We start from the raw sequence: 144,179 nt of genomic DNA, 5'->3' as shown, positions 1-144,179 counted from the left end.
GTGCACATATCAGACTCGCAATTTTATAAACACATTTTCTGTGTATAAACCATCACTTTATGAGCAGAAAGGGTTTTCAAAATTATTTTTAATGTTAATACCTTCATCTCCTTTTTTGGTTGGCCCTTTCCCACCCAATCTAGGCCAACCATTGAGGTGAAAAGGCCATGGCCTGCATTTCTGTACACTGCACTCTAGAGCCAGTCAATAGGTTTTACACCAGAAATTCTGGGATTCCCCACCCCTTTTGCCCGCCAGCAGCTTTGAAATTGCCCCTGCAACATCTTCCATCTCTGCCCACGACTCAGGAATTCAGTCTGGGTGTCCCCTACAAAAGCATGAAGCACTCCCACTGGGCCAGCCGTTTTTCAAACTGAAAGCATAATGGGATGCGTTTTAGTCACATTGTATGCCAAAAGAGCAGAGAACTGTGATTGCTTTATTAGCCCACTTTGATATGTGGAAATAAAAATCAACAACCAAGTTGTAGGTGATACCTTTTTATTAACTAATTAAATGTATTTTCAGTGGCGTTCCTAGGGGGGGTCGGTGAGTGCGGTCCGCCCCGGGTGCACGCCGCTGGGGGGGTGCCGCGCGCCTGTCCTTCGTTCGTTCCATGCTCACTCTGCCCTGGAACAGGTTACTTCCTGTTCCGGGGCAGAGGGAGCATGGAACGAACGGACAGGCGCACGCGGCACTCCTCCAGTGGCGTGCACCCGGGGGGGGGGGTTCTTTCGCGGGGGGGGTCACGCTGCATCAGGGGGGCTCTGCACCCGGGGGACGGGGCGCATCGGTGATCCGCCCCGGGTGTCAGCCCCCCTAGGTACGCCACTGTGTATTTTTGACACCTCTCGAGAGTTATCCTGGTCTCTCCATCACCCATTTCCCAGTCCCGGACTTATACAAATATCTACTGACCTGATGAAAAGAGCATAACTCTCGAAATATTGTCCAAGATACATTAAGTTAGTCCAATAAACAGGTACCACCTACAGCTAAGTTGTTGATCCTTATTTCCACGTGTGTCAAAAAGGGAAACATTCCTTCCTGCCAGGGTCATCCTCCATCTGTGGTTATACTTAATTAGTGTTTTTCAAGTCCCCCCCCCCCCCCCTCCCCACCCTTGTCCTTGTTTTGTTCAGGTCAATTAGATACAGGAAGTCCCAATCCCAGCTTAACCCCAACTGTCTATGGATGGAACTGTGGTGCTCTAAATCTCATGAATCTTCCACTTTCTTCTAAGTTCCAGGGGAAAGGTTAAATTACTTCAAGGAATAAATCCAACACCATCTCCCCTTCCTCTACAGAATCTTCAGCTGAAGTTGCTGAACACCTCCTTTCTAAGGAGACCTGGAAGAGAACTTTCCTTTCAGAGGACAAGTTCACACCTCTACTTCCTTTAGCCTCTTGGAACTAATTTCACATCTCATCTCTCCTGAACCTTCCTCTTACTGAAGAAGCTCTAAAATTGAACTTACCAATGAGGGGGGTCTCTGCATGCCCTCTACTGGCAGAAGCCATGTAATGCGTCTGCAAGAGGATGAACCATGTTGAGAACTTTTCCCATAGATTGACCCCACTTTTTATGATAAGAAGGAATACGTATTAACAACCAACTCAAAAGAGCCCAGGTTGTTCAGGAGGAAAAGATCTCAGCAGTCAACGGCATGCCAAATATATCACAATACATTCATTGTGATTAAATCAGTTTGCTGCTTTTTGTGACTCTCGTCTCATTCATCAACCTGAAAATCCTCCTGTCTATTTTTATAGTGATGTGCAATAAAACGTACCAAAGTATATGCAAAAGTGATGAAATGAGCACTTATCTTATACATGTAAACTGAAGTCCCAACGGCAGCCAGGAGTTTCGCTTTAGGATTCCTCAAGGGACAATAATTCACTTCTGGGCTCAGTTTACTTTAATAAACAACATGAGCAGCACTTTCATGTGTTTGAAAATGGTGCTCCTCCTTGTTTTCCTCCTGAATAAATTACTTAGGAGTCCTTTTACTAAAGGGTTGCCGGATGGCAACCTGGAACTAGCGCTGGCCCAACGTGAGTGACGGCGATAATTCCACCCCTAGCGTGTACCATTTCTGGCAGGTTACCACCGGGTTAGTGCGGGAGCCCCTAGCGCCACCTCAATCAGTAATGGTAAGTACTCCCCCCCCCAAAAAAAAAAGAATTGGCCGCACGGCAAGTGCGAACTTACCAGACATTTTTTTGCTGCCTTTTTACCCGCTGCGGTTAAAGGGGCCCTGGCTCGTGGCAAAAATGACCACCACTGCTAGCGCAGGGCCCCTTATACTGCAGTTTAGTAAATGGGCCCCTTACCTTATTTGAACCTGGCAGTGGCGTACTGAGGGCGGGGCAGTGGGGGCGGTCCACCCCAGGTGCAAGCTGCTGGAGGGGTGCAGGGAGCAGCTACGTGGCTGTCGGCTCTGCCGTTTCCCTGCCAACTCTGATGTTACTTCCTGTTCCGGGGCAGATGGAGCAGGGAACCACCGGAGCCAACAACTGCGTGGCTGTTCCCAGCAGGTAAGAATGCGCCCGGGGGGGAGTAATGTGCCGGGGGCGGTGTTGTGCTACTCCCGGGGGGAGGGCTTCGGTGATACACTGGAGGGGGTGTCATGCTGCACCTGGGGGGGTGCCACTGCACCTGGTGGGGGGGGCGGGGGGTGCGCAGCCGACCAAGGATTGCCACTGGAAAGTGGGATCTTTTGAATTGATTGCTAAGACAGTTTTAAGCTTTGGGTATTTTTCGCTGAAGTAAGGAATACATATTACCATATTATTATTATTTGTCCAGTGATTTACAGACACAAACAGTATAACAGAGAGGCATTGTTCCTTGGAACTTGCAGCCTAGTCAAGACACACAAGAAAACCAAATTAGAGACTTGGAGTCAAGAGGGCAGGGTCATGATTGAGGAGATTTAATGCAGGGGCTAGAATTTAGGTATCTTAGGAGTTAACTTAAGAAAACAAACAACGGAGTGGGTGAGGGATTTTTCATGTTATCTTGAAATAGATGTGCAACTAAAAAGCAGCTTTCAGTAAGTTGATCAACTCCTTACATCAGTGTGGAGGCACAGTTTTGTGCTTAGAGCAGTGCTTGAGAACCAGAGAGGCCAGCGTTCACACCCCACTGATGCTCCTTGTGACCAAGGAGGTTTGATAACAGGAGAGGGCATGAAGTCACAAGGCTGAAGCCGGTCTCCATCCAAGGAGGTTTTAATTCTCCCCAATGCAGCAGCCACCATTTTGGTACACCCAAAACAATGGAATCAAAAGGGCAACAATCTCTGCCTATTGGCTTCAGCCCACATAATGGGCCAGATAGGCTCATGCCATTTCCTGTTATCAAACCTCCTTGCTTGTGACCCTGGGTAAGTCACTTAACCCTCTGATGCCTCAGCTAGAAATTGTAATCCTTTGAAGGCCAGGGAAATATCTATTTATAAACCACTCATTTATCATTCTAGGTGGTTTTATTTATTTGTTAGGATTTATTAGGGTTACCATATGGCTCCAGAAAAAGGAGGACGGATTAAGCCAGCCGGGTTTTACTTTCATTGCTTTCAATGGAAGTAATTGAGCCAGCCGGGTTTACTTTCATTGCTTTCAATGGAAAGCAATGGAAATAAAACCCGGCTGGCTCAATCCGTCCTCCTTTTTCTGGAGCCCTATGGTAACCCTAGGATTTATTTACCAATTCTTGGAGAAATTTGCCCAAGGCAGTGTACAGTAAGAATAATCCAGACCTCGGCAAGAGCTAGAATAGGGGTCAATATGTTTAAAAATTATACTGCTCCTCAGTGTAATTTATAAACATATTTACAAAAATGCTAAAACTCATCTTAAGCTACTACTGAAAAAATGAGAGCCGAATCCTAAGTGTTACAAATACATAAATAACATTTTCAGATCTGCTGCCTCCATAGCCTAAGATGCAGAAACAGAGGCCAGAATTAGGAGTCAAGCTTGGATCCCCTGCGTGTCAGTGCTTGGCTTTCTTGCATAGCTTTATTGATCTTTCTTCTTCTGTTTACGATTTCATTATTTGAATAGATTCCAACCAACCATTAAACACAACCATGAATAAGAAAAATGAAAATAAAGCAATATCGTGCAATCGATACTGTTCCCTGAAATGATTTAAGGGAACTAAACCAGCAGTGCCCAGCAAACATACAGTACTTTCATCTAGTCCATTGATCTGCCTCTGTTGGCTTCTATCCCATTCCCTGCCATGCTGACAGTAAGTAAACTGCAAGAATTACCTCTAATGGTTATTTATAGCAAGACAGGACACGGTGCACCACTGTACAGAGGCCCTGAGCATTCCAAAGACAGTCTCACAGGAAGAGGGAGGGGAAGGTTAGGTGAGAAACAGGGAGAGCTGGGTGGGTGGGTGAGAGACAGGGATGGATGGCTGATAAGAGAGTGACAAAACAGTATAATTTTATGGTTTATAGTGGGATAGAAAGCCCAGATCTTTGTTAAGTCCTGTCTGGTGGGTGTCAAAATATTTCATCATTTTGAATTCAAAGGTCTTACTTCCTGGATTGTCTTAAAGTTTCCTTTTAGTATTTATTTCTTTGTTACATTTGTACCCCACATTTTCCCACCTATTTGCAGGCTCAACGTGGCAAGAGGCGTTAGCCACCACCGGTGATGAAACAAATACATGGAGGTGTATTTTCAAAGCAGGTTACTATGGAACTTTGTAAGTCTAAGTGCTCCGAAAATGAGCTCCAAGGGTGATGTTATGATCGGATGAGATTCGTGTGTTGCAGACACATTAGGGAATCATAGAGGAGAAGGAGTTATATAGTGTTCATTACGAGCTTTGGTTTCGTTGTGTCGCAGGGTTCAGGCACTTAAGTTGGGTCAGTGGGATATGCCTTTTTGAACACGTTGGTCTTTAGTGATTTCCGGAAGTTAAGGTGGCCGTACGTTGTTTTCACGGCTTTCAGTAGTGCATTCCACAATTGCGTGCTTATATGGGAGACGCTGGATCCATAAATTGATTTGTACTTGAGTCCTTTACAGCTAGGGTAGTGAAGTATTCTCACCATAAAATCATTCATGCACATTGGCTACAAATTAAAAAGCCTAATCAAGTGTATAGGAAGAAAGGACCTTATATTCAAGCGAAGCACACTCAGGGCTGATCTGGTGGCTAAAGTGTAGGTTCTGGGCACTGTTATGCCAAAGATCTGTGGCTGAGTTCCCAAAGATACCAAGTTATCCTGATCCAGGCTAGAGATTTTGGAACAGTACTGGTTTTGAACTTATATCCCAAAGCAGTATGGGATTTGTAGTGCCCGATCTTGCCCATTGAAATCAGTGCTGCAAGTCCCATAATGCACCATGATGGGATGGTCAGAAACTCAGGATTGTCTCAAACTCTCCAGCCTGGAACTGGGTAATTTGGCATCTCTGAGTCCCAGTTAAGCTGGAGTGAAAGAGTAGCACTTAACCCTCCTTTGCACCAAGTACAAAATAAGTACCTGCATATAATATGTAAACCACTTTGATTGTAATCAGAGAACGGCAGTATATCAAGCCCCATCCCCTTTCCCTTGTGACCCTGGACAGGTTACCTAACTCTCCATTGCCCTAGGTACAAAAACTTAGATTGTGAGCCCATTAGGGCCAGTGAAAGTACCTCCATATAACACGTGCTGTGTACATTTTGTAGTGATATAGAAATGATAGGTTGACCAGGGATGAAGCCAGCATTCCCAGACACTGGGGAGGAGTCTCAGCCATTTCTCATCGGTGGCACCAAGGAAGTTTGATAACAGGAGATTGCAAGGGCCTATCTGGCCCATTATGTGGGCTGAAGCCAATAGGCAGAGCTTGTCGCCCTATCAATTTCATTGTTTTGGGTATACCAAGATGGCAGTGGTTGCATTGGGGAGAATTAAAACCTCCATGAGTGGAGTGGGTGGAGACCAGCTTTAGCCTTGTGACATCATGCCGTCTACTGTTATCAAACCTCCTTGGGTGGCATCTAATTGCCTATGATTAAAGTATTCCAGGAGGAGCTCTGTTGCCAAGTGACTAGGCAAAGCATGATGGGAGCAGATATGAAACAGGCATGAAAACTCCAAATAATAGTAAAGGAAGGCAGAAAGTGTTATAGCCCAACAAAGGTCAGTTTTAATTGAGCTGCAAGTCCAAAGAACAGGGGAGAAAGCAGCAGAATCATGCATGTACAGATATGGGAAACACCTTCATTTATTAACATAACTTGCATTATTAATAATAATTATTATTATATTTACTGTCTTCTTTACAGCTGTGAATACAATGGGTTAAGTGAAAAATATAAAACTTGTTTATGGTTTAGATTAAAAAGCCGCGTAAATTATGGCTTTCACTGCTATTATACAACTCAATTTAATTATGTTTAATTGAATTGTTTTTTTAGGATTAGATACCACTGAGCACAGAGAAAGCTTATTTATAACAGGGTTATGTGAACCAGTTGCAGTAAATATACATACATGCCAAGAAAAGCAAAGTGCATGGATCAGGCAGAGCTTGCATGTGGGGTCATATAAGCAATAAAGTATGATTGGTGTGCTCCTTTGTTAAGATGGCGTGGACATAGGGAAAACGAAGTGTCATCAACCCTTCACTCAGAATATGGACAAGTTCCTTTTACAGCTTTTAACTTCCACCACACGTATAATTCCAAACCCAATCAACCATTTGGAATAAGATGCAGTATTGTCATCATGCAAGAACAGAGCTTCCAAAGTGCAATGACATCCCAAGCACAAACGATTACAGAGTTTTAGGATCATTGTTCAATCAATTTTATTACCCCAATTGGATTATTGTTATTCCTTACATGGAAGTATTTTGGAAAAAGTTGCAAAAGAGATTGCAATTATTCCAAAATACATTTGCAAGATTGGTTTACAAATTAGGTAAATGTGAAAGGGCTTCTCCTCTTATTTAAAAAAAAGAAAAAACCTTCATTGGCTGCAGATAAAATCACGTATAGTGTTTAAAATAGCATGTTTTTGTATTTAAATCTTTATCAGGTCAGAATTCAGAAAGACTTACTCATCTTCTCAATCTCTTTAATTATCGTATAAATTTTTGATGTTTACAAAAATTAATTTTTTAGGTTATCCATCAGTAAAACATGTTAGATCTAAATTACAGGTTGAGCAGTCATTTGCATATCAAAGTGGAAAAGTCTGGAATAATTTACCACATCAGATTAGACAAATGACTACTTATTCCCTTTTTCTAAAAACGTACTTATTTTATAAAATTGAGGTTGACTGATCTTATAGATTGATTCGATAACTGCAATATTGTGTATGATCTTTCTGTTGGAATTCTCTTCTATTATTGAAGACTTCTTACTAAGTAATCTGCATTGAATCCGATGCTGAAAAACTGCAGAACACGACACTCGATAGAATAATAGAATAGGACGGAACAATGCGCAGAAGATCAAAATCTACGTCATGAATGTCGAAGTATGAAAAGTATATACCCAAGTTATGTACAACTGATAATCTGTGACTGTGATTCTCCAAACTCTTGCTTATCTGATGACCCCCTAGGAGTTCCAGCTTAGGATCTTATATTTGATAACAAATTCTACAGGCACAGGAAAAGTCCTTTTTGAATAAGACCTCTAAAAGAGAGGAGGAGTGGCCTAACGGTTAGTGTAGTGGGTTGCGGACCTGGGTTTGATTCCTGCTGCTGCCGGATGGTCGGTAGTGGGGAACCAGGTTCAGTTTATTTATTTCTGACATTTATATTATCCCACATTATCCCAAACAAATTTGAGTTCAATTTGGCTTACAATAAACAGTATAGGATATATAACAAAAAATAATGCATAAGAAAGTAATTTGTTATAAGAATCCAGTTTTACAATACAGTATCATAAACATACTGGGATAGCTATGGATGTTTAACATTTAGAAAATCTATTATGAATGATAAATTTACATGAAGCAAAGAGAAAGTTAATGGTAAATAGAGTAATAATTCATTGTTTGAGATATGGTTGTTCTTTGTGAGGGTTTGTTTGAATAGGAACGATTTGAGGATTTTGCGGAATCTAGTATATTCTTGCATATTTCTTACTTTGTTCCCTCTGCAGCTCCGTGTGACCCTGGGCAAGTCACTTAACCCTCTGTTGCCCCAGGTACAACAGTAGTAGAATATACTACTTAGACTGTGAGCCCACTAGGGACAGACCTAGTACCTGTAAAATGAAACTATACACCACTTAGGTCTAAGCTGTATAGAAATACTTAAATTAATGAATGAATAAACAGCTAATGCATGAAATGATGACTATTTGCTTGAGTTATTGAATGTGGCCTTATGTTCATCAGGGGAAATTATTTCATAACTTTCAACATTTGGTATTATTAGGTGAAATAGTATTTGAAGACTGATCTTTGCATTTCTTTCAGCCAATCATATTGAGGTTCATCATGCATATAATGACTCTATCAGGCTTATTTTCGAAAGAGAAGGGCGCCCATCTTTCGACACAAATCAGGAGATGGGCGTCCTTCTTCCAGGGTCGCCCAAATCGGCATAATCGAAAGCCGATTTTGGGCATCCTCAACTGCTTTCCGTCGCGGGGATGACCAAAGTTCCTGGGGGCGTATCGGAAGCATAACGAAGGCGGGACTGGGGCATGCTTAACACATGGGCGTCATCGGCCGATAATGGAAAAAAAGAAGGGCGTCCCTGACGAGCACTTGGCAGACTTTACTTGGTCCATTTTTTTTGGGACTAAGCCTCAAAAAGGTGCCCGAACTGACCAGATGACCACTGGAGGGAATCGGGGATGACCTCCCCTTACTCCCCCAGTGGTCACTAACCCCCTCCCACCCTAAAATAAAACTTTAAAAATATTTTTTGCAAGCCTCAAAGGTCATACCCAGCTCCCTGACAGCAGTATGCAGGTCCCTGAAGCAGTTTTAGTGAGTGCAGTGCACTTCAGGCAGGTGGACCCAGGCCCATCCCCCCCTACCTGTTACACTTGTGGTGGTAAATGCGAGCCCTTCAAAACCCACCACAAACCCACTGTACCCACATCTAGGTGCCCCCCTTTAACCCTAAGGGCTATGGTAGTGGTGTACAGTTGTGGGGAGTGGGTTGGGGGGTTTGGAGGGGCTCACACAAGGTAAGGGAGCTATGCACCTGGGAGCTTTTTCTGAAGTCCACTGCAGTGCCCACTAGGGTGCCCGGTTGGTGTCCTGGCATGTTAGGGGGACCAGTGCACTATGAATGCTGGCTCCTCCCATGACCAAATGGCTTGGATTTGATCGTTTCTGAGATGGGTGTCCTTGGTTTACGTTATCGCTGAAAACCGGGGATGACCATCTCTAAGGACAGCGATCTCTAAGGTCGACCTAAATGTTAAGATTTGGGCATCCCCAACCGTATTATCGAAACGAAAGATGGACGCCCATCTTGTTTCGATAATACGGGTTTCCCCGCCCCTCCCCGAGGACATCCTTTGAGGACGTCCTCAGGAAAACTTGGGCACCCCGTTCGATTATGCCCCTCCACGTGGCCAAAGACTTGAGTCTAGACAATGCACATAATGGTAAAAAACAAAACCTGAGGAATGTTACTGTGTACCAGTAATTTACATTTCCATATCATCAAGCTGATCAATCCATAGACTGGTGGGTTGTGTCCATCTACCAGCAGGTGGAGATAGAGAGCAAACTTTTGCCTCCCTATATGTGGTCATGTGCTGCCGGAAACTCCCCAGTATGTTCTCTATCTCAGCAGGTGGTGGTCACACACAGCAGCAGCTCTGGCTAGGCCTCCAAGCCTAATTCTTAGGTTTTGTTGAGTGCCTGGGGTTGAGGGCTCTTTTGAGCAAGTGCAAACCTGGTGGTGCCAGGTCCCTCCTTTTCTCCCCCCTCCCGCTGGCTCCGTTAAAAAAAAAAAAAATTTTTGAACGTCCTTAAAGGCGTTTATTTCGACGTTTATTTAAACGTTTATTGCAGCTACTCACTGGGACACCAGGTCGTTACAGCTCGGAGCGGCAAGCAGGTAATTTTTATCTTTTTATAGCGGGCAGGGGGTTCCCCGATTCTTCTCCTCGTGGCATATGGCGTCGGAGGGCGAGGGCGCAAAGAGTCGCTCCCCGGATCGCTTGAGCGCTTCTAGAGGGGATGCGGGGGTCTTAAAGCCTGATTCGCCCTTGTTGGGTGACAGTTTCGTGACCGATGAATGTCCCGGTCCTTCCTCCGGTGTGGCGGTTTTTCCCGCCATAAACGCCCATCCCCCGCTCCTCGCCTCCGCCATCTTGGCCGGCCACACGGCTCGGACGGCTTCTTCTTGGGCCGCCCTTGAGGTTGGAGACATTAATGCCATGAACGCCCTTAATTTGGGCGACGGCACAAAAGCGGCTAAAGTTAAGCGCCGTTCTTCCCGCGCGGCTCCTTCGCGGAGTGTTGCGCCGGACGCCATTTTGGATGCACAGCATGTCTCTCCTCCGCTCTTGCGAGCGCCGGTTGAGGGTGCGTCTAGGGCTGTAGCCCAGGCTGCGGAAGTGCACAGTCTGGGGGGTTTCTCCCCCGAGTTTGTTTTGCTGCTGCATCAGGCCTTCCTTATGCAAAACGCTGCCCCTGCTCCCTTGTCTGGTAAAGAGGTTGAGGTTTCCAGAGGTAAACGCCCTCGGGTTGATTCCCAGGCCTTGGAGGACTTTGTCTCCTCCGATGTAGATGAGGGCAGCGTATCTGAGTTCTCCCAACGGTCCTTTGCGGATTCCTTGGAGGAGACGGATCCCCGCTCGGATGGAGCGGATGACCCCTCTGCAGCACGGCTTTTTAGCTCAGAGGATTTGCCCAACCTGTTGATACAGGCCATGGACACTTTGAAGATTTCCTCTCCGGAGGACGTCTCTCCCTCAGCCCCTGTTGGCTCTGCCATTATGCTGGGGACGAAGCGCCCGCCTAGAACCTTCCACGTGCATGATGCCATGCACACCTTAATTTCGGCTCAATGGGATGTCCCTGAAGCGAGCCTTAAAGTGGCTAGGGCTATGTCCCGCCTCTATCCTTTGACTGAAAGTGAGCGTGAGGCCTATCTGTGGCCTACCGTGGATTCTTTAATCACTGCGGTGACTAAGAAAACGGCTTTGCCGGTGGAAGGTGGCACGGCCCTAAAGGACGCCCAAGACAGAAGATTGGAGGCGGCCTTAAGGTCGTCCTTTGAGGCGGCTGCTTTAAGTTTGCAGGCCTCAGTTTGCGGCTCCTATGTGGCCAGGGCGTGCCTGACTATGGTGCAGCGGGCTTCCCCCTCGGATCATTCCTTGAGGGCTGATTGGCCGGCCCTGGAATCGGGCTTAGCCTATTTGGCAGACTTGCTGTATGATGTCTTGAGGGCCTCAGCTAAAGGCATGGCTCAGACAATCTCTGCGCGGCGGTTGCTTTGGCTGAAACATTGGTCTGCTGACCACGCCTCTAAATCCCGCCTGGCTAGATTGCCTTTCAAAGGCAAGCTGCTCTTTGGGGTCGAGCTGGACAAAATCGTGACCGATCTCGGCACGTCTAAGGGCAAGAAGTTACCAGAGGTCAGGGCTCGGGCTAGTACTCGTCCCGGTACCTCCAGAGGACGGTTTTAGGAAGCCCGTCGGTACCGCCCGGGCAGGTCGGGTTCCTCTGCCCCCTCTTCCTTTAAGAGGAATTTCTCCCCCAAGCAGCATTCCTTTTGCAGAGACCGCCGTCCCGGAGGTGCTCCCTCCGGTCCTCCCCCAGGATCTCGTACCCAATGACGGGGCCTTGGTCCACGCCCCAGTGCAGATTGGAGGACGGCTGTCCTCGTTTCTGGGCGAGTGGACCACAATAACTTCAGACGCTTGGGTGCTGGAAGTCATCAGAGACGGCTACAAGCTAGAGTTCTGCCGACCCTTAAGAGACGGGTTTGTACTCTCTCCCTGCAAGTCTCCGGTCAAAGCTGTGGCAGTGCAGCAGACTTTGGACAATCTGATCCGCCTGGGTGCGGTCATTCCGGTGCCAGAAAGTCAGCTTGGCAAGGGGCGTTACTCCATTTACTTTGTGGTGCCAAAGAAAGGAGGTTCTGTCCGGCCTATCCTCGACCTCAAAGGGGTCAATCGGGCCTTGAAAGTGCGGCACTTTCGCATGGAGACTCTCCGCTCTGTTATAGCGGCAGTGAAGGCAGGGGAGTACCTGGCATCCTTGGACATCAAGGAAGCGTACTTGCATATTCCCATCTGGCCTCCTCATCAACGCTTTCTGCGTTTTGCAGTCCTGGGCCGACACTTCCAGTTCAGAGCCCTCCCGTTCGGGTTGGCTACTGCTCCGCGGACCTTTTCCAAAGTAATGGTGGTCATCGCGGCCTTCCTGCGAAAGGAAGGAGTACAAGTCCATCCTTATCTGGACGACTGGTTGATCCGAGCCCCCTCTTATGCAGAGTGCGGCAAAGCTGTGGACCGGGTAGTTGCTCTTTTGAGCTCCCTGGGATGGATCATCAACTGGGAGAAAAGCCAGCTGCGCCCGACTCAGTCCCTGGAGTATCTGGGAGTTTGATTCGACACCCAAGTGGGCAGAGTGTTCCTGCCAGACAATCGGATTGTCAAGCTTCAGGCTCAGGTGGACCAGTTCCTAGTAGCCTCTCCTCTTCGGGCTTGGGACTATGTGCAGCTGTTGGGCTCTATGACGGCCACGATGGAAGTAGTGCCCTGGGCCAGGGCTCATATGAGACCACTACAACAATCTCTGCTGCAGCGCTGGACTCCGATGTCGGAGGATTATGCTGTGCGCCTTCCCTTGGACCCAGCAGTGCGCAAGGCGCTGAGCTGGTGGATGCAGACAGACAAGTTGTCTGCGGGAATGCCTCTGGTGACCCCGGAGTGGATTGTCGTCACGACGGACGCCTCTTTGTTGGGCTGGGGAGCCCACTGCTTGGGAAGGACAGCGCAGGGGCTTTGGTCTCCTGCAGAGGCAAAGTGGTCTATCAACCTCCTGGAACTCAGAGCCATTCGGTTGGCGCTTTTGGAGTTCATCCCGGTACTGGTGTTGAAGCCGGTACAGGTCCTGTCGGACAATGCCACGGCTGTGGCCTATGTCAACCGCCAGGGAGGTACCAAGAGCACCCCTCTAGCCAAGGAGGCTATGAATCTATGCCAGTGGGCAGAAGCGAACCTGGAGCAGCTGTCAGCGGCCCACATTGCCGGAGTCATGAATGTCAAGGCGGACTTTCTCAGTCGCCATACCTTGGAGCCCGGAGAGTGGCAGCTATCTGCTCAGGCGTTCTTGGACATCACGAAGCGCTGGGGCCAGCCGAGCCTAGATCTGATGGCGTCATCGGCCAATTGCCAAGTGCCGCGCTTTTTCAGCAGAGGACGGGACCCTCGATCCCTGGGAGTAGATGCTCTTCTCCAACAGTGGCCGACTCAAGAGCTTCTCTATGTGTTCCCGCCCTGGCCCATGTTGGGCAGGGTGCTAGACCGGGTGGCAAAGCATCCCGGCAGGGTAATCCTGGTGGGTCCGGATTGGCCCAGACGTCCCCGGTATGCGGACTTGATCAGGCTCTCAGTCGACGATCCTCTGCGGCTGCCAGTGGAGCAGGGCCTGTTACATCAGGGTCCCGTGGTGATGGAGGATCCCTCCCCCTTTGGTCATACGGCCTGGCTATTGAGCGGCAGCGTCTGAGAAAGAAGGGCTTCTCAGACAAGGTCATCGCCACTATGCTGAGAGCGAGGAAGCGCTCTACTTCTACTGCTTACGCCAGGGTTTGGCGTATATTTGCAGCGTGGTGTGAAGCAGGCTCACTTTCTCCCTTCACTGCTCCAATTTCTTCAGTGTTGGCATTCCTGCAAGAAGGTCTGGAGAAAGGCCTGTCGCTCAGTTCCCTTAAAGTCCAGGTAGCGGCTCTGGCTTGCTTCAGGGGCCACCTGAAGGGTGCTTCCCTGGCTTCGCAGCCAGATGTGGTGCGCTTTCTCAAGGGAGTTAATCATCTGCGCCCTCCTCTGCACTCAGTGGTGCCTGCGTGGAATCTCAACCTGGTGCTAAGAGCATTGCAGAAGCTGCCTTTTGAACCCTTGGCGAGGGCATCTCTGAAAGACCTGACGTTGAAAGCAGTCTTTTTGGTGGCTATCACTTCAGCCAGAAGAGTTTCCGAGCTCCAGGCGCTCTCATGTCGAGAGCCCTTTCTGCAGTTCACTGAGGCAGGAGTGACTATTCGCACAGTGCCTTCCTTCCTGCCCAAGATTGTTTCTCGCTTCCATGTGAATCAGCAGCTCTGTCTCCCTTCCTTTCGTAGGAAGGACTACCCAGAGGAGTACTCTGCTCTTAAATATCTGGATGTGAGACGAGTCATCATCAGATACTTGGAAGTGACCAATGAGTTCCGGAAATCGGATCATCTGTTTGTCCTGTTTGCAGGTCCTCGTAAGGGTCTGCAGGCTGCTAAGCCTACAGTGGCAAGATGGGTCAAGGAAGCCATTGCAGCGGCTTATGTGGCCGCGGGGAAGGTGCCGCCTATCCAGCTGAAGGCTCACTCCACTAGAGCTCAGGCGGCCTCGATGGCAGAGGCCGGGTCCGTCTCCTTGGAAGAGATATGCAAGGCGGCAACTTGGGCATCGGCCCATACATTCTCCAAGCATTACCGCTTGACTGTGGCTGCACGGGCGGAGGCCCGGTTTGGAGCTTCAGTGTTGAGGTCAGGGATTTCAATGTCCCGCCCTGGGTGAGTACTGCTTCGGTACATCCCACCAGTCTATGGATTGATCAGCTTGATGATATGGAAGGTAAAATTATGTATCATACCTGATAATTTTCTTTCCATTAATCATAGCTGATCAATCCATAGCCCCTCCCAGATATCTGTACTGTTTTTATTCTGGTTGCATTTCAGGTTCAAGTTTAGTCTTCAGTTACTTCAGAAAGACTTCGTGTTCAAGTTTTTTCACTTGGATTCTTCAAGAGTTGAGACGAGTTTGTGTTACAGTGAGCTGCTGCATTCCTCTCCCCTCCGTTTTACGGGGCTGGATTGAGACATAAATTCTGCCGGCACTCCCTCCCGCTTCGTGCGGCTGTAGGGCAGCTTTGTACCCCTCCCGCTTCGGCGGTGTTAGGGTCAGTCAGCTCCTCCCGCGGTTGCGGTTGCAGGATAAGCCAGATCCCCCCGCATCGGCGGGTGTGGTGTCCCTCCCCCGCTCCGCGGGGATGAGCTGGACGGATTCCCCTCCCCCACTTGTGTGGGGATGAGCTGGGTTAATTCCCCTCCCCCGTTTCGGCGGTGGTGAGCTGGGCAGAGTGTCCCTTCGTGGGTGTAATTCTCTAAGTGCTGAGTCCTGCGGATGGAGCTTTGATATCGACATACTGAGGAGTTTCCGGCAGCACATGACCACATATAGGGAGGCAAAAGTTTGCTCTCTATCTCCACCTGCTGGTAGATGGACACAACCCACCAGTCTATGGATTGATCAGCTATGATTAATGGAAAGAAAATTATCAGGTATGATACATAATTTTACCATCTTGAGATACCTCTTTGTTCTTTATGTTCAATCTTTATATTTTATTTATTTATTTTATTTTATTGCATTTGTATCCCACATTTTCCCACCTATTTGCGGGCTCAGTGTGGCTTACAATACATTGTGAAGGATGGAAATACAGTGTGTTACAGTACGATTATGGGTTACATTGAGAGGAGTTATGGGAAGACAAACCTGCTTATAATCGAACGAGAATAACGCCCAAGTTCCGACCTAAATCGGGAGATGGGCGTTCTTCTCACAAAAACAAATAAAGCGGCATAATCGAAAGCCGAACTTTGGACGCTTTCAACTGCACTCCGTCGCGGATGCGGACAAAGTTGACGGGGGAGTGTCGGAGGCCTGGTGAAGGCGGAACTGGGGCGTGGTTATCACCCGAACAGAGATGGGCGCCCTTCGCCGATAATGGATGCGTTTGTAGCTAGAATTTAGGGCACTTTTCCTGGACCCTGTTTTTTGACGAATAAGGCCCCAAAAAGTGCCCTAAATGACCAGATGACCCCCAGAGGGAGTCGGGGATGACCTCCCCTGACTCCCCCAGTGGTCACTAACCCCCTCCCACCACAACAAATGATGTTTCACAACTTTTTACTTTCACCCTCAAATGTCATACCCTCCTCCCAAGCAGCAGTATGCAGGTCCCTGGAACAGTTGTTAGGGGGTGCAGTGGACGTCAGGCAGGTGGACCCAGGCCCATCCCCCCCTACCTGTTACAATTGTGCTGCTTAATGCTACTAGTCGTCCAACCCCCCCCAAACCCCCTGTACCCACATGTAGGTGCCCCCCTTCACCGCTTAGGGCTATAGTACTGGTGTAGACTTGTGGGCAGTGGGTTTTGAGGGGGATTTGGGGGGCTCAACACCCAAGGGAAGGGTGCTATGCACCTGGGAGCTCTTTTACCTTTTTTTTGTTTTTGTAAAAGTGCCCCCTAGGGTGCCCGGTTGGTGTCCTGGCATGTGAGGGGGACCAGTGCACTATGAATCCTGGCCCCTCCCACGAACAAATGCCTTGCATTTATTCGTTTTTGAGCTGGGCGATTTCATTTTCCATTATCGGTGAAAAGCAAAAACGCCCAGCTCACACCTTGGCGAATAAAGCATGGGCGTCTATTTTTTTTAAAAAATACGGTTCACTCCGCCCCTTCACGGACCCGTTCTCGGAGATTAACGCCCATGGAGATAGGCGTTTCTGGTCGATTATGCCCCTCAAAGTCAAGTCAAAAATCGTTAGGGCGTGGAAACCATGAGATGTTACAATGGGGAAAAGATAAGGCGATAGAACAATTTCAAGAGAACATAGGGTATAACATTTTATCTGTGGGTGGAGTTTGAAGTGTGGTCGAAATACGGGGTAAGAGAAATTCAGAAGGGAGTGTATTGATGCATTTCTATTAGTATGTATGGACTTCATGTGTTTTGATCCTTGCCGTTACTTTCAAAACAAATCATAATCTGAGAATGGCATTTCCACCACACTAGCAATACCTCTTAACATAGGAGTGGGCAACCTCAGTCCTCAAGGGCCACAACCCAGATGGGTTTTCAGGATTTCCCCATGAGATCAAACTGCATGCACTGCTTACATTGTATGGAAATAGATCTCATGTATATTAATTGAGGAATCCTGAAAACCTAACTGGGTTGCAGCCCTTGAGAACCGAGGTTGCCCACTCCTGCCTTAAACATCAACACAATTCAATTAGTGAAATTAGTACATTGTAGGACATACTGTGAAATCTTAATAACGTGACATTATAACTGGATGCTGTAGCCTCTGAAAATTCTGCTGCTTTCTCATTCTACTGACAGTCAATACTGTTAGACGCTCCATGCTCCATTCACAGCAACACATGCATCTGTAAACTCCAATTATGCACTGGCAGGGCCTCATTCTCAATCCACTGTTTCAAAATCCATCTTTTAACAGCAGAGCATTCTTTCCTTGCATACACTGTATTATCACTGAAGCTCAATAGAAGATCTTCAGTCATATCCAAAAGACACACTGCACATTCACTCTCAGTTCTACTCCCAATAGACCCAAAATATACTCAAAAACATGCTCCCACATTTCTTTTATAATGCAGGCAACATTAGGTGCCTTCAGATGATCAATATTATGGGCAGAAGTTAGAAGCAATTATCTTCGCTCAGAAAGCCAACTTAAGGGTCCTTTTACTAAGGTGCACTGCAAAATGGCCTGCAGTAGTGTAGACACGTGTTCTGGGTGCGTGCAGAATCATTTTTCAGCACACCTGCAAAAAATGCCTTTTTTAAAATTTTGCCGAAAATGAACATGCGGCAAAATGAAAATTGCCACATGTCCATTTTAGGTCTGAGAACTTACTGCCAGCCATTGACCTAGCGGTAAAGTCTCATGCAGTAACCGGGCAGTAATGACCTATGTGCGCCAAATGCTACTTGGCTTGCGTAGCTGATGCATGCCAGAAAATAAAAAATTATTTTTTGGGCATGCTTAGCCAAAAATGAAATTACCGCAAGGGCCACATGGTAGCCGTGCGCTAACACCATTTTGAAATTTAAAGAACTATTTATTAAATGAGAGGAGAGAGGTGTGGTAGCCGTGTTAGTCCACTTTTAAAGGTAATCAATAGAAATAAAACAAAATAAAACATGAAAAAGAAAATAAGATGATACCTTTTTTATTGGACATATCTTAGTACATTTCTTGATTAGCTTTCGAAGGTTGCCCTTCTTCGTCAGTTCGGAAATAAGCAAATCTTGGTAGATGACAGTATATGTAAGTGAGACATCAAAGCATTTCAGTGACAATCTAATAGGGTGAAGTGGAGGTGGATGGGTGAGACAGGGGGATATGCATGGAGACAGGAGAGTGTCAAACAAAGCAGTGCAATTTACAATTTTATGGCTTATAATGGGTTAGAAAGGCCAGATCTCTGTTAAGTCCTGTCTGGTGGGTGTCAAAATATTTAATCATTCTGACTTCAAAGGTCTTATGTTCCTGTATTGTTTTAAAGTTACTGGTAACTTTAAAACAATACAGGAACCCCTCCAACATAAAGGCGAGACTGTCTGAAACATATGATGCAGACGAACAGGAGTCAAATACCACCGATATAAAACTTTTACTGCGTTTTCTTTAAAAGGTACTGAAACAAACGTCTTTAATATCGCATGTTCCATACGTGTCCAGACATCATCACCCAATGTCAATCCCAGCTCTCGATGCCAATGCATATGCTAACTCCATTTTGGAGTGTGTTGGGCGCACGTAGACGCTTACGCGGCTTAGTAAAAGGGCCCCTTAGGGTGCATGTAAAGTCGATGTAGAAATTTAAAATGCAGTTCCCTCCATGCTACACTCTCCAACAGAGCACTATTGCTGCACATTGCAAAAACTTTTACTCAAATCCTGGGTCTCTAGCCTCTCCAGAGGAATTTTGTCAGTATCTTAGACCACTTCCCAACATCCATTTTGGAGATTACCAACAGCAAGCTCTGGAGTGCATAGTTGCATACAACCATTTGGGGAGTATCACCATTTTAATACGCTGAAACCTATTTGACAGCATGAGAGGCAGGGGTGTGCTGGTAAATTTTTAACAACAGGCTCATTTTCCGGACATATCCAGCTCTGCAGTTGGAAGGGCCAGGGGTGGCCGGGGGGGAGGGGGGAGCAACACTTGTCCCTCTCTCCTCCCTCCCTTCATGCAGGCACACTAGGCATACCTTTGCTGGCAGCCAATAAATGGACTGCCACCACTCCCAAGGTCTTCCTCTGAGCAGCATGCTGGAACTTCTCACACATGCTAGAGAAATCCCAGCCTGCTGCTCAGAGCTGGAAACAAGGAGCAGGGAGCAGCAGCAGTCTATTTACTTGGCTGGCAGGGCTCAGCATCCCCACCAGCAAAGTAAAAGAGAATTCAGCAGGGGGCCCAAGCCCACATTTTGGGAGCCAGTTGTTAAAGTAGCCATGGAGGGTCCTACTTTAACAACCGGCTCCCAAATTTCTTAAAAACTTAACAACCGGCTCTTGCGAGCCTGTGAGAGCCTGCTCTAGTACACCACTGATGAGAGGCAGCTCCCTCTATTGAGTAAGCATCCTCTCTGTGTCTTGCAAACAACAGATCTACATTTAGGACAGGTTTTTGAACTTTCTAGGCAGAAGCAAGCCCAAGATTTGAAGGAGTCTTGCACCCATTTCAATGGGAAGGGTCCATGCCAGCATCATCCCCTCACCCCATCTGTAATACCTAAGGTCAGGGACCCCCCCCCCCCCCAGTTAATTTGGATACCTGAGAATTCTCCAAACTCCTTCAAAATTTCTAATACCCTTGCAGCTATTTTGACTCCTGAGGTGACATGAGCAGGAACATGTGGGGATCACTCCTGCCTCAATTAGCCACCAGACTACTAGGGTGGTAAGGTAGGCTGGGGGGGTGGGGCCAGGAAGGGGGGTTTCTGCAGTTTGGGGAGGAGAAAGTATGAGCTCCTTTGGTTCGAGAGGTGGAGGAGGAGGAGGAGATTAGGCATTAAATCTTTTTGTTTCAACTGAAAATGCACAGGTATTTTCAGCCAAAACTGAAACAAGGCCAAATGCATATCGGGCCGGTTACGGCGCCAAAGCCAAAATCGAAACCAATGTTCAGTTGGCCTCTATCACTACGTGGAGATCGCAAGAAGGTTTTAGCTCATCAAGAGCAACACTGAATTTATAAGTTGCAATCACAGGCTTAAATATCAATATTGAATAAAAAGTATTTTTTTTAATATACCATGCTGTGAGAATTTAAGAATTGTATTGCTTGAGAGCGTGACTAGTGGTAGGGATGTTTCTTGGCCGAATGCGGCACACCATTTTACTTTCAAACAATTTTATTGGCAGTACAGTACAAAGTTACAAACAGGAGCGAAGAAACGGTCCACGGTATCAGAAAAATTAATATGCACAATCCTCGTACATAGAAATTGTACTCCAACTCCATTTTCAAACTGAGAAACTTCTCAAATCTACCCCTCCTTCTATCCCACCCCCCACCCCTAGATTCTAAGCCCTTTCATTCCCCTCCAGGACTGGCCTCTATAAAATAGAGAACTATACAGGAATATACTAGATTCCACAAAATCCTCAAATTGTTCCTATTCAAACACACCCTGAAAAAGAACAACTGTATCTCAAACAACTAATTATTACCTGAATTGGTTATTACTCTATTTACCATTAACCTTCTCTTTGCTTCATGTACAATTTCTCATTCATAATAGAGTTTCTAAATGTTAAACATCTATAGCTATCCAAGTATGTTTATACTGTATTGTAAAATTGGATTCTTACAACAAATTACTTTCTTATTATTTATTTTATTTATTAGGATTTATTTACCGCCTTTTTGAAGGAATTCACTCAAGGCGGTGTACAGTAAGAATAGATCAAACATGAGCAATAGGCAATTAGAGCAGTAAAAATATTCAAATAACAATATACAGTATGGCATAGAGGGGCATAATCGAACGGGGCGTCCAAGTTTTCATGAGGGCGTCCTCGCAGGACGGCCCCGTAAAGGGGAGGGGCAACCCATATTATCGAAACAAGATGGGCGTCCATCTTTCGTTTCGATAATACGGTTGGGGACGCCCAAATCATGAAATTTAGGTCGACCTTAGAGATGGTTGTCCTTAGGTCGTTTTTGAGATGGTCATCCCCGGTTTTCGGCCATAATGGAAACCGAGAACGCCCATCTCAAAAACGACCAAATCCAAGCCATTTGGTCATGGGAGGAGCCAGCATTCATCGTGCACTGGTCCTCCTGACATGCCAGGACACCAGCCGGGCACCCTAGGGGGCACTGCAGTGGACTTCAGAAAAAGCTCCCAGGTGCATAGCTCCCTTACCTTGGGTGCTGAGCCCCCCCAACCCCCCCAAAACCCACAACTGTACACCACTACCATAGCCCTTAGGGATGAAGGGGGGCACTTACATGTGGGTACAGTGGGTTTGTGGTGAGTTTTGGAGGGCTCACATTTACTACCACAAGTGTAACAGGTGGGGGGGGGATGGGCCTGGGTCCGCCTGCCTGAAGTACACTGCACCCACTATCACTGCTCCAGGTACCTGTATACTACTGCGATGGACCCGAGTATAGCATTTGAGGCTGGCAAAAAAGTATTTTTAAACTTTTTTTATGGTGGGAGGGGGTTAGTGACCACTGTGGAAGTAAGGGGAGGTGATCCCCGATTCCCTCCGGTGGTCATCTGGTCAGTTTGGGCACCTTTTTGATGCTTGGTTGTGAAAAAAAATAGACCAAGTAAAGTTGCCCAAGCGTTCGTCAGGGACGCCCTTCTTTTTTCCATTATCGGCCGAGGACGCCCATCTCCTAAGCACGCCCCAGTCATAGGAGCCGACTCTGTAGATGGTGTGCCCGCCTTTGCTACACTGCCAACACGCCCCTGTGAACTTTGGTCGTCCCCACGATGGAAAGCAATTGAGGGCGCCCAAAACTGGCTTTCTATTATGCCAATTTGGGCGACCTTGCGAGAAGGACACCTATCTCCCGATTTGTGTCGAAAGATGACCGCCCTTCTCTTTCGAAAATTCACCTGACAGTATACTATCATTTACGTCAGCCAACAATTCGTCAGTTGTTACTCGGCAGTTTTACAAGACAGAGGATAAACAAAGAACTTTATTTGCCAGATCTGTGTATTAATTATGCATTACTCTTTGTTATGTATCCTATACTGTTTATTGTAAGCCACATTGAACTCAAACTTGTTTGGGATAATGTGGAATACAAATGTCATAAATAAATAAATAAAATAAGGGGCCCTTTTACTAAACCATGTAGGCGCCTACGCACACCCAATGCATGCCAATTTGGAGTTACTGCCCAGCTACCGCGTGGCCCTTGCAGTAATTTCATTTTTGACGCGTGTCCACTAGACGCATCAAAAAAAATCATTTTTATTTTCTGCTGCGCATCAGCTACGCACGTCAAGTGGCATTCTACGCATGTAGGTCATTACTGTCAGGTTAATGCGTGAGATCTTACCGCTAAGTCAATGGTTGGTGGTAAGGTCTCAGACCCAAAATGGACACGCACCAATTTTCATTTTGCCACACATCCATTTTCGGCAAAAATTTTAAAAGGCTTTTTATGTATTTATTTATTACATTTGTACCCCACATTTTCCACCTATATGCAGGCTCAATGTGGCTTACATAGTACCGTAAAGGCGTTCGCCAAGTCGGTTAATAACAAATTCAAGGTTATATTGTGGTCGAATGAGATAGGTGTGTATCAGGCACCATGAGGATCTGTGTGTGCCCAAAACCCGCGTCTACACTACTGCAGGCCATTTTTCAGCACACCTTAATAAAAGGACCCCTCAATCTCCTCCCTTCCTGAAGCTACCCCAACCCCCTGTACACCACTTCCCCCATCCCCCACAGCCTACCTTAAGCCATCCTTGGTCATGTAGGGTACGCCAGGTAGGAATGATACCCAGTTGTTTCTGCCAGCACCAGATTCACCCATGAACCCAGTACTACTACTACGGGGTCAGGCTGCCTGTTCCAAAAGTATAATGTGTATATGTATTCTAATTATGTACAAGCAGCTCTGCTCCAGCTCCACTTCCACCCAACCTACACCACCAGGAACGCCTACATGCAGATTATATAAGAGTATGCCTGCTCTTGTTGGCACAAATACTTATACACACTTTTATCCATGCACAATTTGCTTTTCACATGGAAATACTTTATAAAATCCCCCCCCCCACCCCCACATGTTTCACTCCAAAGCTAGAACCCTATCCAGATGCTTCATGCCCAAATATGCTGTAGGAAACTCCCCAGCATTAACATATCATGGAAAGACTTCATAAAACTGTCATCTGTAAGAGTTTTAAGACAGAGGTCATCTGGCTTGTATCCAAGAAATCTTCTGTCTGTAAAGGCTTCCGGGGCCCAGCAGAACTGGATATCAATTCAGGGATCCATTGGCTGCAAAACCATCTGGGCCACCCAGGCATCTGTCACTTTTTTGAGCTTCAGTGAATAGCGGTTATTCTGACCACAGTGATGTCAATACCTGATAGAATCATCTATAGAGTGTTACAACTCAGATGACACATTTTATTATCAGGTGGTCACTTAAAATATTCTGTAGAGAAATGTTTAGACGCTGACCAAGTGATGGTGCCAAAATACAACCGAATCAATATTTGCAATGAGAATCAGTTTCAGCCGAATGTTATAACGAGGAATCAAATTAATCTTAAAAGTCATAAAACTAAACACAAGTGATATAAAATTCTGCTGTTATGGCATTCAGTAAACCAGGACTGTTCACGGGAGTAGACCTAACTACAAACACAGAATTCACCAAGGATCTGAAATGTTTAATTTTTGTCAGCTCTAAGAAGATAAATATATGTTCTGGCATGTCAATGAACTGCAGCCCTGTGAGTTGGACAAGAATAAAAGCCCAGACATAAAAACATTGTGGATTCTTTTGCCTTCGTTCTTAATCACCAGAAGAACACAGCTGTAATGCTGTAATAGAAATGAAATGTCATTGGTGTCAGGCTTTGCCCCCTACACATCAACAGGCTTATTTTCGAAAGAGAAGGGCGCCCATCTTCCGACACAAATCGGGAGATGGGCATCCTCTCAGGATTGCCCAAATCGGCATAATCGAAAGCCAATTTTGGGCATCCTCAACTGCTTCCTGTCGTGGGGATGACCAAAGTTCATGGGGGCGTATCAGCACCATAGCGAAGGCGGGACTGGGGCGTGATTAGGAGATGGGCGTCCTCGGTCGATAATGGAAAAAAGAAGGGTGTCCCTGACGAGCACTTGGCAGACTTTACTTGGTCCATTTTTTCTTATGAACAAGGCACAAAAAGGTGCCCGAAATGACCAGATGACCACCATAGAGAATCGGGGATGACCTCCCCTTACTCCCCCAGTGGTCACTAACCCCTTCCCACCCTGAAAACATCTTTAAAAATATGTCGTGCCAGCCTCTATGCCAGCCTCAGATGTCATTCTCAGGTCCATCACAACAGTATGCAGGTCCCTGGAGCAGTTCTAGTGGGTGCAGTGAACTTCAGGCAGGCAGACCCAGGCCCATCCCCCCCCCTACCTGTAACACTTGCGGTGGTAAATGTTTGCCCTTCAGAACCCACCACAAACCCACTGTACCCACATCTAGGTGCCCCCCTTCACCCCTTAGGGCTATGGTAATGTTGTACAGTTGTGAGGAGTGGGTTTTTTTTGGGGGGGGGGTTGGGGGAGCTCAGCATTCAAGGTAAGGGAGCTATGCACCTGGGAGCTTTTTCTGAAGTCCACTGCAGTGCCCCCTAGGGTGCCTGGTTGGTGTCCTGGCATGTCAGGGGGACCAGTGCACTATGAATTCTGGCTCCTCCCACGACCAAAGGGCTTGGATTTGGTCATTTTTGAGATGGGCATCCTCGGTTTCCATTATGGCCGAAAACCAGGGACGACCATCTCTAAGGTCGACCTAAATGTTGAGATTTGGGTGTCCCCGACCATATTATCGAAACGAAAGATGGACGCCCATCTTGTTTCGATAATACAGGTTTCCCCGCCCCTTCGCCAGGATGTCCTTAGAGATGGATGCCCTTAGAGATGGTCGTCCCCATTCGATTATGCCCCTCCAAGGGTCCCTTTTACAAAGCGGAAGAAAGCCCAATGCAGCCTCTGGCAGTAGTTCCAGGTTGAGTGCGCGCTATTTCCAGGGAAAAAATTAAAACCCCAGAAATGGTTAGCGTGGTGTAATCGGGCATTGCCACATGCTGCCTGGTTATTGCTGGGTTACTGCAGGAGCCCTTATCACCACCCAAGGGCTCCCTGCCGCATTATCACACAGGAAAACGGCCCCTGCCGCTACCGCAGGGCTCTTTTCCCACAGCTTGGTAAAAGGACCTCCTAGTTTGGTTATTGCAGTAACAGTCTGGGGGGGGGGGGGGGGGGAGGATGTACCAGGGTGCCTTCTAGACCCTGCAATCACAAACTGTAAGGCAGTGCTTCTCAATCCAGTCCTCAGTGCACACCCAGCCAATCAGGGTTTCAGGATATCTACAATGAATATGCATGAAATAAATTTGCATACCAAGAAGGCAATGCATGCAAATCTATCTCATGCATATTCATTGTGGATATCCTGAAAACCTGACTGGCTGGGTGTGCCCCAAAACCTGAGTTGAGAACTCCTGTCCTACAGCAATAACTATGGTTCCTCCCCCATCTTTCCCCAGGTCTTGTAAGCCTTGGCAGCATCTCAAGCCCCAGTTGGCATGGGGAGCAGAAGGCCTGATGAGGGGGACTGAACTGGGATCCTAGTGCACACCGGAGTACACCATCTGATACCTGAGCTGTCCCCTGTTATGCTTTTTACAGTGCACATCAATGTTAATTGACTTATTGCTGGAGGTAGGATCTAACCAATCTAGTATCTGCATTAGCACAATGAATATCCATACTATTTGCATATGCTAGGTTGCCAATGTATGCAAATACATGTCATGCATATTCAGCGGGAATATTCTGTGTGCCTCTAGGACAAGGCTGTGAACCTCTACTCTACACTTTCACAAAAAGTCAGAATAGACAGAGGAAAACAGATCTTTTGTTGATATTATTTCAGTATTCCTAAGCTCCTACAATGTGTTTCTTCCTTATTGATGCGAAAACCAGCAATGTGTCTTATAAAAGAGAGTCATTACCATCTAGTGGTTACAAAGAAAACTGTTTATAAAAATTGCATACATTTATCTCCCGTTATTACACTCTTTATGTACTCAAATCCTCCCAGGGCTTTATGAACAACAGAACGACTGAAAGTACAGCCATAAAGCAAGGTAGCAATCCTCTGTACTATCAATCTGTACAACAATGGACATGTCTGAGTCTGACTGCCTTTAAGTGCGTCTGGAATCTGGTTTAATTCTTCTCCCTCCAATCGTCAAACTCAGAGCCTTTATTCCTCTGACAAAAAAAAATTCTTTTCTATGCATTCTGACAAGCTGCACTTGAAATGAAAGAAAAGTGGTTGACGGAACCCTATAAATAACTAAAGGGTCCTTTCACTAAGGCGCGCTGAAAAATGGCCTGCGGTAGTGTAGACGCGGGTTTTGGGCGCGCGTAGAATCATTTTTCAGCGCACCTGCAAAAAAATGCCTTTTTCCATTTTTGCCCGAAAATGGACGTGCAGCAAAAATGAAAATTGCTGCGCGTCCATTTTGGTTCTGAGACCTTACCGCCAGCCATTGACCTAGTGGTAAAGTCTCACGCGGTAACCAGGTGGCAATGACCTATGCGCACCAAATGCCACTTGGCGCGTGCAGCTGATGCCCAACAGAAAATACAAAATATTTTTTGGGGTGCGCGTAGCAGACGCGCACCAAAAATGAAATTACCCCAAGGGCCACGCAGTAGCCATGCAGCAACTCCATTTTGGCGCACGTTGGGCACACGTAGATGGTTACGCGGCTTAGTAAAAGGGCCCCTTTATATCTAACTGCCTTGGCTGAGGGGCAGGTCAGGTTCAAATGATTTCTACTCCATCTTTGCTTTCCAGAATACGAGAACAGAATCCATCTATTTGGGCATTCTGGTGTAGCTTCCAGACAGTGATAAAAGCATCAGAGTACATATCTTGAAAATTCCCCTACCCTCAATGTAACATGGAGGCATATTTTCAAAGCACTTTGGGAGGCTAAGTTCCATAGGTTTCTATGGAACTTTGGGAGGCTAAGTGCTTTGAAAATGAGCCCGTTAGTAACATAGTAGATGACGGCAGAGAAAGACCTGCGCGGTCCATCCAGTCTGCCCAACAAGATAACTCATGTGTGTTACTTTATGTGCATACCTGACCTTGATTTGTATCTGCCATTTTCAGGGCACAGACCATAGAAGTCTGCCCAACACTAGCCCCGCCTCCCGACTCCCCTACCACCCATCTGGGGTTCATAACCTAGCATGTGCGTTATTTGCATAGACAGTGCAACAGATGTGCATTCATTCCAGAATCTACAGAATAAAGTGCAAGGACTGCTGGAGGAGGTATCGAGCAGGCCTCCAGTACTGGACCATAGAAAGGCAAGGGGTTACCAGTACGGTCATTGTGCATATTAGAGGCTGCCAAGCAGGCAGTGAGGGGGGTCTAGGTAACTGGAAAAGAAAGCAGAGTAATTAGGAGATAGCTGGGACTGCCACGTACCATTAGGAAGAAGGTGCATCATACAGACAGAAGTATCAGTATTGCCCAGAGCAGGGCCCAAACCATTGTTGGTAAAGCAGAAAAGGAAACGAAGCAAAAGAGAACAAATTAAAGGAAGATCAGAACTGAGCATGTTCATGCACAGAACCACTATGACATGAGATAGAATGTAAGTAGAGAAAACATCTGTAGAGAGAAACCAAGCTAAATTAAGATGAAAGTGAGAATACCTGGCAGGGGGTGGAGGATAATTTGCATTTTTGTTTCCCACATTAGAGGTAATTCAGTAATTTGCAGGCAAACATAACCTTCCCAGAAAACCAAAATGTAAAACTAACCAATGTAGCTCTACATAAAGTGGAGTCACTATCATATCTAGTTTCAGAAACTATTAACCTAGCAGCAATATTTTGAACATTCTGCAAATCTCTTTCTAACCCCACATACAAAACATTATAGTAATCAACCTGTGACAGAACCGATTGCACCAATAATCTACAATTATCCCAATTAAAACAATGCACATTTGTCTTAATTTCTTTAAAACACCAAATACTCTCTGAACTCTGATTTTCCAATGATAAATGTGTATCTACTAAAATACCCACAATTTTCAATTCTGTCTCTAATTTCAAAGAATTGCCATTGTAGTGAGTCAGACTGATTGTACCTCCCCTCACCACACACATACCCTAGCAGAAACGCAGAATTGGACTAGAACCTGAAGAGTTATGCTAGCCCTTGCTCTCAGAAATACAGGCCAATGGCTCATAATAAGAGCTAGGCTTCTTAAAATCAGAATCATCTCTGATACAAAAGAGAGCTAGCCTGTAAAAATCAGAGATCACCTTTGACACAGTTACATTTCACTGTGGCAAGTGCTGAAATGAGGTAATTGAGAACTGGCAAGGGTGGGGGCAATCTACTCTATAAACAATCCTGAGATTGGCACCTGCAAGACGTCATAAGCAAGAGTTGCTATGGTTATGTAGAGATAGTGCTGGGTCAGCTGCACCCCGGGTGAGAACATCCAAAGGGGGGGGCTAGGGAAAGTTTGGGGAAAATGCAAAGTCATCTAATAAGATGCGCTCTGAGCATATCTTGTTTATACTTAGAGCTTGATAGTATGTGAAGTCATTCTGATCAACTGATAAGAACCAAGAGCCCTGGTGAGAAAGACTGGGATCCATTGAAATGAATAGGGCCAAAATTGTATATAAGCAGCAGTTTGAGGAGTATTACAGGAGACAAGAGGAGAAGAAGACCAGAGAAGGTAGACTCCAGAAGGCTAGAGAGAGAGGATGTGCCATGATATGCTGCTCCATTATGTGAATGCTTAACTTACATGTATTACCATTGGTAAGATTGTAATAAACTATCTTATTATATCTACTACATACTGGGTTCCTTTCTAATTACTAGGGTCTATACTGCCTTGACGGTGTAAGCCTGTCATGAGCAGATTTAAGGTTGGGGTAATTAAGTATCTAGAGGGGATTTGCAGTTCTCTCTAGGATAGTACAGAGAGCCCATGACTTCCGCTGCGCAAATGGGTGAGGCAGATCCTAATTATATACAAACCCTGGTGGGAAGGAAAACCTGAACTGGTATCCCACAAAGGGGAGGGGATTCCAAAGCCCTGAGAGATAGAATCCTATAGAGAGGAAAGCTGGAGCAAAGGTGGGGGAGAAAAAGAACAAGCACCATCTCTCAGGCTTGCAAGTCAGTATATTTATTTATATGGATTTTGCTCACACCTTTTTCAGTAACAAGGTGAATTATATTCAGGTACCTGTTCCCAGAGGGCTCACAATCTAATTTTATACCTGAGGCAACGGAGGGTTAAGTGACTACTAGCCCAATGTCAGAAGGAGCAGAAGTGGGATTTGAACTGGGCACCTCTAGATGCTGGTGCTCTAACCACTAGGCTATTTTTCCACTCCAGTCTATAATGACCCTTTAAGAAAGAGGAGGGGGGAAGAAAGGAGCTCCTTCAGAGCTGGCCAGCTGGAGTAAATGGGCAACCCAACCTGGGGAACTGATGACCCCAAAGTAAATGCTGGGCCGGGAATAAGGTACAAAGTATGGAGAAGCCAGGAATATGGCCACGCCTAATCTGAGTGCAGGGAAAAGAGGAGCCCCAGGGTTCCTGGAGAGAAGCTGACAGTCTCAGGGAGGAAAAGGAGATCAACTGATTGGAGAATAATGCCAGAGGAGTTCAGAACAGAAAGGGTTGCAGGAGCGGGACCTCTGTTGGCACCTGTAGACAGGACAAAGGATAAGGTACCTGGTAGCCCGAATACTAGGAGGCTATCATGATGAAATTGCTCTACAAAGTAAGGTCTCAAATCAGAGATTCTGAAGAATGCAAACTGTAGTAATTGCCAGGTTTTTCTTGCTGTCCTGGTTAGAAGTTACGGACCTTACGGACCTCAAAGCCAGAGCCAATTGATTCAGCTGGGTGCAATGGGTCCAGACCTGCCAAGTCTCCCACATTCAGTGGGATCCTCCAGCTGTGGCAGGTCATCTCCTGCACTCCCACCAAAGTGGGAAATTCTCCTAAGACACACTGCCACCACCGCACTGCCGATGCTGCTTCTCCCGATGAGCAGCAGCGGTGGCAAGACAACAGAAAGCAAGCATGGAGCTACAGCCTCCATATGCTGTCGGCTCTGCCAGTCCTCTGCCCCCTGATGTCAACTTCCTGTTCTGTGGCAGAGAACTGGCAGAACCAACAGCACATGCCTGAAGGCTGCGGACCCATGATTGCTATTTGTTGTTTTGCTGGGGCTGCTGTAGCTCATCGGGAAAACCAGCAGTGGCCAGGAAACAGAAGATACTAGGTGGAAGGGGCGTGGAGAGAGAGGCAGGAGATGCTGAATGGAGAGAGGGGAAGAAAAATGATGGGGACGCTGAATAGAAGAGGGGTAGAGAGAGAGAGAGATGATGGGTGGAAAGATGGGGACAGAAAATGGGGAACACGCTGGATGGAAAAGGGATGAAAATTGCCGCGCTCCATTTTGGATGAGACCTTACCGCAAGTCATTAACCTAGCAGTAAGGTCTCACGCGGTAACTGGGCAGCAATGATCGACACACATAGCTGCTGTGTGTCAGAAAATAAAAAATATTTTTCAGATGCGCATAGCGGACTCACGCCAAAATTGAAATTACTGCAATGGCTACGCGGTAACCGGGCCGTAACTCTAATTTGGCACATGTTGGCACCTCCGTGGTTTAGTAAAAGGGCTCCTAGGTTCTTTTGTTACATAAACAGACATTTAAACATAAACTAACAATAGAAATTTATCTAACAGGTGCAGCAGTATAGCTTAAGAACAACGATGAAACCATCAGATAAGTTTTAACCAAAGTATCTTATTTGCTCTCTCTTACTCTATAGTTACAACTTTCCTGTATAGAGTATGTCTCAAGAATAGATTATTTTTGAACTAATGTATGTCTTTCAGGTGTGAACACCCAGATCCAGTCTCTGGAACAGGTAAGTCAGAATAAACTCAGTGACCTTTCAGTGTCCTTTCTTTAGTTGTGCATGGAAGTGAGGACTTATCTTTGGTCTTTCTTGGAGCTTCTTTCTTCTTCTTGCTTGTACGTTGGAGCTCAGGTTCTTCTTTTCCAGTTCAGGAACCTACTGCCTCACTCTTTAAACAAAATCAACAAAAAAGACTTCCTCCTTGACTAACAGCAGGAATGGCCCTAGTAGGGATAATTGTGGCTTTCTAACTAACAAAATAAATAATAATTGTGTAACCTTAAATTGTTTTTCTATTCTTTTACCGTGTTCCCTAACTAAGGAAGGGCACTCTTCATTGGATTCTGTAGTCACACTGCCCACAGCAACTTGGTCTCTCCAAAAATCATACACGCTTCCACACTAGCACACCAGCAGGCCATGCAGAACACACATGCTGTCAGCCCAACTTTAAGCCTGGAGACCAATTTTCCTAGTGACTTAACTGGGATTAATTCACTTGCACAAATTTGTTTTATACAATCATACACTTGGTCTCTCTTCCTCAGTTGTAACTGCAAGACTTTTAAACAGCAGCGCACAAACAAAAAAAATCAGTTTTAGGGTTTTTTTTCTGTGCTCAAATCCAACACCTTTCTCCTTGAGCTTACTTCACCTGCATTCAGTGATTCAGTGCTCAAACACTTGCAGTGAAATTCCCTTTCATATAACTGCAGTGCACACAAAATAATCAGTTTTAGAATTTTTTTTCTCTGCTCAAATCCAACACCTTTGTCCTCCAGCTTACTTCATCTGCACTCAGAGCTCAAACACTTGAAAAAACTTACTTTCACATATTTTCTGTCTCAGAAATCCTGTCATACAGTCAGAGTTTCCACATACACATCTTTTCTCTTAAGTGTCTTCAGCCCTTCCTCCATTTCCTGGCAAGCTGTTGCCAAGGGAGACTGTGTCTCTGATTCACCAGCTGACCTCTGCTAGCCAATAAGGTTTCAGAACACAGGGTGTTTGCCTCATGGACCGTAATTAGCATTTTTTTCACAATTTCCATTTTGGAAAATAACTTTCCATAGAAAATAATAGAAAAGTTATATTTTTAGAAAAAAAAACATAACATTTCTATACATTTTGATCAAAATATCTTACAATCATTAGTGCCATCAAACTACACATACAGTGCATTTTTTATAAATTTAAACACATTTAAAGTCATTTACAGATTTTTTATCATAAATCTCTATTCAAACTTCTATAAAACTAGAGATGTTCACTCTAATTACATTCTGCATCACCCAACACACATGCGCGAGCGATGGCCACTCAAAAAAAAAAACAAATCCAAAGCTCAGCGCATCAGAGCTGCCAAAGAACCCCGATTTTTGAGAGGGAGATTTTTAGTACGCGCCCCAGCCACGCCCACTCTGCATTGGGTCTACCCACTCTGGCTTGACTCCACCCACTACCTTATGTCATCTTGAATTTCTTTTGATGTAGGCATAGGAAAAAAAAAAGATTTTAAATGCTCCCAGGTTTCAACCCAGTTCATGTTTAATATGGGATAGAAATTATATAAATAGGTAAATAAATAAATAGAAACTCTGAATGTTGAACACCTGATTCTCATAACATGATGTCTGTTTTAGAGGCCATTTACCTTGACCAAAAAAAGTATCTCTGCACAAATATAACAGTGCTAAGGTGTCCCTATAACCAGCCCCTCCAGATGATACACTGATTACACTTTCTAACAAATTACTACTCTACCTATGAAAAGTTATTCCCAGTGTTGCCAGGTGGGCGGTTTTACCGCCCAATTGGGCAGTTTTCCGCGACCCGCCGCGGGAAATTTTTGCCCGCGGCGGGTTGCGGTTTTTTGGGCTCCTTTTTGGCTTCGGGGCGGTTTTTTCGCCGGCTTTTGCGGTTTTTTCGCCGGCTTTTTTCGGCCGCGGTGGGCGGGGTTAATGACGTTTCTGGGCGGGGTTAGTGACGTGAGAAGCGGGGTTAGTGACGGGGGAGGCGGGGTTAGTGACGGGGGAGGCGGGGTTAGTGACGGGGAGGCGGGGCCGATGACGGGGGAGGCGGGGCCGATGACGGCGGGGGCGGGGGTGATGACGCGGGGGCGGGGGTGTCAGGGGCGGGGTTTGAGTTTGGGCGGGTTTTGGGCTGGATTTTGGGCTCCTTTAGGCTGGAAAAAAATTTTCCACCTGGCAACCCTGGTTATTCCCTTATTGTACTTCCTCTGAACATCTGTATACTGCACAAGCCAGCAATGTTTGAAAATATAAGTGAGATTATAAGGATGACAATGTGGATGCAGCAGCTCAGAGGTTATCATTTGCTTACTTTGTTGAAGGAGAAATGGAGACCAACCATTGGCTTCAACTTTTCATCCCGATGGTCTCCTTCCATGATGCAGCCTCTGCTCTGTACAGCAACCTTTACAAAAAAAAAAAAAAAAACCAAACGCCGGGCCGCAGCAGTCTTCAGACTTGCGCTGTCGGCTCTGCCGGCCCTCTGCCACCGCTAACGCCAACTTCGAGTTCCGGGGGGCAGAGGACCGGCAGAACTGACATCGCATGCCTGAAGGCAGTGCTGCGGCTCCACATTTGCTTTTTTGTTTGTCTTTCTGCCACTGCTGCATTGGGAGAAGCAGCGGCGGTAAGAAAAAATGATTACATCTCAGCGAGAGACTTTCCGGCTTTGGCGGGAGGGCAGGAGATGGCCCACCAAAGTGGGAGTCTCGGCAGGTCTGGCGCATTGGGGCAAGCAGCAGACAGCGCAACCCCGCACAGGAAGTCCAGGACTACTTCAGGAGCCACAGCACTGGCCACCAACAATCTCTGGAAGCCCGGAACCTCCCTCGGACCCCAGGTAAAAAAAATTTTAAAAGATAAAAAAAGAAATATAACCCGCTGGGTTACATTACTATAATTATTTTATAAGTTATTTCTTTCTGCATCACTTTATGCTCATATTTTATTTATTTATTTATTTATTTATGACATTTATATCCCACAATATTCAGTGGTTCCATTCATTTAAATTGCTATACTCATTACATAGACAAAGTAGTGGAATTGCCTGCTAGTATTTTAAAGCATGGAATCAGATGTTAAAAAATAAAAACAAAAAGAATAAAGTGATACTATTTTTTAATCACAGTAACAATCCATATAGCAATAACTTTATCACCATTCTTGCACATAAGGTAAACCTTTATTTTGTTGGCTCTCTGCCCAAGCTGATATGCAAGTACCAACGACCAGCGCATGGGTGTGGCAACCTCCACAAGTAGCGTAGCGATCTGGCGGCACCTGGAGAACACCACACGCCTGCGCCAGTAGATCAGGTGACCTCTGATGCTGCTGGCACATGGATATGACTGTCAGTGTGCCCTTAGTCATAAATCTCTTTTGGTATAAGCATCAATGTATTAGCCCCTGGCAGAAAGCAAGTGCGGCTGCGCTGAATGGAAAAAGTTCTTTTTTATTACAATCGCATCAGCATGTAGTGAAGACTTTCAAGCGTTGGTACACTAAGAGCCATATACTCAAATATTGCATAATAAGATACTCCGACCACACCCACAATTTCTTCCTAAAGTGGTGTCTCCATTTTATTTAAATCAATCCATAACACTTCCAGTATTCTGTCCACCTGCTCATACTGATGCTAACCAACATGCCCTGGCCGCCCATCTCAGTTATTTCTTTCTCTACGGGAGCAGTATCTGCCTCTACCAGTCTCAAAATGCACTTTGTCGCAATGGATAGCGGTTTGAAATTGCAAGGAGGTTTAATAGACAGGAGATGAAGTGAAGTCAAAACACTGAAACCAATTAGGTCAGTCTGAGTTTTCCCTTCCCCGCACAGCCGTCATCCCCGTATACTCAAAACAAAGCAAGCAAACCTATGAACTGCTGCATCTACGTTGTCATTCTTTATTGTTGGCAGCATTTTTATTTAATCTCACTTATATTTCCAAACATGCCAGCTTGTGCAGCATAAGGATGTACACAGAGGAAGCATAAAAATGGGATAACGTTTCATAGGTAAGAGTAGTAATTTGTTATAAATTTTAATCAGTGGCGAGTTGGAGGGGCTGGTTATAGGGACACCCTAGCATATGTTATATTCGTGCAGAGATTTTTTTTTTTCTCCTGGTAATGGGCCACTAAAACAGACATCATGTTATGAGAATCAGGTGCTTAACATTCAGAGTTTCTATCTATTTATTTATTTATGACATTCTTATCTCACATTTAACATGTATTAGGTTGAAACCTGGGAGCATTTGAAAGCTTTTTTTTTTTTTTTTACCTGTGCCTAGATGGTTTGTGAGAACTTGCTCCTTCTTTTTTGAAGAATGTAGTGGTATATTATAAAAATGCCCTTAATAGTGTTTTTTTTCTATTATTTACTACTGGTTGATATACAGCAGAAGTTAACCAAGTCAACTTCATTCTTTGTAATATAATTTTTAATAGCATTTTTCTCAGTCATTACCCAAATACAAATGCAATTATAATTTTAATTATATGACCATGTCTGCCTCTTATGGTAGCTTTTGTGAATTAAAGCCGTGTCAGAAAAATATTTGCAAGTGCGATTTTATTATGCAGGCAAACAGTACACCGCCAAAATACAAAATAGCATGCAGCACAGTACTAGTCACCAAGTTTATACAAAGTTGATTGTTTTCAGTGGAAAATAAATCTGTTGGCTGTCTGTATTGTGAATATTTCATCACTGTTTAATTATTGCTACCAAGTATTACATATTTAGGGCATATGCCTTAAGCATAGATTGTTTACATTTGTTTATCTAGACCTTACATGCACATGGTATTGCTTATTAAACCCGAAGTCAAAACCAAAGTGTGGCTAAACAATTTGGTATAAACTGTGTTGTTTATGACTTTACTTGTTATGAAATGCTTTGAGCCCTACTGATCTGTACATCTGTTGTGTTGTTTTGGCGGGTGGAAACATTGGGCTTATATAAGGCAGGGAAGGGAGTACGGGAGGTGAAGGGTTCTTGGGATAAAAGTAAAAGTTGTTATTGTGCCATGTTGGATGGTTTACTGTTTTTTCTTGTTCTGTATGAAGCTTATCAACCAACATGTTTTGCTTTTAATAAAGACTAGGAAAAAATGCCCGTTTCTGAGCGGAATGAAACGGGCGCTAGCAAGGGGCCCCCTCCCTCCGTCCCTCGAAGCTACTTGCCTTGTTCGCTGTGGGCCGTTTCGGCCCTCGAGTGTCAATAGCTCCGCCCTCGACGTCATGACGTTTTGACGTGTCATGACGTTTTGACGCGAGGGCGGTGCAGACACTCCAGGGCACACCGGATATCTCGGGCGCCTCAACTTTCGTGGAGGCTTCAGAACGTTGGGGTTGCCTTTTATATATATAGATGATTAAAACATAAAAACTAAGTTTTGGATGTTACTGAATTCTATTATTCTGTCTCACTGTATTTCCAGTTTTGGCACAGTATGAGCCATCACAAGAACAAAATATAAGAAAACCAATGGGTTGCATTAGGGGCTTATAGCCCATTTAGTTGTTTCCACAAATGAGAGATCTGTTTGACAGAAAATATTTTTTATTATTTTGACTTATAAACCACTTGTCCCTGAAACATGCTCAAACAACCGAATAATCCATTTGTATATCTAAAAGGTAAAGTTCTACAAAACAGATGAAGATGTGATTACATGTGCCCCAATGAAAGGAGAGTTTAATTCAACTTCCATTTAATTTCAATATATTCCATCATCTTTAAAACACTATCCACTTTATAATTGAAAGAGAAAAACGCCTAGATTTCGACCCAAATCGGGAGATAGACGTTTATCTCACAAAAACAAATAAATCGGTATAATGGAAAGCCGATTTTGGACGTTTTCAACTGCACTCCATCGCGGAAGCGTACAAAGTTGACGGGGGCGTGTCGGAGGCATGGCGAAGGTGGAACTGGGGCGTGGTTATCGGCCGAGGAGAGATGGACACCTTTCGCCGATAATGGAAAAAAAGTATGCGTTTGTAGCTAGAATTTAGGGCACTTTTCCTGGACCCTGTTTTTTCACGAATAAGGCCCCAAAAAGTGCCCTAAATGACCAGCTTACCCCCAGAGGGAATCGGGGATGACCTCCCCTGACTCCCCCAGCGGTCACTAACCCCCTCCCACCACAAAAAATGATGTTTCACAACTTTTTATTTTCACCCTCAAATGTCATACCCACCTCCCTGGCAGCAGTATGCAGGTCCCTGCAGTTGTTAGGGGGTGCAGTGGACTTCAGGCAGGTGGACCCAGGCCCATCCCCCCCTACCTGTTACAATTGTGCTGCTTAATGCTTAGTCGTCCAAACCCACTGTACCCACATGTAGGTGCCCCCCTTCACCCCTTAGGGCTATAGTAATGGTGTAGACTTGTGGGCAGTGGGTTTTGAGGGGGATTTGGGGGGCTCAACACACAAGGGAAGGGTGCTAAGCACCTGGGAGCTCTTTTACCTTTTTTTTGTTTTTGTAAAAGTGCCCCCTAGGGTGCCCGGTTGGTGTCCTGGCATGTGAGGGGGACCAGTGCACTACGACTCCTGGCCCCTCCCACGAACAAATTTCTTGGATTTATTCGTTTTTGAGCTGGGCGCTTTCATTTTCCATTATCACTGAAAAACAAAAACGCCCAGCTCACAAATTGTCGAATAAAACATGGACGTCTATTTTTTTCGAAAATACGGTTCGGTCCGCCCCTTCACGGACCCGTTCTCGGAGATAAACGCCCATGGAGATAGACGTTTTCGTTCAATTATGCCCCTCTATGCTTCTCAAGGCAGATTACAACAACATTTACGATGAACCCATCAGGAAACAGGATATCCTCACTGAAATTTGGCCATCTGTATTGTATACAGTGTATGTATTTAGTTTTTAGTGTAGAAAAATGAGCGCAAAATACAGAGTTTAAAATTGCTGTTTCTAGCAGCTATAATAATTTTTAAGCTGTTTTAGTGATATTTATATCTACATATAGGAAGCTTTCAAATAAATTAAAAAGCTGTCCAATAAGTAAAAACAAAACTGTTGTCTTCCACCTTTTAAGGCACTGCCTATCCAACTGAAACAGCTTTAGACTTGTCACAGATCGACCAACAATTAAAAAACAACAAAAAACGACAGTGACTGCAGCAGCAGCTCATAGGTTTGCTTGCTTTGAGTGAACGGGGATGACGGCTGCGCTGGGAAGGGGAAACTGAAATTGCCCTAATTGGCTTCCTTGCTTACAATGGACTAGATAGGCTCACTTCCACTTCATTAATCCTCCTCGGCGGTTTGCATCTTTTTCTACTATACAAAAAAACAAATGCAGACTTTCGGGACACGTTGCGTTCTCCCTTGACGCCACTTCCTGTTTCCGGCGAGGCGGGATGTAGAGGGAGAAGAGGACTGGAGTTGTCTAATGTGTGTAGTACTGACGTGTATCATAAGGGACGAGGCACCGGAGAAGGAAAGCTGTGGAATTGTTTCTGGACGACTTCAGGTATGAGTTTGATCGGTTTGGGGAGGGGGAAAGGGGGGGTTTGAGGGAGAGATGCCATATCGCGGACAAGGAGGAGAGTGGAACGTAGAGGGAGAGATTCCCTGTGGCTCGGTATCTTTGTGGGCAACATTTCTTATTGTCAATCTAGCTTTCGTTTACTGTTATGTGTATTTTCATGTAATTTTATTGTATTTGTTTTTTCTGGAAGGAACTCGACCAGAGGGATATATATATATATATATATATATATATATATTTTAATGGGAAAATTAACACAGAGGGATATATATATATCCCTCTGTGTTAATTTTCCCATAGATATATCCCTCTGGTTACTTGTCAGCTGCTCTGATCTAATCAGAACAGCAGTATTTAAGTTAACATATGTAGGAGCCAGTGGCGTAGTCACAGGTGGGCTTGGGTGGGCCAGGGCCCACCCATTTATGGCTCAGGCCCACCTAACAGTAGTACATGTTTAGTAGTAACTGGTGGGAATCCCAAGCTCTGCCAGCTGAAGATTTCCCCCTGATGGTAACGAACATGCTACTTTCCACAACACCGGCACCTGTGCATGCTCAGTTTTCAGTGCATGCTTGCTGCCAAGGTAGAAAGAAGCATTTTCCCACTGGCTAAGATAATTTTTTTTTTTGGGGGGGGGGGGGGGGGGGGGGAGAACACTTGGTGCCCACCCAATTCTTGCCCAGGCCCACCCAAAATCTGTTGTCTGGCTACGCCCCTGGTAGGAGCCCTTTTACTAAGTCGCAGCAAAATCTGGGCTTAGCGCATTGTAATGCAGGACTTTCCCACACATTAAGCTAATTTTTACCATGTCCTAAAAATAGGGCTTTTTCTTTTCAGTTTTATTTTTGCAGGCCCTGTGTTAATTTTCCCATTAACATGCAGAAGTTGTAAAAATATTAATGGGGGGGGGGGGGGGGGGCACTTACTGCCTCCTATTTGGGGGTTCCTGTGTTAACCAGTTAGTGTATGCTAATGTGAATGTGGTAGCTGGTTAGCGCTTCTGTGCATATTGCCTGCCCATGCCATGCCTCTCCCCAAAAATCTTTTTTTTAAAAAAAAGTGTGTAATTAAGACATACAAATGGAGAAATTACCACAAGACGCTTTAGTGCGTCCTGTAGTAAGCCTTTTTTGGCTTGCTAGGCCTACGTAAGGCATAGCATACCTTTAGTAAAAGGGCCTCATAGATTCATAGCACTGGGAGTGCCGTCAAAAACTTGAAATGCTGATGCTGTCTCAGGACTGAAAAAAAAAAATAAGAAGAGTAAATGATTTGTTTCATCTGACAACCAAACTGTTTTCTTGACTTTGCTTTCCACTGTTTTAAATAAGCAGGAAAACATGTGGCATCCCAAGTATGTGCCTCCTATTTGAAGTTTTGGCATTACACAGTAGATTGCCTATAATAACTTTTGACCCTACCAGATGCATACTTAACAAGTCTAAGCACACAGCTGCTTATACAGTAGAAAAGTCATTAATATAAAAGCAGTAACTCTGGTATGGGAGTGAATGCCATTACAATAAACATATATGGATCCAGCACTTATGCTCAACCAGAAAGGCTGGATCTTCATGGATCTAGCACTTATTCCACCAGAAAGGCTGAATCTTCAAGGATCCTGTACGTCTTCGCACCAGAAAGGCAGGATGTAAACAGATCCATCCTGCACTTATCCCAACCAGAAGGGCTGGATCTAAACGGATCCTGGACTTGTCACCACCAGAAAAGAGCATAAAAGTAGCTATACTGGGTCAGACCAATGGTCCATCTAGCCCAGTGTCCTGTTTCCAACAGTGGCCAGTCCCACAATGGAGAATCTAAATGAATCCTGCAGTTCTTCCCACAAGAAAGGTAGGATCTAAACGGATCCTGCAGTTATTCCCACCTGAAAAGCTGGATCTAAACAGACACAGTACTTGTTCCCACCAGAAGGGCTACAATCATCAGATCTTGCACTCATACCCCACCTAAAGGCTCAGATGTACCTGGATCTACCAAGATCTTCCCGGATCCAGCAGTCCTTACCAGTAGACAAGCACATCAGCATAGGGACTTCAACATTACAAAAGCAGTAGCTGCTGTCAAACACAAAACAGTGCTTTCAGTATCCAAAGGGTCTGGGAAATCCATGTGTTACCCAGTCACGGTAGTATCTATTTGATAAAATGTCACATAAGCACCTATGATTCTTTATGAAGTTATTTCAGAAAAGGTACAGAACAGAGTACACCTGTGCCCAAGTCATGCACAATACACCTGTTCTTGTCACTACATGTACTTTTGTGAATTTTATGTTTGTATACATAACATAACATAGTAGATGACGGCAGAAAAAGACCTGCACGGTCCATCCAGTCTGCCCAACAAGATAACTCATATGTGCTAATTTTTGTGTATACCCTACTTTGATTTGTACCTGTGTTCTTAAGGGCACAGACCGTATATATACTGGCATATATGTGACTGGGTCATGTAGGTAAATCCTTTATAAAATTATCCTCCATATACGGGTAATTTCCGAAACCTCTTTACCTGGGTGGATGGGTTGTTTGAAAATTATCTATCCTTCCTGTGGGTAAAGTACGCGCTCTCTCTGTGATTGACAAGGTCTTTTGCTTGCTTTGATTGGAGCTACTCTTTGTTGGTCTCCAGAAGCTGCCGCTCTAAGCAGTCTAATAGTTGATCTGACCTTGCCTCATTCCTTTAACTTTCCAAGGTGCCCTTCATCTCCTCCTTCTCCATTTCCACAATGCCCCTCTTTCCTTCTGTCACCCTGGAGCAGTTTCCTCTCTCTTCTTTCCTGCCCAAATCTCCCTCCAAGGTTGTCCATACTTTCTCTCTCCTGTCCCATCCCCCCATCTCCAGGTGCCACCATTTTTTGTTATTCTTTTCCAGAGGTACCTCTAACCTACTGAAGAAGTTGAAGCTTCCATGGCTTTTTGGTACTTTAAAATTAAAGCCTGTGTGTTTCTGTATACTAAAATAATGTTTTTCTTATATGTTCAGATAGAAATGTAAATGGTGAAAAAAATGGTCCTTATGTCAGTCCCTGAAGCTGGATGACTCTTATTGCAATGGCAGTCCTAGACAAGAACTGGGTGACTATCCGGAACCGGTGTGGATGGGTGGCTGTCCTAGTGGTTCTGGTAGGATCCCTCCTGGTGGTGTTTCCACCGGGAGGGATAGAAGACCAATGCCGCACAGCCCTGAAAAGTTTTTCCTTGTTGAGCTACACCCTGTGGGGAAGAAATGACGTTTCCAAGTATCCTGGGCAGACCGGACTTGCTGTAGCTTCAACTGCCATAGAACTACTGGTACTTAAACCCAAACCTAGTGCAGGTAAGGCAGTGAATGAGGTTTGTATATGTTCTTTTAACATTGAAGTGTAGTCTCTTTATTTTCTGTTGTATTTTGGTTCCATTGTAAATCTTCTTTAGTGTAAAAGGGTTGCATCAAGGACCTGAAAACTTACTTATGGTTCTGAAGCTCTAAGATGAGTAATATCAAGGTATTATTCCAGCAATTCATAAAATAAGCAATCAAGACGGCCATGGCTTGTCCCCCAGTCCCCATTTATCTATGAACCTTGGCAGCTTTGGGGACTGCATTGGAGTCCTTGTGTACAGTACCTGCCATCTGAGTCACTAGATTGTGACAGCTGATTTGGAATATTGTAGTAAAGCAACTGCTGTCAAAGATTAATTATTCCTACAGCTGTAGACCAAAAAAAACACTTCTACCAAAAGGGAAGGGAAATGGGACTTGATATACCGCTTTTCTGAGGTTTTTGCAACTACATTCAAAGCAGTTTACATATATTCAGGTACTTATTTTTGTACCAGGGGCAATGGAGGGTTAAGTGACTTGCCCAGAGTCACAAGGAGCTGCAGTGAGAATTGAACTCAGTTCCCCAGGATCAAAGTCCACTGCACTAACCACTAGGCTACTCCTCTACTAGCAACATTCCATGTAGAATCTTCAAATAGTAGCAACAGCAACAACATTCCATGTAGAATCTTCAAATAGTAGCAACATTCCAGAATCTCAAATAGTAGCAACAGCAACAACATTCCATGTAGAATCTTCAAATAGTAGCAACATTCCACATAGAATCTCAAATAATTGCAACATTCCATCTAGAATCTCCAATAGTAGCAGCAGAATCTCAACATTCCATTTAGAATCTGAAATAGGGGAAGGAGAAATGGGACTTGATATACTGCCTTTCTGTGGTATTTTGCAACTACATTCAAAGCAGTTTACATATATTCAGGTACTTATTTTGTACCAGGGGCAATGGAGGGTTAAGTGACTTGCCCAGAGTCACAAGGAGCTGCAGTGGGAATCGAACTCAGTTCCCCAGTCCACTGCACTAACCACTAGGCGGCTACTCCACTCCACTCCACTGAAAACTAATCATTCACTCAGTGTGTTTATTTTTGTATTTGTTTGCCACATTTCCTTTACATCAAGCACTAGAACCTTGGACAATTTTTAACAATAAGACACACAGTGCATACAGAGAACAAATGTTTTTATTCCTTGTACATAAGGGAGACTGAAATGATAAAGGAGATGGAGCAACTCTCCTATGATGAAAGGCTAAAGAGGTTAGAGGTCTTTAGCTTAGAGAAGTGACGGTTGAAGGGAGATATGATGACCCAGTATGACAATTAAAAATCATGGAGACCTTTTTAGCCCCCGAGGGTAGCTTGCAAAGTACCAGTAGATCTGCAAGCCAATTTTTAAAGATAAAACCTTCTGGAGTTTCCCCTTGAAAATATGGTGCTGGAAGAGTCCTTTACTTTGCAGGATGTCTGGCATTGTCCCTTTTCTCCACATACGTAGGAGGAGGGGGTTTTAGAGGTGTTTTTGTGCAGATAAGTCTCAGTTTTCCCCGTCTAGTATCATCTCTCTATATAAAAGGCAACACCAGCGTTCTATGAAGCCTCCAGACGGAAGTGTGAAGGGGGAGAGATACCCGGTTTCCCCATGAGTGTCTGCCCCGCCCTCTCTGTAACACAAACAGTCAGTGAAGGAAAACTGCAGAGCACGAAATCAAATCGCTGGCTCTGTAACAGTGAAGGACTCAGAGGGGGGAGGGGAGAGAGGCCAGAGGGCAGGGACACACACACTCCCACATGCACACAGAAGAAAACCTCGCTAGCCCCCCCCCCCCCCCCCCCCCCCCCCCCCCCCCCCCCCCGTTTCCTCAGGAGCTTAACCGAGATTGGATAGCAGAGCCGGTAGTGGGAGGCGGGGCTGGAGGTTGGGAGGCTGGGATAGTGCGGGGCAGACTTATATGGTCTGTGCCAGAGCCAGAGGCAGGACTGGAGGTTGGGAGGCAGGGATAGCACTGGGCAGACTTATACGGTCTGTGCCCTGAAGAGCACAGGTAGAAATCAAAGTAGGGTATACACAAAAGTAGCACACATGAGTTGTCTTGTTGGGCAGACTGGATGGACCGTGCAGGTCTTTTTCTGCCGTCATCTACTATGTTACTATGTTTCATTTGCATCAGAAACGGGGCTTTTTTACTAGTTGTAAACTAATCTTAGTTTTGGTATGTAGACGAAACTAGCTGTAAAATGTTAGGACTGTCAGCAAGATGACCTGCCTTTATGTATAAATGGAACCAGTAAGAGAAGTCAGTGACTGAAATTGCAGTGAGATGCTTTTGGTAAGTGAACATTTTTTAGCAAATATAAAACGTGCTTTTGCATAATTTAAGCTAATTAAGCTTCATTTAAAAAAAAAAATTTCCAAGAAGAAAGTCGAGGAATAAGCCAAGCAGTGTAGTATATTTTGCAAATTAGCTAGTTTTGCTTTTTATTTTTATTTTCTTTTTATTGATGAGAAAAAAAAATACAAACAGTACTAACCAGTCCAACACTCAAGAAGAAAAAAGCTAGAGAAATCAGCAAACACTCTTAAGAATCATCAAAAGTTTTCCTTTCTGTTCCCTCCTCTCCCACCCAGCACCATAAACGGGCAGGGAAGTCATACAGTGATACATTTCAAATTGTAAACAATCCATATAACCCCGCCCCCCCCCCCCCCCCCCACACACACACACAGTTCGAGCAAAAATGCTCAAACCAAGCCAAAACAAAGAGTCCATAAATTCCAGATGAAAGCAACCATCCCCACCGCTGCTAGCTAGTTTTGCTTTACAGTAAACCAAACATTCACTAATGTCTAAGCGTACCTGTCTTTCCTCTTTTCTTTGTAATATTCATGTACTTTTATGCAATGGAAAGCATACACCAATCTGCTCGTTTTTGGTTTATTTTAGATGTCAAGTTGGAAGCTAAAGCAGCTGTAAACCAGGCTCTAGAAATGAAACGGCAAGGAAAGCGAGAAAAAGCTCACAGACTTCTCCTGCACTCCCTCAAGATGGACCCAGATTATGTGGATGCTATGACAGAACTGGGAATCTTTTTGGAAGAAGAGAAAGACATTATCCAAGCTGATTATTTGTACTCCAAAGCATTGACGATTTCCCCTTGTAATGAAAAGGCCTTAGTAAACCGTGACCGAACGTTGCCTCTTGTTGAAGAGATTGATCAGCGGTATTTCAGCATTATTGACAGCAAAGTCAAAAAAGTGATGGCCATTCCGAAAGGTAACTCTGCATTGCGCCGTGTCATGGAGGAATCCTATTACCACCATATCTTTCATACAGTGGCAATTGAAGGCAATACTCTAACCCTCTCTGAAATAAGGCACATCATTGAGACCAGATACGCTGTTCCTGGAAAAAGTCTTGAAGAGCAGAATGAAGTCATTGGTATGCACGCAGCTATGAAATATGTAAATACCACACTGATATCCAGAATAGGATCTGTAACCATTAGTGACATTTTGCAGATACATAGGCGAGTGTTGGGCTATGTGGACCCAGTTGAAGCTGGGAGATTTAGGACGAACCAAGTTTTTGTGGGGCATCATATACCACCCCACCCTCGAGATGTTGAAAAACAGATGCAAGAATTTGTACAGTGGTTAAATTCTGATGATGCCATGAACTTACATCCTGTAGAATTTGCCGCCTTAGCACATTACAAATTAGTTTACATTCACCCATTTGTAGATGGAAATGGAAGGACTTCACGATTAATAATGAATGTTATATTAATGCAGGCAGGTTACCCACCCATCACAATCCGTAAGGAGCAACGATCTGAGTATTACCATGTCTTAGAAATGGCCAATGAAGGAGATGTCCGACCTTTTATAAGACTCATAGCCAAATGTACTGAAACAACTTTAGATATGCTGATTATAGCCACAACTGAACATGCTGTGGCCTTACCAGAAGCCAATCCCAGCTTTCCTGAATGCAAGCAAACTATTCCAGTCAAAACGTAGAACTAACACAAGTGATGCAACTTTCATTTTCGACTCAAGAGTTAGCATATTCCACTTTGACAAATAAGAACATGTGATGTGCCATGCTAGGTCAAATCAAAAGTCCAGTGAGCCCAACTCCCTTTCTGACAGTGACCAACCTAGATCAGAAGTACTTGGCAGGATCCCAAAGATGCTAACCACGTTGAGTGGAGCACCACCATATTCCACATTTCAAGCTCTAACAATCTCCCTATTATTTTCAGTACTTTTAGTAAACTTTATGAAATTAAGTAATGAAGGAGTGTCGGTAATTGGTAAAAAGCTTTTACATTAGAATACTTTTTTTTCCCAATCCTGGCACGGAACTGGAAGGCATAGATTTGCCAGTCCTGAAAGGTGGAAACAGGAGTTGATCAGGTTTCAGCTGGTTTGAAAGTTTTGAGAGAATGAGATCCCCCCCCCCCCCCCCCCCCCATTTCCTACCAGTAAGCTTTCTCTGATTAGAATGAATACACTGTTGATAGATATAAACAGCAGAATAAGAAATACAAATGTGGGTATTTTTTAGGTGGCTCTAATAATATATATTAAAAAGCAAAGAAAAGCACTTAAGCTCATTGCAATCTGCTGCTTTCTACTTTCGATTGTTTCCGCAATGAAAGAATACCAACAGAGCTAGTAGCATCCCCCTCCATGCCATTGTGTCTCGGTGCCCGAAAACTGACCTTTCGTAAAGATCCTGTGCTAGATACTATGGGGCTAATTTTTAAAGCACATAGACTTACAAAGCTCCATAGGTTACTATGAGGCTTATTTTCAAAGCACTTAGCCTCCCAAAGTTCCATAGAAACATATGGAACTTAGCCTCCCAAAGTGCTTTGAAAATATGCCTCTATGTAACTTGAAAATACGCCTCAATATATCTTCTCAACAAGCCAATCATTAGTGTACTACCCAAAGAGCAGAGAAAGGGATGATTGAGCTAAGATAACTTGAAAGCCAGCCCTAGTAGTCTGGATGGATTACGTATTGGTTTTGATGTTATATCAGCACAAGAGCAGAATCTCTACTAAGAATCAACTTTTTACAGGACCAGTTCTGCCAGTAGATTTTGGGGAAAAAAATTTTTTAATTGTATATCTGGTGGGACTTTTCAGTGAATACTGTTGTCCTGAAGGGAATTACTCAGTGTGAAGTATAGAAATTGGATTTAAACTTTCATTTAAATGGAAATTAATTTTAGATAGGACATAACAACCACTAACTCAATTTTATAAATTTGTTACAAATACATGCTCAAGGGTTGTTATATTATGGCCTTTTCAGTGCCCCCTATTTATAGTGCATTTGAACTAAAGATTGTTTTTATGTAAATGTTAGAAATGTAAAAAAAGGGAGGAATCGGAGTGCTGTTCCAGGTAGGTGAAGGGTAATTTTATAATGGGGTGCCTAGGTTATTAGGGCAGGAAAGCACTGATTTTAGCCTATGTATCTATAAAATATTTGCAAAAGTCTGCAGAAATTGCCCCTAAATTGAAGGCACAGCCATTTACGCCTACGTTGGAATAGATGTAAAGTGTGGCTTCACCAACACTCACCCTAACTCCTCCTCTGAACGTTTGTACTTTGCAAATACGCTGTCTTGCACCGTGCATGATACATTTTTGTAAGAGGCCTTTTCCTTGTCTAAATCCACATCTTCTGCAGAATGCACCACGATAACGCATCTGCAAACTAAGAATTTGATGGTTTGAGCAAAGCTGAATTTTGACTGAGCGAGAGAAAAAAAAGACTCCATGGCATTTGTGCAACTCTTTAAAAAAAAAAAAAATCCTTAGTTCAAGTAAATGACAGTATAGAAGTGTGTGTATTAGATGTCATCCTGCCAGAAATGTGAACAGACGGTGCTCCAGTGGAGCAGAAACTCTAAAGCAGGGTTGTCCAACCTCGGTCCTCGAGGGTTTTCCCCAATGCATATGCATGAGATCTGTTTGCATGCGCTGCCTCCATTGTATACAAATTGATCTCGTGCATATCCATTGGGGAAATCCTGAAAACCTGGCCTGGTGTTGCCTGAGTTTGGACACCCCTGCTCTAAATCATGCAGCTCAGCTGGCTAGTGTAGCAATCGGAGGTCTGTAAAACACTGTGTGACAGAGAATTTGTTTTGGGTTGGTCTCCTGATTCTTCACTTTGATGTTCCTGATCTTTGGCTTGTAGAGAGAGACATTGCATTGTCTTGCGTTATATCCTTTTTTGACACTGCCATGCTGTTTTTTTTCCCCATTCTATGAACAATCTATAATGTAATTGTTTGTAGTCCACTCCAACTTTTTTTCTTTCTACCCCCTCCTGATTTCCCTCATTATTACATACTAGTAAAAGAGGCCCGTTTCTGGAGCAAATGAAACGGGCGCTAGCAAGGTTTTCCTCCCCAACACCCCCCCCCCCTCCTTCTCCCTCCCTCCCTACCTACCTACCTACCTGGCGACCCCTTCGTCATTCTGACGCCATTGCTCCGCACCTCCTGAACTCACCGTACGCCATTGCTCCGCCCTCGGTGTGTGACGCCATTGCTCCGCCCTCAACATTGTCATGTTTGACGCGAGGGCGGGGCCCCGAAACTTGGCGATTTCGGTGGCTTTACCACCACGAACCCTTCAAACCCGTCTTGAAGGAAGTGACGTCAGTGGCTTGGCTTCACTGATGTCAGTGTCTTCAGAACGTTGAGGGTGAGTTTTATTATATAGGATATGTCTTGCTGAATGGTTTCTGATCTTTAATCACAGAACACAGTTTTTTAAATTATTAGTGTATTTAAGGAACAGAGTTATCTGACCCCATATCACCCATGTTGAAAGTGACTGCCCTCTAAAAATAACTGCTTTACACCACCTTCAGCAGCAATAATTTGGAGATAATGACTTTCACTGTGGGTCAGTGGAGCCCCTGAGTTGTTGATGTAGTTCAGCAACTATTTTTCTCATCTCTTCTGGAATCTCCTTTGACCGTGGTATAGCATTCTTGTAGTAACTTTGTGGTGACTACTTCATTCTTATGGTAAAATTTCAGTATATAGTGAGGTTTAGATTCAACGGGGCTTGCTGCGTTCAATCAGCTGAATCTCTAATTCTCCATTAAATTTGACCAGTTGGTTGATGAGTTACTATGGTGCAGTTACTTTTTTCACATGGGTGACATGTATATTGGATAATTTTGTTCCTTAAATGAAGAACACTGTTGTTTACTCATGTTCCCTTTGTCTAATATTATCTTTTGTTTGCATATGCAATAATAGAGGAAATCAAAACTTCCACATCAGTGTATACCCAACCCTCTTGCCTTAAGATTCTTTAATCAAATGATTGACTTGTTAAAGCACCTAAAACTAAAACCATTAAATGGCTGAATTGCATTATATGAGAACATAAATAGCCATACTGGGTCAGACCAATGGTCCATCTAGCTCAGTATCCTGTTTCCAAACAGTGGCCAAGCCAAGTCACAAGTACCTGGCAGAAACCCAAATTGTGTTAACATTCCATGCTTCAAATCCCAGAGCAAGCAGTTGCTTCCTATGTCTGTCTCAATAGCAAACTATGAGCTTTTCCTCCAGGAACTTGTCCAAACCTTTTTAAACCCCAGATACGCTAACCACTGTTACCACATCCTCCAGCAAAGAGTTCCAGAGCTTATTCATTGAGTGGAAAAATATTTCCTGCTATTTATTTTTTTAAAGTATTTCCATGTAACTTTGAGTGTCCCCTAGTCTTTGTACTTTTGGAATGAGTAAAAGATCGATTTACTTCTACTCGTCCTACACCACTCAGGATTTTGTAGACCTCAATCATATCTCCCTTCAGTCATCGTTTTTCCAAGCACAAGAGCCCTAACCTCTTTAGCCTTTCCTCGTACGAGAGGACTTCCATCCCCTTTACCATTTTGATGGCTCTTCTTTTAACCTTTTCTAATTTTGCTATATCTATATCTTTTTTGAGATACAGCACCCAGAACAAGTCTTTCTGCAATATTTTACAGTCTGCATGTGTTATAACAACCTTGAATAGTTTTGTCATCTGCAAATTTAATCACCTCACTCATTCCAATTTCCATATCAATTATAAATATGTTAAATAGCACCAGTCCCAGTACTGATCCCTGAGAGAGTCAATATAGGTGACCTTAAACCAGCTTGATGATATTTCAGGTCACCTTATCTATGACTACCCCTTTATATGTTTAAGTCAAATATTAGTCACACAGTAATACCATACTATAATTATTTAATTAACAAAATGGATAAACTAGCCAGGGAAGTGAACAATTGGAATTTCTGTATAATTTTAAAGACCCAACCAAAAAGCAGCCCCTCTAGTAAATTGTAAAACACTCATCAGAGTTCAGTGAGTGAAACACTGAGTTTATGTTGTAATAGGTTTAAGAAATTAGCTTTATTTCAAACTAATCAGGTATAAAATCAATTTTAAAGTCGGACCTCTTAGATATTTATTTTGAAGTACTAGATGATTGAAAGCATTTTTATGTATTTGAGCAGTGGAATGGAAACAGAGCAGGGACCCTTGTGTTCTCATTCTGTGTGTTGTCCAGAAATAACTTCTAAGTTTCTGGAAATGCATTTTTATGCATTCTTTGTGTAATACACACGTATAGTGCATTTAAAGGGAGGCCATATCAGTGCAGACAGTTAGCATCAGCAAATGAAGAAAGCGACAATCCAAGGATGAGGTCACCGTGGGAAAGAACACATCTTTTTCTCCTTTTTGGAGTGCACCAAATGTGTTTACGCTATTCGATGAACACTACTTGATCTCATTCTACCTTCTAAAAAGCTATCACAATGTAACATTAGTGAAAACATGAAGTACTCCATTAAAAATAAACCTGACCTCTAAGGAACAGATTCCATCCTTCTGTGTGGACAGGTCTGTGCCCCTAAAGGTATTTCATGAAGCATGTGTAGATGGTGTTAGTATCTAATGCTGTAAGAATCCATCTTTTTGCAAAATGAGAAAGCCTTGGGGAAAATAAAATGGGAAGGAGCGAAAGGTTTGGCTGCACTTCATTCTCAATGCATGTTAAATGACAACATCCAGTATTTTACATGTTTCTTCTCTGTGAACTGAAAGTGGTCGTAGTCTGGCGGCCCATGTGCTGTATGATAATAGGGTTTGCTTGCCTATGGCTATTCTTCAAGTTAGGTATGTCCATCCTCAGCCCTCGCCCAGTCAGGTTTTCAGGATTTCCACAGTGAATATGCACGAGATCTTATTTGCATACAGTGGAAGGCAGTACATGCAAATAGATCTCATGCATATTCATTGAGGAAATCCTGAAAACCCTAATGGGCTGCAGCCCTCAAGGACTGTGGTTAGACACCCCTGGAATAACCATTTCTCCAAGCTAAAAGGCTTTTATGAATGTTCTTGTCTGCACTGTTATCAGCCAATTATATCTTGTCACAAATGACAGTTCAGTTTTTGTTACCAGTGAAGCTAGTGGGACTTCACCTAAAGTGGGCATTTTAGGGTATTTAATCACCTTCAGGATGAGCTGTTAATCTGTACTGAAATCATACACCCACGACTTCCTTAAAATGATTTCCCCACAGCTGTAATGTTGGCAGAGGACACAACGTGTGTGTTAAATTGCAAACTGATTTGTAGATTTGAAGTTTGTTTCCACTTGAGTGACCAACAGTGTAGTTCACTGTGGTGCAACCTGACTAATGGGATCTACCAATATAAGGCTGTATTATTGTGACTCAAAGTAACATTTAAAAAGCACAGGGTCATTTATCAGCTACTTATACTGAACATCTGGTTGTTAATTTTAAAGGTAGCATACTCATGAATGTACAATGCTAAAGCAGTTCATTTTTTAAGTTAACCAATTGTGTGAGATGGCTCTGACAAGAGATGTTTGGGTAAATGTCTAGTTTCCATGTTCTTATAACTGAAATGTGCATTGCCTCAAGTGTTGTATCCCAGAATGACAAGCAGAACTGGGCCTAAAATCAAGTATAATAGCAATTTGCACTTTATCTTTTTGTGGAAATTTATTTTATTACTAAATATGTAATATATATATATTCTAAAATAAATTATTTTGTTATTCAAAGGTGCACATTTGTTTTGTTTTTTGTGTGTGTGTATGTTTGTGCTCCGCTGTCACTCTTTCCTGTAGATCTGCTGGATTTCAGCTGGTGTGGCATCCAGTCCTGCCAACTCATGGGCCTCTGCCCACAAGGAGTCTGGTCTCCCCTCAGGAGACCTCTGCGCAGGCAGGTCCTGCATCTCCTCGCTGAGGTCAGCCGGTTGCTCTGGTGTTAGGACAGGCATATCTGGTGTCTGATGGCCGCTGTGAGTTGCCACCAGTACACTGCTAAGCTCCTAACACTACTAAAAGGAAAAAAAATGAATGGGGAAGGGACCCTGTTATTGCTGCACTCGTTCACTGTGCTCTGTGGCTGGAGGTTACAGATTAAAAAAAAAACAACTCTGAACCACTCAGTGGCTGGTGACCCTCACTCCATACCCTGAGCCTGACAATCCCACCACGCTGCCATCAAAAAAGGATAAAGGTATGTGACAAAATGCCTAGCCACCCACCTGGGGAAATCCTGCAGCCATTTAGAGGGTCTATCCCCAGCACAGCTCAAGTCCACCTGGACCTAGGCATTTGCTCTACACTAGCATCCTCCTCCCACCGACTGGGTCCCAACCATCTCTGGGTGAGTCACTCTCAAGTTATCCCTGGTGATTTCTAGATTACTGGGGCCACACGCCCAATGGTCCCACAGTTCCTAGAAAGCACTCACTAACCCAATATAAAAATCACCAGGATGCTTAGTCAGTCCAGACAAATAGAGTCAATAAACTAATCAGGTTTATTGTCAAGAGTACAACAGTGACCCATATAAACAGGTGGAAAAGAGCAGGCGATAACTGAATATGGATCAAATATAAAACTATCTTAACATTTATCTACTATCTAAATAGTACCTGGTGACTTCAGGAACCAGATATAGCTGCTCACAGGTTATGAAGTCTGTTCACAGGGTCTCAGGAAAAGAGAACCTTGTCTTTCCACTCCCTTATCTGCTACTAAAAAAAATTACTTCACAGCTTAAGCTAACAGCTTTTTGATGGGAAGAAGAAACTGACAGCACCTTCTAGCCAAAGGAAATGCACATCATAAACAGCTATATAATTTAGAAGCAGGAAAATTCCCTGTTTCGCCACAGGAGGCGAGTCTCTTTAAACTGAAAGGAAGCTCTGGAATGAGGGGGCATAAGATGAAGGTGAAAAAGAATAAACTGAGGCGTAATCTACGGAAAGCTGTATGAAAAAGATGGTGGTTGCATGTAAAGGCGTTGGAGAGACTATCTGAAAGAAATGTTGGGTCAAGCACATAGCACAAGGATCTCTCAAGGAAGACGAAGGGATAGTAGATGGTATGGATGGGCAGACTGGGGGGGGGGGTCTTTTTCTGCCATGTATCTATTGTTTATACTGGATACAGCTTGGTCCTATAGCTCTTTTTCTGCATTGTATTCCTTTTCGCTATCTGATTTTCCTGCTAGTCTCTAAACTTTTGATGTATTTTAACTTAAGAATGTTTTGTGTTGCTTTTCAATTTATGTATATTTTAGATGTAAGTTGAAATAGCAGAAATGTGTTGTTTTAATGTAGTCATTTTGATTTTTGACCGGAAGCTTTCTGCTCCTTGCCTCAGGTAGGGATTTTATTGCTCTGCCTATTCAGATAACAGTACCTTCCCATTTCATTCCCATACTATCTGTAACCCAGCCATAGACAAGAGGCTTAGGGGTCAAAGCCTGCATCATCTGTCAAAGCCCAATATATGACAACCACAGACCGCCAGCTGAGCCATGGTTGTGAGAGCCAAGGTAATGTACAAAATGAGGGTCTGAAAGCTGCCTCCGACAACCATTCAACTTAATGAACAGGGTCCAGTCTCACACATAATAATATACAATCCTGGTATCACACCCATGTCCCATTTTGGTTTTGCAGTTAATTGGAAGGTAATTATAGAAGGCCAATTTAGGTCATTACATAATGCCACATTGTTAGTCACACCAGCACAATTGCCATTCCTGAAAGGCAGTTGTTTTTAACCCATTGCTTGCTTACTACACACCTAGCCAGTCAGGTTTTCAGGATATCCACAGTGAATATGGAGAAATTAAATCATACCTGCTAATTTGCTTTCCTTTAGTCCCTCCAGACCAACTCAGACTTAGATTTATATATAATGAAGGTAGCGCATGCAAATTTATTATGCATATTCACTGGAAATCCTGAAAACTTGACTGGCTGGGTGTCCCCTAAGAACTAACTTGAAACCCCCTGCTTTAACAACGTTATTGTTATCTGGAGGAGTAGCTTAATAGTTTTGAACAGCAGGCTGAGAAGCAGATGACACTGGTGTTCTCTTCTGTAGAGTTACTTAACCCTCCAATGGCTTAGGTAAAAAAAAAAAAAAAAAATACCTACTCTAACTTAATGCAACTCCTCTGTAGCTACTACTATTAAAAAAAAAAAAAAAATCCCTTGAGCTTAATCCAAAATCCCTTCCCCTTACTTGAATCCTGCTATACCAAGTCCAAGCTTCTAGGTTTATACCATCTTGCAAGCAGATGGAGACAACGGATCACTGAATTAAAGGGGTAGTGCAAAGAAGGAACTTGCCAGGATCCAAAAGTTACAGCAATGCAATTTAAAAACAGGAAATGATGACTAAAACAATGCCCCCAGGAAAGAGAAAGATGAGGCTTAGAATATAACAAATGGAGTCCCATGTGGTGTCCATAAAAAGCTACTGGATAACGTCCATCAAAACGTAGGAAGTTCTGGAACCTCCAGAGAGAGACAAGCTCACTACAGTCATCAGCTTTTCAGGAAAGTTCAGGACTACTTGAGCAAGAGTCAAGGAAAGGAATTTCATGGGAAAAGAATTTTGCTGCCTTACAACCCTGTTAGATCAGTCCAGATGCATACATCATAGCTAAGCCCTTTCTAAGATGGGTAGGAAGAAGATAAGGCTGTTCGGAGAATACCTGCCCCAAAACCCTTTGACACACATATGCAGTGCTTTTTTTTGTGCCATTACAGCATACTGGCACCTTTTTTTTTTTTTCCTAGGCTCACCTATCCGCCCCTTAGCTCCCCAGCCCTGCTTTCCGTTCCTGCCACCCGCGACGCCCCTTTTAAGCCCCCATTGAGTTCCAGCCCCACCTGCCCGCCCTTATCTTCCCAACAGCCCCACCACCGCGATGCGTTTAAATCTTTTATTCTTTTTTACATGAAGTCACAGCACTGAGTGAGAGGACCAGGCTCACCTCCTCCTGCTTTCCCTTCGTTCCCTCTGTGTCCCGCCCTCACGGAAACAGGAAACTAGGCCACAGGAAGGCGGGACACAGAGGGAACGAAGGGGAGGCAGGAGGCGAGCCTGGTCCTCTCGCTAACGCTGGTGCTGTGACCACATAAAAGAAAAGATTTAAATGCGTTGCGGGGGGGGGGGGCTGTCGGGAAGCTAAGGGTGGGCTGGGGCGCTGGAACTCGACGGGCTTAAAAGGGAGGGGCAGGTGGAGGCCTGGGGTGAGTTACTGGACATGGAGGGGAGGATAGGGAAGAATCGCTAGACATGGAGGGGAGGGCATGGGAGAGAGGAGAAATCGCTGGGCACGGATGGAAGGGCAGGGGAAAGAAGAGAGGAGAAATCGCTGGACATAGATGGGAGGGCAGAGAATCGCTAGGCAGGGGAGAGGAGAAATCGCTGGACATAGATGGGAGGGCAGAGGATCTGGGCATGGATGGGAAGAGAGGGCAGGGGAGAGAGCAAAGTTTCTGGACATGGATGGAGGGAGGGAAGGGCAGGAGAAATTCTGGACTTGGTTGGAGTGGAGGAAAATCAGGAAGGAGATGCACATGGATGGAGGGGAGAGAGGAGAAATGCTGGACATGGATAAAGTGGAGGGAAATCAGGAAGAAGATGCACATGGATGGAGGGGAGAGAGGAGAAATGCTGGACATGGATGAAGTGGAGGGAAATCAGGAAGAAGATGCACATCGATGGAGGGGCGAGAGGAGAAATGTTGGACATGGATGGAGTGGAGGGAAATCAGGAAGGAGATGCACATGATAGAGGAGAGAGAGGAGAAATGCTGGACATGGATGGAGTGAAGGGCAGGGAAGAGGAGAAATGTTGGAGGGAAGGAAAGAGATGCACACGGTTGGAAAGGGAGAGGAGAAATACTGGACATGGATGGAGGAGAGGGAAGGCAGAGGATGTAGATGCACATGGATGGAGTGGAGGGGGAGATGAGAAATGCTGGACATGGATGGAGGGAAGGGGGAGATGAGAAATGCTGGACATGGATGGAGGGGAGGGGGACATGAGAAATGCTGGACATGGATGGAGGGGTGGGAAGCCAGGGGAGGAGATGCACATGGATTTAGGGGAGGAGAGAGAGTTGAAATGCTGGACACAGATGGAGGGGAGGGAAGAGAGAAGAAGTGAGATCAACATGGATGGAGGGGAGGAGAAATGCTGGACATGGATGGAGGGAGAGAGGAAGGAGATGCATACTGACAAGGTGAGGGACAGGGAAAAGAGGAGAAAATCTGTACATGGATGATAGGCAAAAGCTGGATCAACTCTATACCTCCTCCAGTCAAGTCCGCAGAGGACCCAGCTTTTACCTATGGATGTAGGGCAAGAAATGAAGGAGGAAAGTAAAGAAATAAATGGAAAGAAGCCCTGGAAATGGAGTTAAGGGATCAGATAAAGAGTCTCAGAATCAGAGACTGGGACCAACATGTTCAGAAAAACAGTCACCAGACAACAAAGGTAGAAAAAATAATTTTATTTTCATTTTAGTGTTTGGAAGATGTCCAATTTGAGAATTTACATCTGCTGTCTTATTTTGCACTAGAGCTGTAACAGCTTATAGAAATTATTGATAATGAAAAAAAATCACAAGTTATTTTTTGCTCCTATACTGGTATAGTATTCTTAATGATACTGCTTATATGCGCCACGGCTTATATAAGGGGTGTGGTTACCATATGGGGCTGAGCCATAGATGGTGACCCCACCCAAAATGAGTACCGGTACCTTTTTTCCTACAAAAAAAAGCACTGAACATATGTAATCCGAAATGTATAACGACGACCAGGAAGCTACCCTACAAAGATCCTCCAGAGAGGGAAATCAGTAGTCTACCCAGGAAGAGGCTTGGGCTCTCACTGAATGGGATCAAAGTGGCCCCTGCATGTGAGCACCCTTCTTCAAGTATGCTGAAGACCTTGCTTCACAGAACCAATTGAACAAAGACCTAGAAGCTGTCTTCACCCCTGCAAGGCTGGCTGAATAAAATGCAAAAACCACTCAAATCCAAAAGCGCATAGGTTGCTTCCAATTATGATTAGTAATCAGCTAATAAATAAGAAAAAGGAAAGCTCATCCCTCTCCGACATTTTCCTTCAGAAAAACTGGGAGAGAATCCTTAGTTCAAAGAGAATGGAGACACTATGCTAGTTAAGACAGCACTGTGCAAAAGGAGACTGGCCATCCAGAAAAGGTTATGTAAGGATCTTTTGAAGACAAGGCTTATAACTAGGAGTTATGCCAGATCAAAAGGACGGCCCCTTAAAAAAAAAACAGTTGTCTGAAGAGAGAGATCCTTTTTCTGCTTAATAAATTCCCATTAAAGAGAAGAAACCTTTTAACTCCTTGTAGAAAACAGGCCACAAAACTCTGGGTTCTGACCTAAGCAGCCAGATATAGCTTTCATATGAACCCAGTAAGTATACATTTTTTTCAAAAGCTAGCAAGGTAGAAATTACTATTTGAAGAATATCTTCACTTTCAAATGTGGGCCCTCAAGAGCCAGAGCCAGGTCATAAATTGGAGCCACACTATCTATCAGTTCAGGCCCTAATAAACTATGTTGGATTTTTCCTTGCCTGAAAATTATAGACCAGTTTCAACTCCTCCTTTCATTTCTAAACTGGCGAAAAAGGCAGTGATTCTGCAGAAAAGAAAAATTGTTACACCCCAACTAGAGCTATGACATGAGAGACATTTCTTTACATTAGGCTTCCCAGATCCATATATAGTGCTGAGACTTGCATATGTGCTTACACGAGACCGTGATGGGGTTGAAAGGCAAGTAATATTAACAGCAAAAATAAAGCCCCACAAATACATTTTATTTTTTGTTGCTGCTTATTATTTCTAAGGGATTTGAATGGGGTTTTATGGGATTACTTTTACGCCTTGTATTTCTGGACATCTCTGTAAACCACTGTTTACTAGAAGGGCAGGGTGGTGGGAGGTGGGGATAGTGCTGGGCAGACTTATACAGTCTGTGCCAGAGCTGGTGGTTGGGAGGCGGGGCTGGTGGTTGGGAGGCGGGGATAGTGCTGGGCAGACTTATACGGTCTGTAATGGTGGTTGGGAGGCGGGGATAGTGCTGGGCAGACTTATACGGTCTGTGCCCTGAAGAGCACAGGTACAAATCAAAGTAGGGTATGCACAAAAAGTAGCACATATGAGTTACCTTGTTGGGCAGAGTGGATGGACCGTGCAGGTCTTTTTCTGCCGTCATGTACTATGTTATATCAAATTTTATATATAAATGGCAGTTTGAACTTTAGCCATGGTTGAATTGGTACATTGATGCACTGTGGAGGAAAAAAGAAAAAGAAAACAAGTTCCTGCGAGTTATCCTTCAGAAAGCATCCTGGTCTGGCCGGGATGTCTTCCACACCAGCAATGTGTGCTGCTGAGAGTTGGAGATTTCATTGTACCTTGGTGGCTTGCCTCTTGAGCCATCAGTGTGCTCCATGCTGTTTACATATGCTACTGCTGTGGCATCACTGGTTCCCTGAGACAGTGTACTTTGTGGATTCAGTGTTTTCCCGCCTGAGCTTTTTCTAGCATCTCTATGCTTTTTTGACATTGCTGTTGCTGCAGTTCTATACTACCCAACCCCTGAGGAAGGCTTGTTGCCAAAACACAGACCGTGTTGGGTCCCAATAAACTTGTTTTGAAGCGCTAACCCCTTTGTTTGTGCTGGTCACTTGGATCCGGTCTTACTTCCACACTTGGTGTGCTTTGATTAATGGAGAGTTATCTAATCACCATTGCCCTCCGGCAGGCATCAAACAAGACTAACCCAATAACTTCAGATTTCCTGTCTGAACATGCACCACAAAGGCTTCTCCCTTAGATCAAGGGCCCTATCTTACTTTACCAAGGCAAGAGCTCCCCAGCCAACTATCTGTTAGAAACAGGCTGCCGGCAGCAATACCAGCCATTTATCATAGTTGTGGTCCTGTGTCTCCATCTGCTGTCAGAGTAGCATATATATGTCAGGCCTAGCCTAACTAGCTAGGGAAACCAAAATTAGAGCAAGAGACAATATCAGGCAACTGAAGAGGCATATTTTCAAAGCACTTAGCCTTCCAAAGTTCCATAGAAACCTATGGAACTTTGGAAGGCTAAGTGCTTTGAAAATATGCCTCTCCTGAGTCAGTTACCTGAATGACCTGTTTTGTTTTTTAAACTTGATGGTGTGATCTAAGATATAAGGAGGATGCCACTTCCAAGGACCATCTCACTCCCTCTGTCCCCATCAATGTGCATGAACTTACCATTTTTCTATCCCTCACATAAACACTGGCTTCTGGGATACACTGACAGTGTTCTCAAATTTATAGAATATACACAGATATGAACTTTATTTTCATTTACATAAAAATAAAACCAACGAAATAAAGGCAAATACAGCAGAATAGTACAGATAAAAGCATTATATACTTCAGAGGGGATATGCAGTGTAACAAGACCTAAATCTATATAGTGGTAAGCCAAATCTAATAAAATGAAATGTTTTCTTTCTTAAAAATTCACATTTAATAGATGCAATGCATTCTGTAGGATAATAGAGCTGCATATAGCTCCCAAGTCTTCAATGAACAACTTTTGTTTTTAACTGTGTAATTTTTTTTTTTTTTTTTTTATATAAGAGGCAAGCTTTTAACTTACAAACATTATTCAAAGACAATGGTAATTTAACGAACACAGGAGAGAGAAAAAAAATGTCTGTGCTTTACACTGTTATACAAAGAACAAAACCAATCTCTTAGGTAGACGAGGGCTAAAGCCACTTCAAAATAAACTGAACTAAAAACTTGATCCACACTGGCACAAAATGCTCCAATATAACATACAGCTTCCATTTCCAGTATTTAAGTTTCTAAGATAAAAAGTATGTTTCAACAAGTCACTTACAAATACACAATATAAAAAAAACAAACAAAAAAAAACCCCAGATCGAACATTCAATTAATATATTTCACATAACGTCCCCCTTGCCCCAAGTATTAAAATAGGCCATTGTGGTGAAATCAAAACGCCTCCGTCAAATTTGTATTAAACAATTTAAAAACAAAACAAAAAATGTGGCATAGGGCCATGTCCATTGAGAAAGCAAAAATAAGAATTCTAAATGAAAATCAAGAAAAGTCTTCAAAGGCTGGGTAAACCATTCACTGAACTGAACTGTGCAAGTTCTCATTTTTAGCCTTACACAGTGGTTATAAGTATAAATTTAAACACACGCCATAAACTGAAACTAACTCTTTACACAGGCATTTACCCTCAATATGAGAGATTATTTTTAAAGTTTTATTTTTTTACAAGAACAAAAATGGTACCTCTTGCAGTAAGTCTTTAAAAAATGAATTACCAAATTTGTACCACTCCTCTTTTTAAATTGTTAAATGCAATGGCCCCAAGCAGTGTTTGCAGTTCTGCCACGTTTCCCTTGCTAGTAAAGACACAAAATGGCTTTCAAGACCACTAGATTTTACAGTCTTTTTCTTTAAATTATTATTTTTTCAACAGCATTTTTGCAAAGTCTGCATTTGACAATTTTTTAGGCTCGGCTTCGGATGTGGAGGTTGAGGAAGTTGCCACCTGCTCCTGCTCCTGGGACATACCATTCTCCGACTTTGTCGTAGGGGTGCTCTGGCGGTGCACTGACCGAGGCAGTAAGGCCAACTGGGTCCTTCCTTTGCCCCTTCTGTGGACACAAAAGAAGTTGGCGAGATTCTAACAGATACATCAGATTAGATCCTTAAAGAAGCTCTTTCAAATGGACAATGCTTTCCCTAGGCTATATTGTGACCTGTTATAGTGACACGCATGCTAGAGGGAGAGGAACAAAAAAATACTGCTATACTCCCCACTGTTAGTACCAAAATGCCATACTCGGCCATTATGTTTCAATGATTTTTATTGATGAGTTCACATAGTATACAAGTCTATATAAATCTGATAACTACTTCTAACACATATTAATGAACCTGAGATTTCTATCATCAAAGTTTTCCAATCTTTTCTCCCCTATCTCTTCCCTCTTGTCTCCTTATTTATGTATGAATGTGTACACTTATAATTACAGGACAATTGCATAATAGTAACAATAAACTTTTATCTGGAACTCCAATAATTATGTCTCGTGTTTTATTCTGTGTACTATCCCAACAGTATTTGCAGGCGAGACCACTTAATGTAATCTTCCTAAGGATTGCTCTCCTAGCTAATAATATCTATGTCCCTCCAAAATGTATATAAGAATGCCCTGCCCGAGATTATTCCCCCCTCCCTCCCCCTCTGCTCTTATGGAAGCTTCTTCTTACTTCATGGCGTAGCTACCTCTACCACTTCATGTGCCATAACATACTCGGCCATTAAAAAAAAAAAACCCTGAACAAAGAACCAAGTCTTTAATAATTTCTTAAACTGCACCACACTAGAGCAGATACGCAGCGTACCAGGCAGGGCAAGCTACATAACAGGACCCGCTACTGAGAAAGATGCAGACCTTGTTAAAGCATAATGAGCGGGCATAAACAAATCTTGAGCCAATCGTTTTATAGAATCAGATCTGAAATCCCTTCGAAGTGAAAACAGCTTTACCACAGAATGAAAATACCATGGTACCCTCCCATACGACTGGTGAATTAGAGACAAAACTTTAAAATAAATCTGAAAGCTTACTGGCAACCAATGTAACTGTCTCAATACAGGCGTAATATGTTCCCATTTTGGCACACCCGCCACCACCCTAGCGGCAGTGTTATGCACTACCTGCAATGGCTTAATTTTTCCACTAGGCAGACCAAGGTACAGGGAATTACAACATATCAAACAAACAAACAAACAAAAAATTCATCTGATCAATAATTAATACAAACAAGTATACTTTTAAAGTCTTATGAAAGGAAGGCAAATTGAGCCTTTTTCTCAATGCTAGAGGAAGGGAATTCCACAACAACTGAAGAGGCTCTTTCTGAGCTGGCCATTCCTCTCTATGAACCCAAGCATCTTTCTGGCATTTTACTCCCACGATTCCCTCCCTGCCTCGGCTGTGAACACTGCCTCTGCAGCACCCGTAGCCCCAGCCACATGGAAGACCTCAGCTGGGAATGGAACCCAAACTGCTCCACTTGGGGGCTGACAGCACTGCCACAGAGCCGCCAGACTGGCCCTAAGAACAGAGAAATTCATTTCCATGTTACTGCTGCCTCTCACACACTTACAACTTCATAAATCCAGCTGTTGGCCTGTGCAGTTCACGTAAGAGAAATATAAAACGTATCGTTGTAAAAATCTAAGTACTTACGCTCCATAAACCTGGCGTGGGACCATGGATGTTGGCTGTGTCCCTGTGTCGGGTTTGTCTGTCTGCTTTCGGGAAGGAGGATTGCTAATTGCCACCTTAATAACTTGCTCTTTAATCTTCATACCGTCCATTTTGAATACAGCTTGGGAGGCCTGGCCTTCATTTTCATATTCTACGTAGGCCAACCCCTAAATTAAAAAAAAATAAAAGCCAGAGATTCTTTAGGTAGACTAGTAGAAGCTATTTAACCAAGTAGATAACATATTGTATTGTAACATTTATAACCCGCGCTTTCCCACCTGTAGCAGGCTCAATGCGGCTTACATAAAAAACAAATTTACAAGATAGCACAAAATGGATAAAACATTTGAATATAATATATAAAGAAGTGGACTAAGAAAGGATAAGGGAGGAAGGTGGTAGAGGTAGGGAGCGGAAGAGGGTGTAAGTTGGGTAAAGTGTGAAAAAGAAAGAATGTATAATAATGGTTCGGAGAGGGATGAATTCAAAAGGGAAAAAAAAAACATATTAAATTCTACTAAGTAGTCAGATCCAGGTATCGCAGATGGATTTCTAATTTAAGTCAAGTCATATGAGTAGGCTTGCTTGAAAAGGTGAGTTTTAAGTAGTTTCCTATGAAGAGAGGCTGAGAAGACTAGGGCTTTTTAGCTTGGAGAAGAGACGGCTGAGGGGAGATATGATAGAAGTGTATAAAATAATGAGTGGAATGGATCGGGTGGATGTGAAGCGACTGTTCACGCTATCCAAAAATACTAGGACTAGAGGGCATGAGTTGAAGCTACAGTGTGGTAAATTTAAAACGAATCGGAGAAAATTTTTCTTCACCCAACGTGTAAATTAGACTCTGGAATTCGTTTCCGGAGAACGTGGTACGGGCGGTTAGCTTGACGGAGTTTAAAAAGGGGTTAGATAGATTCCTAAAGGACAAGTCCATAGACCGCTATTAAATGGACTTGGAAAAATTCCGCATTTTTAGGTATAACTTGTCTGGAATGTTTTTACGTTTGGGGAGCGTGCCAGGTGCCCTTGACCTGGATTGGCCACTGTCGGTGACAGGATGCTGGGCTAGATGGACCTTTGGTCTTTCCCAGTATGGCACTACTTATGTACTTATGACTATACGAATTGATCGTGGTAGGGTGTTCCAGATAGTATGTTTTGTATTTGATTCCTTTACAGTTGGGAAGGTGTAAGTTAAGATAAGTTTGAGAAGATCTAGAGCAATTCCTGGTAGGAAGGTCAATCAGATTGTACATGTTGGTTGGGGATTCTTCGTAGATAATCTTGTGAATCATTATGTGGACTTTGAAATTTATGCAGCCCTGTGCTTTATGGGTTAAGAACAGCTATGCTCTGACATTCAGGGGCCGTTTTGCAAAGGTGTGGTAGGCTCTACGCACTTGCAGCACGAGCCAAAACGAGACTACCGCCAGGCTAGCGTGCTCTCCTGGTAATAATTTCAGATTTGGCGTTTGCCCATAAAGCCGGGACAATTTTTTTAAAATTCATTTCCTACCGCGTGCGGCGTTTCCAGTGTTAATCAGCAGTTTGCGCGCACCAACCAGTCATGTGTGTAGTGCCAGTCATGTGTGTAGTGCATTAGCTTTTACCGCTAGATCAATGGGTGATGTTAAGGGCTCAGGCTGTAAACAGGCGCACGCCGCTTTCAATTTTGCCGCAGGCCTTTCTCCTGGCCCGGCACCTGCCAAAAGCACGCACCCACACTACCGCAAGCCACTTTTTGCAGCGCCTTAGTAAAAGGACCCCTCAATGCGGTGTCATTCATTAGTTCTACACACATGAACATCTCTCAATGTTGGTTTCTCTTATATAGCTGGCTCCATCCTGTGCACTGAACTGCGGGTATTACTTATGCCAAAGATAGCACCAGGGTTCACTGTTGTTATTTTAGGGGTGCTTTTACTAAAGGGTGTTAAGCCCTTAACGTGCAGTTATTATTTATTTATTTAGGATTTTGCTCACACCTTTTTCAGTAGTAGCTCAAGGTGAGTTACCTTCAGGTACTCTGGATATTTCTCTGTCCCAGGAGGGCTCACAAGGTAAAATTATGTATAATCATACCTGATAATTTTCTTTCCATTAATCATAGCTGATCAATCCATAGACTGGTGGGTTGTGTCCATCTACCAGCAGGTGGAGATAGAGAGCAAACTTTTGCCTCCCTATATGTGGTCATGTGCTGCCGGAAACTCCTCAGTATGTCGATATCAAAGCTCCATCCGCAGGACTCAGCACTTAGAGAATTACACCCACGAAGGGACACTCTGCCCAGCTCACCACCGCCGAAACGGGGGAGGGGAATTAACCCAGCTCATCCCCACACAAGTGGGGGAGGGGAATCCGTCCAGCTCATCCCCGCGGAGCGGGGGAGGGACACCACACCCGCCGATGCGGGGGGATCTGGCTTATCCTGCAACCGGAACCGCGGGAGGAGCTGACTGACCCTAACACCGCCGAAGCGGGAGGGGTACAAAGCTGCCCTACAGCCGCACGAAGCGGGAGGGAGTGCCGGCAGAATTTTAAGTCTCAATCCAGCCCCGTAAAACGGAGGGGAGAGGAATGCAGCAGCTCACTGTAACACAAACTCGTCTTAACTCTTGAAGAATCCAAGTGAAAAAACTTGAACACGAAGTCTTTCTGAAGTAACTGAAGACTAAACTTGAACCTGAAATGCAACCAGAATAAAAACAGTACAGATATCTGGGAGGGGCTATGGATTGATCAGCTATGATTAATGGAAAGAAAATTATCAGGTATGATTATACATAATTTTACCTTCCATATCATCAAGCTGATCAATCCATAGACTGGTGGGATGTACCGAAGCAGTACTCACCCAGGGCGGGACATTGAAATCCCTGACCTCAACACTGAAGCTCCAAACCGGGCCTCCGCCCGTGCAGCCACAGTCAAACGGTAATGCTTGGAGAATGTATGAGCCGAAGCCCAAGTTGCCGCCTTGCATATCTCTTCCAAGGAGACGGATCCGGCCTCTGCCATCGAGGCCGCCTGAGCTCTCGTGGAGTGAGCCTTCAGCTGGATAGGCGGCACCTTCCCCGCGGCCACATAAGCCGCTGCAATGGCTTCCTTGACCCATCTTGCCACTGTAGGCTTAGCAGCCTGCAGACCCTTACGAGGACCTGCAAACAGGACAAACAGATGATCCGATTTCCGGAAATCATTGGTCACTTCCAAGTATCTGATGATGACTCGTCTCACATCCAGATATTTAAGAGCAGAGTACTCCTCTGGGTAGTCCTCCCTACGAAAGGAAGGGAGACAGAGCTGCTGATTCACATGGAAGCGAGAAACAATCTTGGGCAGGAAGGAAGGCACTGTGCGAATAGTCACTCCTGCCTCAGTGAATTGCAGAAAAGGCTCTCGACATGAGAGCGCCTGGAGCTCGGAAACTCTTCTGGCTGAAGTGATAGCCACCAAAAAGACTGCTTTCAACGTCAGGTCTTTCAGAGATGCCCTCGACAAGGGTTCAAAAGGCGGCTTCTGCAATGCTCTTAGTACCAGGTTGAGATTCCACGCAGGCACCACTGAGTGCAGAGGAGGGCGCAGGTGATTAACTCCCTTGAGAAAGCGCACCACATCTGGCTGCGAAGCCAGGGAAGCACCCTTCAGGCGGCCCCTGAAGCAAGCCAGAGCCGCTACCTGGACTTTAAGGGAACTGAGCAACAGGCCTTTCTCCAGACCTTCTTGCAGGAACGCCAACACTGAAGAAATTGGAGCAGTGAAGGGAGAAAGTGAGCCTGCTTCACACCACGCTGCAAAGATACGCCAAACCCTGGCGTAAGCAGTAGAAGTAGAGCGCTTCCTCGCTCTCAGCATAGTGGCGATGACCTTGTCTGAGAAGCCCTTCTTCCTCAGACGCTGCCACTCAATAGCCAGGCCGTAAGACCAAAGGGGGAGGGATCCTCCATCACCACGGGACCCTGATGTAACAGGCCCTGCTCCACTGACAGCCGCAGAGGATCGTCGACTGAGAGCCTGATCAAGTCCGCATAACAGGGACGCCTGGGCCAATCCGGACCCACCAGGATTACCCTGCCGGGATGCTTTGCCACCCGGTCTAGCACCCTGCCCAACATGGGCCAGGGCGGGAACACATAGAGAAGCTCTTGTGCCGGCCACTGTTGGAGAAGAGCATCTACTCCCAGGGATCGAGGGTCCCGTCCTCTGCTGAAAAAGCGCGGCACTTGGCAATTGGCCGATGACGCCATCAGATCTAGGCTCGGCTGGCCCCAGCGCTTCGTGATGTCCAAGAACGCCTGAGCAGATAGCTGCCACTCTCCGGGCTCCAAGGTATGGCGACTGAGAAAGTCCGCCTTGACATTCATGACTCCGGCAATGTGGGCCGCTGAAAGCTGCTCCAGGTTCACTTCCGCCCACTGGCAAAGATTCATAGCCTCCTTGGCTAGAGGGGCGCTCTTGGTACCTCCCTGGCGGTTGACATAGGCCACAGCCGTGGCATTGTCCGACAGGACCCGTACAGGCTTCAACACCAGTACCGGGATGAACTCCAAAAGCGCCAACCGAATGGCTCTGAGTTCCAGGAGGTTGATAGACCACTTTGCCTCTGCAGGAGACCAGAGCCCCTGCGCTGTCCTTCCCAAGCAGTGGGCTCCCCAGCCCGACAACGAGGCGTCCGTCGTGACGACAATCCACTCTGGGGTCACCAGAGGCATTCCCGCAGACAACTTGTCTGTCTGCATCCACCAGCTCAGCGCCTTGCGCACTGCTGGGTCCAAGGGAAGGCGCACAGCATAATCCTCCGACATCGGAGTCCAGCGCTGCAGCAAAGAGTGTTGAAGCGGTCTCATATGAGCCCTGGCCCAGGGCACAACTTCCATCGTGGCCGTCATACAGCCCAACAGCTGCACATAGTCCCAAGCCCGAAGGGGAGAGGCTACTAGGAACTGGTCCACCTGAGCCTGAAGTTTGACAATCCGATTGTCTGGCAGGAACACTCTGCCCACTTGGGTGTCGAATCGAACTCCCAGGTACTCCAGGGACTGAGTCGGGCGCAGCTGGCTCTTCTCCCAGTTGATGATCCATCCCAGGGAGCTCAAAAGAGCAACTACCCGGTCCACAGCTTTGCCGCACTCTGCATAAGAGGGGGCTCGGATCAACCAGTCGTCCAGATAAGGATGGACTTGTACCCCTTCCTTTCGTAGGAAGGCCGCGATGACCACCATTACTTTGGAAAAGGTCCGCGGAGCAGTAGCCAACCCGAAAGGGAGGGCTCTGAACTGGAAGTGTCGTCCCAGGACTGCAAAACGCAGAAAGCGTTGATGAGGAGGCCAGATGGGAATATGCAGGTACGCTTCCTTGATGTCCAAGGATGCCAGGAACTCTCCTGCCTTCACTGCCGCTATAACAGAGCGGAGAGTCTCCATGCGAAAGTGCCGCACTTTCAAGGCCCGATTGACCCCTTTGAGGTTGAGGATAGGCCGGACAGAACCTCCTTTCTTTGGTACCACAAAGTAAATGGAGTAACGTCCCTTGCCAAGCTGACTTTCTGGCACCGGAACGACCGCGCCCAGGCGGATCAGATTGTCCAAGGTCTGCTGCACTGCCACAGCTTTGACCGGAGACTTGCAGGGAGAGAGTACAAACCCGTCTTTTAAGGGTCGGCAGAACTCTAGTTTGTAGCCGTCTCTGATGACTTCCAGCACCCACGCGTCTGAAGTTATTGTGGTCCACTCGCCCAGAAACGAGGACAGCCGTCCTCCAATCTGCACTGGGGCGTGGACCAAGACCCCGTCATTGGGTACGAGACCCTGGGGGAGGACCGGAGGGAGCACCTCCGGGACGGCGGTCTCTGCGAAAGGAATGCTGCTTGGGGGAGAAATTCCTCTTGAAGGAAGAGGGGGCAGAGCCCGACTTGCCCGGGCGGTACCGACGGGCTTCCTGCAACCGTCCTCTGGAGGTACCGGGACGAGTACTAGCCCGAGCCCTGACCTCTGGTAATTTCTTGCCCTTAGACGTGCCGAGATCGGTCACGATTTTGTCCAGCTCGACCCCAAAGAGCAGCTTGCCTTTAAAAGGCAACCTAGCCAGGCGGGATTTAGAGGCGTGGTCAGCAGACCAATGTTTCAGCCAAAGCCACCGCCGCGCAGAGATTGTCTGAGCCATGCCTTTAGCTGAGGCCCTCAAGACATCATACAGCAAGTCTGCCAAATAGGCTAAGCCCGATTCCAGGGCCGGCCAATCAGCCCTCAAGGAATGATCTGAGGGGGAAGCCCGCTGCACCATAGTCAGGCACGCCCTGGCCACATAGGAGCCGCAAACTGAGGCCTGCAAACTTAAAGCAGCCGCCTCAAAGGACGACCTTAAGGCCGCCTCCAATCTTCTGTCTTGGGCGTCCTTTAGGGCCGTGCCACCTTCCACCGGCAACGCCGTTTTCTTAGTCACCGCAGTGATTAAAGAATCCACGGTAGGCCACAGATAGGCCTCACGTTCACTCACAGCCAAAGGATAGAGGCGGGACATAGCCCTAGCCACTTTAAGGCTCGCTTCTGGGACATCCCATTGAGCCGAAATTAAGGTGCGCATGGCATCATGCACGTGGAAGGTTCTAGGCGGGCGCTTCGTCCCCAGCATAATGGCAGAGCCAACAGGGGCTGAGGGAGAGACGTCCTCCGGAGAGGAAATCTTCAAAGTGTCCATGGCCTGTAACAACAGGTTGGGCAAATCCTCTGGGCTAAAAAGCCGCGCTGCAGAGGGGTCATCCGCTCCATCCGAGCGGGGATCCGTCTCCTCCAAGGAATCCGCAAAGGACCGTTGGGAGACCTCAGACACGCTGCCCTCATCTACATCGGAGGAGACAAATTCCTCCAAGGCCTGGGAATCAACCCGAGAGCGTTTACCTCTGGGAACCTCAACCTCTTTACCAGACGAGGGAGCAGGGGCAGCGTTGTGCATGAGGAAGGCCTGATGCAGCAGCAAAACAAACTCGGGGGAGAAACCCCCCAGACTGTGCACTTCCGCAGTCTGGGCAACAGCCCTAGACGCACCCTCAACCGGCGCTCGCAATAGCGGGGGAGAGACATGCTGCGCATCCAAAATGGCGTCCGGCGCGAAACTCCGCGAAGGAGCCACGCGGGAAGAACGGCTCTTAACTTTAGCCGCTTCTGTGCCGTCGCCCAAATTAAGGGCGTTCATGGCATTAATGTCTCCAACCTCAAGGGCGGCCCAAGAAGAAGCCGTCCGAGCCGCGTGGCCGGCCAAGATGGCGGAGGCGAGGAGCGGGGGATGGGCGTTTATGGCGGGAAAAACCGCCACGCCGGAGGAAGGACCGGGACATTCATCGGTCACGAAACTGTCACCCAACAAGGGCGAATCAGGCTTGAAGACCCCCGCATCCCCTCTAGAAGCGCTCAAGCGACCCGGGGAGCGACCCTTTGCGCCCTCGCCCTCCGACGCCATATGCCACGAGGAGAAGAATCGGGGAACCCCCTGCCCGCTATAAAAAGGTAAAAATTACCTGCTGTCCGCTCCGAGTTGTAACGACCTGGTGTCCCAGTGAGTAGCTGCAATAGACGCTTAAATAAACGTCGAAATAAACGCCTTTAAGGACGTTCAAATTTTTTTTTTTTTTTTTTTTTTAACGGAGCCAGCGGGAGGGGGGAGAAAAGGAGGGACCTGGCACCACCAGGTTTGCACTTGCTCAAAAGAGCCCTCAACCCCAGGCACTCAACAAAACCTAAAAATTAGGCTTGGAGGCCTAGCCAGAGCTGCTGCTGTGTGTGACCACCACCTGCTGAGATAGAGAACATACTGAGGAGTTTCCGGCAGCACATGACCACATATAGGGAGGTAAAAGTTTGCTCTCTATCTCCACCTGCTGGTAGATGGACACAACCCACCAGTCTATGGATTGATCAGCTTGATGATATGGAACTCACCTTGAGCTACTACTGAAAAAGGTGTGAGCAAAATCTAAATAAATAAATGTCCTATTTCTGTCACACTGTTGGTACTGGGAAATGGATAAGGATAAATGGAATTCTGGCTCATTATACATCTGGTGGATGATTACCTAAAGAATACTTCCTGATTTTGTGAAGTTAGACCTTGTCCAATTTCTGTGTTCTGTCCCCCTTAACAGGGGTTTTTCTAAACAAAGTTTCCCGTTTATTTTTATTATTGGAAATCTACATCGCCTACTTTGGTTTGTTATATTTCCTTAGCAAGAAGTTAAATTTTCATGTATATTTGTTTAAAACTGCATAAATTTAAAAGAAAAAAAAAAAAGATTGGGAAGCATTGGTACAGATTTTGTTTGATATCCACCAATCTAAGTGGTTAACAATAAAAGCTCGCGGAGAACAGAATAGGAATGGACATCAATTAGGACGGGAAAGCTTCAGCAAAGAGCCAGGATTTTAGGAGGTTTTTTTAAAAGCAGGATATGATGATGTAGATCTGATATGAAGTCCTTGACAGTCTTGCCGCTTCTATGCAGGCACATGCTTGGCCCTAGAGGATCCCTTTTATCACACTGACGCTGCACCATAGCAAGGCCCCCAAACAGGAATATGACCTTGAACGTATGCAGTATTAAGCTTCTATATTATCTGTATATATGCCGGCGGCAGGCAGCACTTTTCACGTCCGCTGCCAACGTTAAACCTGCATATTCAGTGCTGGGTCATATCTGGTCACCGGCATTGAATATCCAGTTTTCTTTCTGGCAGTTAAAACTTAAACCACTTACGGCAATATTGAGCGCCTGACCACTTAAGTTAAACCGGTCAGGATTGCTATATATGCGGCCCAATTTAACCGGTTATGTGGTCAGGCGCTGAATATTGGGTGCCTAACCGCATAAGTCCCTCGAGTTAGCTGGCAGGTGCTAACCATATTATTCAGCGGTGCTAACTGATTCAGTCCTCATGAGTATTCGCAGTTAGCCACACAACAAGCTGAAATTAGGTGTGTCATCACTGAAGTGCATTTGCTTCAAAACCATCATCGAGAATTCAGTTTCCTTTGCAGGGATGAGACTATGGAATATGTTACCACCAGATCTAAAGAAGGAAAAGTCATTTCTCTGTAACAGCTTTAAACATAAACATGTACCACCTGCTGGCCAAACTAGAGAAATACACTTCCTGAAATATTCTTAAAGGTAATCAATAGAAATAAAACATGGAAAAGAAAATAAGAGGATACCTTTTTTATTGGACATAATACATTTTTTGATTAGCTTTCGAAGGTAGCCCTTCTTCGTCAGATCAGAAATAAGCTTATTTCCAATCTGACAAAGACGAAGAAGGTCCCTGTTTTTGGGGTCATGACCTGAGTGGATTCTTCATAGGTCTGTACCTCGGGGGGGGGGGGGGGGGGGGGGGGGAGGATCACACAATTTTAATTGGCCATGATCATGAGGATCACAGCCACCAAGGCTGCTAAATGTAACTGAAGTTGGTCAGTAGAAAATACCTTGGATTTTCCAGATCGGTTTGTGACCAGCCTGACCTCTTTCACACACCCATGCTCCTTGAAAAGTTCTTCCAGCTCTTCTTTTGTGCAGGAATAGGGCAACCCGGAGACGAATAGTTTGTGCTTCTCCAGCGTTGTGCTGTACTTAAACGTTGGCTAAAAAGCAGAAAAGGGAAAACAAGAAACTTACATAAATTTCCTGTTCAGTATAATCTGTACAATGGATGAGTCTCACAGCCACAGTCCAAGAGTATCTAAGTCCATTCAAAAGGACATCAATAAATATGCATTTTGAATGCTTATCAAAAGGGGTATCTATTAAAGCAAATTTCTGTTTTAGGCTTTAAAAGCACAAATTCCTTTCTACACTACAGTGTGTTTTTTCTAGCAAAAAAGGTGCTGGTGCTCAAATACTAGGCCACCCTTCAGGGGTGAGGTGATCACTGAGGACCCACCCCACAACAGCCAGACCCCCTAAAACCAGTCACAGAACCTATGACAAGGCCTGAGCTCTTTCATTAAAACTTGGGGTCCATAGATCAATTTTAGCAGACAATAGAAAAGGTGCTGGTACTCAGTACCCCCTCAAAAAAAGCCCTGGTATACTAGTAAGGCAACTGCACGTTTCCTGAATTAAAATACTGTAGGCGTACTAACAGGTAACTTTCATTTGGGAATACTTGTACAAGCTGTTGAACATGGCACTGGTTAAGTCCAGATAGCTAGATATAACTAGCATTTTAAGAACAAAAATTCTTTTACTAACCAGTTTATTAAACCACTCGGCTTAAAATTAGATCACAGTAAGTTTACAAAAATTAAAAATCAATTAAACCAAAGATACCACTCGGATTTGGCCAGGAAATGTGAGCCAGGATTATGCTGCTTTCTCCTCACACGCCTTGCATCAGCAGAGACCAGCTTCTCACCTGACCACATGCTCCCCCGTCTCCACTGTGACGTCACCCTTTTCTCCAGAGGGTGTAAAAGTGATTTCTCTGTACTCTGACTAGGTCCCAGCATATTATATGTTTCTATTTCGGCCTCTGCTGTTCATGAAAGGGGTATGCCATACCTTACAGCCCAAATGGCTTAACAGTTTGAGTGTAACAAAATGAGAATCCCTTGAGATCTTGCTATATTCTGGCTTCACTGACATATACAGCAAGTTTAAAAAAAAAAAAAGTGCATAAAAAATAAAAAAAATAAATAAAAAGAGAGAGAGAAGAAAACTGATCACCATAGATTTCAGAATGTAACTGTTTTCTTCACATCTTTCTTACATGAGTTAGCCAGGCCGTGGTTAGAAAACAGTCACCAATGGCAGCCAGAAGTGCTCAGCTCTTATGAGCAGAACTTTCTACCAGCTGCATGCAATCCTAATAGGATCTGAAATATCCTAATGAATTCTGCCAAGTGTCTTTAGCTAAACATTCAATTTGTTTTTTTTCAAGTAAACAGCACAATTGGCTCACTGTAGTTCACAGACCCAATAACAGGGCAAGACAATTACCTCCTGGCCATCTATAACAGAAGTAGAATGATGGGTGGATGCATGAAATGGCCTCCCAATGAAGGCTGTGGAGACGAGGACTGTGTCAGAGTTTAAGAAAGCATGTGGGATCCCTTAGGAAAGGATGGCAAACTGGATGAGCCATTTGGCCTTTATCTGCTGTCACATTTCTATGTTTAAGAGCTGAGGGGAATTATGTGGCCTACGGGGCGCCGTGAAAACAATTACTGGAGACTAAGGGCACCATGAGCCAAGAAATTTTGAGAACCTCTGTCCTAACTCATTTCGCCTAGTCATTAATGGACAAGTCTTAAACAGGAGTCAACAAACCATGGTATTATCCTTGAGAACTCAGCCAACAGGGACCTTAAGTCTAGCCAGTAGGTATCACTGTTAAGAGGTGGCTGAGATGCTACTCTGCTACACCAAGAGGCTATGAACACTGCCTCCAGGGCATTCCTGGCAAGAGCCGCCAACAGAAGACCTGAACTGGGAATCCAACCTGGGCCCTACACATGGCAGTGTGAAGCCCTTCCCACTGGGCCATACCCCTGTATTACTTTTCAAAACATTGTTTTCCTACCATGATGATTCTAAATTAAATTGGAATGTAACGCTGTTATGTAAGGTACAAACCGAGCAAACTGTAGCAAAAGGCATACATTTATCATTTCAAAAAAATATATGAACATATGAACAAGAAACTTCAAACAGTTTAGTGAGGCAAATGAGAAATCAAAAATGTAGAAATTACAGCCAAGAAAACAGCTTAAATCAATAAATTCAAGCATCTAGCCTCAAACCACAAAACGTCAGAGTTACTAAGGGTCTTCACTTTCACTAAACAAAAACCCTTTAATCAATTAGGTGCTATGAATTTGAACTTGTAGTTGGGGAACTCTTAGAGAAAACTGCACTCAAGAGTGTATTAGATTTTTGAGATTAACTAGCACAGAAATAATCTGTAGTACGAAAGTTTACGTTCTTTTCTGCTAAACAGCAAGACCAAATGATTTGTACATTAGGATGCTCTTTATATTTATTACAGCTGCATTAATTGCCCATAAACCACCATAACATTTATTGAGAAGGAAAAAAAAAAAAAAAAAGGTACCTTGAATGATGGATTCCTATTCTTGTCAACACATGGAGAAACAAACATTGGCCTGCCATCTACAATGGTGCGGTCCAGCCTGAGGGCATTGAGAGTGCTTTTCTCCTCCTTGAACTCTACGTAGCAGTAACCACGAAAAGTCCCCTTATTACTGAACACGGCACGAACCTCCGTGATTTCGCCACAGCCCTCAAACAACTTCTTCAGTTTTTCTTCAGGATCCGCCATGTTGTAGGAAAGATTGCTGACAAAAACCGTGATACTGTCCTTGTCAACATTATGGAGAACTTTCTCGGTCCCCTTTTTAAGAGCAGCAGCCTTTACTTTCTGTTTGGAATGGGCATCTTCTATTTTCTTAGATGGATTTCTCCCAAAAAGTCCCATTTCCATTTCTTCTATGTCGTCGTCGTTGTCGTCATCGTCTTCAAAAGCAATGTCTCCGTCCCCTCTGTGTTTTTTGTTCGGCTGTTCTGTTGTAAAGCGAATAAAAGAAAGTCATGAAGGAAGAAGCAATGTTTCAAATTCTATATCTCAATTGCTGTGTAGAAAACTCTGGATTTAAGTTAATTGATATATAAAAACGAGTTTTACTGAAGCCTACTACGTGACAAAGATAAATTAAGAAGCAGAGACTTCTCTGACCTTCCCTTCCCTCCTCCTCCATCCAAATCAAAGACTAATTTAAAGGGGACTAGATTTTAATCCAGATCCTATTGACGGGGAATTTAAAGTAATTTATAAGATGATACCTGTATTGCAGCTTAATCAAAACAAAGATAGACTGTTAGTTTTGCATGGGATTACAGTGCCGTGCAGATGCTCTCAAAAAATGCCCATCAGGAGCTCTCTCATGCCAACTCCCCTCCCCCAACATGTACTGAAGATGTGGATAAGTCAGGATAGCAAAACACACATTCACAGATTCAGCAAGCTCATAAGTTTCCTAAGGAGGTCAAAATCTGAAGTGCGATGGGGGACGGAGATGGTTAGACAGAGCATGTCAGCAAATAAAGGACATAAGGCATATTCAATGTCTCTAGGCCGTGGGTTCTCAACCCAGTCCTCGGGACACACCCAGCCAGTCATGTTCATCAATATGCATGAGAGAGATCATTATGGGTATTCTGAAAACCTGACTGACTCCGTGTGTCCCAAGGACTGGGCTGGAAACCCCTGCTCTAGGCTAAGTGTGCCAAAGGAGTCTGACCTAGGATTAAACTTTTCAATTAAAAAATGGCACTTTCCCAATGCCCTATAGGACCAGGGTATTGGTCAATTAAGTTAGAAAATTTGTCTACGTACCTGTTTCTTTGCCCCACTCCTCCTCATCTTCCTCTTCTGCTTTGCGTTTCTCCCCGGTCTTGTTTTTCTTCGCTTTTTTTGAGGCCTTTTTCTCGGCACGGGCTTTCTTGCGTTGTTCTGCCTTTTCCTCTTCTTGCTTAGCTAGAGCAGCTCCCTTCTCTGCGGCCTGGAAGGATTTGTTTTTAAACCAATTCATTGAAAGCCATTGAAATTACTCTCTCGCAACTGCTTAGTGACATGTCACATTCCTTATTGTTTGACAAACATGAAAATGTTACTCTCCAAGCCAATAAACAGTAATATTTTTATTGGTTTTACAGACTAGTTCCTGTAGCTTTGATTTCTATATTTGCTAAGACCACACAAGTCTTTGTAACTGGGGGGCGGGGGGTGTAGCCCAAAAATGTTCATTTCATATTGTTTGGAGAAACTGAGTTCACAACTCAGTCAGAACCAGGCTGAGATCTGGTGCCACCAGCCTTTCATTTGCAGCTACCTAGAGATTTCCCCTGTTTTATATCCCTTCCCAAATCACCTAACCCAGCCACTGAAGTGCTAATGCTCTGCCAGTTATGCACCCAGAAGCCTTCAAGGACCCTGCAATCGTAGGCCCTAAATCTGCTTACCATGTGGCCAATTTTAAGAGCCATTTATGTGGCTAAAACAGAGATATAAGTGCAGAAATGGCTTCTCTGAAAATTACCTGGCCTACATATAGGTCACAATACACACAGTGCTAATGTGCTTACTTTCACTGTGATAAGTAGATTTCCCAAGAAGCAGAATTTGGACTTGTGCGTATCTTTTCATTTCCAAAAGTACCGGAACTTCTGTGAATATCTGTTAGTAAGTGTAAATGTTTGAAAGGACTTTCTATGGGACAACTTTCAAATGGAGAATGGGCATATACATCTCCCTAGAGAACTTATGTAATTTACACAGATATCGGCTTTAAAGCTGTCTTGTTCTTAAAATTACCCTATAGCTATCACTGGTGCACAATGACTGGGACTCTCTCCTCATTTAAGCACCATGAATGCTGCCACGTTTAAAAGAAAATGCCCAAATAGGATACAGCAATGTACATTTCCATGAAATCCGTTCACAGAATGCTTAACATACAAAACGTCTTTGAAAGATTGGCCTTCAAGCATCCATTTACAGATCTGAATAGGACTACCCTGCAAACTCTACTTCAGTCCTTAATGAAAGCTCTTTAAAATCAAGTTGATGTTAACAGAAGTAAAACTGGCCTACCCTACAAATAAGAATACACGAAAATTGCCAACCTTTGCTCTCTGCTCATTAACACGAGCTAATCTGTTTTCTGTCTTTTGGACAGCAGCATCCCAATCTTCCAAAGAACCTACAAAAAACATAAATCTCAAACTCAAAGGCTTTCTTTTTACCTTTTATTTTTTTAAATATACAATGTGAAAAACTCTTTACACTACGTACAGAATTATGGCTTTCAGCTTAAGAACATGGTTAGCTTTAGGCCATTTGTGGATTCCATTTCATTTCTGTCAGAAAAACTGTATGACTAAACCAACCAGCCTTTTACCCAAACATTTGCCGCAGCTTAGTAAAAGGACCCCTTGTTCCAGTTATCTACCCACTTTCTGTGACTGTTGTCTCTTGTGTCTCAAGGTTGCTGGTATCTCAAGGGAAGTCGATTCCCCTGTGACGCATGTCTTTACGGCAGACAAAAAGTATTGGCTCAACTCTGGAAGCAATCTGCCGTTTCACCACTTGAGAACATCTTTAAAAATGTGGATTACTATTGCTTGATGTCCCAGCTCACGGCTTATAAATATAATTGTCTTACATCTTATCACAGGGTCTGGGACGTTTATCTGACCTGGAGGGTGGCCGCCCCTACTTCTTCTTAGTTCTACTCCCAAATGTGCTTTTCTTTTTTTGCCCCTCTTTTTACTTGATTTAATACAGGTGACTCATGACTTTGACCCACCGAGTTTGATATATTACGGTTAGGGAAGGAGAATATTTGTTTTGCTGTATATTTACAGTAGGCGAGTATAGAATATGTTCTGTTTGATATCTTGTGGTATATTATACTGTACTGTCTTACCTTTGAATAAATAACGCATTAAAAAAAAAAAAAAGCAACAAGGTAGAAGACAAGCTTTTAAACCAGGTACAAATGGACCTGGATACATCGAAGCATATTTTCAAAGCACTTTGGGAGGCTAAGTTCCATAGGTTTCTAGGGAACTTTGGGAGGCTAAGTGCTTTGAAAATGAGCACCATTGTACCCCTGTGCACGGCTACCAGGATTTATTTATTTATTGCATTTGTACCCACATTTTCCCACCTTTTTGCGGGCTCAATGTGGCTTACAGAGTATAGATATGATAACGTCATTACATGATTTAGAAAAGCAGTCGATTATAAGCAGAGGTGAAAGAAGATTTAGATGGAAGGTGTTAGGTAAGGTCGTGTGAGAGGTGTTTGTTGGTGTACTTGGGTGGCTTAAGGAATGATTTGTTTCATTGAGGGTGATTTTTGTAGGCTTTGTTGAAGAGTTGTGTTTTCAAAGCTTTGCGAAAGCTGGTTAGATTGGTCATGGTTTTCAGGGCCATGGGTAGTGCGTTCCAAGACTGTGTGCTTTTGTATGCAAAGGTAGTAGCATAAGCCTGTTTGTATTTCATTCCTTTACAGCTGGGGAAGTTCAGATTGAGGAATTAAAAAAAAAAAAAAAAAGAGGTTTTAATGAATTCTGTTACAGTAAACAACTTGTAATGCAACAGTCCAAACTCATCCTTTTATGTGAAAAATAAAAGTTACAGAAGTTCAAACATGTCATTTTTTTTCAGACTGCTTGTGGGCCCATGACATGAAAAATCAGCCATTCCAACATTTTAGATCCACTACTTTGGTCATGTTTTCCTCCCAGAGACGGTCACATTTCAGTCCCATTCCAGGCCTTGACGCTGCATTATTTTCTATACAGCATCAGTTAGCAGCATCTCAAACACACATGCTAACCTAGTGAGCTTAATTTCTAATGGAAAGACTTAAGTTTAAACACGGCAGATAGCTACTTTAAAAACTGCACTGCTACTCAATTTTCACTCATACTGGCCAGTAACACTGATCTTTCAAGCATAAAAAATTCCATCTTAAAAGGTGTAATAAAACCATTTTATATCCTCAAGTAATCAACAAGAAAACACCCCTTAAGTCATCAAATCATAATGTTACACCATCCTGCAAATCATTAGCACAGAAGTGTATCCTCATGATGGGAAAATACAAAAATAAGGAAGGTGGAAATTTTATAGCCAAATGAAGTTCACGCCATTTACCTTCTATCCTCTCCAGAGTGAGCAGAACGTCGCATACATGTTCTGGATAATCTACCGTGCACTGTACAGCTCGATGCAAGGCTTTCCTGCAGTGTGGTGTGTCACCATTTGCCCTACAGGAGAACAAAGCAGCACTTAACTCAGGCCAAACTGTGCTATACTCCCACCTAAATAAGGTGCTCATTAGGACAAGATGAGACCTTCTATGCCAAAGTTATCATTTGGGGACTTTCTTCCAAATACTAAATAAAACTACCTCTCTCTTTCCTACTGGGCCTATTAGAAAGTTGCTCCATGACTACAACACTCCACAGATTCAGCCAGGGTTTGAACATCACCAGGGAGCAAGTTTACAAATTTCTAACACACAAGTTCCAAACCACAAAGCGTAGTACAGTCTCGATTATCCGACCTAAATGGGACCAACCCGTTGTCTGGTAAGTGAAAAGTTGAATACAGAAAACAATGCATAAACAAAGGCATAGGGGGCCCTTTTACAAAGGCGTGCTAAAAAATGGCCTGCGGTAGTGTAGATGTGTGTTTTGGGCGCGCAGAATCATTTTTCAGCACACCTGTAAAAAATGCCTTTTTTTTTTTTTGCCGAAATGGACGTGTGGCAAAATGAAAATTGCTGTGCATCCATTTTGGGTCCGAGACCTTACCGCCAGTCATTGACCTAGCGGGAAAAGTCTCACGCGGTCACCGGGTGGTAACGACCTACGTGCATCAAATGCCACTTGGCGCACGTCCAATATGCCGTGTCCAAAAATAAAAATTATTTTTTGGCCATGTGCCAAAAATGAAATTACCGCAAGAGCCACGCGGTAGCCGGGCAGTAACTCCATTTTGGTGCGCGTTGGAAGCGTAGACGCTTACGCGGCTTAGTAAAAGGGTCCCAGAGCTCCCAACTGGAGCGCTAAAACATAATTACTGTACACGTGCTTGTTCTAAAACATCACTGGAGGAGGTCTGTCGGATATGCCGGATGGTCAGATAATCAAGACTGTACTATAGTTTTTTAATCAAAGACGGGTATCTGAAAACCCTCAGTCTCAGAAGAAACTACCATATTGTAAGATCTTTAGAGGAAGGCTTTGTATCATACCTGACAAAACACTGCGAAGAGCTTTGAGCTAAAATGGAAAAGCCGTCTACACTGGGTTTAAAAAAAAACAAACAAACCCCAACACACACACACAAAGCTTGTTTTCTGCATCACTCTGTCAAAACTTGACCAATTTCAATAACATTCGGAATATACCATCTTGACGATCTGCAATAAATCTACACTCATATCAGCCGCCTCACTTCACTACCTGATGCTTCAACTGTCGTGATGTTTTCTTCGGTGCAAACTGATCGGACCCTGCTGCTTCCTGACTGGCTATCAGTTCAGCCTGCTTCTCGCAATTTCTTCAAGGCATATTTCTATGCTTACCCTCTTCCAGATCTTTTCTGGAAACTTGCACCAGTCTGCACTCAGTCTGCTGCCCCTCATTATCTTTCTACCCTCATCTCCCCTTACGTTCCCGCCCGTAACCTCCGTTCACAGGATAAATCCCTCCTCTCAGTACCCTTCTCCACCACCGCCAACTCCAGGCTCCGCTCATTCTGCCTCGCCTCACCCTATGCTTGGAACAACCTTCCTGAGCCCTTACGCCAAGCCCCCTCCCTGCCCGTCTTCAAGTCTTTGCTTAAAGCCCACCTCTTCAATGCTGCGTTCGGCACCTAACCCTTACCGTTCAGTGAATCCAGACTGCCCCAATTTGACTGCCCCTATCGGACCGACCGTTCACTTGTCTATTAGATTGTAAGCTCTTTGAACAGGGACGGTCTCTCTTTGTTAAATTGTACAGCGCTGCGTAACCCTAGTAGCGCTCTAGAAATGTTAAGTAGTAGTAGTAGTAGTATGAGAACCGTAACCTTTCTCCAGATACAAATTTTTAATAAGGATCCTGACTGAAAGCCACGGTAACTGTCCGTTTAAAGCAAAATGGTGTCTGTGTGTATCGTGACGATAATTGCTAGGTGACAGCAACATCGTTTAGGTGAGGCGGCTGGCATGAGTCTAGACTTACTGCAATTTTATTCAGGATGAGGTGTGCCAAATTTTATTGAAATTGGTCAAAGTTTTGACAGAGCAGAAAACAAGCTTTGTATAGTTTTCTTTTTTTTTTTTTGAAACACAGTGTAATAATTCAAAATGATCAAATATTTATCCCAACTTTTGAGCAAACTAGTTGCTTTGGTACATCCCTAAAACTGCTCCTAGAAGTAAAGAAACTTGCGGCCACAGAAGCATGCTCTTTGGAATTCAGTTTACACTGTTAAGGCCCTATTTGCTTAGAAGCTTCCCCCCACCCCCTGGCACAAAATTGGGGGGGGGGGGGGGGGGGGGGGAATAGGCCTTAAGTCTTATTATTCTGTTCTATATCCATAAACCTTTGCTCACTCAGAACAGATTCTCCTCTTGTCCAAAACAGCTGCCGGCCCAGCAGCCGCAATTACCCAACACTCCCCTCTCTCCCCCGTGCAGCTAGAAAACCAATTTGGTGATGATTAACGTCACGGAAAGCAGCAATGAACAGAGAAGGAATACAGAGTGAGAAAGGAAGAGAGATTATTCTGAGTTACTGAACAATATTTCCTTATAGCTATGCTTACCGCTCAAGGTTGTAGTATTCTAACCACATATTTGCAAATTTTGAATTTCCTTTAGTCATAATATTATCCCAGAGTTCTCGGGCCTTCTGCATATTATTACAGTGACGAGCCTAATGGGAAAAAAAGTTAGCATAAAAAGTAAACAATCAGTAAAAAGTAGCTTGAAAGTTCAGTCACACTTTGGGACACATTTAAATGTCTTACCTTTCATGTACCGCACGACCTGTTTTTTTTTTTTTTCTTAAAATTTCTTTGGCTTTTCTAAATTGCATTTACAAACGTTCACCTCATTTCAAACACTGAGTAATACAAATCAGTAAGAGGCAGAAAGCAAAGAGTGGGGCCGACAACTCGACACTGACAATGCACAAGAAGCAAGCTGCCAGGTCTCCACCCAGCACTAAAACTGCTTGGGCTGCATCGCCAAAGTTAATGCTTTTGTTATTTACAAGTGCAAATTAATGCCGGCTTATATGAATAACTTTGCGATTTTTAGCCTTTCCAAATGATGCTCAAGGCAGCTTATAGCATTATTCCAATTCCGGTAGATCAGTTCCCAAACCGCTTAAATTCAGAATGAGTACCAAGGCAACTGGAGATAATGGAGCTCATTTTCAAAGCATTTAGGGGGTCTTTTACAAAAGCTTAGCTCGAGTTATCTGTAGCAGGGCCCATATTATTCCAATGGGCCCCGCTGCAGATAACTCGAGCTAAGCTTTAGTAAAAGACCCCTTTAGTCTTCCAAAGTTAAATACATTACTATGTAACTTTGTAAGTCTAAGTGCTTTGAAAATACGCATCAAAGTGACTTGTTCAAAATCTCCATGGGTTATCCATGGAGGACATGGAATCGGAAATCTCATTAACCCTTGTTGCCCCCTGCTCTAACCAATAAGTCACTCTTTCTCTAGCCTTTTTATTTATTTTATTCATTGTTTGTTAACACTATTTACATGAACAACATATTTAAGTTGTGAACCTCTGTGCATTAGTGTGACCAACAGCAGATAAAACAAAACAAAAAAACGAAAACCTTGTTTCCTGCACCTGGCTACACAGGGTTTTTTTTTTCTTTTTACATCTCTGATAGTAAACAAAAACTTGGAAATAAAAGTAACCCAAACTACGAATTGCATTCACACAAACCAGCGCTCATGCTTGGAGGTGTTGCATCTACACATTCAATCGCATAGCTATCACTCTCGGTGTGAGAACCTGAAACAGGTATAGCAGCTTGGGCAAAACGCTCATTTTAACCGACACTATCCTACACAGCCAGGAAGTGTTTGAATCAGGTCACCATTTAAGACTCTACACATCTGCTAAAACAAGGCTGGGTAGTCAACATGCTATAAATGTGTCGGAGTTCATCAAACGGATCCATTCTGACTTGGTTGATGCCATACTATATGGTAAGGGTATCTGGTCTGCGACCTTAAAGCTCACCCTAGATAAGGTACACCGAGGCTCTACCTCCTGCACGTCGCAGTTTCCCAGCCATCATTCACTCCTCCTTCATTGCTGCACGTTTAGCCTTGTGAATGAAGCTAACGGTGCTGGATTTAAAATCAGAGTACCGGAGCTCAGGCTCAAGCTGCCATTTGGCTCAGTGACATCAGCCCAGTGGTGTAGCCACGAGTGGGCCTAGGCCCACTCACTTTGGGCTCAGGCCCACCCAGATGCCGCAGACCTATGATGTGGTTGGCAGGGATCGCAGCATCCTTCCCGTCGCGTACCTTTTAAAATGTCACTTCTTCGCCAGCAGCGAGCAGCGCCCGATGCACACTGCTCAGCACCAGCTCACAGCCTTCCCTCTGACGTAGGCCCGCCTATGCAGAAACAGAAGTTGCTTCAGAGGGAAGGCTGTGAGCCAGCGCTGAGCAGCTTGCATCAGATGTGCTTGCTGCCGGTAAAAAGTGACATTTAAAAGATATGTGGGGGGGGGGGGGGGGGGGGGGGCGGGGGAGGGAATTGAGAGCCCAGATTGCCTGCGAAGGGGGAGGGTGAAGGAACAGATGCTGGGCAGAGTGTGGAGGGGTGGGGTTCCTGTGCCCAGGCCCTTGCAAATCTGGGTGTCTACCTATTGCATCAGACCCTCCCACCCGTACCCAGCCTTTTGAAACTGGAAATGAAATTTATTTTATTTTTTGTTACATTTGTACTCCGCGCTTTCCCACTCATGGCAGGCTCAATGCGGCTTACATGGGGCAATGGAGGGTTAAGTGACTTGCCCAGAGTCACAAGGAGCTGCCTGTGCCTGAAGTGGGAATTGAACTCAGTTCCTCAGCTCCCCAGGACCAAAGTCCACCACCCTAACCACTAGGCCGCTCCTCCACTGCTGTCTTTAAAATTGAAAAAAAAAAAAGGGAACTTAAAAAAGAATTTCTTCAGTAACACGCACTAACCAGTGTTCCCAAGGGAGCAAAAACTATCAAAGCTCCTCTTTATAAATGCACCTTGGTTATAACAAACTGCTCATCCTCCAAAATATTTATAAAAGTTCGCACACCATCTTTATAACGTGGGTTTTGCCTCCCAGCCCATCTGTACTAAGGACAGATCGCTATCTTTCATGTCAAATCCAGATGTCCGACTTGTGTACAGAAGGGCCTCATTTTATAAAGACAGCTGCATCTCTTCCTCCTACATGCTCTGGGCCTAAATGTTAAACTGCAATCTGTTGGAAGAATGCTGTTTGCAGATTCATGGTTTCTATGTTTTTCTTATCCAAATAACAAAAAAAACCTGGTTTTAAAACTTGTTTACCTTTTCCATTCCCTATTAGAAATTAAATTACCGTCTCCAGGATTTTACAGCCATATTCAATATTGAGTACACTGACTTAAGTTACATGGAAACCTGCCTTCAAATGAAGTAGCCGAGAATCAAGTTTTATGTATTATGTTTCTACAATAGACACCAAACCTGAATGACTTTCATCCCAGCCAAGACACCCAATGCACAGTTCCTGCTTCAGGAAGAGAGTAAGTTCCTGGTATTTTACCTGGGAAATGATAAGAGCACACTAGGATGCTCAGGCGGCCTGCCATGAAATCTTTAAATCAAAAGGAAAGGGTAAAAGAAGCTTACAACGGACATTTCATAAAACTATTACCTCAATCCTTGCCCAATTCTGCATTATACTGCAGGAGGGGTCGCCACTTTCACTGAAACCTTTGAAGAAAAAAAGAATCATTATCAGAGTAGCTTCTTTTTTGGGGAGGGGGGGGGGGGAAGGGTTCAGCAGTCTTCTCCTACTTCTCTGGGCTTCTGACCCGATCGGTACCCAGGCTAAGATTTGACACCTGGCCCCTTTGCTTTCGACTCTGGGTATTTTTCCCTATATTATAATCCCCCCTAACTCTGCAGTGATGGCTCTGGCCCAGGAGCCATTTGCTAGGGCTCCTTTGGGAACCTTACAAATCAGGAGCCCCAAAACAGACTGTCAGGTGTCACCTTTAAGTAACAACCACCACTACATCCTCCCCCTTCCCACCAGGAGCTGTGAACACTGGCTCCGCAGCATCCCCCGCTGACCTGTGGGGGGGGGGGGGGGGGTAGAGGAAGGAGGAGAAGAGCCCTTACTTGAGAACTAAACCATGGATCTTCCACACAGCAATGCAAAGAACTGCCAGAGTCCCTAGAATGGCCTGTCAAAGGAGTGCTGTTGCTCAAAAGGAGGCTGGAGAGAAGGTCATATGTATACCAAAGACTTACGCTCCTCTACTTCATGTTTCAAATAATCCAGAGCACGGGCAAATGCTGATCTCAGCTCTTCTAATTCTTTGCTGGACTCTGCAAAGCATACAACAGAAGAGTAGGCCTATAAAACATGTATTCAATTCACCCCGAGTCAAACTTCTTTGTCAAGGTTGCAACATATACACATTTTCTAAACCAAGTAAATTATGTACAGCTCTTCTGCAGTTTATCTGGACAATTATTAATCAGTGAGTATTAATGTGCACCTCCCTATCTCTACTCCTCCGGAGTAAAAAAAATGTGTCTTCACGAACAGGAGATCTGAGCTCTATCTGCTCCTTAAGGTGCTACTCAGACAAGTGTAAAAGCATTTCCATTCAGCATTTCCTATGTTATGAGTGATCTGTTTAAAACCTTGGTCTTCACTCCCAAGAGCCACCAACAGGTCAGGTTTTCAGGATATCCCTTCTGCATATGCATGAGAGATTTGCATACAATGGGGACGGTGGGCAAGCAAAGTCAAGTCTCTCACCTCTATAAAGGTACAGTACAGACCTCACTTCATTTCCTCACTAAGGGGTCTACAAGAAATGTCCATTTCAACCTTACACCCATCTCAAGCCACACAAAGAAATAAATACACTGCCTCATGGGCTTTGGAAACTCAGAAGAAAATGAATTTTCAACATCTGATGACTGTACTGTAAACAGTGTTGTGTGGAGCTAAAGTGAGCACATGAAATAATTAGTAATAATGGACAGGAAGGGAATAAGTAGTGAAATAAAAAAGGTTATTTATTAGACTATAATTGGGCTATGCTGATTAAACAATCTACAAATAACAAGATACCGAAAACACCCAACTTCAACTGAAATCAAAGTTTAAGATGGCAGAAAAAGTAGTGTCAGTGTCCGCTGATCCACCAGACTATGCCACGCAAACCATCTGCAGCAATGAACAGTGAAGATTTTGGACAATATTCTCTCACCTTGCCACAGAGAGGACAGCTTCACATTTCAAGTTACCTTGAGTAAAGTCCACCCTTCGTCTTAGGTAATCCAGATACGCTTGCCAAATTTCCACATAATCTGTAGCCTGTATAAAGCCTGCATTCAAAGCCTTTTCAAAGTTCTCTGTGAAAGAGGAAAGGAAGGAAGGGAGGAGGAAAAGTTACATCTTACCTGATAATTTTCTTTCCATTAGTCCTTCCCACTATTCCAGAACCTTTGGGATAGATGTGTCCATCGACCAGCAAGTGGAGATAGAGAGCTGAAAACTGAACTGAGACATCTCTCTTCTGAAATCCAGCCTGGCTCCTCAGTATTTACGTAGATAAGCAGTAAAGAGAAACTCAGAATAAACATAACAACCTTAAACAACTCCTTAACCTAACATTAACCAGATGAGCAAACGTGGATATGCAGGAAGCACCATGCAAGGTGACAGTTACATAGTAACATAGTAGATGACGGCAGAGAAAGACCTGTACGGTCCATCCAGTCTGCCCACAAGATAAACTCATTTCATGTCCTCTAGTTCTACCGCCTTCCCATCTACGGAAAAGGTTTGCAGATTAATATCTTTCAAATATTTGAACGTCTGTATCATATCACCCGTGTTTCTCCTTTCCTCCAAGGTATACGTGTTCAGGTCAGCAAGTCTCTCCTCATACGTCTTGTAACGCAAATCCCATACCATTTTTGTAGCTTTTCTTTGCACCGCTTCAATTCATTTTACATCCTTAGCAAGATACGGCTTCATAAGCTCTATATGTAGATCCTTCAAGAGGTAGTGTGTCATGATTTAGGCTCTAAAACCCTTTCTGATGTTTTGGTGCCACCTCAGTAAGGCCAACACACAATCTCTCCACTGCAAAACACTATACACAAACTTATGCAAAAACACACTCATAACCTTACCAAACCATAACAGCACTAATTCCAAGGACAGGACGAGCTGCAACCTTATGCTTGGAAAGGCAGCACTGTAATTACACCGGGCTCTAAAACACCAGTACACTACCTAGTGAAAAAACAAACAAACAAAAAGGGCTGCAAATACTACACACTAGCAGAATACTGCACCTTGATCACACATGAAAAACACATGACAACAGATATGACACAAGGAACTAGAAATAAAAAAATATGAAGGCAAAATACTGAACTGGAAAGTTACCTCAAGAAGTCAGATGGCATACTAGAAAAATTGAAACATACATGCAAAATATCACAAATGTACATTTCCAAAAGCTGACATATTCCAATTAATAAATTCTGAATAAAATATTTTTTTCTACCTTTGTTGTTTGAGCATTTAGTTTTTCTATTTGCTTTGGTCCCAGTGTCTTCTGTTTTATGCAGAGTCTTCTTTCCATTTGATATTTTTTCACTCACCATGTCCACCATCCTCCTGTGTCCTTATGCGTCCTACCATCTGTAGCCCTGTCCCTATCCTTCCTCCAGTTTCAGCATCTGGCCTCAAAGTGTTCTGATTCAGCCCTTAAATTCAGCAGTTTGCCCTCCATCCATATCCAGCATTTCTCCTCACTCTCCCCCTCCATCCGTGTGCATCTCCTTTGTCTTTCCTTCCCTCCATCCATCCTTGTCCAACATTTCTCCTCTCTTCCCTGCCCTCCATTCCATCCATGTCCAGCATTTCTCCTCCTTCCCTGCCCTCCATTCCATCCATGTCCAGCATTTCTCCTCTCTTCCCTCCCCTCCATCCATGTGCATCTCCTTCCTGTCTTACCTCCCCTCCATCCATCCATTCTCCCCTGCCCTCTCCTCCATCCATCTCCAGCAAATTTCCTCTCTCCCCTGCCCCCTCCCATCCATCCATCCATGTCCAGCAATTCTCCTCTCTCCCCTGCCCTTCCCTCCATGTCCAGCGATTTCTCTTCTCTCCCCCTTCCCTCCCCTCCATCCATTTGCATCTCCTTCTTGTCTTCCCTCCCCTCCATCCATGTGCAGCAACTCTCCTCTCTCCCCTGCCCTCCCCTCCACCCATCCATCCATGCCCAGCAACTCTCCATTCTCCCCTGCCCTCTTCTCCTCTCCATGTCCAGTGATTTCTGTTCTCTCCCCCTGCCTTCCCCTCCCATCCATGTCCAACAATTCTCCTCTGCCCTCCCCCATCCATGTCCAATGATTCTCCTTTGACCCCCACCCTCCCATCCCATCCATGTCCAGTGACTTCCCCAGCTTCCCCTTTTCAGTCCCCGAGTTCTAGTTCCCTCCTCTCCATGCGTCTATGTCCACCAACTCTCCATTCTCCCCTGCCCTCTCCTCCATCCATATCCAGCAAATGTCCTCTCTACCCTGCCACCTCCATCCATTCATGTCAAGCAATTCTCCTCACTCTTCTGCCCTCTCCTCCATGTCCAGCGATTTCTCTTCTCTCCCATGTCCAGCGATTCTCCTCTGCCCTCCCCTCCCGATTTCACCTCTCTCCCCTACCCTCCCCTCCCATCCATGTCCAACGATTCTCCTTTGACCCACCCCCACCCTCCTCTCCCATCCATGTCCAGTGACTTCCCCAGCTCCCCCTTTTCAGTCTCCTTCAGTTCCAATCCAGCCTCACCTGCCCGCCCTCAGCTCCTCGACAGCCCTCCTCTCTGTTCCTGCCGCCCTGCATTTAAACCTTTTATTTTAAATTGCAGCGACGGCAGTGAAGAAAACAGCACAGCGGTCTCGCCTCCATCCTTTCCCCTCCCTCACATGTGTCCCACTCTAGCGGAAACAGGAAACAGACCATCAGAGGAAGGCGGGACACTGAGTGAGGGAAGGGAAAAGCTGGAGGCAAGCTATGCTGTTTTCTTCACTGCTGTCGCTGTGACTTAAAATAAAAGGTTTAAACGTGGGGAGGCAGGAAGGGAGCGGAGGGTGGGAAGGAGGGACCAAGAGCTGCCTGCAGCAAGCCGGCCCTGCGTTTGGGGGGGGGGGGGGGAATGCCCCCCTCGCCCCTCAAACTACACCCATGCATGAGGAGCCTGCTTCCCACAAGAAAATAAGCTTAATAGTCTCCTTCAGTCATCTAGTAATTGTGGGCTTGGAAGCCACAAGGCCTGAACTAGAAGTGATGGCCCAGCACTGCAAAACATAGAAACCTCTAATGCAGCCACATGGGTATATGCAAGTACTTGTCCTTGAGATCGAGGGAGGTGAGAAATTCTCCCACTTGAACAGAGACTATGACTGCCCTTAGTGTCTCCAAGTGAAAGCGGGTCACTCGGAAGCAGCAGTTTAGACTTTTGAGATCTAAGGCCAGATGAAAGGTGCCTTCTTTCTTTGGGACAATGAAGTAGATGGAGTATCTGCCTTGTCCCTGTTCAGCCTGGAGAACTGTAATAACGACCCAGAGCACCAGCAAGGAATCTACTGTGTCCTGAACCTCTACCGCCTTGGTTCCCCTTTCAACAAGGAGACTGCAAGAAGACAGCAGTGACCTGGCTGGAGAACTCCAACTTGCAACCTTCTGTAAGAATATCCAGAACCCACTGGTCTGACACGATTTTGGCCCTCTCCTCCCAAAACTCCTGAAGCCGTCCTCCCACTGGAGGAAAAGAAGAGTGGATCAATTTTGCATCATTCCGAAGCTCTGGAGACATTGGGCGCTCTAGTTGACTGAGGAGGCTTTCCTGACCACAAGAAAGGAAGATTGGCCTGCCTGAAAGCTGGATTTCTGCGCACATTGCTGATGACCAGGCCGGTACCATTTGGTGTCTCGAAATCAAGATGGAGAGCCCCCTGAAGACAGATGACCAGAGGCTTTCGGCTTATCCTCTGGCAACCACTGTGACTTAATTTCCCCCAGTTCTTTCACCAAGTTACTGAGATCTCCTCCAAGTAGACACTTGGCCCGAAAGGGCAGTTTAACTAGTCTTATGTGGGAAAGCGCGGGGTACAAATGCAATAAAATAAATAAATAAATAAATGTCTAGTTAAACTGCCCGAAAGGGCAGTTTAACTAGACATGACTGACATTGTATCCACTGCCCAACGTCACAACCAGAGTTGCCAACATGCTGTGATAGCTAAAAGACATACTATGTGCCATAACCTGTAACATGTTATAAATAGCATCTGCGAAATAGGCCAACCCCGCTTCCATCTGAGTGTTATGGCACCCATCTTGTGTTGCTGACTGCTGACGACACTTCAGGAATGCTCTTGACACGAATGAGCTGCACACCATCGCCTGAAGGCCCAAAGAGGCCACTTCAGAGGCTTGTTTCAGCAAGCCTTCTAGCTTCCTATCTCTTTAGGTCTTTTAGTGTAAGGCCTCCTTCCACTGGCCAGGTGGTCTTCTTAGTCACTGCCATAACTAGGGAGTCTACCCTGGGAAGCTGCAATTTTCCTTCAGAACTATCAGGCAGAGGCAAGCCATGGCTCTTCCCACTTTAGTCTAGCAAGACCCATTCTGCTGTCATCAGGTCCTGAATATCTGGATGCATCAGGACGGACTTTGCTTAGGACCTCCAAGCCTCCACAAGATCGATGAAGATGGAACTCCTGATGCCAAAGCAAAAAGCTCCTCAATGGAAAGCACTGCCAGTGCCTCAGAAATAAGAGTACCGAGCATCTCTTTATGAAACAACCTCAGTACTTCCAGATCACTAACATTCTCTAACGGCTCAATCAACGATGGCTCCTCTGAATAGACCGAGGCCACATCAGATAAGGAGTGATAAGCAGAGATAGCCTTATCTGTCCACTCCTGGAGGCCTATACGAGATCTCATAGGAGCCAGAGGGGCAGTGGGGTGAGAAAGTAAAGCACCTTGCAGCAACTCTCCCCTGCTTCAGTAACTAGGCCTTGTGTAAGAGCAATATAAATTCTGTAAAAAACAAAGATCCCAATACAGCTGAATGCTCTGTTGGGCCCTGAGGCTGTAAAATGAAAGCTGTGCTCCGTGCATAATCAGAGGCTGCTCTTCACTGCCAGTTAGCCAGTGGCATAGTCACAGGTGGGCCTTAGGGCTCAGGCCCATCGAACAGTAGTACATGGTAATGAAAATGCTGCTCTCCACAATATTGGCACCTTCGCATGCTCAGTTTTCAGCGCATGCCTGCTGCAGACTACCAAGGTGGAGACCGGAGAGAAGCATTTTCCCACCAGCTGAGATATTTTTTTGATGTGGGGGAGAGAACATTTGGTGCCCACCCACTTCTTGCCTAGGCCCACCCAAAATCTGCTGTCTGGCTACGCCCCTGCAGTTAGCCCTGACAAATGGTGCCCATTCCCATACTATCCTGCATCAAACTGCACACTAGTCCTGCTGGAAAGCCCAAAGACCCCGGCATATTCGAATGCTGCGTCAGATCCAAAGTTGTGCTGCTGCTGCCGCCATTTCCTCTGCAATGCAACACCCTGACGACAGCCAGCAGGACCCACAGCAGGCGGTAGAACGAGAGGATATGAAATGAGATTGAAGGGGGGCAGACTCAGGAAAGATGTCAGGAAGTATTTTTTCACGGAGAGGGTGGTGGACGCTTGGAATGCCCTCCCGCTGGAGGTGGTGGAGATGAAAACGGTAACGGAGTTCAAACATGCGTGGGATATGCATAGAGGAATCCTGTGCAGAAGGAATGGATCCTCAGAAGCTTAGCTGAAATTGGGTGGCGGAGCAGTTGGGGGGAAGAGGGGGTGGTGGTTGGGAGGCGAGGATAGGGGAGGGCAGACTTATACGGTCTGTACCAGAGCCGCTGATGGGAGGCGGGACTGGTGGTTGGGAGGCGGGAAATACTGCTGGGCAGACTTATATGGTCTGTGCCCTGAAAAGGACAGGTACAAATTCAAGGTAAGGTATACACATATGAGTTTGTCTTGGGCAGACTAGATGGACCATGCAGGTCTTTTTCTGCCGTCATCTACTATGTTACTATGTTACCACTTAACTGCCTCTGTGGAAGTCACCATTCACCCCGACTGTCACAAGCGCCGCCACAAGGTATCCCAAGTGGTGAGTCAGGATACCTCCCCTGTACAATGTAGAACTTGCAGCCCTGCAAGCGGTTCCGAGTCAAACTATAGTTGGACTTACCACTGTCAGCGGCTCCCCCCAAGCTCCGTCTCCACAAGTCTTACCACAGATGAGAAAGGCTCAGGACTGATACTCTGTCCCATGCTCTCCAGCAAACCTTTTTTTTCTTTTAAGGTTGCTGTGCTGGAAAAGGACAGCTCCACAGGAAATAGGGGCGAAGTGAAGGGAGGGAGGAAGTAAATTCACGGGGCACCAGACACAGGAATCTGAAGACCTCCAGATATGACTGTGCAGACTCGAGCAACCCGCAAAGTTCAACAGGGGACCTGCTGACCAAAGAACTCAGAACCAGAGTCTGAAAAATGTTACATCCACCTGCTGGAGTCAGAAAATACTAAGGAGTTGGACTGGATGCCAATAGATATGTTTCAGCTCCGTTTTCAGTTCTCTATCTTCACCCAACGTGTAATTAGACTCTGGAATTCATTGCCGGAGAACGTGGTACGGGCGGTTAGCTTGACGGAGTTTAAAAAGGGGTTAGATAGATTCCTAAAGGACAAGTCCATAGACCGCTATTAAATGGACTGGAAAAATTCCTCATTTTTAGGTACAACTTGTCTGGAATGTTTTTACGTTTGGGGAGCGTGCCAGGTGCCCTTGACCTGGATTGGCCACTGTCGGTGACAGGATGCTGGGCTAGATGGACCTTTGGTCTTTCCCAGTATGGCACTACTTATGTACTTATGTACTTATCTCCACCTGCTGGTTGATGGACACAACTATCCCACAGGTTCTGGAATAATGGGAAGCTACATAATAGAAAAAGAGGGTTCTTGTAAAGCTCTCAAAAATGAAGCTTAAAGCCTCTCTCTTCTGCTCCACATATTCTACAACAGAAGTGGTAGCTGAACAAACCACTCAAAGATGTGGGCAATTATAACCCAAGTCCTAAAATGAAGCATTAACAAGTTAGGATTCTCTGTAACATACCTCAAGCTACAGAGCTAGAAATTCTTTATTTCAATTTATTTTCTTTGTTTGCTTTTTTAAAGTTATTTTCAAAATGAGCAGTACCATCAGTTGTTTGTTCCACCATCGCAATCTATTTTAAGAGCTGAACTTTGCTGCAATTCGAGTGGAAGATACTAGCATAGCAGGCTAATCGGTGCCATCAATATGCACCCATGTGATCCACTGAAAGTGTAGCAGAAAAGAAATAAAATAAAATAATTGCAATAAAGTATTATTTTAGTACTCAAAGGACTTATAGGATCTTCAAACAGAGGGCAGTCAACCAGAAATACATGCAACCTTTTCTCCAAGAGTAGTAGTGTTAGAATTCTCAAAGTTAACGGTTGGAGCAGGGGAGAGCTGAGGGTCTGCAACAACTTCACATTCAGTCCTTAGACTTAACTTACCAGAAATGATGTTATGGTCAACACCATGCCTCTCCATTGCTAGAAGATACCTCTTCCAAAGTCCAACCGTCCAAGGGCAGTTCCTAGCTGCCCGGTCATGTGAAGACAAAACCAGCTCCTTCACTTTCAACCGTCTGTCCTATAAAGTGTCAAGTACAACAGAAAAATTTAAAGAGTCTGTAACATTCTAGTTTTACTATCAGTATATGATATCTAATCTGCTAATAAAAGGTCCTATCAAAACCAGACATGTACAGTTCTGAAGAATATCCAGGAGCAATTATGGGGGCAATTTTATGCACAGAAAGGAGGAATTAGATTTTACCAGATAATTTCCTTTCCTTGAAATCCTCTGGACCAGTCCAGACACATGGGTTAATACACTCCTGTCACCAAATGGAGATCTGAGAACCACTGGTTTAAAGGACACCACCATATATAGGGTTCTGAGTAGTCTACAGCAGTCAGTATTTCTGTAATAAAGCATACTTACCAAAATATATATCCCCTCCAAGGACAAAAAGGACAACAAAAGCAACTGCAAACCAAGCCAAGCAACAGTCCACAGGTGTAAACCAAACAAGGGAAACATTTCCCTACCAGCCAAACTTGTTAAAGAATTCTTCTACTTCTTCAATCCAGGCCACTACACCAACATATAGTACTGCAGAAAATGTGAACCAAGGGGCAACTCCTGGACTGGTCTGGAAGGACTCAAAGAGAAGCAACTAGAAGGCAAGATCTAATTCCTTTTTCTGCTTCATTTTTCCAGACCAGTCTACATGCGTAGAAAGTACCCATGCAGTAACGACTGAGGACAGGACTCCGATGAGCCGTAACGACTGAGGACAGGACTCCGATGAGCCAGCTTCTAATCTGCTTCCTCCAAAGACCCTGTCCTGCCAAACCTAGAAATCCAGCCTATAATAGGTGAAGTGCAGGACGTCAACCTGGCCACTTTGGCCAATCTCCTACAATGGTACCAGGCTATGCTCTGCCCCAGGAATGCTGGGGGGGGGGGGGGGGGGGGGGCAGCGCACCAAGCTTCTGTCTGTCTGCTTCCGGGTCTGTCTCTCTCCTGCTCCTGTGCGCCAGGACCCGGATGACTGTATTAACGCGATAATCGCATTAATGCAATCATCCGGGTCCCGGAACACAGGAGCAGGAGACGAAAGACCGAGGGAGGAGCAGTTAGACCATCAAACCTCCTTGAGTCAGACACAGGAAGTTAAGGGGGCGGGTGGGGGCAGTCAGTGGTTCTACCCCCGGACCAGCTGTCTCTCTCAGCGGCCCTGTTCTGCCCAAGATGGCACTTGCATCCTAGTCAAATGTGTCCTCAGCCCAAACAGTATTGCATATCCATAAACCATGCATGACAACAAAATGGCTTCCATAATCCACTGAGCCACCAATCACTATAGATGCTGCCTTCCCTTTTATGTACCCACTGAATACCACAGTGGTATATGGAACTCTTTAGTCCTCTTTAAGTAGGATCATAACACTCACCAAATATAGAACCAATGCAGCCCCAGGAAGCTACTCATCCCAGTCCCTTGCAACCTGCACTGGCAGCAAAAGTGTATGATTAAAATGGAAGGCGGGGGGGGGGGGGGGGGAGGAGGAAGATACCACATTGTGCAAAGGGAGGAAACCAGCTGGATCACTATGTTTTTTAAGACATTAACCAGAAAGGACTCCTTGCAAAAGAACCAGTAATTCAGAGATACTCTGATCCAAACTTACCCCCAGAAACACTGCCTTTAGTGTCACATCCTTAATAGATGTCTCCCGGATATGTTAAATCGATGCCTTAACAAAAGGCAGACAATATAAGATTAAGATCCCAAGGCAGATGCCAAAAGTCATAGAGGGGTTTGGACATGCTTCACCTCTTTTCTCCTTTAAAAAACATCAAATTCTGGAACAGCAGACCACAAATGCCCCTGAAATGAGCCCCTAAAACACACAATGGCTGCCACCTGAACCTATATGGAATTTAAGGTCAATCCCTCCTCCAGACCATCCTAAAGGAAGGTTAGTATATCCGGAAGAAAAGACTGGAGAGGATCGACATTTCAGTCCTGGACTGAGCCTCACAAAGTCTCCATCCCAGACATACCTCCTCCTGAAATGCAACAGAGTAGAAATATGGATCAACTATAACACTATCTAAACATTTGTTTACTTTCTAAACAGTACCTGGGGAGATCAGGAAATATGTTGCTCACAGATTAACAAGTATAACTGATCACAGGGCCTCAGCAAAGAGATCTCTCTCTCTTCTCCCAGGTTAAGACTGGGAAAAATGCCAGTAAAATCCAAATGAAAGTGAGAACCTGGGCCAATCAGAGCCCAAACAACAATCTTTGAATATATACTGCAGACTACCTTTCCAAAGGGCTTAAACAAAGAAAACCACCTTGGTTCTGCAGCAGTTTCAAAACACAAACATGCACTACCTGCAGGCCCAACTAGAGAAATACACTTCAGGCAAAAATAAGGCAGTTTTACAGGCTCCAAAAACAAAACAAAACACTGTTCTGTCACAGGTAGTACTTTGTTACTCTTCAGGATGTGCTTGGTGGCACATAAATGTATTCTCCAATATTGGGTGAAATCAGAACCTTCAAATTATTGGCACTGGAGGAATCATTTACATGGTGACTTGGGAGGCCAGAGATGCATGGGGCTCACCTAAGCCCAAGAAAAACATTTTGCTGGTTTGGGAGCCTTATTTGCAAACCCTTCACCCACAGGGATGTGGTCTGATTCTCAATAACCTATAGACCCTGGTATTGTTCAGCTTTTGTTTGCTCCTGGTGCCCTGCACTTCTGTTGAGATGGGGAGGGAGGGGGGGGGGGTAGGCTCAGAAAGCTATAAGAGTACAAGCCTTCTGTGGTCATTTTGTAGATGACTTTTAGATTGGGAGTTTGGGTGATGAGGAGAGGGAAGGATAGGATTCTAATACTGGTATTGTAGTATAAAAACTGATGATCACTGGTGTTGATATGTTCACGTTTTTTTTCTTCAATAAAAATTATTTAAACATAAAAGGAAGACCTTGATCTCAACTCCTGTTATCTTCCTCAGACCAGATCCAGACTGCACAGGCCTACTAGAATCTGAGAGACACTGGCCGACTGTGGACTGCACTGGACCTTATATACAGTGATGCCATTTAACCAGATTATTCTGTATGTCATATCATGTATATGGAAGCAATGGAAAAAGGAGACAATTCACTTTTTCTTACCAGGTACTGAGTGTACTGCGCCCATAGGTCAGGTACGAGGCAATTTTCAGCCAATGCGCGTTCAAAAATCAACTGGATACGAGCTGGATCGCCTCCTTTCAGTTCAAAATCAATGTATGCCTGGTATTCCAATAATTTTGGTGTTTCAGCAACAAGCTAGTGAATGAGATGAAAATAAAATATAAAGAACCCCGGAAAATCGAGTTAACATAAGCAGATAAAAGCTGCTTAAAAGTGCATCCTCCGTGAAAGCAACAAGACTTGGTGGTCCCATAGAATTCTGTTTGTGTACCTTAAGCTCGTTTTCCTCTCCATGTCAAGTCTATAGGTGTTATTACCCTGACAGAAAAATGACCACTTCACAATGGGCAATGTTTTCTCACAATAGGATTCTACAATCATTCTCTTAAATTTAATTCCAGTATGCAAGAAGGAATGCTATATCCTGCCCCCTCACAGTTCTGCACTACAAAGAAAAGGCTCCTAAAAGCTATCAAATAGTGATTATTTTTGATGTTGCAACATCAAACTATTACAGCCATTAACAGCAACCATACAGTACATGTTAGTTGTTCTCAACCCAGTCCTCAGGGAACAACCAAGCCAGTCAGGTTTTCAGGATATCCACAATGAATATGGCATGATGAGAGAGATCTACATACCAAGGAGGAGGTGCATGCAAATCTCTCATATACATGCATATTCGTTGCAGATATCCCGAAAGCCTGACTGGCTTGGTGTGCCCCAAAGACTGGGTTGAGAAACACTGTTAGTGATCAATGGAGTACATTTGTTGTAGACGTATATTTCCATAGCTCTGCAACAGGATTAAGAATCTTATCTACTATAATAAAACGCAACCTCAACGTTCTGAGGACACTGACGTCACTGAAGTCAGTCAGACTCCCAGAACGGTTCATGGTGGTGAAGCCACCCCACTGACCCGTGCCCCGCCCTCGCGTCAACCGTCATGACGTCGAGGGCAGGAAAAAAAAAAGTCAACTAAACAAACGGATCGCACCCACGCAGGGGGAGGAGGAGTAGGGAAACACGTGGAGCATGTTTCCCTACTCCTCCCCCTGCCGACCCACCCGCGGAAAGGGGACACACCAACAAAGCTCCGGAGTGCAAATGACTCTGGAGACCACTGTTCCCACATCCAACACCCCCCCCCCCGCCCGCGCACCAAACCTCAAAACGTTCAAGCTGTTCCCACATCCAACACCCCCCCCCCCCCCGCGCGCACCAAACCTCAAAAAATTCAAGCCCCGCCCACAGATTCGTAGACCCCCCCCCAAAGCTGCAGCTCAAAACAAGGACCTCCAACATCCCCCTCCTAAGCCACCCACCTTCCCGTTGCTTTGCCGGCGGGGGACCCGAAACCCCGCCAGCACAAGTCCTGTCTGCTCACTACGGCGTCATCTTCGGCGTTCCTAGCCTGTGCATGCAGGGCTTCTGTGCGTCTGACGTCCTGCACGTGCAGGACGTCAGACGCACAGAACTCTGCCCTGCACAGGCTACCAACGCCGAAGATGACACCGTAGTCAGCACACAGGACTTGTGCTGGCGGGTTTCCGGGTCCCCCGCCGGCAAAGCAACGCAAAGGTGGGTGCGATGGGCACAGTGGGTGGGATGGCTGCAGCCGGGTGCATTGCCGTGGGTGGGATGGCGCCGGGAGGGGGGGCATCGCACCTGACAGGCAGCTGCAGCGACGAATGGAAGGGGGGGGGGACAATTAATTCACACACCTGAGAATTGGAAACCAAAGTGTTTAGGCTAAACACACACACAGTTTGGCTCACTGAAGCTCTGTGTCACACACAGACACACACTCTCTCTCTCTCTCACACACACACACACACACACACACACACAAACAGTCTTTCACACTCTGTGAGTCACTGTCACACACACTCTCTCTCTCACACACACACAAACACACACTCAGAAAACAAAACACACAAAAAACATGGAGCATCATCTACATTATACAAACTAAAAATACATTCCTTCTGATTACAACTACAACACTTTTATAACAACTATTTCATAACAAAAAAAACTCACAAACAACCTTGCTAGCGCCCGTTTCCTTTCAAACAGAAACGGGCCTTTTTTACTAGTATATAATAAAAACCAGAATCTGTTTCTCACACTCATGCATGGATTCCATCACATAAGTCTCTAAGAGGTTCAAGTTACATAGATTACTATGTAACTTTGTAAGTCTATGTGCTTTGAAAACAAGCACCTGTGTGTCTTTCGCTGACCAACTGGTTTTTCAACCGGCTGCCAAGCAACCATGCTGCCAGCTGGCAGCTCAAAGCTGCAGGTCTGGTTCTCTTTTAGTTGCTGAAAGAAGCTTCAGAAATACACATTCCCCTACTCAGAGGAAATGAGGTTTGCTAAGGGAATCCCCAAGGGAGAAAATTAAGGTTGGCAACAGCCAAGATAAAAGACCTACAATCTGTTGACACCGGAGGAGGGTGGGTTGGCAGAATTATGGCAGAGGACAACACCTAGAGTGAGGCTTAGGGAGGGGCACTGAGAGAAGAATGGATCAAATGAGAAAGAGGGAATAGGACAATTGCTGAGGTGCTGGAGAAGAGAAAGTACTGGGGACTATGCAGACAGAAAATGAGAAAGAATGTCTCTGGAAATTCTGGATACTCAATGCCAAAGGGAACAAATGATGCACTTACTACACCTTCAAATTTTCAAATTATTGAATCCTGTCATTCATGATAAGCATTCTTTTAGTATTTTGATAAAAGCCACATTCATTTAAATTTAGCTCACATCTTTTCATTGGTAGCTCGAGTTGAGTTACATTCACATACATTAGGTACTTCTCTGTCCCCAGAAGGCTTAGAATCTAAGCGCTTCATTTACTAATAGGTATTAATTCAAGTTATATACTCAGTTAGTAAACAGGTCCCATTCATAGTAGTGGGGCTTGTGTTAAATGTGACCATCTCTGGAAAAAGTTGACTAAAATCACCAGAAACAAAATTAGGTTTTAATGAATTTTGTTAGAGCAAACAATTTGTAATACAACAGTCCAAACCCCATCCTTTTACATGAAAAAAAAATTAAAAAGTTACAGAAGTTCAAACTTAATTTTTTCAGACTACTTATGGATCCATGACATTGGAGGGGAAAAAACCTAATAATTTGCACCTCCAACGTTCTATGTTTGGATGCCTGGGTTCGTAACACAATTCCCATTGGTCCGCCCTCGCGTCGGAATGTGATGACATCAGAGGGCGGATCAATGAGGGGGAAGAGAAACCAGCACCAGCCAGACACAGAACGTTGGAGGTGAGGATTCAATCTCAGGATAATCACCCCCCTCCCTCCCCCCCCTGTCCTCAGAGTTCCAAGCCAGCCCCCCTCCCTCCCTCTCCTCCAAGTTCCATGCCCCACTCTCCTCCGAGTTCCAGACCCCCGTGCCTCCCTCCCTCTCTCCCCTCCGAGTGGCAGCCCGACCTGCGTTGCCCGTCCTCTTCTCCCAGTCCTCCGCCTGCCCCTTGCCTTCCTGCGTGCCGGCCTGAATTTAGAAGTTCTTACTTCGGGGTCCGCCAGCACCAGTAAAAGGTGAGCAGGCATGGCGCTTCAGCCTGCCTTCCCTTCTGTCTCAGCTCTGGCTCTGGTCCCGCCCTTCCGGAAACAGGAAATGAGGGCGGGACCAGAGGCAAAGTTCAGGCATATTCTGTACCACAATCATTATGCCCCTCCCATGGCCACGCTCCCTTTTGAGATCCGCATAGTGAATTTATGAGCACCACTTTATAGAATACGTTTAACAAGTTGTGTGCGTAAATTCTAATTAGCTTATTAGTGGCCAATTATCAACACCGTCTTATTAATCAAGTTATGCGCAATTTGGCTGTGCGGCCAAAACTGTGCACATAACTTTACTCGCCACATAAAGAATTCCTCCCTATGGGCGAGATTCTATATATCACTCAAAAAAAAAATCAGTGCCAAAAAAATATGCCTAGTCATATTCTATAAAAGTAAGCATAAATTTAGACGGGGTTTATAGAAAACGCTTAGCGCCCATCTGCACAATTAAATTTAGTCGTGGGCAGTTATGCCATGTAAAACTTGGTGTAATACGCCTAAACTAGGCACGGACCGGGTGTGTTCTATAGCACGCATGGTTTTTAGGAACACCCATGACCCGCCCATTTCACGCCCCTTTTTCAACAATGTGCCTTAGAATTTATAAACATTACTTTACAGAATGTGCTTAGATAGTTGTGTGCAAAAATTCTAATTCATGGCAGTGTTAATTGCCAATTATCAGCACTGATTGGCTTAGCTAATTAAGTTGAGTGCACAAAGCCAGAATACGTACTATACAGAATCCGGAGATATGTGTGTTCCCACTGTAGCTCCTTGTGACTCTGGGCAAGTCACTTAACCCTCTATTGCCCCTGGTAGAAAATAAGTACCTGAATATATGTAAACCGCTTTGAATGTAGTTGCAAAAACCTCAGAAAGGCGGTATATCAAGTCCCATTTCCCTTTCCCTAAATTTGCCCTGTGTGCATATGGCAAAGGAGTATGGTTTGGGCAGGTCTAGGGGAAAACCTAAACACGTGTGATGCCCCACTTCAGAAAGAAAACGTACATCTATCATTAGAGAACCCAATATCAGGATATACAGCTGCTGCCTGGTACATACAGGGTTTTTTTAAGTGCTCATTTTGAACAGCGCCAGTTAGGAGAGATATAAGGAGGTCTCCCCCTTAGCTTCCCAATATTTTTCTCCCTCAAAAATGGTAGTGCAGAACGATTTCAGTGTCTACTTAATTAGGGATATTTAGAAGTCTAGGTTTCTAAAAAGGCAGACATACTAGTCTACGGGTCAGCACTTGCACATATACCGTATTTTCGGACTATAAGATGCACTTTTTTCCCCCAAAATTTGGGAGGAAAATGGGGGGTGCGTCTTATAGTCCGAAGGTAGCGAGGTCCGATTTCAGGATCGCCCTCCCCCCGAGTTCGGGATCGCCCTTCCCTGGTGGTCTAGTGACGTCGGGGCAGGAAAGAGCCCCCTCTTTCCTGCCCAGCGCGCTGCTCTCCGTCCTCCTGTATGTATGCTGCCTGACGGTCTCGGCGAGATTCAAAATGGCCGCCAAGAATTGAAGTCTTGGCGGCCATTTTGAATCTCGCCGAGACCGTCAGGCAGCATACATACAGTAGGACGGAGAGCAGCACGCTAGGCAGGAAAGAGGGGGCTCTTTCCTGCCCCGACGTCACTAGACCACCAGAGCACATCGCGTGACGTGAGTAGGGGAGGGCGATCCCGAACTCGGACAAGACGCACCGGAGCACCTAGGTTTTAGAGGAGGGAAAAAGGAAAAAATTTTTTTTTCCTATTTCCCTCCTCTAAAACCTAGGTGCGTCTTATGGTCCGGTGCGTCTTATAGTCCGAAAAATACGGTACATTGATAATTCAGAACTTCGACTTGTGTAAGTTGCTTCAGTTGATAATTTTAAAATGCTTGCCCCCAACACACATGTGCATTCCTACCTGTATTTTAGAAAAGGTTCTATGTCGACAGGTCCATTTCTAAAATACTACCAAATTGGACGTCTCGATTCTGATTTCTACATTCTATCTAAAACGGGGCCTACACACCTCAAATCTTAGAGATGACTGGAACAGAACCTTTAAAAAAAAACAATGCAATTTACCAGGGCTTCTTCGTAGGGTTTACACTTTTCCATCTGTTGCACTGCTTTCTTATAGAGCTGTACCACAGTCTCAGGGACTGGTTCGTCTGACCATTCTTCGTATTCTGCATATGTGGCTTCCATATCTATAATAAATATCTATAATCATTCCTGCTGGATGAGTTTGACCTAAAAGAACAAGACCTCTGGGGTGTAGTGCAGTATTTAAAAAAAGTAACAATATTTACCCTATATCAGTTACTAACAGACAGGTCATATTTTAAAAACATTTTTAGCATTAAGACGTTCCCACACTTTAGATATCCCTACAGCCTGAGACTGGTTCTTACCTAGGAATGGGATGCCCAGCTGGCGTTTGAACAACAAACAGATTTTCTCTAGCTGCCCATTCAGTGCCTGCTGCTGGTCTGCAGATGGAATGCTTCCAGGAGAAGGCTAGAAAGAGACAGATCCCAGCAAAGGGAACCATTACAAACCCTTCTGCACTCAGGCTCTCAATAGCCCAAACCTGCTTATGTTACATTAATCTGAGACCTAAACAAAAAAGTATACAATGCCAACACCATCTTGTAAATATAGAGATGTCTTCAAACAGGCTAACACCTTCAGGAAGCACGTTCAAAAAGGATCTGAAGTATGGCATCTCAAGGAAAAAAAAAAACCCAACAAAGCATCTTCAGCGCTCAACATCAAGAGTTCAAACAGTGCAACAATTCCACAAAATAACCATTTCAATATAATTTCCATCTGCAACCACATTTTCTTTTTTGTTGTTGTTGTTGGAGGGCGAAAAGGAGGGGGAAAAATTATCTCCCTCTCCCCCCCCCCCTTAATTCTATTTATTTTTCTTCTCCCACCCCAAATTATCTTCAGCAACTAAATCTGCCATTGTGCAATGGCTTCTGCACTGGAAGGAAGAAGTGGAAGGACAATGGTCATGACCATGACTTCACATGGCCCCAAAGTAATAAAATAGTAATTAGAAAAAAGAGAAATATCCAGTGTACTTGAATGTAACTCACCTTGAGCTACTACTGAAAAAGGTGTGAGCAAAATGGAAATAAAATTTAAAAAAGCAGGACAATATGAGAAAGAGCCCTGCAATAAAACCCATGCTAAATAAAAGTAAAGGTTCACAGTAAATCTGACTTATACACTAAAATCCAAAGTAAAGTTTAACATATCAAAATGTAGCTCCTGCTGCCTGTTCTCTTTTTATTAGCTTGCAAGTAGGAGTGTTAGGATAACCCCCACCCCAACCATTCGCTTTTAAGCCTTTTGGACATGCCTTGTGTCTCATGTAAACACATTTCACAGGTACTGCTTTGTTTACCTAGACGGAGTTAGGCAAATACAGGACTCAGTGTGAAGAACAGGATTAACTGGGTGGGTTTCTAATAACATGTCAGTCAGACTTGTGCTGACCTTTTTAACTTTCTCACTAAAATCTTTACTATAGCCCAGGACTATGGTAAAGATTCAGTGCTAAGCATGGAGTTAAAAAATTGAAAATGTAATATAGTTTATTACATCATACTGTAATTCCCTAGTCCACTAATCTGCATGTATTTACATAGTCACTACACTGTGCCTTAGCAAAGTGATTTACTGGGGGGGGGGGGGGGGGCACTAAATTGTTATATTCAATAATATTTGCTTGAAAAAAATATATGCAAAATCCTAGCGGTGTAATTTTTTCATTTCATTTTTCTTACATTTGTACCCCGCGCTTTCCCATTATAGCAGGTTCAATGCGGCTTACATATTTTATACAGGTACTTATTTCTAACTGGGGCAATGGAGGGTTAAGTGACTTGCCCAGAGTCACAAGGAGCTGCCTGTACTTGCAGTGGGAATTGAACTCAGTTCCCCAGAACCAAAGTCCACCACTCTAACCACTAGGCCACTCCTCCACTCATATTAACTGAAAATGAAAAATGAAGATGAAATTGAGTAAGCCACCCTGCTTAGGACTAGCGCAGCTTATCACATCCGACCCCTATAACAGTAGCTGTGGCAGAATCACAAGCTGAATATTAAAAAAAAAACACAATACAATACAATTGCACCCACATGCTTTATACTGAAGCTAGCGGCAACTATAAATAACTTTCAGGAATTTGCCTTAAAATAAAAACATTTTTACAAAAAACATATATACTGTAATACACAAAGAGAACTCATTTCTCAGAGTCATTCTGGCACAAGAAAACGTTTTGGAGAGGGAGCCTCGTGATTAGCAGTCACTGCAGATCCCCCAAAACTGCTCATTACCTGTAGGGTTGACAGTATTGCATTTTCAAACTCTCGGTACGCCTCCCAGATGGTTGCGCCTTTGGTCACGTGTAACCCAACTGCAGTCAGGGCTCTTTCAAACACTGAGCGCACCTTCTCAATGCCGCTTTCCTGACCCATCCCGCCAATGGAATACTGGGCATACTCTAGCCAGATTTCTGGACCTAAAAGCCATGATGAGATTTGTTTTTGTGAATACGTCTGAAATTCCATAATACATTCTTCCAAATGAGGGATTTTACATCTTTACATGTTCCCATAACAGAGGGATGCTTGTAATACTCAATTGTGGCTCAAGGAAATCCTGAAACTCAGATTTTGTCATATTCCTAAAGCTAGAAGGACCCTTGATCTGACCCAGTAGGGCGACTCTTATATTCTTCATTTATGAATCCCAATACCCTCATACATAAGTCAGACCAACTCTACAGGATCAAGGTACTACCGCCAGGATTACAATGGATAAGTAAGGAGGCAGGAACCCAACAGCCTAAAATAACATATAAACATATGGCAAAATGTCCCTCCCACCTCCATACCACATATCAGCCACACTTACAGCTTTCCTGTGGCACATAGGGTCTGATTCACCAAGTTCGTTTTTCATCCATAGACGCAGAAACATAGAGAAGCCTTAATGAATGAGACCCATAGTGATCAGGAGATTTGGCAGCCTCATCTCAGTCTGCATTTCATCTTGTTGACTACTACTGGTATACTAAGGAGTGTAGGCTGCCTCCCTTCTTCCTCAACCTACCCTCAAAGACAAAATCATACCTTGTGGAGAATTATGATACCGAGTGCTTCCTTGGTTTTGCCCCCTGGCTTGACACTCAAATGGTCCCCATTACCATTATGGTCTCCAGTTTTTTTAAACTAATAAGCGATAGTCCAAATATTAATACAATTACTTACAAATGTAGTCCTTCACGGCTCTCTCAAACAGTTCATAAACCTTCTCTCTGTCAGAGCCATCTGAAGCCATTCGTATCTCATCTTTCAGCCAGTCCAACCAAATTTCTGAAACACATTTCCGTTCCTTACACACCTTCAAATAATATCCAAATTAACATCCAGATGCTATTAAACTTTGCTTATCATGCTATTAAACTGTCAAAAAGTTAACACTGATATGAAAGGTCACAAGTTGTTAAAATGTAGACATTCAAGGCATCCTTCTGGTGATCAAAGTGTCTGGATAACAACAGGACCATCCCTGTGTCTTGTGTGTGGCTGCTTTGTGACTTCTGGCTTACAGCTGCTCAATACCAGTAAAAATCACTCTCTTGCACACCTGTTTGGTAAATTTGAAGCTCTGGCATGCTGTTTCCTCAGGGCACATCATCAATGTATAAGGAGTGCTCTACCATCTAAAAATCTTGTTATAAAAATAACAAGAAGCATTTGTCTTATTTCCTGTGTAGTACACAGGCAGATTACTACTACTAATCATTTCTTTAGCACTACTAGATATAGGCAGCGCTGTACACATTATGGAGAAATTAGGTCTTACCTGCTAATTTGCTTTCCTTTAGTCCCTCCGGACCAGCCCAGAATGACTGTTGGGTTGTGCACGCCTACCAGTAGGTGGAGACTGAGAAGACTGATTTTGAGGCAGCCAATAAGAGCCATGCTTAGCCCTCTGGAAACCTCAGTATTCGCATAGCAAAGCAAAAGGAAAGAAAGACAACTAGACATCTGTGCGCCAGTCAGTTCATACAGCCACCAATAAAGAGACCTTGGTGGCCAATGTCGAAAAGTTTGACTACTCCAAACTGCATCAGCAACATCAGTAGTATGCTTATGTGCAACCATGTAGTATCGGTTTGAGTAATTGGTCTCTTTGCAAATATTGAAATATCTCTCTCTATATATAGATGATTTATTCATTTTTTTTAATTTGAAATTATATATATGGTTTTTTTTTTTTTTTTACACATTTTAAATGAAATAGCTCTCCAGAGACAAGAGCGAATGGAATCAATACAACCACAAAATAACAACATCAAAGAAACTGGATACCAAAAAGGGAGGGATCTGGGCTGGTCCGGAAGGACTAAAGTAAAGCAAATTAGAAGGTAGGACCTAATTTCTCCTTCCTTAGCGCCCCTCTGGACCAGCCCAGAATGACTGTTGGGAAGTACAAGAGCAGCAAACCACGGGACAGACCAAACAAGAACCACTACCAGATCCCTTTAACTGAAAAACCGCGGCCTGGCGCACCTGGACATCTGTCCAACACTATCAAACAAGAAAGATGTCCAGGCACCCAAGCGTTAGAATATCGAAACGTAGAATACGTCTTGACAGAGTCACCAAAGAACGCTCTGCTTATTCGGAGACATGACCCCTTCCAGAAAAAAAAAATAGAAGAAACTGTGCAACGAAACAAAAACAAAACAAAAAAAACCTATCAAATCACCAAAACGGATGCGTGAGACACCTTGGGTGCTAACCACTCTCCCCCTATCACACAGAGGCAGCTACTACTTAAGTCTGCCTTGCCAACCCCCTCGTGAAATGTACAGCCTGCAAAACCTCAGACAGATCCTAGGGAATAAGGACTATAGACTAAAAAATAGGATAGAGCGACCAGTCTTTCAGAAGAAAGAAAGAAACTGGTGCATCTATCAGTCAGAAGGGCCCAAGCCACAGAAAGGAGAAGAATCCTGAGGTGGGGGAGAGAAAAAGAGAGACCGACCATCTAGGTTCCCTAACTCGTCTATGAAGCAACTATGAAGATGAAAAGATCAAAAATAAATTAATAGTGAAATCAGAAAGAGTACATCACTTGAGATACGAAAGTGGCGAAGAGTAAGACAGACAGGTCACGAAAGTGATGCAAAAACAATCACACAGCCTCAGAAAGATTCGCAAAGATTCACTCGAGGGGCAACCTGAAAGAAGGCAGAGTGGTCACCTGACTGAAAAGGAAATAAATATGATCTCCCCAACCCAAAACACTCAGGTATATGTGGCACCGCAGAACAGTAGCAAACAAGCCCATGGGTATAAGAGTGATCGAGGCATCTCCAAACTAGGACAAAAGCCCAAGTAGTAGAGCGTTAACAAGAGCAAGCATGCGAGCTAACCTGTCAGGAGAAAAAAACGCCACTGTCTGAACAACTGACTCATCAGAGAAAGGGCAGAAGGCATCAAAAAAACTGTAGTGGACACCATCATCAACACAGAAAGAATTGTGGACTCGAAGACTCATTGAAGACGTCCTAGGAAACCAAACCGAAAAACACAAGGACATCAAGGAACTGTGCTTTTCCATCCCTTAAGAAAAAACTTCCAGCCTAAAGAAGGCAAGGAACGACAAAACAAAGACCTAGAGAAATGTGTAGTCCAAGAGCCCCTCACAGCCCCTCGAGACAGATGATCCTGCTGCTCCAACAGAGGAAAAGAGACACACAGGGGGCCTTCATGACCAACCACCGCCATATTCCTGAAGAGGCAAAATGTGTATTGTCGCAGATGAGTCACTACGACCCTAGAACCACAACTGGCATCCCAGCTGAGACAAGGCCAGAGACTGGCAGCAGAGAGAAATCTGGCACCAGAAGTTCCCACTGGCAACTGAGAAGCCAAGCAGCCGAGGTAGGAAGCATAAGAGAGTAAGGAAAACTGTATGAGGGCTCGGTGGAACTCCCACAGTCCTAACAACCCCTAAGTAGCGATAGAGTTGTTGGAGGGAAAGCAGCCGAGTTCCCAGGAGCAAAGCAACCTCCTGACTTCGAAAAAAACCCCCAGCAAACTACCCTGCGAATCCAACGGGAGGAAAAGAGCAGAAATCAAACGTCTTATATTGGGAAGTTCCCAACTCATTAGGAAGCCACCAGGAATCTTGTAGAATTCAGAAAACAGGAGAAAGAAAAATAGCAGCAAAAAACTTAGCTAAGGGAAGGAGAGATGTAACGGTTTGTCCCAGTGTGCCGTTCCTGCCCTGTAGGATTTCAGCTAGGAAGGTTAAACAGAGTATAGGAAGAATGAGAGAGAAATGCTGAAAATAGAAACGCCTTGTGAGGCTAAGCCACACGACACGCAACAACTGTCACAGGACACTGTGGGAACTCAAGATAGCATGCTGAGAAAAACACTGAAAAGCCTTTGTATAATTTAGACTTAGAGGATCTCAGAGAGCAAGAATAACAAGAAGGCAGCAAGATGCTTTAAATGCTGAAAGAAATGATAAACCAGCGAGAGAAAGTGAATCAATATCCAAGAGGGCATTATGTGCAAGCAGAGAAAACCAGAAATCCCCTGCCAACACCTGGGGAAAGTCTGGCGATACATCAAATATGGAGAGAAATAAAAGTGTAAACCATGAGCCCACCAAAATGCTTTGGAATGAAAATGATAGTTATAAATCCCCTGCCAACACCTGGGGAAAGGAGAGAAACAAAACTGAAAATCATGATCGCGCCAAGAATGGTTGGGACAAAACTGGTAATGCAACATATACGTAATGGCAAACAACAAGCATTACATATATTCCTCAACGTATGGAATACTGGAGACCTACCCTAAGCATCCAGTACCAGAAACTGTAGCAGCCTTATGGTTCCCCAAGGCTAAAAGAAGACCTTACAGAGCATAGCCCCTGAGAAACAGAAAATATACAAAACTGAGATGCTGTCACAATCTCCTGTGGACTTTTTTTTTAACAGATGTGCTAGAATAGGAGTACAACCCCTAAACCGTCCACTGGGTTACGGGGAACGTAACAGTGCTTCGCTACCTATCTCAGTAGTGAAAGGAGATGAGCACCTAATGCAGCAGACCAGAGAAACTAAGGATCTACCATTAGTGTACACCAAATTATACAATAGTGGGAGCTGAACCCACAAAGTCAGGTTCCGGAACAGCTGCTCTAAGCATTAGACCACAACTCTCCGGTTGTAACCGGCCATTCGGACAGTCCAGCGGAAAAAATTCCCATGTGAGCAAAGCTAGAAGCATGGACCAGTGCCGTCACTGGATGCAATCCTGCAGGTCATGAGCAAATTTGTACTTATCTGTGCCTGAGGCAATGGAGGGTTAAGTGACTTGCCTAGAGTCAGAAAGAGCTGCAGTGGGAGCTGCACCCACTTCCCCAGGATCAAAGTCCGCTGCACTAACCACTAGGCTACTCTTCCACTCCTTTTTTTTTTTTTTTTTTTAAAGGGAATGGGACTTCAGATAGTGTCTGTCTGAGGTTTTTGCAAACACATTCAAAGCGGACTACATAGTATACAAAAGGAAAACACTAACCATGTAGAGAAACCATTAGATGTCTAACTGGCATTATATAGAGAGTAGAGAAAAATTAACTTGGCTCTGTGCAGAAGGCAGGTTCTGGCAGGCAAAACACCATCAGTAAGTATGCTTTACTAGAAAAAGAAATTAGATTTTGTTCTTGCAGCTTTCTGAATCTAGAAAAAAATAGATCTTGCCCTTAAACCATTCAGACTATAGAGAAAATACATAACATTTCCTCGCTCCATTCAGATGCCAGAGGAAAAAAAATATATATATACATATATATATATATATATATATATATATATATATATACACACACACATATCTATATATATAAAAGGCACCTCCAACGTTCCAATGAAGCCTCAAGCCGGATGAGACGCCTGCAGTCACTGTAGCTCTGCCTTCGCGTCAAAACGCAATGATGTCGAGGGCGGGGCGGCGAATGACATCGAGGGAGGGGCGGCGAAGGCACAACGCACGAGTTCCAGAGATTCAGCAGCGGGGAGAGCGCTGCGAACTTTCATCACAAACTCGCAACCAAGGTAGTGAGGGAGAGAGAGGGGGGGTGTGGAACTCGGGAGGGAGGATGTTGGGGGGGATTACCTTGCTAGCGCCCGTTTCATTTCTTTCCAAAACGGGCATTTCTTACTAGTATATACATACACACACACACACACGTGTGTGTGTCCTCGCATCATCTAGATTCTAGAGAGATTAAAGATTTTGTCCTTGCATCATATAACTTCTGGCCATCAGAAGCGACTCCATCAGACAGGAATCATCAGAGATTGTTTTATTTACACATGACATTTATATATTTTAGAATCTGGAAGCCTCAATGCAAGGAAAGGGGCTAACCGACATGCAAATTACCTCCCACACTGGGAACCAGCGGACAAAGCACGGGAGCTTTCCGCTCCTGACAAACACAAAACGTGGAAGTCTGTGCCTGAATTGCCTCCAATATAAAGCAGTTGAAAAGAATAAACAGAAACCCGCCCTCGCACACTCAAACCTCCGTTCTGTAAGGGCTGTACGTCCTTCACATTAATAGCATGAAAGCAGAGGAAATCTTCCCTTCCCCAGGGAGTCCTCCTAGCACTACCGCAGGATAGCAAACGCTACTAAAAAGGTATGGGCCGTTCCTCTGCAACAACACACCGAAACAAAATGGCGGAGTTTCCCGCCAAAACCCAAGCTGTGCAGAAAGCCGCTAACACCGCACTCAAATTGGTACTTTTGAAAAACAAAACCGAGAAGTCCCCTTACTTCCGTACTCTTTTTTTTTTTTTTTAACAGAACCCCGCAGCTCCCAGATGAACCAACGCCATGGCAGAACGACTGACCCAGGCGGCGGGAAACACCTCAGCACCAGACAAAAACTAACAACTGGACCCTTATCCAACCAGAGGAAGTGGATCCCTAAAACAAACCCCAAGACCCTGCAAGGAGACAGCCACAACAGGAGGCTATACTCACTGAACCCGCCTGCAGAAGAAAGAGTGCAGTACTGTGAATTTTTTTTTTTTTTAATATAGTGGCTGTTCCCCGTGGCTCTGCAAACTCCCTTCCCTCGAAGGGGCTGAGGCCAGCAATAAGCCCACAGGCAAACAGGGAAAGCTCGGGGATAGGAGTAGGGAGGAGAAACTCAGCCACCCGAGTGTAGCAACCCTCCGAGTATTAGACCACCCCCAGAGGCCTCACCCCTCTGCCAGCAGATAACCAAAACGGCGCACAGATGAATGAGTGAGAAAGAAAACTTCCAACTATTAGTCTGAGTAAAAGAAATAGACAGTTGTACCTGAGCTAGCAGAAATTAAAAAAGAAACAACTGAATAGACATTCTGAGAACAAGGGGCTGTCCACATCTACCAACTGCTAGAGACTGAGAATACTGAGATTTCCAGGGGGCCGAGAACGGCTCTTATTGGCTGCCTCAAAAATCAGTCTTCTCAGTCTCCACCTGCTGGTAGGCATGCACAACCAAACAGGCATTCTGGGCCGGTCCGGAGGGACACTATGGAAATACAGGTACTTTCTCTGTCCCTAGTGTGCAATAGAGGATTAAGTGACTTGCCCAAGATCACAAGGCGCTACAGTGGGAATCAAACCCAGGTCACCAGGATCAAAGCCTTCTGCACTAACCATTAGGCTACTCCTCCAGTCCAAAAGTGATTTTAACCACAGCACCCAGTTCCTGTAATAATTGATTTCTACAGTGGGCAGACACAAGAATGTTGATTGGGAGGAATCGCAGGAGATTTTAATCAGCAAACTAAATGGCAAGAAGCACCCCACATAGATATCCCGAAAATCTCTCTTTTTTTATATATAGTAATTTAGCAGGTGAGTGCATTAAATGGAATTCCCCCCACTATTACATATCATCTTAATCCAGCAAGCCAATCAGGTAGAGCAGCATAGCTAGCAGGGATCCCTCAATCAGCATATTCAAAACATGTGGTCATGGTGGTCTACATTTCCTGATGCATCGCAAGATCACCATCAAGAGCACTGGTCCCCTGATTACAAGTTTTGAATGTGCTTCCAATGTCAGTGTTAAGGAAGAGGAGCACAGCTCAGGAGTGGGCAACCTTTATACACAGAGGGCCACATGAATGTAAGTACTATCACTGGTAGGCAAGAACAATGTCGGGAACCGGAAATGCACAAAGCTCCACAGACCCCTTCTGTGACAAATATTTAACTAAAAATGATGGAAACAAACTGTTATAATGAAATTCTTTGCAAAATACAATATTTAAAGTCACCCAAACTGTGATTTATGATGTTTTCTGTGTATACTTACTCCTCTTACTGACCTTTAAATGCATCCACCCTATGACCCCTCACTACATCTCCTCTCTCCCTACATTCCTCCCCATGAACTCCGCTCTCTGAACAAATCTCTCTTGTCCTCCCCTTCTCCTCCACCGCTAACTCCAGACTTCGTTCCTTTTATCTTGCGGCACCTTATGCCTGGAACCGTCTTCCCGAACCCATATGTCTAGCTCCATCTCTACCTGTTTTTAAATCTATGCTGAAAGCTCACCTTTTCACTACTGCCTTTGGCTCCTAACCACTACTTATGCCCTCCTCCTCCCCTGTTCCTCTTTACCCTGTAATTCCCTTGCCCATAAATGTCTTGTCTGTCTGTTTTACCTAGATTGTAAGCTCTTTGAGCAGGGACCGTCTCTCTATGTCAAATGTACGGCGCTGCATGCGTCTGGTAGCGCTATATAAATGCTATTAGTAGTAGTAGTAGTATACTTTCCATGGTCTTGCGGGCCACAGGTTGCCCACTCCCAGCACAGATAGCTATTACAAGTTGGGGTCAGCATGGAAAGTGGGAATGGGAGGCATCATGGCAGGACAGTGGCAGGCAAAAGGCTGGAGATTTGCCTAGGTTGTCCCTTAGCCGGACTGGTTTTCAGGATATCTATGATGACAAACAATTTGCATGAGATACATTTACATATAACAGAAGCAGTGAATGCAAACTAGGGCTGCTCATTTAACGCGATTAATCGCGCTGAGTTTTTTTAAAGGGTTTTTTTTTTTTACTTGCACAATTATTTTTAACTCGATTAATCGCATCATGCTGCTCTCTCCTATAAGGAGGAAGAAAAATGGCAGAAAGTTGAATGCAAAAGATGTTATAGGGGATGAAGTGAAGGAGGAGAGAAAAGAAACAGTGAGGAAAGAGGAGGCCCTGAAAATAGAGTTCAGAGAACAGACAGAGGAACAGAACCAGAGACAGGGAATAAGATGATCAGAAAAATAAAATCGATGGACAACAAAGGTAAGAAAAATGATTTTATTTTCAGTTTAGTAACTGAAGTACAATATGTCAGTTTTGAGAATTGACATCTGCAGTCTATATTTTACACTATATAGTGAAAATGTGAGGGGGACACTTTATGCAATTAATCATGCTATTAAAAATATTGGTCGTGATCAAAAACATTTTAATCGGTGAACAGCCCTAATACAAACGTATTTCATGCATATTCACTGTGGATATCCTGAAAACCAGATGGGCTACGAAATATCAGGTTGAAACCCTTAAAGGTCCCTGTCCAGAATTCATGACAGCTAGCTGATATGGGAAATTCAGCGGGCACAAAAAGGTTTAAGTACAGGCATGTAGTACCTTCTGTAAGAGGGAAAAGTTCACTCATCTTCTGGCGAGCACGTCTCAGCTTGATTAGTTCTCCTTCTTGACGCAGTAGTTTAATCAAATCCACGTGACAATTGTAGTCAAAGGCATTGATGGAAAGCTGGGGGGGGGGGGGGGGGGAGAATGCAAACATGGTATTACTAAATACACAAAACTATTTCTATATGGTTTCACACCAGGTTAGAGTCGCACACCAACAGACACTATTTGTTGAACACTGCTTGAACACACAAATTATACGCAAAGAAAAAAAAATCCTAAGAGGTTCTTCACTATAAACACAATCACCTATACTTCACCATAACAAAGTACCGGTGGAAAAATATTTAGAAAAACTGGAACCGTCAGGAGCCAGTACAAAACAGTACAAAATTAGAAACAAAATAAAAAAAAGAAGTCCTTCTTGCATTTAATTTTCTCTGATCTTTACTTCTGCTTTCTATCTTTTTCTGTCATGTCTAATACTTGCTCCTTCTTTTCTTTCACCCTTTATGTAGCCCCAGTGCAAACTAGTTCTGATTCAGCTGAAAGCAAAAGGAAAGCATCAGATCAAACACCAACTCCCCCCCCCCAACAAAAAAAAAATAAACAAAAAAAAAAAAACTTATCTAGACCCTTACAGTACCTAAAATGTATTGACTGCATTCTCTTTTCACAGCTGTCATATCCAAAGAAGCAAAATGTTTATCTTTCTCGTTACCAAATAAATCTGGCTCACTAGTAATCCAAGTCATTCCAGCTTCCCGCAAAAAGAAATCACAGGGCTATGAAAGAACTGAAATAAATAAAATGTTGATTTAGGGCTCATTTTCGAAACAGAAGAACATCCAAAAAGTGGCACAAAGCGGCTGATGGATGAGGTTTTCTTTGTCCAAAATGTCCAAATCACTATTTTCGAAACCCACTTTCAAGATGTTTGTCAATGCATCTGCAGTGCATCCAAATCACAAGGGGGCATGTCGGGGTGGGATCTGAGCGTTCCCAAAACTTGGACGTTTTTCTGCCATAATGGAACAAAGCAAAAATGTCCAGGACTAAAAGTTAGACGTTTAATTCTAGACCTGTTTCAAATCACGACTAAGTCACAAAAAGGTGCCCTAAATGACCAGATGACCACTGGAAGGATTAAGCCATGACATCCCCTTACTCCTCCAGTGGTCACTGACCCACTCCCACCCCTGAAAAATGTGAAAGAAACAGTACAAATCAACCTCTAGAACAGCTTCAGATGTTATGGCCAGTCCTACTAGAGAAGCAAGCAGGTCCCTGGAGCAGCCTAGTGGTTGGTGCAGTGAACTATAGAGAAGGGAACCCCTGTTCATATCCCACTCTGTTACACTTGTGGTGGAACGTGTAAGCCCTCCAAAACCCACCAAAAACCAACTGTACCCATATATAGGAGACACCTGAAGCTATAAGGGCTATTGTAGTGGTGTACAGTTGAGTACTGTAGGATTTTGGTGGGTTTCCGAGGGCTCACTGTACAATATAAGGGGGTAATGGTGAGATGTGTACCTGGGACCTTTTATGTGACGCCTACTGCAGCGCCCCCTAGGGTGCCCCACTGCTGTGCTGGGATGTCTGTCTGTGAGGCCAGTCTACTAAGGATGCTGTTCCCCCCCCCCCCCCCCCCCCCCCCAAAATACATCCTAATGGCTTGTTTTTTTGTGCATTTCTCCCAAAAATGGTCATAAAAGAAAAACACACTGAGCACAAACATTTACAAAATGGCTATTTTCAAAACAAAAAGACATTTTTCTGGTTCAAAAATCGATACGTTCACCACTTGATTTTTGGATGTTTTCAGCAAAATGTCCAAAATCAGATTTAGACGTCATATCAAAAATGCCCCTCGATGTTTACTACTAAGAAGAATCATCCTATATAATAAAACGCACCTCCAACATTCTGAAGCTGACTGCATGGCTGAGGCATTCCTGCTCTCTGTATCCATCTCCTGAATTGACATCACGTACTTCCGGGTTCGTCACAAGCAGAAGTGACCAACCACACGAGGTTTCTCGGCTTCAGAATGTTGGAGGTGCATTCTGTTATATAGGATTGGTCAGTTCCTTGAAGAACAGCCAGAGCTCAGCGTCCTGCACAGTAACGCTCAGACACCAGAGAGAGAGGGGGGCGGGGCCTGACACCAGAGAGAGGGAGGGAGGGGGGAGGTATCTATGTCACACACACACACTCTCTCTCTTTCACAGTCAATGTCTTTCTCTCTCTCACTCTCACACACACTCTATGTCTCACACTGTATCACATTCACTCTCTGTGTCACACAGTCACTCACACATTCTCTTGGTCTCATACACTCAGTCCCACAGAGAGTCTGTCTCTCACACACACACTCTCTCTCTCTCGCACACACTGTATCTGTGTGAAACACACTCTCTCTCTCTCACACTGTGTCTCACATACGCACTTGCACACACTCTCATTCTCACACACACACTCGCACCCAGACACTCTCTCTCTCACACACACTCGCACATTCACTCTCTCTCACACAGTCACCCTCACATACACTCTCTCAAACATGCACACTCAGAGGAAAACCTTGCTAGCGCCCGTTACATTTGTGTCAGAAACGGGCCTTTTTTACTAGTTTCTCTATAAACTTGAAAAGCAATGTATGACCATAAAACAGAGGTTTATGTACAGAAATAGCTTCTTTTAAAATTAACCTACTAATACTGTGAACATTCAAAGTAAATAGTGACAATATGGCCTGCCCAAATGGAGCCTTATAATCAGATACCAGTAATAGACACAGTAAAGTGTGCTAGTCAGAACGTAAGATAAGCAGTCTCATCAACCACTGTCGCTCTTTTACAGTAAAACCAGCATACATACATTTTTTTAAATATTATAAATATATAGAAATCTAGTACGGTTTGGAGGCAGGTATTCATACTTAGAGCTAAAAATAACTCATATAGAGGGACATTTTCGATATAATGTCTAAGTCCGATTTTGCAAATGTCCAAAATCCGAATAGGAAAGAAGGTCATTTTCAAAAAAGAAAAATGTCTCTTTTTTTTTTTTTTTAATACTATTTTGAACAAGGTTTTGTGATTTGGACAGTTTGGTTTTTTGGCCCATTTTCAGGAAAAAAAAAGACAAAAAAGGTCACATGCAAAACGCACAAAATCAAGCCATTGGGATGTAGCAGGAGCCAGCATTTTTAATAGAATGATCCCCCAGACATCCCAGGAAAGCAAAAAGGCACCCAAGGGGCCACTGCAGTGGATTTCATAAAATGCACCCAGGTACACATCTCACCACTGCGCCCTTATCTTGTCTGCTGAGCCCCCCAAAACCCACTACCCCCAACTGTACACCACTACCATAGCCCTTATGGGTGAAGGGGGCACCTATATGTGGGTACAGTGGGTTTCTGGTGAGTTTTGGAGGGCTCACAATTTCCTCCACAAATGTTAAGGGGAGGTAGGAGTCTGGCTCCACCTGTCTGAAGTCCACTAGACTACTCCAGGGACCTGTATGCTGTTCTAACGCACCTGAGTATAACATCTGAGGATGGCACAGAGATTGGTAAGTAATGTTTTTAATCACATTTTGGGGTATGGGAGAGGGTTAGTGAACACTGGGGGAGTAAGGGGAGATCATCCCTTATTGCCTCCAGTGGTCATCTGGTCATTTAGGGCACCATTTTGTGCCTTATTTATTATAAAAACAGGTCTAGCTCAAAACATCTTAGTTTTAGCCCTGGACGGTTTTGTTTTGTTCCATTATGGCTGAAAAACATCTAAGGAAAACCCATATCCCACCCTTAACACGCCCCTGACATGCCCCCTTGTGATCTGAACGCACTGATGGACTTCATTAAAAAAAGTCAAAAAATAGGTTTCGAAAATAACAATTTGGACGTTTTTGTGCGATAAACATCCAAATGCTGCTTTATGCCACTTTTTAGACTCTTTCAAAAATGAGCTCAATATTCTCCTTTACACTAAAGGGCAGGTTTCACTAAATGCATTAAGTTTTCCACTTACCACACTTTAACAGAAAAATTGAGGTACAGTAAGAAAAAAGGGCTCTGCACTAACAACTAAGGCATGGCCAGCAATGCCCTGCAGTTACTACATAGAAATGTTCTTTACTGCATATTACTTTCATACAGCACAGTTGCACAATAATCGCTAAACGCTAACTGCAATACGCAGTCCCACACCCATTCCCCACCTATAACCCGCCCATCCCTATATTCCATGCCACATTAAGCTGCCAACACAATATTATTAGCACACTGCCTGTTTATAGAATGCCACAGCAGTTAGCACAGGCCAGAGCTAATGGCCATCGCGTATTAGAACATGCAGTAAATGCTTAATGCAGTCTAGTACACATATCCCTATGTTTTTTCCCCACATTTAATACGTCTAGCTCCATAGATTTCATTACTAGACTTCCCCCTTCATTTTTTTCACCTTCTTCAGTAAAAGAACCAATGGATATCACTGTTTTTAAGAACATAACCATTGCCATACTGGGACAGAGAAGGTCCATCAAGCTCAGTCTCCTGTTTCCAACAATGGCCAATCCAGGTCACAAGTGCCTGGCAGAGTACCAAAAAGATAAAGCAAATTTTATGCTGTTTAACCTAGAAATAAGATGAGCTTTCTTGGGAAAATGTGGGGTAGAAATGTCATAATTAATTAACTAACTTAGCAAAACCCACTGCTAACAACAGCTTATGGACTTTTCTTTCAGGAATCTTTTTTAAAACCTGCTGAGCTAACTGCTTTTACCACATTTCTGCCAATGTATTCCAGAGTTTAATTACATGCTTAGTGAAGACATATTTTCTCTGATTTGTTTTAAATTTACTATTAGTGGTTTCACTGTGCCCACTAGTCCATTTTAATTGCTCGTTTACTCCTTCCAAAACTCATTGCACTCCACTCATTATTTTCTCCCATGTCTTCTCCAAGCTGAAGAGCCCTAGCCTCTTTAACCTTCCCTCAGAGAGCTGTCCCATCACCTTTATCATTTTTGTCACCCTTCTCTGTTCTTTTTCTAATTCCACTATGTCTTTTTTGAGATGTGGTGACCAAAACTGCACACAATATTCAAGGAGCGGTCACAATATGCAGGCTGCCAGAATACTGCCGCCAGACTCATATTTGGAAAAACTAAATATGAAAGTGCAAAACCCCTAAGAGAGAAACTGCACTGGCTCCCACTTAAGGAATGCATTGCGTTCAAGATATGTACGATAGTACACAAAATCATTCACGCTGATGCCCCGATCTACATGCTGAATCTAGTGGACCTACCTCCCAGAAATGCCACAAGAACATCCCGCAAATTTCTCAATTTGCACTTCCCCAGCTGTAAAGGACTAAAATACAAGCTGATGCATGCCACCATCTTCTCTTACATGAGCACGCAGATATGGAATGCTCTACCCACAGACCTGAAATCATTTGTCGAAGCAATAACTTTCGCAAATCTCTGAAGACATACTTCTTCAACAAGGCCTCCAACGAGAACTAATAGCTTCACCGATCCAATTTCCCAACCAACCACGAAAATCCACTTCTACAATCACCCGTCTAATCACTTCCTCTTTCTTCTCTACTTAATCTCTGCACACTACTAACTATATTTGATATTCTGGAATGACAATGTCACAACAAAACTATGTAAGCCACATTGAGCCTGCAAATAGGTGGGATAATGTGGGATACAAATGCAATAAATAAATAAAAATGGAGCGATACAAAAGGCATTATAATAGTCTCAGTTTTGTTCTCCATTCCTTCCCTAACAGTTCTTAATATTCTATTTGTTTTCTTAGCCACTGCTGCACATTTGGCGGAGGGTTTTAACATATCATCAACAATGACACCTAGATCCTTTTCCTTGGCTGTGACTCCTACTGTAGAACCTTGCATCATGTAACTAAGTTTGGGCTCCTCTTCTTTCTTCATTAAAATTTGGCCATATTGTATAGAACAGTGTAGAAAAATGAGCACAAAATATAGCCTTTATTAGTACTGGTTCCACCAGCTACAATCATTTTTAAGCTGTTTTAGTGATATTCCGTTTTTATTTCATGCTATATCAAATAAATTAAAAAGCTGTCAAATAAGAAAAAAAAATCTTTTGTCCTCCACCTTTTAAGGCACCACCTATCCAACTGGAACAGCTTTTGACTTTTTACAGATGGACCACACATTGGCAGTCCATTATTTCTAATAATCTTTTACTGTAGTTTTCAATAGTGTTTGCTGTTGTTTTGTGTGACTCCGCCTACTGCCAGTAAGCTCCACCCACGGGCTTCAACCCATATGGCCCACCCTAGACAGATTTCTTTCTTAATCTAACCTCCTGTCCCCAATCCCGTTTACATTCATTTCCTGCAGTAGGGTGCGCGGGCCACGAGGATGACTGGCTGGCTGGGATGGTACTGTACTGTCCTACATGTCAGACTTACAAGGGGGGGGGGGGGGGCGGACGGATAGTGGGCCTGGCCATGGCCATAGGCGAGAGAAATGAGACAGGGGGTGATGCGGATGGACACGTTCCCACTCTGGCCAAAATGGTCCGGATACTGCACATCGGGATAATCAGCATTGTACTGCATTATGTTCATCATCTCTTCCTAAAGCTGGCAAAGTTCGGGAGCCATGCATGTCAATCTTTGACAGCTTTTAAATATCCTCAGACTCTTGGAAAAATCTGTAAACATTTAGGAATACAACCAGACTCCCATCGATACTACTAGTTAATCAGATCTTCTCGTTCTGAAAATACAGGCAACATGCTGGCCTAGGATGGGAATTTATTTTATCTCAGCGAAATGCACAAAGCTGAAAAAACTCCTTGGAATACAGAGAGAACAGTCACAAATGCCTCTGCAAGGTGGGAATGGTTCAGTTTTCTGCTAATTTATCTGACCAAGGAGATTAAGCGATGTCAGCACATGATTACAGCCATAGTCTCCCTAGCTTTACAAATAGGGGTATCGGCAAAACAAACGAGAAGCACTTTATTACCCCTATGATACAAGAATCCCCAGTCACGATCACTTGTTGCCTTCCTCGCGCTCATTCATTCATCCATCCATCCAGTCCCACCTGTTCCTCCAGCCGTTGGATCTCCGCTTCGTTCTCCTTCTCATCCTCCTCTTCCGACGACTCCTCGTCCTCCGAAGACTCCTCTGCCGCTTCTCCATCAGACTCCATCTCCTTTTCTCCCGCTACCTCTTCCTCCTCCTTCTCCAGAGCCCGCAGTTGTTCCTTCGTCTCCTCTTCGCTGCCACTCGACGCCATGTTGCTCGCCAATACGCCTGTAAATTGGGGCGAACGTCCTGAAGAGAGCCTGATGCAGCTATTTTGAGAAAGCCGCTTAATTATGACAAATAACCATTTTCATGATATTACAAATATATATTTTTTTATTTTACAGTTTTAACAGTTTAGCATGAGTCACAAAACTTGCCAACAGCGCACCGAATATTTATATTTCATGCAGGCAATTGTCAGGGCATACTAAGCTCCTGAAAGGTAAGGGGCTTGACACGCAGGGGTGTTTGAGTTTGAAAGGGGATGACGCATAATACAGTCTCAACGGGACGCGTTGCACCTGATCGCCATCTTGGTTGGGTCAGGATTTTGAATCCCTATAGCACATATTCAACCAAAGAGGTTGGATAAAACAGGAGCCGAAGTGACGTCAAACGTTGAGGGCAAATAGGTTAATCTCTGTTTCCATTTCTCCGCGCAGCCGTTATGTGATGTAATCGCCGTACACTCAAACCAGTAAACCTATGAGTTGCATCCACGTTGTTCTTTATTGTTAGGAGCATTTTTATTTAATCTCACTTATATTTTCAAACATGCCAGCTTGTGCAGTATACGGATGTATACAGAGGAAGTATAGTAACAGAATAACTTTTCACAGGTAGAGTAGAGAGGTGTGGTAGCCGTGTTAGTCCACTTTTAAAGGTAATCAATAGAAATAAAACATGAAAAAGAAAATAAGATGATACCTTTTTTATTTAAGTTATGTCCAATAAAAAGGTATCATCTTATTTTCTTTTTCATGTTTTTATTTTGTTTTATTCCTATAGGTAGAGTAGTAATTTGTTATAAATTAAATGGTAATCGGTGTATCATTTGGAGGGGATGGTTTAGGTTCTAGGGACATCCTAAAAGTTATATTCCTGCAGAGCTTTTTTTTTCTCCTGGTAAAGGGCAACTAAAACAGACATCATGTTATGAGAATAATGTGCTCAGCATTCAGAGTTTCTATATATTTATTTTATTTATTTATTTACTTATGACATTTATATCCATATTAAACATGAATTAGGTTGAAACCCCGGAGCATTTAAAAAAAAATGTTTCCTGTGCCTAGATCAAAAGAAAAGGATGGCATTTGGGAACTTGTTCCTTTTGTTTTGTGGATTGTAGTGTTATATTATAAAAATGCACTTGATATTTTTTATTATTAGTATTTATAAGACAGATATTGAATAATGAGGGCAGAGCTACCTTCACGTAGAAGTCCAGAGTCAGTCTAAATGTGTCAACATTGTCCAGTTCAGCACACTATTAGTCACCAATTTCATACAAAGTTAATTATGTTCAGTGGAAAATAAATCTTGGCTCAGGCTGCCTGCTATGTGATATTCCATCATTGTTTCATTATTGCTGCCATGTATTGCATATTATGGGCATTTGCTTTAAACTTTGATTGTTTTAATTTGTTTATCCAGATCTTACATGAACATGGTTTTGCTTTTTAAACCCAAAGGTGAATTCTAAGAGTGGTTGAACAATTAGGTATAAACTGTGTTTCTGACTTTACTTGTTTTGAAGTGCTTTGGGTCCTGCTGATCTGTACATCTGCTGTCTGGAATTTTGGAAGATGGAAATAAAATGAAAATTAAATTTTGGATGTACGCTGTAGAAGTTGTTTACTTTTGCAATGTGATGGATGCCTGTTCTGGTGTGTGCATGTGATAATCATTGAATAACTGCCTAAACTTATGGCTATAGTTTCAGAAACATGTGGCATCATTAAAAGACAAGCTGTTAAATGCCCAGTTGGCTATATGTGCTAATCTCAACTTTGTTAAATGTTTCAGACATATCCATCAGTTTGCTCCCATGATATAACTGAATTCTATTATTCTCACTGTATTCTCAAATGTAAGCCACATTGAACCCAACTTTGGGATAATTTGTGATATAAATGTTTTTTTAAAAATCCTTTATCCTCCACCTTTTAAGACACTGCCGACCCACTGGACCGTGATGGCACAAGGAAAGCAAGTTTGGTCCAGTGAAGACTAATTCAAAATAACCTGTTCCTTAGCTGGGCTCTAGCATTGCCATATTGAAAATGTGACCATACCACGCCTCTGTGGTTATGTTCCACACTAATAAGTTAAACGATTAACTGGATTTCTTGAAAGGATTATATGAACTTTGGATGCATGACTAGGGGCACAAGCATACACTTATTTATTCAATATTACAATTCCTCATCTTCAGCCATAAAACAAACTTTCAGGGTGGATAGTATTCATAATGAGCTCCTTTTATTATCAACCAGATAATTTTCAGTTTTGGCACAGTATAAGCAGGGCTTTTTTGTGGGGGTAATGAGTACCGGCACCTTTTCCATTGTCTGCTAAAATTGACCCAAGGACCCCAAGTTTTAATGAAAGAGCTCAGGCTCTACACACCAATTCTGCCTTGTCATAGGTTTTGTAACTGGTTGCAGGGGGCCTGGCTATTGTGGGGTGGGTCCCTCAGTGATCACCCCACCCTTGAAGGGTGGCCTAGCATTTGAGTACCGGCACCTTTTTTGCTAGAAAAGATGCACTGAGTATAAGTCATCACAAGAACAAAATATAAGAAAATCAATGAACTGCATTGGGGGCTTTAGCCCATTTAGTTATGTTTAAACAAAAGAGATCACCACACAGAACCCGAAGGTAAAGGTAAAGAACCCTACGTATAATCCAAGCAGCAGACAAAGGAGTAGGGGTGGACCAAGAAGTCTTTTATTCAGCACCACATCAGTGTATGACCCAACATGGGGCCGTGTTTCGAAGGTGCAACCGTCTGCCTCAGGGGTCTGACACTTATTGTAGAAAATAAAAAAAATGTCTACTGATGATTGGTAAGCCACTAGTGTGTAATGGAAAGTAGTCGGATGCCAACAAGCCTGCCAAAACCAATTCACAAAAGACCCCTGAGGCAGACAGTTGTACCATCGAAACATGGCCCCGTGTCAGGTCATACACTGAAGTGGTGCTGAATAAAAGTTGTTAAGACTTCTTGGTCCACCCCTACTCCTTTGTCTGCTAAACAAAAGAGATCTGCACGAAACAAAATATTTCTTTTTATTTTGACTTATAAAACCACTTGCCCCTGAAACATGTTCAAAACCAGAATAATCCGTTTGTGTATCTAAAAGGTAAACTAATACAAAACAGATGAATATGTGATTCCATGTGCCCCAATGAAAGGAGAGTTTAATTCTATTCCCATTTAATTTCAACATTTTTATAACACCAGGCTTTCCAAGGCAGATTACAACAACAGTTAAAATTAACCCATCAGGAATCAGGATATCCTCACTGAAATTTGGCCATCTTTATTGTATAGAACAGTGTAGAAAAATTAGCACAAAATACAGAGTTTATAATTGCTATTTCTACCAGCTACAATCATTTTTGAAGCTGTTTTAGTGATATTCAGTTTTTATCTCATGATATTTATATCAACACTAGTAAAACATGCCCATTTCTTGCGGCAATGAAACGGGCGCTAGCACGGTTTCCTTCCGGACCTCCCCCCTCCGTACTCACTCCGTCGGCGTTCGTCCGCCATTGTTGTTGACCTTGCACGCCACTTTCAATCTGCTGTCATTGCTCCGCCCTCGACGTCATCACGTTTGACCCGAGGGCGGGGCCCGAACACAGTGTTTTCGGTGGCTTCACCACCACGAAGGCTTAGAACCGGAAGGAAGTGCCCGGAGGACCTGACAGTGACGTCAGTGTCCTCAGAACGTTGAGGGTGAGTTTTATTATATAGGATATGGGAAGCTTTCAAATAAATCAAAAAGCTGTCCAATAAGTTTTTAAAAAATCTTTTGTCCTCCACTTTTTAATGCACTGCCTATCCAACTGAAACAGCTTTAGACTTGTTACAGATGGACTACGCATAGGCAGTCCTTTATTTCTTATAATCTTTTGTTATTGTTTTGGGTGTACTAAAACCACAGCAAGCTCTGCCTACTGGCTTCAGCTCATACAATGGACTAGATAAGCTCACTTCATCTCCTGTTTTATCCAACCTGCTTGTATTTAACAGTGGTGGTGGATTTGTTTGTTAGAATGCTGCATATTTTTTTTTACTGTACATCCTTATCACTGCCCTCGCTCCATTTTTTTATTGGACTTAAATTGCCTCCTTTCAGTTCTTTTTCTTCTACAGTTTTTGGAGCAGTGTTATGTTGTTGAACAAATGTGCCATTGCATTGTGGGATTTGTAGGCCTGGTTCCAAATGAATTGTGATAAAACCCGGAAAAGCCTTTGGCCTGCTTCCAAAACCTGGGTCAAGACTACTTAACATGTGAGAAAATGCTTACCACAAAACATGTTGAAGTGTTTTATGGTAATTCTGCTTTTTCTGCGCATGAACTATATTTAAAAAAATATATTTTTTGGAGGGGGTGTGTCAGGCAGGGAATAGGCACAGATGCACTGTTCAGCCAGTGCGTTCTGATTAGTTTGTGCTAACTGGATAACACACATTGAACACAGGAGCATTAACCTGTGTTAATGGCAACATTAGTGCAAGGAGTACAAAAAAAATGGAAAGCGTTTTTAAAAAGTGTTGCATTGAATCTGGGATTAACATGTGGAAAAGTCTCGCCTTAAATACGTGTTAAGCCCACGCCCTTCAGTAAAAGGACCCCCGGTTCTCATTGGTGGTAAAACGGCACGAGTTGTGAGAAAAAATAACCCATCTTAATGCTAGCCCATATTGATTACTTCCCCCTCTTTTTAACTTCCCATCCTTGTAAGTTCGTTCTTTTTTTTTTTTTTCTTGCAACTTTTTGGTTCAGTTCATGGTTTTTAACAGTTAGTGCCATACACTGGATACCAATCCTCTCTTATTTAATTGGATTTGGGTCATACCTTCTTGAGTTGTAGCTCAAGGCGAGTTACATTCTGGTACAGTAGTTCTCACTGTGATACCCCTCATCCATTTTTCTTTCATTTCCTCAGATACTAGTGATATGTACTTGGGGGGAAAAAGTTTTGGTTAGTTTTGGGATTATTTTGTATACGTCTTCAGGTCAAGACTTGTTTGCTATTAACAATGTTTAGCATGTACAGTAAAGTCTCGATTATCTGACGTAAATGGGACTGACCCATTTTTGTCCGATAAGTGAAAGTCAGATAATATGGAAAACAACTGTAACCCCTCAAACGATGCATTAACAAAAGCTGTAAAAGCAGGGTCTCCGGTCACAACGGTGCTGTTTTGCTGTAAAAGCAGGATTCCCTCTTTGCTACGCCAGAAAATGGAAAGAGACATGATGACATCACCGGGGGGGGGGGGGGGGGGGGTCTGTTGGATATGCCAGATGGTTGGATTAGCGAAGATCAGATAATTGAGACTGTACTGTGTTGCTTTGATTTTGCACACACTGGATTTTTAAGGCTGTAGCTCAAATAATAAATTACTTCCTAATCTGCAAAAAAAAATGTTCATTCAAATATTCACTAAATCTCATTCAGCATCTCCACCGCCTACCTCTTAAGATTTATTTAATAGATTTTTAGAGACGGGAGAGGTTCCGTGAGATTGGAGACGAGTGGATGTGGTCCCTCTTCACAAAAGTGGAGACAAGGAAGACGTGGGAAACTACAGACCGGTAAGTCTCACGTCAGTGGTAGGAAAAATAATGGAGTCACTGCTGAAAGAAAGGATAGTTAACTTTCTAGAAACTGATGGGTTACAGGACCCGAGGCAACATGGCTTTACCAAAGGAAAATCCTGCCAAAGGAATCTTGTTGACTTTTTTGACTAGGTGACCAAAGAACTGGATGAGGGACGCGCGCTAGATGTAATCTACTTGGACTTCAGCAAAGCCTTTGATACGGTCCCCCACAGAAGACTCGTGAATAAGCTGAAAGGGTTGAACTTAGGACTGAAAGTGGTGAACTGGATAAGAAACTGGTTGACCGACAGGCGGCAGAGGGTGGTGGTAAATGGAATCCGCTCGGAGCAAAGGAAGGTGAGCAGTGGAGTTCCTCAGGGGTCAGTGCTGGGGCCTATTCTGTTTAATATATTTGTGGGAGATATTGCTGAAGGGTTGGAAGGAAAGGTGTGCCTTTTTGCAGATGACACAAAAATAGCCAATAGAGTGGATACCCTGGAGGGAGTAGAAACGATGAGAAGGGATCTCCAAATGTTAGAAGAATGCTCGAGGGCCTGGCAGTTAAAATTTAATGGAATTAAAATGGAAACCATTAAAATTTAATGCCAAAAAGTGTAGAGTGATGCACTTGGGGTGCGGAAACCCAAAAGAGAGATACCGGATAGGAGGGGAGAGATTAGTAAGCTCAACTCAGGAGAAAGACCTTGGGGTGTTGGTGTCGGAGGACCTGAAGGTGAAGAAACAAGGCGACGGCCATGGCCAGAAGGATGCTAGGCTGCGTAGAGAAGGGCATAACCAGAAGAAGAAAGGAGGTGTTGATGCCCCTCTACAAGTCATTGGTGAGGCCCCACTTGGAGTATTGTGTTCAGTTTTGGAGGCCATATCTTGCTAAAGATGTAAAAAGACTAGAAGCGGTGCAAAGAAAAGCTACGAAAATGCTATGGGATCTGCGTTGCAAACCGTATGAGGAGAGACTTGCTGGCCTGAACATGTGTACCTTGGAGGAAAGGAGAAGCAGGGGTGATATGATACAGACGTTCAAATATTTGAAAGGTATTAATCCGCAAACGAACCTTTTCTGGAGACGGGAAGGCAATAAAACTAGTGGACATGAATTGAGGTTGCATGGGGGCAGACTCAGGACTAATGTCAGGAAGATATGTGGAATGCCCTCCCGCGGGAGGTGGTGGAGATGAAAGTGGTAATGAAATTCAAACAGGTGTGGGATAAACACAAAGGAATCCTGTTTAGAAGGAATGGTTCCTCCGTGGAATCTTAGCGGAGATTGGGTGGCGACGCCGGTAATTGGAAACAAAACGGGAGCTGGGCAGATTTCTACGGTCTTCGCCCTGATCATGACTGAATAGATAAGGGATGGGCTGGAGTTAAGGTTAAGGGGCTTCGATGTTAGCTTCAGAACTTAGTACAAGAACAGTACTGGGCAGACTCCTACGGTCTGTGCCCTGAGAAAGGCAAGGACAATAAAGTATCACATACCATGTAAAATGAGTTTATCTTGTTGGGCAGTTAAATCATGGGAACAAATAGATGGATATGTCTGAAACATTTAACAAAGTTGAGCTTAGCATTATATCCAGCTGGGCATTTAAAAGTTTGTCTTTTAATGATACATGTTTAGAAAACTATAGCCATTAGCAATACATTTTTTTCTAGCAAAAAAGGTGCCGGTACTCAAATGCTAAGCCACCTTCAGGGGTGGGGTATCATTGAGCGACCCACCTTACAATAGCCAGGCCCCCCTGCAATCAGTCACAGAATCTATGACAAGGCAGAATTGGTGTATAGAGAATAAGCTCTTTCATTAAAACTTGGGGTCCACCATGGGTCACTTTTAGCAGACAATGGAAAAGGTGCCGGTACTCAGTACCCCCAAGTACCCCCTCAAAAAAAGCCCTAGCCATTAGTATAGGCAGTAGAGGCAGTAGTTATTCAAAGATTATCACATGTACACACCAGAACAGGCATCTACATTGCAAAAGTAAACAACTTCTACAGAGTACATCCAAAATGAAATTTTTATTTCCTCATTTCTATCTTCCAAAATTCCAGACAGCAGATGTACAGATCCGTATACTACACAAGCTGGCATGTTTGAAAATATAGTGATTAATAAAATAAAAAAAATGCTACCAGCAATAAAGAACGACAACTTGGATGCAGCAGCTCATAGGTTTAACTTGCTTTGTTTTGAGTGTACGTAGATGACGGTTACGCGGGGCAGGGGAAACTTAGCCTATCCTAATTGGTTTCAACGTTTTGACGTCACTTGGTCTCCTGCCTATTAAACCTCCTTAGAGAAGAACGACAACGTTCCAGCCCCAGCATTCTCGCGGGAGGAGGGCGGGGTGATATAAGAATCAGCGTGACCTGGGCGTGGACGAGCCGCCGCTGTCGATCATGTAGTATCTCCCCTCCCCTTTCCGCGCGCCGCCCTCTGTTTGACGTAACTTGTTGCGAGAGTTTTGCTTTACTAGTCCAAACAAAGATGGCGCTGGCGGGGTCGGGGCGCCCTTGCTGCTCGTCGCTGCTGCTGCTGTGGCGCAGTCGGCTGTTCCCGGAGTTGACCGAGTCCTATCACAAAAAGGTAGTGCCAGGACCTTTAGTTGGAGGACGGCGCCGGCCCCCCGCTTCGGTTTCTTTCGGAGCTGCTTTACTGAAGCCAGACGTAGCCGAAAGGGAACTAGCAGAGGGTGCCGACATGGTCCTTGGGTGAAGCTAGCGAATTGGTATAGCTACAAACTGCTGGGGGGGGGGGGGGGGGGGGGGGGGAGTTAAAAGGCGCGAGGAGTACTACTATTTAGCATTTCTATAGCGCTACAAGGCGTACGCAGCGCTGCACAAACATAGAAGAAAGACAGTCCCTGCTCAAAGAGCTTACAATCTAATAGACAAAAAATAAAGTAATCAAATCAATTAATGCGAACGGGAAGGAAGAGAGGAGGGTAGGTGGAGGCGAGTGGTTACGAATCTTGCATGGAATCTTGTCACTCTTTAGGATTCCAGAATCTTGCTATTCTTTGGGGTTCTACATGGAATGTTGATACTCCTTGAGATTACTACTACTACTATTTAGCATTTCTATAGCGCTACAAGGCGTACGCAGCGCTGCACAAACATAGAAGAAAGACAGTCCCTGCTCATAGAGCTTACAATCTAATAGACAAAAAATAAATAAAGTAAGCAAATCAAATCAATTAATGTGAACGGGAAGGAAGAGAGGAGGAGGGTAGGTGGAGGCGAGTGGTTACAAGAGGTTACGAGTCAAAAGCAATGTTAAAGAGGTGGGCTTTCAGTCTAGATTTAAAGGTGGCCAAGGATGGGGCAAGACGTAGGGGCTCAGGAAGTTTATTCCAGGCATAGGGTGCAGCGAGACAGAAGGCGCGAAGTCTGGAGTTGGCAGTAGTGGAGAAGGGAACAGATAAGAAGGATTTATCCATGGAGCGGAGTGCACGGGAAGGGGTGTAGGGAAGGACGAGTGTGGAGAGATACTGGGGAGCAGCAGAGTGAGTACATTTATAGGTTAGTAGGAGGAGTCTTATGTTTCACTAAGCTGCGGTAAGTGTTGATGTGCGCTTACCGTGGGACCGTAACAGCTGGCTCTGGGGGGTTTTGAGCATACACCCCCCCCCCCCCCCCCCCCCCCCATATTCAGAAGATTTCTTGTATGTGCTCAAGGAAGGGTTATATCCATTGGGCATAGCATCCCAATAATTTGAAGTTGTTTCATATGCATAATGCGTTTTGTAAGTTCCAGCTCAGCCACATGCTAAAAACTTGTTTTTATTTTTGTTCATGTGCCACTCAGTGTAGTCTCATTGCTGCTTGCTAACAGGTTGGCACAAAATTAGCGTATGAGCCCTTGTAAATGTGCACACACTATTTTTTGTTTGTTTGTTTTTAATGTCTGTGTGCTAATGACAGCATTGTGTGGCTGTTAATTTCAAATTTGGAAAAAAAAATCCAAGCATTTTACCACTACAGTAATGGTGGTCTTTTCTAGCAGGAGAAACCCTGTTTTTTTTTTTTTTTTTTTACTACAGCTTAGTAAATTACTCCTTTATTTATGTACCACCTTTATTGAGAATTTCACCCAAGGCAAGGGCTTTTAACCCAGGCCTTGGGAACTGCCAAGCCAGTCAGGTTTTTAGGATGCCCACAATGAGTATGTATATGACAGACTTGTACTGCAAAAAAGAGTATTATCTGGAAACACCCCTCTTCTTGCTGAAACAATATGGTGAAAGTGAAGGCAATTTAAGCAATTTGGGGCAAACTAGGCAGTTGCCTAGAAAGGTTATGTCTTTGTTCTGGGACAGTATACAACATTTGCTTTCAAGGTACACAAAATATCTTAACTTCTTAATCTAAACATTCATTTAAATTCACTTGTCCTGTGGGGCAATTTCTCTGGAATCCCAGTTATCTGAGGTAAAGTAACACAGATAGTTAATGATGAACTTTCCAGATGTTTGTAAAGAGTATCTCAAATATAGGAGCAGACCCATGTAGAAAATATGGATAAAATCAACATGGTGATGATCAGAGAGCCTGGTTTTGATATTAAGAGCTTTATACCTTTAGCAGGATGCAAATTTCAACAATTACCTAGGATTCTTTTTTTTTTAGACTTCTGAGAGTATAATCTCTGCTTAAGTGCGTCTTAAAGTCTAAATGTTCATGTGAGCAGAATCCTATTAATTATAGTGTTACATAACCATGCATTTGACCTAGATAGATGTTTTGGCAGCTTCCAAGAGGGAGGGATGTTTCTTAATTATGTTTATCTGAAACTACAAAAGAGAAATGGTGATCTGCTCCAGGTCCAAAGTATGTGATTAAAATATAGTTAATACTGTTATCCTGAATGTGGGTTCTGACTAGTAGAGGTGCCTATATCCAGTGGTACATTCTGTTGATCTTTTAGTGAGTCTCATTCCTCAGATTGTCAGGGCTTAAACTACTAATTAGATATGATGGGGTTTCCTTTTTTTTTTTTTTTTTTTATTAAGATGTTTGACTTTTGTATAGTTTTACCAGGTTCATTTTATGGTTTATTCAAACTTTTTTGTGCATTGCACTTTTGATATAAGTACTTCAGTATGCTTCTTTCCCATTGCGAGCATAAAAATCAAGGCAGAAAAAAATAGAACAACACATTTCTTATCTTTGCAAGTATGCAGTAAATCTGTGATCTTTTTAGTGCAAGACTGGGGAAGATTGCAATAATGGTATAGCAATGTTAGGATACATTTAATCAAAGAAATGTCCTTTAGCTCCTGTCACCTTTTTATGCCCACTTGATTTAATCATGAAATGTGTGAAAAATGTCAGACACTGCCTGTGTCTGGTTGTGTCTCCAGCCCACTCCTTTTGTTTTCTTCTTGTCAAACCACTCAAACAATGCATTGTTGATTAGCTGTATAATGTGACTTTGGCCATGTTTCTATGAGTGAGGAGTTCACAATATTTTCCCTACAGCGAGTGCCTTTTTTAAAACATTTGATAAAACACATGATAAGTCAGCAGAGAAGTTTAATTTAATGACGGGATACCATCACTTACATTTTTTCATTCTATATTTTGTCTTTTCTGTTTTAATTTTTAGCTATTACTTTAGGTTATTATGTTTTTGCTTGTATTTTGTTTTGTCTATACCGCAGACTACTACTACTTAGCATTTCTATAGACTGAATTCTTTAACAGGGAAAAGATGGAATATAAATTGTGAACTGAATCTGTGACTGGCTTTTGATGTCACGCTCTCTCAAGTTAATGCAAAAAATATTTGCTAAGGGCTATTGCGACAGCAGCATTACTTTTAAAACCTTTTGTTGTTTTCTCTTTCAGGTGGTAGATCACTATGAGAACCCCAGGAATGTTGGGTCACTAAACAAAGATGACAAGAACGTTGGAACTGGGTTAGTTGGAGCGCCAGCCTGTGGAGATGTCATGAAATTACAGGTGTGTTTTCAGCCAAATATATAATTGCAGTTTATTTACTTTAGTGAAGCTGGGTGTCTGATATATACATTTCTTAGGATTCAAGTCATGTATGTGGGATGTATAATTTAAGGGGTCTTTTATCAAGGTGCGCTAGCTTTTTTAGCTTGTGCTAATTATCAGCTGGCACTAAAACACTGAGACGCCCATTATGAGTGTCTCAGCATTTAGCACCAGATGATTCTTAGCATGAGCTAAAAAAAAAAGCTAGTGCACCTTAGTAAAAAAAAAAAAAAAAAAAAAAAGCTCTTAGTTGGCTCAGCCTGTGCTTCTCAACCCTGTCCTTGGGGCACACTCAATCAGTCAGGTTTTTAGGATATCCACAATGAGTATGCATGAGAGAGACAGTGCAAGCAAACCTCCTTGGTATGCATATATGTCATGCATATTCATTTTGGATATCCTGAAAAGCTGACTGGCTAGGTTTTGAAGCACTGGGTTAAGCTAAATTTTAGCTGTGTGAAGCAGGGGTGTAGCTACCGGTGTGGGCCCAGGCCCACCCATTTGGTTTTCCTTCAAGTGGTGCACTGGGAGTGCATTGCACATCCTTTTACTTCTGCCATGGTTCAGTCATGTGCATTTAGGCAGCTGGCAGCAAAAACGGCTTTACAGTGAGCTAGCTGCATAAATGCAGTAACCTGCAAGTGCATGTCTAGGTTGGTAGCAAATGCTCTAGTGCTGTGCTGTGCTCACTCTCATGGCGTCTGCCTTGCCCCCGCAGCATATGCATACGCTGCACAGAAAAATCTACTGCCAATGCCGTGGCTTAGCTGGACGGGTCTCCCTCGTGCCACAGTGTGAGGCTGCCAGCAGTAGCTGGAGAAGCTATTCAGCCCTCACTTCACTGTGGCCCTTGCTCAATCTGCCTTTGGTTGAGCCCCTCAGGCCTCTGCACTCCACCACGGCCCCAGATAGGCACATAGCCAGCATTGGGATTACACTGCAGTGCTCTTTGAGTCTGAGTGGGGGGTGGGCTTTTCACTGCCTAGGGGGAGGGTGGGCTTTTCACTGCCTAGGGGGAAAAAGGTGTATTTAATCATCACATATACCTTATTTTCCCTAGGCAGTGAAAAGTCCACCCTCACCCAGAAACCCACCAACAATAATTTTAGTGTTAGGTTTCTGGGTGGGGATGGGCTCAGTCCCCAATTTAAAATAATAATAAAAAAAAAAAGTTATATATTTGCTCATGTTGGTGGGTTTTTGGGTGGGGATTGTCTTTGCAGTGCTCAGGTTAATATATATATATATATATATATATATATATATTTTTTTTTTTTTTTTTTTTAACTTAGTGTGGGTGGGATGTTGATGTGCTTTAGGGTGGGTGGGTGGAGCGAAGACTGGGGAAGGGCAGAGGAGATGCCAGACTATGGAAGGATGGGTAAGGGAGTAGGACAGGGGTGAGATGGCCGACAGGTAAGGAGCTCCGTGACCGAGCTCCTGAGGTCCGGAAGAGTGGACTTACTTGGACCGTACTAAGCCATCTCCAACCGATCTGGAACGGATTGGAATTACCCGCAACCGACAGGAGACCACAACACCGCGAGGATCTCGCTGCAATCCTGAACAGAAGAGCGAGTGGAAACTGATCTCGGTGGTCTACCTGAGGTCCGGAAGACTAGGCCTACCTAGTCGCGCTGTTCTATCTCCAACCGGACTGGAATGGTCCGGAGCTGACCCAAAAGTAACAAGTAAACAGCAGAACCGCGACAGGCTGATCGCAACGGTGATTGCCTGCCTCGTGGCCACGACGCATCCACATCCCGAACCGGACTGGAGCCGAGCTGGATCCGACAAAGAGCAGGCTCGAAGACAAAGCGAGGAACTAACTAGCTGAATTCCGCCAGACCTACTAAAGGTGGGAATTCTCTACTCGCCCCTGACATCGCTCCGAACGGCGGCGACGAAAGAACACAGCGCTGAGCTTCCTCCACCGCCGAACGCCCAGCAACCGACCACCACGTGACCAGCCTCCGCCACGGATGAACAACACCAGGCCTCCAGAGCTTACCGGAGAACCCCTCGTGGACGGCTTCTCACCTCCCGAGCTCATCCCCGTCACTAACTGGCCAGGCACGGCTGCCGGTCAACCATCAAGGCACACGTCACGTTCACCATCCGCCACTGCTGACTGGCACCCACCCGCCTGAACATACCGGAGACCACCTCATGGCCGACATCGGGGACTAACATAGAATTCAGCTAAGAACCTGCTCGCTCCCACGGTGAACTCCAAAATAGCCAAAATAACAGTTTGCTCTGATTAATCTGCATTTACTGCTTTTAGCTAGATTTAAAGTTTAAACCCTGCATTGCTTGCTTACAGATAAAGCTCTAATTGCTCTCAGCGCGATCTAAAAGCTATACTCTGCACTGCTTGCTTTAATAGACGCTTTAATCTAACTTAATTGTCTTCAACCTGATCTAATAGCTGATATTCTGCACTGCTTGTTTTAAATAGAAGGCTTCATCTGCTCTTAGCCCGATTTAAAAACTTACATTTTGCACTGTTTGCCACACATATAAGGCGTTAATTGCTTTCAGCTATATCTAAGAGTTCTACTCTGTGTTGCTCGATTCAATAGTTCATACCATGCATTGCCTGCTTAAACAGAAGGCTTTAACTGCTTTCAGCTCGGTTAAAAGTTTATACCCTGCACTGCTTGCTTTAAATAGAAGGCTTTAATCCAATTGCTTTCAACCCGATCTAAGAACTACACTTTGCACTGCTTGCTTTAAATAGAAGGCTGTATCTACTAATTTGCTCTCAGATCGATTTAAAAGTTTGTACTTTGCATTGCTGCTTTACATAGAAGGCTTTATTGTGTCCAGATCGACTCAAAAGCTTATACTCTGCACTGCTTGCTTTAAACAGCAGGTCTTTTTTTTTTTTTTCCATGCTCTACCTACTTGAATGCTAACCAGCTGATTATGCTTTACCTACTTGAATGCTAACCAACTGAATATTGCCACAGGGACCAAGCACAGATATGAATATCAGCAAAACACTCCTAACCATTTATTGTCTCACCCTACTCTCACACACAAACACAACCGGTAACCCAGATAACAACAGCACCATAAATCACAAATCAAACAACACTCACATACACACTATGCCCACCCCAAAGAACATCTATAATAACTCACCCACAACACACCAATCATACGCACAACCTACCAATAACTCGCCAAACCAACGACACAACAACCAACCAAGAGGAAAAATCTCCGAAGAGGAACACCACCAACAAAAAGAGGAAAAAACAACAACAACAACAAACTCAACCACCGAAGACACAGGCAACTAATAAATATAAACACATCGAACCCCCCCCCCCCCCCCCCCCCCACAGAATCATATCGCTCAATCCAAATAGGACACATCAATGCAAGATCAGCAGCAAGGAATTCAGTAGATATACTAGACTGGACTTCATCTCGAACACATGTGTATCTGCCACAAACATCCTTATATTAGGAGACATCAACCTACACCTTGAAGATGACACCTCAACAGGCACACGAGAATGCAAAGAATTCCTAAAATTCTGGGATCTACATGCACCCTACACGCAACCAACGCATGAAAAAGGACATACACTGGACATCATAACACACAAATTCGACCCGGACTCAACTATCACAATCACCAATACAAGATGGACACCCACACCATGGTCGGACCACTATAAAGCAAATGTCTCTCTCAACTGGCATAAAACACACATAAACACACCCAATAAACATGAGCGAACAACATACACCACGAGAGGAAAAATAGACCCCACAACATTTTGGCAACAGATCTACCAGAACGAATGGCCAACCAATGCCGACACCATCCAATTCCTCCAAGAATGGGACGATTTATGCACAACAACATTAGACAAAATTGCCCCAATCCAAACCAGAACATCACGCAGAAAAAAATCTAACCCATGGTTCACCGAAGAGCTGAAAAAGCTTAAAACACAAGTCAGGAAACTAGAACGTGCATGGAACAAAAAAAGAGATGAACAAACACTGAATGCCTGGAAACTACTCCGGAGGAAATACAAATATACCATAAAACAAACTAAAAGACTACACTACAGGACAATGATAGGACCAAACTACAAAGACACACACAAACTCTTCTACCTCGTGAACAAACTATTAGACACCACACCAGTCACAAACAACAGCAAAGATACACCAGACGTGGACAGCCTTGCGAAATACTTCAAGGAGAAAATAATAAAATTAAGACTCCAAATACCTACCAGCCCTACTGAATACACCACACTCCTAGATTGTCTAGACCCAGAAGACGGAATATATCCAGCAGACAGAACCTGGACCGAATTTGAACTACTATCAGAAGACCTCATCTCTGAAACACTTAGAAGATATGCCAAATCCCACTGCAAACTAGACATATGCCCAAATAACCTCATGAAATCAGCTCCTCAACAATTCACAATAGACCTAACAAACCACGTAAACTTCATGCTACAAAACGGACTTTTCCCAAAAGAAAAAGGAAAGATTTTACTCACCCCCATACCCAAAGACACAAAGAAAAGCGCGAGGGAAATAACCAACTACAGACCAGTAGCATCCATACCACTAATAACCAAAATAACCGAAGGAATTGTAACTAAACAACTCACAAACTATCTAAACAAATACTCAATACTACACGATGCCCAATCAGGATTCCGATCGAACCACAGCATGGAAACAGTATTAATTACCCTCATGACTAAATTCAAACAAATGATTGCAACCGGCAACAACATACTCCTCCTACAATTTGACATGTCTAGTGCCTTCGACATGGTAGACCACGGAATCCTACTACACATACTTGAATACTTTGGCATAGGAGGAAATGTCCTAAACTGGTTCAAGGGGTTCCTAACCCAACGTTCATACCAAGTCACATCAAATTCAGCCACGTCTGCCGCATGGACACCAGAATGTGGGGTACCCCAAGGATCACCTCTCTCACCAACCATCTTCAACCTAATGATGACCCCGTTGGCAAAACTCCTATCAAACCATAACCTCAACCCATATATCTATGCCGATGATGTAACAATATACATCCCTTTCAAACAAGACATCAAAGAAATATTCAATGAAATCAACCAAAGTCTACGCATCATGAACACCTGGGCAGATGCATTTCGTTTGAAACTAAATGCAGAAAAAACCCAATGCCTGATACTCACCTCCCAATACAACACGAACGAATTCACTGCAATAAATACACCTAACCTAAGCCTTCCAATCTCAGAAACATTAAAAATCCTTGGAGTTACTATCGACCGACACCTAACACTCGAAACCCATGCAAACAACACAACCAAAAAGATGTTCTACTGCATGTGGAAACTGAAAATAAGACCATTCTTCCCGAGATCCGTCTTCCGCAGCCTAGTACAATCCCTCGTACTCAGCCACCTGGATTACTGCAACTCACTGTACGCCGGATGCAAAGAGCAAATCTTGAGGAAACTGCAAACAGCCCAGAATACAGCAGCCAGACTCATCTTTGGAATACCAAAATATGAAAGTGCAAAACCCTTACGAGAGAAGTTACACTGGCTTCCACTCAAGGAACGAATCACGTTCAAAGTATGCACATTAGTCCACAAAATTATTCACGGCGAAGCCCCAGCCTACATGTCTGAATTAATCGACTTACCACCCAGAAACGCCAAGAGATCATCCCGAACCTTCCTCAACCTCCACTTCCCTAATTGCAAGGGCCTGAAATACAAGACGCTACACGCATCAACCTTTACGTACATGAGCATGCAGTACTGGAATGAACTACCGCGGAACCTGAAAACGATCTACGAACAAACCAACTTCCGTAAATCACTAAAGACACATCTTTTTGATAAAATCTACGGAAGAAACCACAACACATAAAGCTCACACTCACTGTTCAGTTATACATCAACACATCTACTTATGAATTCTTAACCCTAATCTCACTACACCCAAACATTTACTCACAGAAAAATGTGTACCATTTGCTTCATATAACGCCCCTTAATTTCCTGTTGTCTCCTTCCAATGTCTCAATGTTCTTTCAATTGATTTACTCCTTAACGAATTTGATTTTGACTCGTTTAACTCTTCACAATGTAATCCATAACCTGAATTGTAACAAATTGTATTTCCATTATTCGTATTGTAAGCCACATTGAACCCGCAAAAAGGTGGGAAAATGTGGGATACAAATGCAATAAATAAATAAATGCCTAGCTACAGGATGAATGGTGGGGAAGGGAAGGCTACAGGGATGGATGGTGAGGAAGGGCTGTTGCTGCGATTGGGGGGGGGGGGGGGGGTAAGGAAGGGAAGGGCTGATGCCGGTCTACAGAGATGAATGGGGGGGGGGGGGTGCACAGAACTTTGCAGATTGGACAGGTTCACTTGCACGCTTAGATTAGTTGTGAAACTCTTCCACAAACCTTCACTGAACTTTTATGTGTTTAGTACAAAAGGGGGTTTTATAGAAAGTGGTGAGGATGCAGATTATGTGGGGGAAGATCCTTGTGTACAGTGTTACAAACAAAAACAAACCTGAGAAATGTCCTACAATGCTATCTTCTGATGCACCTTGGTGTACGACAGTTGTCAAAACACCTCTAATGCTAAGTGTGGTGTCCTAACAGACCAAAGTGTTATGTAAAAGCATTCTGTGTTTTTGGTGTTGATGTAATCTGTTCATATGCTTTCTTTTTTTTTTTTTTTTTTTTTCAGGGTGCACCATGATACAGTCCTGACATTTTCACAACTGTGATATGACAGTCTCCTAAAACTGTGGTTAAACTGTCAACCTGATTTCCCCCCCCCCCCCCCCATAAACAAAATAAACACAGTAAATTAGGACCCCATCTGCTATTATTTTTCTATGAGGAAATAAAAATCTAGCTAGGGATTGTGGAAGATCTAAACTGCTTTAGTTTAGATGCCCAGGTTAAATAACTTACTAAAGTGAAATGTTTAGGAAATTTAACATATGTATTTCACCATTTCTATATTTTTTTAGATTGAAGTAGATGACAGTGGGAAAATTGTAGATGCCAAGTTTAAAACATTTGGCTGTGGATCTGCCATTGCATCAAGTTCACTGGCCACAGAATGGGTGAAAGGAAAAACGGTAAGATTGGTGCATTACTTGGTTTTAAAATGGGAACATTTAATTCTCTACTTCCTGTGTTTGGCCGCATCCTTTCTCCAGGAAAGACAAATCACCATCCATGGTAACATTGTAACTGATTGCAAATAGGCTAATTGCCCCATCCACTCTGCCTAATTGTGATCGCATGCTGCCAACCATTAAAACTTACCTACTGTTGAGAAATTTCTTTCCTTCAGGTCTGTTTTCCTCGTTTGGTTCTATGTCATCCTGGCTTATATTTTTTTAAATGTTTATAGCCCACCTTTCTACAGTTCTAAGCGGAGAACAATAAAATGCAGTAAATGTATTTCATTTTTTAAATAATAAAACATTCACGTCAACACACAATACATTTGAACAATCAACCCGTCTGAGCCCCTGGCAGTCATCACTATCATCTTATGGGTAAATGCCTGATCAAAAAATTTGTTTTTAGTTAAAAAAAAACAAAAAAAAAACTTCAATGACTTCCCACCATCCAAAGTTCCAATGGCAATTTGTTCCCTTTACAAAGAAACAAATGCCCTATTGTCTCAAGATGGAACTGTCTTAGGGGTCCTTTTACTAAAGGTATGGTAATCACTAGTGTGCGCTTACCGTAGCTTAAAATGTCTTATCCTGGGACGTGCTCAATTCCAAATCTATGTACGCTAGCCGTGCCCTAAAAAATATTTTAAAAACTTTGGTGGGGTATGTTGAGGCAGAGTAGGCATTCATGTGCTGATCAGCCCATCTGCATTACCACATGCTAATTGGTTGGCTCAGGATTAGCAGTGTGAGCCCTTCCTGCCTACGAAATAGGTGTCTAAGTGCTCCCGCAGTAATTCTTTTCAATAGCCATTAATAGAAAAAAAATAGGAAATGGGTCATCACCGGAGCCAGAAAATGGCCCATTTCATGTAAGGGTGCCCTAAGGCCACTTTTTTTTTTACCGCAGCTTGGTAAAAGGACCCCTTATGATGGTGTATGAGACGAGCAGTTCCCTTCAATCCTCAAAGCTCTATTTGGCCTATTAATATGTTGTGGAACTTCATTGGCCAAAACGGAGTGAATTTAAGTATTTTAAAGTTTCCTCACCAGCAACCAGTTAGCAAAGAAGATACCATACTTCATCCAACACCCAACCCCACTGGGCCTTTCTCAAGCTTTATGATGATCTGAAAAAGGACTCAAAGAATATAGCTTGTACTATAGAGTACTAGTAAAAAAAAGCCCCGTTTCTGATACAAATGAAACGGGGGCTAGCAAGGTTTTCTTCAGAGTGTGCATGTGGGAGTGTGTGTGTCCCTGCCTTCTGCCCTTTCTCCCTTCCCCTCTGCTCTCAGTCCCCCCCCCCCCCCCCCAGTCCTTCAGTGTTAAGTTTCCTGCTGTGCTGTGTTTGTTTGTGTTACAGAGAGAGTGAAGGCGTCTGCCCTCTCTCTCCTCCCTCCTCCAGTCCTTCACTGCTACAAAGAGAGCGATTTCCTGCTGTACTGTGTTTTCCTTCACTGTGTTACAGAGAGAGCGAGGGCGGGGCAGACACTCATGGGGAAACCGGATATCTCTGCAGCTTCACACTTCCGGCTGGAGGCTTCATTAGAACGTTGGTGCTGCCTTTTATATATAGAGATTTGTTTTTAAAGTGAGATAATGAAATCTTTTTTTTTTTCCCTTCTAGGTTGATCAGGCCATGGCAATTAAGAACACAGATATAGCTAAAGAACTCTGCCTGCCTCCAGTTAAACTACATTGCTCCAGTAAGTGTAATCATAGGTGTTTTATGCTAGCATACATATTGAGGCTTATGTCTTTTATGTGCGGTTTCATCATGGCTTAAGACCTTGTTGAAACTATGACCCTTGCTTACCCTGTGGTGTGCGAATTTGAAGATCTAGAGTTTTACTGACAAGTGCCTCAAAAGTTGACCGCTCATTCCTTCTGTCCAATGTGCAGATACTTTGGAAAAAATCAGCCACTAGTGGATTTCAACTTATTTTTCTTCTAGAAAGATTTTGAGATGTGGATATATATATATATATATTTTTTTTTTCCCCCTTTTAGTGCTTGCAGAAGATGCAATCAAGGCTGCTTTGGCAGATTACAAACTGAAACAAGAAAAAGAGCCAGAAAAAGGCGCAGCAAGTGTGTAAGACATACAAGAGGATGTAATGCTCGTAGTCTCATTCCACTATGGGGAGAAGCTGGTCCTTAAATCGCTAGATGGCCAGGAAGCTGAGATACGCACAATAATTAATCACCTTATCCTACTGGATTAAAGCAGCACTGTAGTACTCGCTTTGTCTGCCTGGACTTCCTTAGTATTCTCTGGCATTTAAAACACGCACATGTCCTGTTGATTACTTTTGAGTTCTTAAGTATAGTAAGTGCATCTTTCTTTAGGGAAAAGGGATGGGGAGAGATGACTTTGTAACCCTCCAAAAGAAAGCAGTGGTGAGAGCTGACAATGCTTAATACATGTAAAGGTGATGTCTCAAAAGTGAGCAAAGGTGGTTCTACTTTTTTGCCTAAATGTCTTTTGGAAAGGCGTTTTACATAGGGATTGAAGTTCTAAACAATTTGATGTGTAGCTTTGTGTACAGTATATGTGCTGTATAAAATCTATATATAATTATAGCCTGTCGTGTGTGTGTGTTCATTTCTTGACTACGTTTATGCATCTTTTGCAGATTTCCTTCCTCTTTATCAGATACTAGTGAAAAAGGCCCATTTCTCACACAAATGAAACGGGCGCTAGCAAGGTTATCCTCTGAGCTCCAGCTTGCCCCCTTCCCTCTCTGAGTTCCAGCCTGGCCCCTCTCCTCCGAGTTCCAGGCACCCCTCCCTCTCTTGTTCTGCTATATTATGCAATAACTAGTAAAAAAGGCCCGTTTCTGGCTG

At 44.0% G+C, this 144,179-nt stretch overlaps 3 protein-coding genes across 4 annotated transcripts; 2 read left to right on the top strand and 1 right to left on the bottom strand.

Annotated features, from left to right (window-relative positions):
* Positions 1-38,723: 38,723 nt before the first annotated feature.
* On the top strand, positions 38,724-46,623 carry FICD (FIC domain containing). The gene is made up of 3 exons (XM_030218860.1): positions 38,724-38,809; positions 41,840-42,172; positions 45,129-46,623. The coding sequence occupies exons 2-3, from the start codon at positions 41,893-41,895 to the stop codon at positions 46,202-46,204; spliced, it is 1,356 nt and encodes a 451-aa protein (XP_030074720.1). The 5' UTR covers positions 38,724-38,809; positions 41,840-41,892; the 3' UTR covers positions 46,205-46,623.
* A 13,618-nt stretch (positions 46,624-60,241) lies between these two features.
* On the bottom strand, positions 60,242-122,455 carry SART3 (spliceosome associated factor 3, U4/U6 recycling protein). 2 transcript variants are annotated; one of them, XM_030218687.1, is made up of 19 exons: positions 122,259-122,455; positions 115,120-115,246; positions 106,632-106,736; positions 105,696-105,880; positions 103,751-103,856; positions 103,422-103,546; positions 97,713-97,868; positions 94,456-94,594; positions 87,079-87,186; positions 86,068-86,145; positions 85,466-85,524; positions 82,351-82,460; positions 79,687-79,799; positions 77,647-77,723; positions 76,358-76,523; positions 75,056-75,525; positions 72,429-72,584; positions 62,931-63,118; positions 60,242-61,325 (listed from the first exon to the last, which is right to left on the bottom strand). In XM_030218687.1, exons 1-19 carry the CDS (start codon positions 122,451-122,453, stop codon positions 61,133-61,135), a joined length of 2,856 nt encoding a protein of 951 aa, XP_030074547.1. In that variant the 5' UTR covers positions 122,454-122,455; the 3' UTR covers positions 60,242-61,132. The 2 variants fall into 2 exon arrangements, with proteins under 2 accessions (XP_030074547.1, XP_030074548.1); XM_030218688.1 differs by lacking the exon at positions 122,259-122,455 and having other exon boundaries at positions 106,632-106,764; positions 115,120-115,182.
* An 8,093-nt stretch (positions 122,456-130,548) lies between these two features.
* Positions 130,549-143,915, top strand: ISCU (iron-sulfur cluster assembly enzyme). The gene is made up of 5 exons (XM_030219593.1): positions 130,549-130,697; positions 133,961-134,074; positions 141,171-141,281; positions 142,960-143,038; positions 143,343-143,915. The coding sequence occupies exons 1-5, from the start codon at positions 130,599-130,601 to the stop codon at positions 143,429-143,431; spliced, it is 492 nt and encodes a 163-aa protein (XP_030075453.1). The 5' UTR covers positions 130,549-130,598; the 3' UTR covers positions 143,432-143,915.
* Positions 143,916-144,179: the final 264 nt, after the last annotated feature.

The sequence above is a fragment of the Microcaecilia unicolor genome, chromosome 11, assembly GCF_901765095.1.
Source record: "Microcaecilia unicolor chromosome 11, aMicUni1.1, whole genome shotgun sequence".
Classification (NCBI taxonomy): domain Eukaryota; kingdom Metazoa; phylum Chordata; class Amphibia; order Gymnophiona; family Siphonopidae; genus Microcaecilia; species Microcaecilia unicolor.
This window is presented reverse-complemented; position numbering and strand designations above follow the sequence as displayed.

Excerpts from the sequence above, each read along its gene's own strand:
- FICD (XM_030218860.1), top strand. The coding sequence starts at position 41,893 with ATGACTCTTATTGCAATGGCAGTCCTAGACAAGAACTGGGTGACTATC. Across the intron at positions 42,173-45,128 it reads TAAACCCAAACCTAGTGCAG|ATGTCAAGTTGGAAGCTAAA; the intron begins GTAAGGCAGTGA and ends GGTTTATTTTAG.
- SART3 (XM_030218687.1), bottom strand. The coding sequence starts at position 122,453 with ATGGCGTCGAGTGGCAGCGAAGAGGAGACGAAGGAACAACTGCGGGCT. Across the intron at positions 103,547-103,750 it reads GCTGGGCATCCCATTCCTAG|ATATGGAAGCCACATATGCA; the intron begins GTAAGAACCAGT and ends TATTTATTATAG. Across the intron at positions 61,326-62,930 it reads CCACGCCAGGTTTATGGAGC|AAGGGGCAAAGGAAGGACCC; the intron begins GTAAGTACTTAG and ends TTGTGTCCACAG.
- ISCU (XM_030219593.1), top strand. The coding sequence starts at position 130,599 with ATGGCGCTGGCGGGGTCGGGGCGCCCTTGCTGCTCGTCGCTGCTGCTG. Across the intron at positions 130,698-133,960 it reads CCGAGTCCTATCACAAAAAG|GTGGTAGATCACTATGAGAA; the intron begins GTAGTGCCAGGA and ends TTTCTCTTTCAG. Across the intron at positions 141,282-142,959 it reads AATGGGTGAAAGGAAAAACG|GTTGATCAGGCCATGGCAAT; the intron begins GTAAGATTGGTG and ends TTTCCCTTCTAG.